Here is a 143758-nt window from a genome sequence, read left to right on the forward strand (position 1 = left end):
GTAAGGGAACACGGCCCACTTCGTGTCTTGCAGGGCTGTGAGAGACGTGGCCAAGGATCTAGACTATTTAATCCAGTTTAACGAAAGGAGTTTTACAGAGAGCAATTAAGGCACAGTTAAGGAATTAATCACTAATGAGTCATTAACTCTGCCTCCTATTGTACAGCTAACAAGCTGAGGCCAGATGATTGGAGCCAGTTCCCAATTAAGGGGACGACATTGGCCAGAAAGCGCACCATCGGCCTCTTGAAGAGTCGGGAGTGCCTGCCTGCGGCAGCCGGGCCTCCCCTTTCCCAGGAGGGTCAGGACGCAGGCAGAGCTCGCGCTTGCAGAGCGGAAAGGAAAGGCCAGTTTTACATTAATATTATCTTCCCTGAAAATCTTTTTTTTTTTTTTTTGCTGGCCTCCTGGAGGCTGGAATTCCATTCGTGTAGTAAGGTTCTGTTGGAGGAAAGGCGCGCTTGGACCTAAGACCGAGAAGGGTGCGCAGCGAGGCTGGGGGTGCGGGAGCGGGCGGGAGGCGTCACGTTAAATGCTAGGTTCCTGGGGGCGGCTGTGTCCGGACTCCTGGTGTCCCTTCCGTGCACCTCCCGCGGGGAGGACGCGGCTCACTGCAAGCGGAGTCCCGCGCTGCCCTCGCTTCCCAAACCTGGCTACACCGAGGGCTCTCCGCCTAGGCTTTCAAGTAACCGATGAACTTGGCCCAGAGCAGGAAGGATGAGGATCCCCTGCCTCCTCCCGCCGGATTCTAGATTGTCGGGGACGGGCAGGGACTGTCTCCCCTGGTGTAACATTTCCCATCTCCCCAAACAGTAGCTATACGTTTAAAATAAGTAAAGACAGCGGGGCCGCCCCGTTCAGTTGCTGACCTCTGGGCCGAATCCTGCCCCTCCCGAGGGGTCTCTCCCAGCCCTCCCACCCCCTCTCACCCACACCCCTCCCGATCACCCTCCCGGCAGCAGAGGTGGGAGCTCGGGCCCGCAGGAGGCAGAACTGGGTTTCGATAGCGGGAAACCCACGTCGGATGAACAGCCGGGACCGGCCTGGGGTCGCAGCGCGGGGCTCCAGGACACCGAGCGAGGAAGACCCTCCGCGGCTGCGGCCGCCTCTGGACCCCGTGACTCTGGAGACCGGCTGTCTGGAGAGGCGGAGCCCTCAGTGTCCTGCGTCCCCGAGGGAGACAGAAATCACCACCAGAAGTCCGGAGCCGCGGCGCGCAGGACGGTCACGTCACCCTCACCGGCAGGAAGAGACTCCTCCATAAAGGGAGAAATGCCAAAACTGAAATGCCGCCAACGAGGCGGGGGTAGCTGATGGCGGCTAGGTTAGCGGGGCGCCCAGCTCCGCGCCCGCCCGGGATCTCTGCATCGGCCCTCGGTCCAGGGGGAGCGCCAGACGGTCTGCGCCCGCTGCACCGCTGGCCGTGCCTGACTCCGCCCTTCCCTCGGAGCCGTCCAATCCGAGGCGCCCTTCTCCGCCCCGCCCCCGCGGTCACACAGCCTGGCCCCTGGCGGCTCCTACCCCAGCTCCCAGGAGCCCGGAGGAGCGGTTTTGACGTCCCACCTTCTTTCCCCCCCCCCCCCCCCCCACCCCTCCGCCGGCTGCCGTTCAGAACAGGGGTCGTCTTCCTGCGAGAGGGTCCCCAGGGCCTCCCTCCTAGTCTGACAGGATCCACGTCGGCCTGAAGCAAGGCCTGCTTAGAGCAACACAGTGTCTTTTCTCCCCGAACCCCGTAAGACCACTCCCAACTGGTTCCTGTTCCCCTTCAGTGGACAGTGGTAGCCCGAACCAAACCCGCAGCCTCATCATGGAAGACTCAAGAACCATTTCCCAAGTGATGAGGGTTTACTGGGGGAGTCCTTTCCCCCAGAGTCCCTGAAAGGCGTGTGTCCGCCCCAAATCAGAGCCAGCACAGCCTAGTTTCGGAAGGCAGTGCCGCACCTTGACCGGCACCTCTGCAAACTGCTTTCCGTAGCCGTGAGCTTGAGCAGCGGCCCCAGGTGTTTCTGGATCGTCTGGGGCTTTAACGCTCTTTAACACAAGCCATTCTCACCTCCTACCGGAGTTAAGTACAGTACCGCCTGCCCGCCTCACCTGCACCCCTCCTCCTGGAGCTGGGAGCTTGACTCACCGCGGGCCCAGTGGAGCTGCCCTACTAGGCAGCCTTTAGGAAGAGGGCGGGGAGGGACGCTGGGGCTGATGCTCTGTCCAGGCCTCCCCCAGGTAGCCCAGGAAGGCACTCACAACGAGCACCCATTCCTCAGCATCTCAATTCCCAGTGTGGCCTAATGAGCTGTTCTTGGGAATTGGAATTAAGGAGCACTTATTCAGCAACTATTTCCCGAATATGCAATATGATCGTGAACGGACAGGACTTATAGTTATTCCAGCTCCAACGCTTACAAGCAGAGTTCATTGGTGCAACCTCTCTGTGCCTCAGTCTCCTCATTTATAAAATGGGGCTAGTTGAATCTTCCTAGTAGAGTCCTTGTGAGGCTTAACTGAGATGAAACCACTTCGAAGAGTGCAAGCACATAGTAAGCTTTCAATGATCATTAGCTATTAGTATTTTGATCATTTTCCAAGGACTTGTCCCTAAGTCCAGGTATGGTTCACTCTGTTGGTGCCTAAAGAGATGGTTTAGAATATCCCTTCTCAGACTAAACTAGTAAAAGAGGAGACGAAGATGGTGGAAAGCTGCAGATGCAAAAAGATAGGAAGAAAAATGGCAGAGAGAAGGAGACAGAATGAATAATGGAAATGATCTAAGGGAATCGAAGAAGTTGCTGATGGTGAGATGCACAAGGTCAGAGGTGCCCAGGACTAAGGAGAAAGAGGGCAGAGCAAGTGTGAACAGCCGGGACCGGCCTGGGGTCGCAGCGCGGGGCTCCAGGACACCGAGCGAGGAAGACCCTCCATGGCTGCGGCCGCCTCTGGACTTCCAACTTCAGGGCCACTGAAGTTGGAAGTTCTCTGAATAAATCATTCCTAGTAAAACGAGGGCATTAAAGGATGAAAGAGAAGATAGGCCAAAGTGAAAGAAATTTACTTACACATCCATCCTGAGTTTACCTATTTTTTTTCATGCCAAGATCTGATATTGCTTGGGCCACTCCATTCATTTCCCTATGGAACCTCCTTGTCAGAGAAAAGCGCAAGTATCAATATATTACTCCCTACCTATTGGGGGAAATAACCCGTTCGATAAATTCTTCCTGACCAGCCTACTATGTGTTAGGCTTCAGGTGAAGGTCTAGGGGTACACAGCTCTGGTTATGCCACAGCCTCTAAGGACCCACATGGCAGGGACTGAATCCTGTGACGACACTCCCTCTACTCCCAGCCCCGGGATAATCCTCCTTTTCCCAGGTAGGTTTCAGGAACCCAAGAACAGCACAGGGATACTCGGGATCAGAGAATCGGGATCACAATGTGTATTGCTTCGTACCAGGTCATTGGTATAGTTTACACAATGTGGTAAACTACCCATCTTTCCCACTTCCCAGGGAGGTGGGGCTCATTTACAGGAGGAAAGTGGGCTGTGGTGGTTCACTAACGTGCTAACGACCTATAGACAGTAAGGAGCTGGTTGACGCTAAGGCTCTGGCCGCGCCTTCCCGGGAGCACTCCAAGATAGGTCGGAAGGACCTGCGCGGCGGGAATCCGGACGATTCATACCGCAGCCTCTCAGGCTGGGAGTTCCGGGCTCTCCTTCGCCCCGGGGACGCCGCCTAGTACCCCGGGAGCTTCTGAAGCCCGCGGAGACTTCTGGATTGCTTTCCCGCCCCCCAGAGACGGCGCCAAAGAGCCACAATACTGTCCACAACGCGCCCGCGAGAATGTGCCCTCCGGGTCGCGGCTCAGAGCGCCCCAGGACACGCTCCCCGAGCGCGACTGCTAGCCCGACGCGCGTCAAGCGGAAGCACTGGGTTGCCGGGTGCGGAGCGAGCTGGGGAGGCGAGAGGGCGGCGCGGGGCTTAGAAAAGGAAAAGTCGCTCTGCCCCAGTCTTCGGAGCACTAATGTCATCAACCCTGGGTAGCAGGGGCGGGCCCCGAGCCGGTGACCTGGACAATGATCTGAGAGGGGCCTGGGGCCGCGGCGGGCTGGAAAGAGGGAGGCGGGGCCGCCAGGAGCTTCGGGGAGTTCAAGTCTTACCCTGGGAAGATGGTGTAGAAGCTTCCTAGGGTCTGGCCTTCAAAGTAGCAGCTGCAGCTCGGCTATTGGGGTATCGAGGGGCTGGGAACACGCAGGCAGCTGAGCCTTAGGCTCCAGACACCCGGAACCCCACACACTCGCAGGCGCCCGCCGTGCCGGTAGAGGGGCGCTCTGGTCTAGGGCGTCGCTGTGTCTGGGACGCTGGCGATTCTCCGCTGCAGCACAGCTCCCCGAGGAGGATGCGCAGGAGGGAGCCCCAGCTCCTGCGCAGCCCTCTGCTTTCCCGCACCCTCCACATGCATCACGGCAGCCCCTCCAGAAGCCTCCTTCATACACACATCTTCCTCCCCGCCACCGCAGTCCTGAGCGCGCTTAACCAGAGTCAAACCAAAACAGGTAAATCTTTAATTCTCCTCCTCAATTCTTCGAAACTACTTTTACAGACAGTTCCTCAAACACTTTCTCCGCCTCCCCTTCCTCCCAGTCGGCCTTTTCTGGGGTTGCCACGCCGCCCGGGAGCGGCCGAGGTCAGGGGCTTTGGGTACCTTGAACTTGGAGGCTCCGGCGCCCGCCGGGGTGGCAGCAGCGTGGCCGCCTGTCCCCCTCCAGCAGCAAGGCCCGGGGTCCGTGGGAGTGTGGGTGTGGCCAGAAGGTCTCGGCTGGCCTGGGGGGTCAGCCCTCCGCGGTGAGTCGGGCGCAGATGCACATCCTAGACCTAGGTCTTCAGGCGGCGCAGGGCAAGAGTGGCCGAGTCCGGGGGACCCAGGGAGAAGGCGTGAGCGCCTGCGGCTCGGGGTCGGCTCCTAGGACGGGCGTCTGGCCTGAATTGGTCCCCGGTGCCCTTAGAGGGCCTGCCACGGCTTCCCGATGGCCTGGATATGCTCCTTGGCCTTCAGGCGCAGCGCCGCGATGCTGCTGTTGCGCGGGTCCGCCTCGTCCAGCGGGAACTTGTCCCCGAAGCCGGGCCCGCACGGGTAGGCGGGCGGCGGCGGCGGCGGCGGCGGCGGCCCAAGGGGCTGCAGGCCGGGCCCGAGGGGCGGGGAGTTCAAGAAGGGCGGAGGCGGCGGCGTGTAGCTGGCGGGCAGGCTCTGCGCCGGCGGCCCGAAGCCTGGCAGGCTCTGCAGCGCCGTGGCGCCCCCGCCCGGCAGCGGCGGCCCGAGCCACGACTCGAGCGGCAGGGCGCCCCCCGCAGGCCCGCCGCCTCCGCCGCCCGGGCCCGCCCCGAGGGGCGCCAGGGCCGCGGCGGGCGGGGAGCGGCTGAAGGAGAGCAGAGGCGAGTCCTGCAGCTTCATGGACGACACCTCCAGCTTCTCCTGCCGCCGCCACTTGGCCCGTCGGTTCTGGAACCACACCTGCGGAAGGCAGCACAGCGCCGTCGGGCTGCGGCGGGGGCAGAACTCTCCACCCCCGAGAAGGACCGGGGCTCGACAGTTTCACCTGCTCCTTTCATCCCCGCCGCCACCCCACGCTCCCCACCCGCCTTATCCTTCTTGTCTGTCCCGTTTGCTCCAGTCTCCTCCCTCCTCCTCTCTCGCGCCGAGTCTCTTTGTCCCATCCCTGTCCTCCGTGGTGTTCCCACCCTTGTCCCTGTTTACCTCACCCTTAGCTGTGGTTGTATCTGTTTCCAACTCCTGGCACCGAGCAGGCAGAAAAAAATGAAGTTAACCCTGGAATCGGACAGTGGGACTTGGGAAACCAGATCTCACCAAATTTCTGTGACCTGCTGGTTGACGGTCCCTCCCGACCCTTCGCTTTAGACCCGGCTTCCTCCCTGTGTGGTACAGTGGCTGCGCTTTTGTCGCAGACTTTCTGTGCTTTACCCACATTTTGCCTGTTATAAACATATGTATAAACAAATACTCTAAGTACTGTAACTGGAAACATTGGCTGTTAAAATAGAGCTATTTCCACAAATTACTGATAGAACAAAGTGGGTTGATTTTATTCCAGGCATATTTAATATGCATATTACTGTTCGTGAGATTTTCATTTTTATTTAATCGATATCTGACTAATATTTCTGATATTTCCTAAAAATGGCTTTCAATGATTACAATAGTTCAAGTTTAATAATCTACTTTTACTCCGTGGAGTTAGTTTTGACGTTAGCCTAAGATAAATTCAATGAGTTCAAGTTTTTCTTTTTTTCTTTACATAGAGAAAGTCCACACCAAGAGTGAAGTCTGGTCTCTTAAGGCTGCAACTTCCATTACTATTTGATAAAAGCACAAGAAAGGGTGTAATTAAGGTTTCACTACCAACTTACCACCCTCAGGAACAGAACAGAGAGAACTGGTCTAGTTTAGTGGGGAATCTAGAAAGAACTTTGGCCAAACTGGGGGGGGGGCTTCAGTGTTAAATTTATGAAGGAAAGTGTGGGAATAATTACCACCTCAGAAGGGAGACAGCAGTTCTGAGTTAATTATAGGGAGAGGGGCCCTCATAGGAAAACTGAGAAAAAGCCATCCAGCACCTGAGCAGAGCAGGGCAACTGTCTGCAAGGCTGGGATTTGGGGGGTAGGGGGGGGGAGAGAGAAAGAACAAAAATGCAGGTACCCCGGGTCCCTTTCAATAAAAGATTCATCAGCATATCTGAGGCCCTGATTTTCCCAGAAACATTAGCTATATAGAGAAACACTGGCGCGGGTGAGGGCTTCCATCCCACTGCCTCTCCCTCCCCACCAACAACATCCCACTCCATCCCCCAAAGTATCAGCTATAGGCTTCAGATCCAGTATCCAGAGTCAGAGGGCTAAAACCTGGGATAGTCTGCTCTTCTGCTCTACTGCTGTCCTCAACACAGTGGGAGACTCTGCCTACCCCCCCCCCCCCCCGCAACCTGATTACATCATACCCATGTGTTAAGAACCCACCATATGCTGGGCCACTGTGCTGGCCCTGTGATCACAGAGAAGTCAGACACTGTTCTCAAGAAGCTCACATCTTAAACAAGAAGCAAACATCCCCAAACAAGTAGAGAGGAAGGAACGTGGGACAGAGGCATGAAGGGAGCCCTGTATTCCGGAGGGGCACTGGAGGGCTTTGCCCTTTCCTCTTTCTTCCTCTTTCACTTGTTTTCTTTCCCTCTTCCTACCCCATCATTCCTCCCTGAAAAGCAGGCGCTAAAATGTCCGCCCCTTCAATGAAATCCTTGCAGCTCTACTGCCCCAAATTAGGAGAAATTGAACTGTCCTTGCCAGTTAATCCTGAGTCACATTAGGGAACTATTTTTTAAAACCATGACATTTACTCATTACTTTAACCCCTTAAACTAAACAGAAAAGACAAAAGGCAGGAGCCTGTCCGCTTTTACTTTTAAGACAAGGCTAAAAGCCCCAAACATCTGAGTATCCTCACTTCCTGGAAATCTAATTCATTAGACACACACAAAAATCCCATCTTAGTTCCACTGCCTTTCAGATGCGGTGAAATTTGTTCCGAATGTCTCCCTTTCAGGCCTCTGTAAACTCTCCCAATTTGGAAATTCTCCCGGATTTTTCACAGATGACTAGCAAATATTTAAGGCTTTCAAATATTTTAATGATCAGGGATTAAAGATAATTCAGCTTTAATTAAAGCGAAAACCCCTTTAAATAAAAAAGAAAAGGCCTCTGCAGCAGTGGGAAGTTTGGCTGGATGTGCACCCGAGAAGCAAAAGTCAGTTTCTTAAACAAATCCACCGAAAGTTTCAACTGCGAGGCGCCAGGCTCTCGTTAAGAAGATAGGGTTTTCGTTTTCAAGAAGGTGAGCACCGTAACTGACTATGGTGGCATTTGGGGCCGCAATCCGGTTACCCTCGAGCCGCTGTCTACATTCCCTCTCCACTCAGTGCTTCCCGCCCCCCGCCCCGGTCCTGGACGTTGTCGCCTCTTCAGCTTGCCAGCCATTCCCAGTTCCTCTCTTTTAGCTTAGAACGAGGGAGACCCCAAAGGGGAGATGCTACTACAAATTGGAACAGACTGTCCAAGGGACGGGGCATGGGGCGCATGGAAAATCTGTGACGCTCCTGTGGGGCTCTGGGCGAACCAAGCGCAGGAAGGCCCGTGGGAAAAGTGCCATAATAAATGTGTGGACGCCCGGGGATTCAAGGGAGCTTTGGCTGCAGCTTGAGCTTCCGGCCCTCCCGTGGGCCCATCTGGGCGCTTTACCTGGACCCGGACCTCGGGTAAGTTGACCTTGCCGGCCAGCTCCTCGCGACTGTACACGTCGGGGTAGTGGGACTTCTCGAACGCGCGCTCCAGCTCGTGCAGCTGGTATGTGGTGAAGGTCGTGCGGTTCCGTCGATGCTTCTTCTTGGGCTGCTCCTCCTCTGACAGCTTCGAGTCGCTGGGGGCTGGGGGTCCGACAGGCAGCCCAGGGCTCGGCCGCGCCTCCCCTGTCTCCTTGGGGCAGTAGGGGCGAGGGGCTGGGACGACGAGACCCCGCACGGTCAGAGACACTCCTCGGAGTATCCGAAGGCCACCCCTCCTACCCATGCGGGCTCCGAGATGGCCCAGGGAGGTCGGGGGTCAGGGCTGCGAGGGTCCCCTTAACTTTCCCTGAACGCAAGTTGGAAGCTCCTGCTACGCATATAGCCCCCACCCCTGCGCCCAGATGCCTTAATAAATGTTAAGGCAGGGCTCTCTCCTCTTGCAGAGCTCCTAAGTCTGGGAGCCCTAAGGGTCTCGGAGCAGCCGGGGTGCGTACTCACCTTCGTACTCGGGAGCCGGTGCCGGGGCGGGCGGCGTGGAGGGCTCGGCGCCTCCTGCAGGCGCCTTGGGGCAGGAGGTCCGCGCGCCCGGCCTCCTATCCCGCTCTTTCGCACCCCGGGCGACCCGCTCCTCCGGGAAGGAACCGAGGATCCCGTCGTCCTTAGTAAATCCCAGGATGGCTTCGATGCTATGCAGCCGCGAGGTGCTTCCGCCCGGGCTGCGAAGCAGGTGGCCGGCGAGCGAGAAGCTGCCGTCGGCCATGGCTGGGGCGCAGCCGGGCAGGTGCATGGGGAGCGCCGGGACGCCGGAGGGCGCGGCCCGCGCTCTCCGCAGCGCCGCCTGCTTGGAAGACCGAGAGCGAGAAGCTGGAAGTCGGCCCCTCCCGGGTGCGGTCGCCCAACCCGAGGGGTCCTGACTCAAGGTCAAGCTCCGCGGGCGATGCGGGCCCCGGCCGCGCGCGCTAGAGGAGGGCGAGCGCTCGGCCCGCGGCCGCCTAGGTCCCGGCGGGAGTCGGAGTTTCAACTCCCGGCGGCTGGGTCTCCGGGAGCTGAAGGCTCCAAGCCGGGTCGCCCCGGCTCCTCCCCTCTCGCCCGCTACCCAGCCTCTTCCCTGGTCCCTCCCCCCGCAGTGGGGCGGGTCCTTCCCTCGCCCAGCCTCAGGGTCCTCGCCCACCCACCCCGGGCTGGGCCGGCACTCCGAACCTTCCACCTCCCACCTCTCGATCAGCTCCGAACACTGCTGAGACCTCTGGGGCATGTTTGACGGGCCCGGGGACCCGGGTCCGAGGGCCCGCTCCCCGCAGTCCTGCCTCAGTGGGACCGACACCCTCGGTTCCACCTCCCCTCGGGCTTGCCTCCCTCCTTCGGCTCCTCTCCCCCGGCCCAGGCTCTCCTTCTGCCCCGAGGCGCGCTTCCTGCGCCGGGCTGAGCGCCAGGGGCGACCCTTGGAAAGACCGAGAGCAGGCTCCCCGGCTTTCTGGCTTTGGAAGTCAGTCCACGCTTCTTCCCAGTTTGAATTTTCCCCTCTTTCTTCCTCTTTTTAGCCCCACCGGCAATCCTCTTTCGGCTCCGTAGTCCGAAGCCTCGGACTTCGGGTTTATTTTGTTTGTCTACATCTGATTTAACTACTCCTCCCTGCCCCCTCGTACTTGCGCGCCCGCAGGCCCCCTGACCCCGGCGCCCGCCCCCGGAGACGGTGGGACCATCTGTGCTCGCAGGCCTGGCGACTTCAAGGGTCCCACGGCCCAGCAGGAGGCTGGAAGGCGCCGAATCGGACACGCTGCCGGGCTCAAGCCGGTGGGAGACCCGCTAGGGGTTGTCACCCTCGCAGACTATTTGTCCTGAGGGAACCCTCCCTCCAAACTATCTTCCAGGCCAAGGAGATGACCCAACCTCAGGCTGAGGGGGGAAGGACCTTCGTCAGGGTGCAAGGCCTCGCGCTTCTCTGGGGGCTATAGGCACAATCCGCTGGCAAAGGGGACCCCGCGAGGCTTCCGAGGCCCAGAGTGACTCATAGGCCAAGTGGGAAGATGATTTGTGCGGGCGGATGGTTTTGTTTTGTTTCTTCACATCCCCCCCAGTGCTGTGAACAGCACTGTAAACGCCGGCTCTTCTCAAAGCTGATGCCAGAGGCAGCCCCTGCCCTCACTGAAATGTTGGCGGGAAATGTGAACCAAAATGCTTTCCTAATAAAATCTGCAGGACCCAGAGATTCTTTTTCTTTTGTTTCCTGGTTTTATTGAGATGCTGCACTGTATAAGTTTAAGGTGTGCCACGTGATGATTTGACACATATACACACGTAAATGATGACCACAGTAAGTTTAGTTAACATCCATCATCTCATGGAGATACAAAACAGAGATTTTTAAAATCTCCTTTGCAGAGGCCCTCTGATCTCCACGCAGGGGCGTCTCCCCTTCCCCCCACCCCTGCCTCTACAACGTTGGTTGACTTCATTTTGCATTGAGACGAGCAGTTCATGGGTCCCTTCTGAGGGTCGGGCACTGATATGGGCCATGTCAACATCACAAAAGAAAAGAGAGGCTGGGGCCACAGGCCTTAAGGAGTTTAACGTCCAGCCTGAGAGACAAGACAAAGGAAACCAAAGAAAAACCTGTATCTTAGGGTCCTCCACCTTTAAATGAATGTTAGAAGGACATTTAAAAGGACATGTAACTATGTTAAGGATCTTTAAATGGAAATGGTTATTTCTCCGTGATGGGCACATGGGAGGGGTTCAGTACACCAATTTCTCTATTTTTAATAAAACTGTAAAAAGGTGTATTAAAACAGCAAACGTGAGTTTACAGTAGGTAGAATTAAGCTGCTGATTCAAGTGAGAAATTATTTTTCAAGTAAAAGCTAAATTAATGAAAATCAATACACACTACAGTTTTTGTGTATCACTTTATGGTATTCAGCACATTCTTCATGCCATCCTAGCCTCACAACCCTGTGAGGTGAGCAGGACAAACATATTTGTCCCCATTTTACAGAAGAGAAAACTGAGGCTCAAAGTGATACAGCTCTTAAGTGGAAGGGACAGGACTGGAACTCAGAGTGGCCAACTCCTTGTCCAGTGCTCTCTGGCTGCCCCTCATTTGTAATTCTTACGGCAGAGTGTGATATTTTTGAACAGAATCAAAACACATCTTAGTCTGCAGTCCGTCTTTAATCCTTCCTGGAGACTGGATCCTGCACGTAAGAGGCTGAGGAAGAGGCAGCTTAGTTTCCCAAAGAAACGCAGTCAGAGCTTGTAGACAGTGGCCTTTGGGCGCTGGTGTCCAGGACGACAGGACGAACCCTCTGGAGGTTCCCGCCCCAGTGCAGGGGAAGCCTGCCACTTGGCCTCTTTTTGCATTTTCTAGGCTGTCAAAGGCACTCTCCCCCAAAACGATCTGGTGGCACCCCACAAGGTCCCACGAACCAGTTACAAAGGCCAGGTGGTTGAGATGCTGCCGCCTTGGTGACCAGAGGGCAGCCATAGGGATAATTAATTGGTATTTGCTGTTTCCCCTCTGAGTATGCTTTTTATGTAAACTCCCCCAATATTAAACTGATCTCTATAATCACTGCTAAACAAAGCTCCTGCCCACACGCTAAGGGGCTTATGGCCTTGTTTTCCAAAGTTAATTCCCTCTGGAACTGCCCAGCTCTCCCTAATAGGTCCAGGTGAGGTTAGCTTTTATTTACTGTTTATTTCAGAGTCTCAGGAGAAAAGCAGCAAAGACTTCAACAGCCACTGGCGAGGGACCACGGGGGAAACAGGGCAAAGCAGGACAAGGGGAGGTTGGGACTTCTTTTGTACGTGACATAAAGAGCTAGTCAATACTATTGTGGGCACAGTGGAGGGTACTCCAAGCAATCAGCCGGGGGTCATTGTTAGGGGCTAATCTACATGTGTATTTCCCAAGAACTCGATTAGGGAAGATGAATGGATTCGTCCATGTCCTTAATTCTTCTAGCCCAAAGCTGCATTTTTCCAGCAGTTACGCCAGCTCATACCCAACCCAGTTTCGGCAAAAGCAAGGAGCCTGGCTTCTGAACTCCACCTCTGTTTAATTCATTAATTCATTAGGTGGATCAAAGAAAACTCCCTCCTCACAGCTGCCAACACACGGGCTGAACTTTAGGCAGCTAGAGCCCCTTTCAACTTGGCATGGTTTGGAGAAACATTTCCAGAAGTAAGGAAAATGAGAGTGGTTGAGGCTTGCAGGGATGTTGAAGAAGGGGAGGCTCAGTTGATGTGGGGTAGACAATCTAGAATGACAACTGGATTGGGGAGATTTTGAGGAGAAAGGGGCTAGGGACTGGCTAGCACGAAGAAAACAAAGTCTAAACATAACCCGCCATCAAAGTGGCTCTTTTATCTTGGATGTATACAGGAGGTCCCTTTTCTAGAAGCATTCTAGGTGGACTGCTTCACCCACAGCACTCTTGAGAAAATGGGCATATATGGAGTGAATTTTCTGTACCCTGGGTGGGCAGGGGGCATACTCACAAGTGAGCTCATGGCATTTGAGTCTAGTAATTTCACCTTGAAGCAATGTTTTAGGTTTGGGCGAGAAAAGTGTCTGTTGGAGGACTTATGGGTTATCACTCCATAAAGTGTATAAAACCAACTGGATGTCTGCATGGAGACTATCCTCTTAGTAGATGTATTTTAATCCTGGAATAACTCCATCTGTCTCATACCACACTGGAGGACCATCTCCTCCCACAAGCTGATACACGTTCATTCGGCCAAAGCAACTTAACTTTAGTTGTAACCAAAGCAAAACTCAACTCATGCAATCATTAAACACACACACACACTGAAGTTCAACAAATTCAGCTGTCAAGAGTTAAGCAAAATATATGTATATATAAGAACAGTTATTATTTATTGAATACTAACAATATGCCAGTGGGCACTCTTCCGAGTCCTTTATGTAGATTACCTAATTAGTTCTCACAATAACCCTGTGAGGTAGACACGATTATTATCTCCACTTTACAGATAAGGAGTCTGAGACTCAGAGAGGATAAGTCACTCACCTAAGGTTGTACAGCTGGTTTCAGGTGGAGCCAGGACTTGAACCCTGGTGTTTTTTCAGGAATATCCATCTAATCACTGCGTATACCACCTCCCAATACATATTCACAGTTGATTCTCCTGTGGCTACATGAGAACTAGCAGATAGAGTAAAAAAATTTAGGAGTCAAAGGGCACAGGAATAATGTGGTTCAGAGCTTGAGGGAGGTGGGAGTGAAAAAGGTGTGATGTGCAGCCAGTAATTTATTTGGTCAATTATAATGATGCCAGATATGCTTAAAAAATAAGTATACCATTCAACTTCCCAAGGCTGCCTTATAAAGTTTAAGGAATTCTCTCTCTGTTCCCAGAGTTCCAATTCACTCTTAGGGTTTTGTGAACAATATATGTTTAAGCATTTACCGTGTGTCATTTATTTTGTCCTTCTTTGATTCAATGTATTCTCCTCTATACTCTACTATTTTTTAAAATTAATTAATTAATTTGGTTGCACCAGATCTTAGTTGCGGCTCGAGGGCTCCTTAGTTGCAGCTCAAGGGCTCCTTATTTGTGGCTCAAGGCCTCCTTAGTTGTGGCACACGGGCTCCTCAGTTGTGGCATGCAAACTCTTAGTGGCATACATGTGGGATCTAGTTCCCTGACCAGGGATGGAACCCGGGCCACCTGCATTGGGAGCGTGGAGTCTTAACCACTGTGCCACCAGGGAAGTCCCTTTACTGTTTATTATCGTATGTCATGAGCACAGTATACAAGCTGCTGACAGTCTTTGCAAAAAAAAAAAAAATCAATAGCTAAACTCTCTTTAATATTGACATATTGAGTCCAGAGATAAAATATACTATGCTTGTTCATCTCTCACTATCAGATCTTCCCAATTGATGAAACATTTCCCTACTAGAAGCAGGACAGAAGGTATATCAAGAAAATGTCCTTGGAGATGCTTATCAGAAACTCCATATTTATAAGTAGACAACTTATATCCCTTGTCACTTCCATAAAATTGGCACAAATGATCAACACCCTTCCTATATACCAGTTTATTAGTCAATATGAACACCTGAATCTTCTCTACCATTTTCAGACTAAATTGAAATAAGTATTGGGAATTCCCTGGCAGTCCAGTGGTTAGGACTCCAGGCTTCCACTGCAGGGTGCATGGGTTCGACCCGGGAACAAAGATCACGCAAGCTGATCTGCAGTGAATAGAAATCCCATAACATAATTGTGGCTAAAATACATAAATCAGTGAAGAGATGGGCCTCACAGGCATCTCTGGCTGAATTGAGAGCCCTATTGGAAGGGCATATGGAAACAGACATTTCTTCTAAAAACAAAAATGAAAGGTAGGGTAGTTGGGAGTGGTTGTGTTTTCCGGCAGTAATGCCCTGTTTGCAAAGCTTCCTTTTTTTTTTTTTTTTTAACGTCTTTATTGGGGTATAATTGCTTTACAATGGTGTGTTAGTTTCTGCTTTATAACAAAGTGAATCAGTTATACATACACATATGTTCCCATATCTCTTCCCTCTTGCGTCTCCCTCCCTCCCACCCTCCCTATCCCACCCCTCTAGGTGGTCACAAACCACCGAGCTGATCTCCCTGTGTTATGCGGCTGCTTCCCACTAGCTATCTACCTTACGTTTGGTAGTGTATATATGTCCATGCCACTCTCTCACTTTGTCACAGCTTACCCTTCCCCCTCCCCATATCCTCAAGTCCATTCTCTAGTAGGTCTGTGTCTTTATTCCCATCTTACCCCTAAGTTCTTCATGACCTTTTTTTTTTTTCCTTAGATTCCATATATATGTGTTGGCATACGGTATTTGTTTTTCTCTTTCTGACTTACTTCACTCTGTATGACAGACTCTAGGGCAACCTAAGTGTCCATCAACAGAGGAATGGATAAAGAAGATGTGGCACATATACACAATGGAATATTACTCAGCCATAAAAAGAAACAAAATTGAGTTATTTGTAGTGAGGTGGATGGACCTAGAGTCTGCAAGCCTTCCTTTGGTGTAAGAACAGGGACCACAGCTCTCTGCAGACCAGCCAGTAATTAGCAAGATGTCTGTCCTCCTCTGGCACTCCCCTTGTTGCCCAATTACAATATTTTGGGAACAACATCCTGAAAATTCGCCTCTGATTTAGTTTTCTGTTATTTCAGAGGACCGTAGGCTTAAGAATTATAAGAGGAATCTTGGTGAGGATCGTGTCTGCTCTTTCACTTCTAGCCTCCACTTTTCCTTTGTTGACGTGGAAATGTGGACCCAGAAGAGTTAAGCGATCTGCCCCAGATGAGACAGGGCATCTGAAGCAGGGCTTGGGCTAGAGGCCAGTCTCCAGACTCCGCCAGGCTGCTGCGGCTTTCCCACTGCTGCTCAGCCCTCAGGAGCCTCCACTGGCTGCCCCGTGCTTGCGCGCAGACCTTGAACCTGTGCTTGAACCCTGAGCAATATGCTTGTTGCACACATACAATGAAGTTACTCCTCACACTGCTCCCCAGTCATTTATCAACACAATTACCTTGGTCCTGAGCTTGCTTTTGCAGCTGATGCGGATTCAAGTAGCCTCTGTGGAGGAGAAAACTTCCCTTGGCAATAGATTTGCAGGGCGTTTGGGCAAACAACTGATATTTCTACCCACTGGTTTGCCGGAATCAGCTCTTCCTGGCTTGTGAGAGCCAACAGTTAGCATCTCTTCCCAGCTCTGAGTTCACATTAGTAGCTTGAAATCAGCCACAGTGGGAGTATTTTTACCACTGAAGTTAGCAAGCGCTAAAAATCAGGACATTCTCCCCCCCTCCCCAACCCCCATTAACGTTTTCAAAATATTTACTAGTGTATTCCTACTCCATTAAGGAGTGAAGAAATCAGAAAGTATCATTACTATTAAAACTAAAATATGATCTCATGGGCAAGAGATGTCCACCTTTTGCCAAAAAATGGGACATTTACATCATTATCTCAGAATATGTAAATAAGGGGAAACCTGGATTTCTGCCAAAGAAATGGCCTTTTTTGAGTTGTTAGAAGCAAAGCTATCTTAAGATAATTCCTCTTTACTTGTTTTCTAATTAAACTAATTGAATCCGGAGTGACTAGGGGAAGTACAAGAGACATTTATCTGCAGGGGATGATGGTCTCGAAGGCCATCAATCCTCTTAGAGTGCTAAGACGGCAAATCTGAGAATGCCCATTTTGCAGCAGCATTGACCCATCTCCCACCCAGAGTTTGGCCATCTCCAGGATTCTTGTCTCCTCCTCTTTTCGAAAGGACAGTTACCAGGGAGCCAATTCTCATTTTATCTTCACAGCACCCTGTAAGGTCAATATTATTCTAATGCTTTTTTCCCCTGTACCACCCGTAATCCATAAGCCCTTTTAGCTCTGTAAGACTTACCTCTTCCCCACTTTTCACGGCCTCCTTGAATACTTCTGACCACTCTCCTGTCTGCTCCAACCTGCTCACTGAGCTATAGTGGCCTTTTTTCTCTTCTTGAAATCACCCAAGCCCCTTGCTGCCTCAGGACTTTTGCACTGACTATTCTCACTGCCTGCGATACCCTCACCCAAATGTTTACATGATCGTTCTTGTCATTTTACTTGTCTCATAGCACCTCTCCAAAACTATTTTACTTATTATTTGTTTGTTTGTTCGTTACCTGTCTCCTCTCATTAGAATCTAAGCTGCATGAGAACGGGGACCTTGTTTTTAGATCCCTAGCGTCTAGAACATACGTGGCGCATAGTGGTGGTTGATGTAATGAATAACTGCAAGGAACTCTATTTCACAGATGAGGAAACAGATTAAGTAAGTTGTCTCATTTCACACAGCTATTAATTAGCATGAGTATACATTTTTTTTTCACATTCTTTTAATCAGTCCTCTGGAGTTTTTCTAAAATATTACTTCCCAGATGTTTGGAAATGTCAAAGTGCTTTGCTTTCCTTCCCAAATAGTCCACAGAAATCATTTGATCACTTTCAAAAGTCAGTTCAGTCCACTCCAGTCTTGTTAGCATCAGCTCTGACCGGGGTTGCCTCCAAGGCCTTTGATGTGAGTGTTCATCACATGAGGAGACAGGGCTCTACGCAGTGCCTCTGCCGTCTGCTGAGAGCCCCCGCCACCCCGCTTCTCTCTTGCCGGGGTGTACCATCTTAGGGAATGCCATTCTTTTTCCAGAGTGGCCCCTGCATCTTTACTGCAGACTATTAGCTTTTACAGTTGACTGCAACTTTATGGACACTTGTTTGTCAATTTTTGTTGTACTTTCTCCTTTGACCCCTTAAGCCCTAAAAATGCTGATCTTATATGTCCTGACCAATCTAATTAGCCCCTTTTAACCACCAGATGCTTTCAATAGGGTTTTCAAGATGCTCCCCAGAAGTTATCTTTATTCAAATGTCAGGAGCTGACCCACACTTACTGCAGGGTGTATGTGTTGTAAGTTAAAGGAATGAGCTTTAAAGAAATACAACTTGGAAATCTTTTAAGGTTTCTAAAATGACTTAAGAAAACAAGCAAGCATCACTGTGTACACTTGTGTTATCCTTCTATAGCTCAGGGACTTAGACCCCATCTAGGAATGATGTCTTCAGTTTATAGATGAAATTGTGACAATATAGAGTTTTCCAAGAATAGCAACACTTTAGAGTAGGGGAAAGGGGCTAAACTTGGGTCCAAGTGTATTTGTTATACTTATATTTCTACTTTTGGTTAGGTTTGAAAGTTTTCCATAATAAAAGATTTTTGAAGAGGCAAAACAAATGTCAAGATTTCTGAATCTGAATTTAATTTCAGATTAAATTTTATTACCTCCTCCAAACAATTTCTGTGGCTCCCCAAACTGCCATTTCTAATGTAGACAAAAATGTAAGGAAGATCCAGCAATTCCACTTCTGGGGGGAATTCCACCCAATTTCACTGAAAAAAAATGAAAGCAGGGACTAAAATAGATATTTATGTTCATACTAGCATTATTCACAATAGCCAAAATGTGGAATCAAGCCAGTGTCCATCAGTGGATGAATGGATAAGCAAAATGTGGTATCTATATTCAACAGAATATTATTCAGCCATAAAAGGAAGGAAATTCTGACACATGCTTGAGGACATTATGCTAAGTGAAATAAGCCAGTCCGGAGGAGGTGGGGGTGGGGGAGGAGGGAGGGGAAACAGAAAGACTGCAGTAGCCACATTCTGCATTTATCGTTGCACTGGATCTGAAAGTCCACACAAAACACGACTCTTGACTTGAACACCTAGAAGCGCTAGTCTTTTAAATCCCTAAGAGAACAAGAAGACATGATTTTTCCTTCCAGAATTCCTGTGGTTAGACAGTGAGTATATTTATTTCATTTTGACATATATATATAATGTTTATCCATTCTTTCATCAAATGTAACTTGAATACCTGTTATGTAGCAGAGACATATTCCACTCAGATTCTACTCAGAACCCTTCATCTATCTCTTAGAACCCTTTCGTTCTTTCTTTTTTATTTTTATTGGGGTATCGTTGATTTACAATGTTGTGTTAATTTCTGTACAGCAAAGTGAATCAGTTATACATATACATATATCCACTCTTTTTTAGATTCTTTTCCCATATAGGTCATTACAGAGTATTGAGTAGCACATTTCCTTTGCTCTAGAGTAGGTTCTTATTAGTTATCTTTTCTTTTTCTTTTTTTTTTTTTTTTGCGGTACGCGGGTCTCTCACTGTTGTGGCCTCTCCCGTTGCGGAGCACAGGCTCCGGACGCGCAGGCTCAGCGGCCATGGCTCACGGGCCCAGCCGCTCCGCGGCACGTGGGATCTTCCCGGACCAGGGCACGAACCCACGTACCCTGCATCGGCAGGCGGACTCTCAACCACTGCGCCACCAGAGAAGCCCCAGTTATCTATTTTATATACAGTAGTGTGTATATGTCAATCCCAATCTCCCAATTTATCCCTCCCCTACCTTCCCCCCCAGTAACCATAAGTTCGTTTTCTACATCTGTGATTCTATTTCTGTTTTGTAAATAAGTTCATTTGTATCATTTTTTTAGATTCTACATATAAGTGACATCATATGATATCTGTCTTCCTCTGCCTTACTTCACTTAGTATGATAATCTCTAGGTCCATCCATGTTACTGCAAGTGGCATTGTTTCATTCTTTTTTATGGCTGAGTAATATTCCATTGTATATAAGTACCACGTCTTCTTTATCCATTCATCTGTCGATGGACATTTAGGTTGCTTCCATGTCTTGGCTATTGTAAATAGTGCTGCTATGAATGTTGGGGTACATGAATTAACTTTTATATTTTAAATGCATTAAGAGATATGAAATTCTTGTAGAAACTTTCATTTTTTGTGGGAGTAATATTTACACATTGTTCAATGCTTTGAACTCTTAAATGAAAGTTCTACATATGAACACAAGAGTATGAAACAAATATCTGTCCTTTATTTGAATACTTAGGCAGAGAAGAAAGTGAAAACTTAAAATGCATGGAGAATCCCAAACTTTTTTTTTTAATTTAATTTTTTTCATTGAGTGTATTTTATTTATTTATTTATTTATTGGCGTACAGTTGCTTTACAATGTTGTGTTAGTTTCTGCTGTACGGCAAAATGAATCAGCTATATGTATACATATATCCCTTCTGTTTTGGATTTCCTTCCCATTTAGGTCACCACAGAGCACTGAGTAGAGTTCCCTGTGCTATACAGCTGGTTCTCATTAGTTATCTATTTTATACATAGTAGTGTGTACATGTCAATCCCAGTCTCCCAGTCCATCCCACCCCCCCCCACTTCCCCCCTTGGTATCCATACGTTTGTTCTCTATGTCTGTGTCTCTATTTCTGCTTTGCAGATAAGTTCATCTATACCATTTTTCTAAATTCCACATATATGTGTTAATATACAATATTTGTTTTTGTCTTTCTGACTTACTTCACTCTGTATGATAATCCCTAGGTCCATCCATTCTCTGCAAATGGCACACTTTCGTTCCTTTTTATGGCTGAGTAATATTCCATTGTATATATGTACCACATCTTCCTTATCCATTTCTCTGCTGATGGACATTTAGGTTGCTTCCATGCCCTGACTATTGTAAATAGTGTTGCAATGAACATTGGGGTACATGTCTCTTTTAAAATTATGGTTTTCTCTGGGTATATGCCCAGGAGTGGGATTTCTGGGTCATATGGTAGTTCTGTTTTTAGTTTTTTAAGGAACATCCATACTGTTCTCCACAGTGGCTGGATCAATTTACATTACAACTTTGTTTCACTCGTTTGTTTCAGCCTTTCTTCCCATCATACATTTTTCACTAGAGCTGCTAAAGTAGAGAGGGTTATTCATTCTGCCCCCAAATTTAATTATAAAATATGAAACATATATTTAGAAAATTTAAAAACATATAATAAAGTTGAAGGGATTGTAAACACCATGTATCCACCACCTAGATTTTAAAATTAATATTTTTCTATATTGTTCTATCATATCTATTCATCTACCCATCCCTCTATCTACCCATCAATCTCTTGTTTTTTGTTTGTTTGTTTTGTATTTCTTAAAGTAAGTTTCAGGTTTCAGTGCATTTCAGCCCCAAATACACAAATGCAAGCATATCACTGGCTAGAGTTTAATAGTTTGTTTTTTTAAAAAACATTTTTTTAATATTTATATGTTTTTATTTTTAAATTTATTTTATTTTTGGCTGCGTTGGGTCTTCATTGCTGCACGTGGGCTTTCTCTAGTTGTGCAAGTGGGGGCTACTGTTTGTTGCGGAGCACAGGCTCTAGGCACACAGGCTTCAGTAGTTGTGGCACGTGGGCTCAGTAGTTGTGGCTCATGGGCTCTAGAGAGCAGGCTCAGTAGTTGTGGTGCACAGTCTTAGTTGCTCCACAGCATGTGGGATCTTCCAGGACCAGGGCTCGAACCCGTGTCCCCTTCATTGGCAGGCGGATTCTTAACCACTGTGCCACCAGAGAAGACCTAGAGTTCAATAGTTTTTAAGGATTCTCTTTTACTTTTTCAGTAAAACATACATATGGTGAAAGACATACATCTTAGTGTACTAGTTAATGTTTCACAAAGACATATGACTTAATATGCTTTTTTATAGCAAACCCCTATCAAGACAGGGTGCATTATCATCACCCCAGAAAATTCGCGCCGGCCCATTCCCAGTCCGTGCTCGCCACCATTCCCCTAGAGGCAAACGCTGTTCTGGTATTTTTCAACATAGAATAGTTTACCTGTTCAAGAACTTCTTACAAATGGAATAGTATAGCACGTACATGGCCCAAGATGTCTTTCATTCAACTTGATGCTTTTGAGATTGATCCATGCTGTTTTGTGTATCAGAGGTTCATTCATTTTTATTGCTGAGTTGTAGAATATTCCATGGCTGTTTATCCATTCACCCATTGATGGACACCTGAACTGTTTCTGCTTCCTGACTCTTATGAATAAAGCTGCTGTCAACATTCTTGGACACATCTTTTTTTTGAATTTTATTTTATTTATTTTTTTATACAGCAGGTTCTTATTAGTTATCCATTTTATACATATTAGTGTATACATGTCAATCCCAATCTCCCAATTCACCCCCCCCCACCCCCCTGCCACTTTCACCCCTTGGTGATTAGACACATCTTTTTGAGGACATGTGCTTTCAAATCCTGCGAGTAGAACGCTAGGTCAGATGCAGTTTAGTTTAGTATGTTACTTTTATATGAAACTTCCAGAACTTTTTTCAGAAGTGGTTGCATTAGTTAACACTCCCTCTAACAATATACAAGTTCCAGTTGCACCACATCTTCACCGACACTTGCTGCTGTCAGTTTTTAAAATTTTAAATACTCTAGTGGGTCTGTGGTAAAATGTCATTCTGTAAAAAAAAAAAAAAGGAAAAAGGAAGAAAAAGGGAATTCCTTGGTGGTCCAGTGGTTAAGACTCCATGCTTCCACTGCATGGGGCACAGGTTCGATCCCTGCTTGGGGAACTAAGATCCCACAAGCCAAAAAAAAAGCAACACAAGCAGCGCGGCCAAAAAAAAAAAAAAAAAGAAAATGTCATTTTGTGATTGGATTTAATGTTAACTGACAATTACAGCAAGCACCTTTCTATATGCTTAGCCATTTGTGTACCTTCCTTTGTTAAGTGTCTTACTCAAATATTTTGCCTTTCTATTTCTGTTTTTAAAATTTTTATTACTGAGTTGTAAGAGTTTCAGATATATATGTTTATATAATTTATATCTGACAAAAGACTGGAATCCAAGATATATATATGTAATTTATATAAAATACATAAACTATATATTTATATATAATTATACCTGAAAAAAGACATATATATCTCCCAGATTCCAGTCTTTTGTCAGATACACGGTTTTTGTGGGTTTTTTTTTTAAATTTTTGACTCTTGATGGTGGGATTGTGAGCGATCCTTTTTTTAAATATAAATTTATTTATTTATTTAGGTTATTTTTGGCTGCGTTGGGTCTTCATTGCTGCATGCAGGCTTTCTCTAGTTGTGGTGAGCAGGGGCTACTCTTCGTTGTGGTGTGCAGGCTTCTCATTGCAGTGGCTTCTCTTGTTGTGGAGCACGGGCTTTGGTAGTTGTGGCACGCGGGCTCAGTAGTTGCAGCTTGCGGGCTCTAAAGCGCAGGCTCAGTAGTTGCCCATGGGCTTAGTTGCTCCGCGGCATGTGGGATCTTCTCCAACCAGGGCTCGAACCTGTGTCCCCTGCATTAGCAGGCGTATTCTTAACCACTGCGCCACCAGGGAAGTCCGTGTTTGTTCATTTTTGATCTTACTCCTCTCCCTGTCTCTGATGGTTCCGTTTGTAAGTGGTGGTTTGGCAGATTTCTAGCATCAGGAGCGAAAACTGAAGTGCTTATATAACTCACAAACTGGATTAGTTGGTCTCTGAATGGCTGAGCTCACTATGTCAATATTCTTTCAAAAGAAGACCTCCTGTTTCATTATGCTGTAAGAGTGCATATCTAATTGAGGACTAGACTAAGTCCTGGCAAACTGGAAAGTCCATTTAATTTGTCTTCTTGGAATTCGTTCTTCTGCACCTCTTCCCAGAGCCACTGTGGTTCCTTCCACCCAGCTAGAAATGCTACCTGACCTCCAGATTTTCTCTCCACAGGCAACCCTCTGTGTTCCTGGCTCTTCTCCCTTCTAGTACCTACCAAAACTCTGTCCCCTCACCACCCCTGGGGCCTGTTGTCTCTTTGCTCAGCTGGCGTTAGTAAAGGGACAGAAACCTAGTTCTGTGACGGTGACTGTTGCCAATCTTCTCTCTTTCATAAGATAAATCTGCATTGGATATTGACCAGCCCCGAGACCATAGCATGAATCATAGAATGTAAAGTAACCCAGCCCCTTCATTTTTACTATTGAGAAAATGAATTTCCAGAGACAATCAATGACTTGTTCAAGGTCTCACACTAGCAGAACTTGTGCTAGAATCCCAATTCCTGACTACCAGTCGGCTCAAAGGAATGGCTGCAAGCATCAAGTCCGGTGGCAAGGTGTGGAGAGTGATAGCATCAGAGTCTTCTGCAAGGTTGCCTTCACTAGTGGACAGTGGCAATCAGAGCAGGATCACCTGGTGGGTTAACAGTGTCGATACTGTGTGATGAGAATTGAGAAAAGAACTGAGGATGTCGTCACTGGAAAAGAGGAAACTGAGTGAGAACTGAGGCATAGCTGTGGAGCGCCGGACAACAGAATCATGACCAAGGGGCCGAAGAAGCAGCCAATTTCAGCTTAAGACAAGGAAGGATTTTCTAACAATTAAAGGTGTCCACAGATGGAAGGGGTGGTGGCTGAATTCCCTTGGAGCAGCAGATGGTGAATTCTGTACCACTGGGAGCTTTCAGATAAGCCTCAACTAGGCTGTTGTAGAAGAGGCCCCTTTACTGGGTGGGATTTTAGATTAGATTCCCTCCTGGTCCTTTACAATCGTTGGAGTCTATGTTTTGTGTCCATCCCATGGCATAGACACATCTACCCTTTAGAGGGAAAAAGGCCTTCTGAATGCCCTAATACAGGCCCTTCCCTGCCCCGACCCCATACACCTGAGACACTGTATTGATGGGGTGGTGGTGTCTGGTGTGCTGTGGTGTGGTGTGATACGCCATGGTGTGAGGCTATATGGTGTAAAGTGGTGTGGTGTGTCGTCATATGATAGGAATCAGATAACCATGGCCAGAGTCTTCTAGGCGTTATACAGCCCCACTGTGGCAGGGACCAAATGGTATTGGAGCAATTTGGGTTGTCAAGGTGAAGTGTCAATTTAGTGATTTTTCTGAGCAGCACTGGCTACATCTTTGACAAGAAAGCAAGTCTTCTACGCCATCCTGCAACTGGTCTGGGAATAACTTGGCAGTCACAGTACTTATGTCACAACGAAGTGTACAAAGTAGGGTCACGTGCGTCACCCATTCACCAACGTTTTCAATTATAGGGCAGAGTCAGGTATTGAACTGAAAATAAATCTTATCTATTATTTATAGTTTTAAAATTGTGAATGTTTTCAATGTCTGCACTCTGAGGATGCTGATGTGGGGGAGGCTGTGTGTCTGGGGGTGGGGCAGGGGGCATATGGGAAATCTCTGTACCTTCCTCTCAATGTTGCTGTGAACTTTAAACTGCTATAAAAAATTGTCTTAAAAAAATTGTGAATGTTTTAAAGTTTCTGGTATAAAACAAATCACAACTCACATGCCAGTTCTGATAACAGATGAGCATGATTTCAAAAAAATGTTCATGGTATCTGGGGTTTATGGTCTGAATTTGTGTCCCCCCCAAGTTCCCATGTTGAGTCCTAACCCACAAGGAGAAGGTATTAGGATGTAGGGCCGTTGGAAGGCGCTTAGGTCATGAGGGTAGAGAACCTTATGAATGAGATTAGCATTCTTATAAAAGAGATCCCCCTCATCAAAAGCTCCCCTGCCCCTTCCACCATGTAAGGATAAAATGAGAATTCTACTACCCAGTAGTAGGCCTTTCCCCAACCATGCTGGCGTGCTGACCTCAGCCTTCCAACCTCAAGAACTATGAGAGATAATGTTTGTCATTGATAAGCCACCCAGTCTATTGGTATTTTATTACAATGGACTGAGCCTGAATGGACTAAGTGGACTTGAGGGCTAATTATCCTTAAACACTGTACCAGAATTCTCCCAGGAACTTCTGAGAGGGGCTACGCTTTGCCCAAGACCATGGATTCTGGACCCCTAATAATCTGTTTTATTTGCATATTTTCAAAACATGAAACTTGTTCTTATACAACACATTCAGGAACTCTGGGTAGAGAACAGATTAGCCCCTAACTTTTTGGTCTTAGTTCCTTTTTCCTCTGATAGAGCAGTTCTTCTTGATAAAATTGGTCTTTGAGAATTATTTATTCTGTGAAGGTTCATGGAGAAAACAGTATTTTGTTTTGGTTGGGTTGGGTTTGGTTAAACAGCTCTAAGTGCCTCAGAGGTAAAGTTCTAACTCTTCTGGGTAATTTCCTTTGAAAGAGAGCAAACATTAGGCAAAAGAAATCTATGTATATGGTCGTGCCTGGGTATCTGCCAGGGATTGGTTCCAGGACCTGCCGTGTATACAAAATCCAAGGATGCTAAGTCCCTTATATAAAATGGCATGGTACAGTCGGCTTCCATATCCCTGGGTTCCGCATCCGCGGGTTCCGCATCTGTGGAGACGGAGGGTTGACTGTAGCCTGGAAGACTGCGGCACAGAATGAAAATAGCATGGTTTATTGGAATCCAGTCTGAAGGGGTGGGATGGGGAGGGACAGGAAAGAAAAAGAAGGAGGAGAGGTAGAGAGAGGAGCAAGAAGAGGAGAAGAGGATGAGAGAGAAAAGGGGAGGAGAGAGATAAAGAGACACACACACAGAGATGGGTGTAACATCTCAACGCTATTTGTCCACCCTTTTGGTCCCCATGCTATCACCAAGTTCAAGAGGAGATGACACTGAATACAGCAACAGCGGTAGCCTTTCCAGTTGTCCCCCTGCCTCTAGCTTCCACCTCCCCTTCCCCCCAACTTCCCACCTCCACCCACATCCATTCTTCACATGCTTCTAGAATGATGGTCTCCAAGGCAGATGCTGGCGAAGTCTAGTCTCTGCCTCCTTCTCATCTTCTACCCCATCCCTGCTCCTTGGCGTCACGCAAAACTTGACGAGAAGCATCAACGACATCAAGAAGCCTGGAGTGAGAGGTGGTGTGATCTTTGACAGCCCTTGAGCCTGCAGCCTGGGCTCCCCAGTGGGCGCCCTGACCTTCCACATCTTTCTCTGAAGGGACCTGGAGTCCTGCTAATTGTTGGACAGGGTGAGACCTTGCCCTCTAAGAAGGAAGTCGTGGATGAAATGCCACTCGCTTTTGTTTCTTCCTGGCTATCCTGAAGATCTTCAAGCAGAGGTGTGTTCTGCAACATTCACAGCTGAAAGGTCATGCTTGACCACACTTATAACTAAAAGGACAGTATGATTCCTGCTGGAAGGTATTTAGAACAACCAAGCTATGTGTCTGTAGAGAGCTTTTCCTATGGTTTTCCTAACTGTTCACTGCGTTAAAGCCCATGCGGTTTGAGATGCTCCACGGGGGAGGGGTCACCTCCACCCTCACCTGGCCGCCTCCTCCATGCCTGCCCTGCCCCTCACATCACAGAACACTTCTGCTCCGCTGTCTGCCTGATCTCCGTGAAGGTGGCCTGGGCTTTTTCTTTGATGGAATCCAAGTCCATGTTCTGGAGATTCTGTAACTGCCCGAGAATAGAATCCTTATCTTCTTCCTCTTCTTCATCCTCATCTACCATTTTCCGGAGATCTTCGGGCAAATCCACATCATCTCCAGCCATCTGGATTTGGTTCTCGTCCATTTCACTCTGTGCGGCAAAACAAACACGGAGATGGAGAAGCCATTCTAAACCAAACACACAAATCCTGAAAGCAGCAGGGAGACAGAGGTCTGTTGCGGATGGATGGAGGGAATGGAACATTTGGCCACCTCGCAGCAGAGCCTGGGCCTGGCACCAGTTATGGAGGCCAGACATGCCGGTTGAGACACCCCCCACACACACCTTTCACTGCAGTTGGGTCGATTGGAACCTTCTAGCACAGTGGTTCTCAAAGTGTGGTCCCTGGACCGGGCATGTTAGAAAGACAAATTCTCCGCCTCCACCCTAGGCCTACTGAATCAGAAACTCCGGGGTGGGGGTCCAGCGATCTGCATTTGAAGAATCCCTCTCCTATCGTGCTGATGCCCCAAAAGTTTAACCAACTCCGCCTCAGGGCAGCTCTGCAAGCTTTGTTGTCTATCAGCCCCAGGCTGTCGTGACTCAGGGATCCCACTCTGGAGGGTGGGGTTTGGGTTCACAGGGCCAGACAGTGCTCCCTCGATCCAGCCATCTCTCTTCAGGGGCAACGTCTGTTTAACCATCGCCCCTTCCCTCCCTTCTACTAGACACAGAATCGCCTCAAACTCAACTTTACATCCTTATCACCTTGAAGCGAGTCTGGCGCACTGCTTGTTAAGTGAATCGTCCAGCACCGTCTAGCCTTGCGTGTCGCCCATGCCTTACAATTTCCTTTTGTGGTCCTAGTTGTGGCTGTCCCACGAGCTCTTAGTTCCTGCCGCCTGGCCTTGGAAATCCCTTTACCCTTAGGCTGCAGAGCCCTTTGTTTTGTAACAGAGAAGAATCTAGAGAAAAAGTTTCTCTGGGAAAGGCAAGGGTTTCCTTTCTCAGATGACTGCTCTTGGATATAATTTTCTGAGAGGTCTCAGATATAAATTTCTGAGGTTGTGACGTGAGGGAAACTGGGCTTTGGGGACACAGAAGTTTAAAAAGAGCACCAGAAAAGCGAATGACGGGAAAGATCTAAGTGATCTTGTGGTCTAAGTGGTGGGAAAGATCTAAGCAGACTGCAGGGCCCACCTCAAGGATGTGGTGACCAGCCTGGAATTTGTTACCAAAGGGCATGAAAAACCACACAAAGGCAAAATGATCATCTCAGTCTTAAGCAGACTGCATTGATTTGATTGGAGAAAGATCTGGGCACCCGCCAAGTCCCCACTTCTGACGCTCTGTAGCTCCAGACGTCTCCCATGGCCTTCGAGAGGCTGGAGACCACAGCCTTTCCCCAGAGCTCCTTTTATTTGGTTCTCTGGGTAAAGTGACAGCAAGCCTGGCTCCAGAAACAGGTTGAGAGGCCGACTTTTTTTTTTTTTTAACTCAAAAAGATTTATTCTAAATGTTAAAAGTTGACATAATTTGTTACAAAAGGCAGCAAAGGACTTTTGATATTTTCCCCCCAGAAAACTTCAGTTTAGGCAAAAACAATGTGAACTTCGCTCAGGATGAGGTTGTAAAAACCCGCTCTGGGCAGGGTATGCCATCATGTTGGCAGCCCCAGGGCACCATCGACAGATGAGGATGTGAGGCACCAGGGCGGATGCCTCAGCTCAGCCGTGATGGACAGGTTCCCCCATCGCTGGCCCCTGCTCAGTTATTTTCCTTTTGCAAACACAGTGGAGCTAGCTTCACAGAGGCAGTTAGCCAGCCCAAGAGAGAAGTCTCAGTTTTGTCTGGAAGGATCTGACGTGGTGTCTCTGCCGATCCTGTTCAGCAGCTCTGAGCTCTTTTTTTGTGCTGTCCACACGCGGTCATGGAGCTCAGCGGCTCACCTTCCAACGCGAAACTTCTAGATTACCTGCCCTGCCCTCCACAGAGTTCCCTCTTCGTATTTACTCCCTTGCTTTCTTTCCCCACCTCGGGAGGCCGACTTCTGATGCTGAGAAGACAAGGATGCCTTTGGGCGGCGTGGTCTTCACCAGGCCCTCACTGGAGACCCCTGGGAATGGCGACTCTCAGTGTGGACTCCCCAGGTGAGAGAAGCTTCTCTGTGCACTTGGCCAGGCCTCTTCCCCTCAAGGCACTTAACGGATTAATTAGTTCCTCGGCAAACTGGTGTGGGGATTAATTAGTTAATCCCCAGGGGCTCCCAGCCAATCCTCCATTTCTGTTTATTTTTTATTTACCTTCCCTCGAGGTTGCCCTTTGAGGATGGTCCTCAGGGCATTTTTACAGGGACGGGAGGGAAAGCAGGGCCTCCTGGTGATTCTCAGTTCACGTAACTGCGGGACCCCTGCGCACACATACACGATTTGCAAAGGCATTGCTGGGAATTCTGGTACCCCCGCCCCTCTTGTTCGTAATAAGATCTCTGCACATGGACAGAGTAGCTGCTGGGGGCCTGGAGGGACAGGCAGCTAGAGGGGCCAAAGGGCCAGCGAGCCAGCCAGTTGGTGCCCAAAGAGACCCGAGGCACTCAGGAGGGCTCCCGGGCCGGTGCTCCCCAGCACCCTCTTCACCAGGCAGCTCAGTGTTCTGCCTCTGCCGTTTTGGACCAGTTCGGGTTTATTTTTACCTCCTTCCACTGGCCCAGGGAAGGGAGGGTAGTGGGGTTCCACTTTGCCTCCCAACTCACAGAGGGGATCTGGGTCGGCACAACTTCTAGCCAAGTGGTTCTCAAAGTGGGGTCCCGGGGCCAGCCACAGCAGCATGTCCTGGAATCTTGTTAGAAAAGCACATTCTCACCCAGACCTGCTGATTCAGAAGCTGGGGGCGTGGGCCGAGCCATCTGTGATTTAGCAAGCCCTCCTGGTGATTCTGGTGCTTGCTAAAGTTTAAGAAGCCCCGCTCCACATCCCTTGAAGACAGGGGGCTGTAACTTACTCATCAGTAAGTCTCAGAACCCAGCGGAGTGTCTGGCGTGTCGCCACGGACAATAGATGTTTATTGAATGACTCGGTGAGCCCGTTGTCAGGGACTATAGCAGCGTTAACAACACTTGAATGTGCAGGCCCTCTCTACTGTCAAGAGCTCTGTTTCATAGCTACTGACTTGTTTATGTTTACGCTCTGCTGGAGGCAGTGCAGCCTAGAGGTCAAGTGTTGGTTTGAGAATCAGATTACCTGAGCATGAAGGTTACTGCCACCGCTTACAGGCTGTGTGACCTTGGGCACCTAACACTACCTCTCTGAGCTTTATTTCCTTATTTATAAATTGGGGTTATGTTATTTGCCTAAGAGTTACAGAAGAGTAATTAAATGATAACTGAATTATCTGGAAAATATTAAGCATATATATAATTATATATAATTAAAGGTAGATACTCCTGAATGTAATGACCTTCAGAGGGAGGGGGAGGGGGATTTGCACCGGATAGTCTTGACTCTGCAGTGGTGCTCAGCCCCATCAGAAGGCCTCGCTCTCTTGGCCCCTTACCTCTGGCCTGGGAATGAACCCTCCCTACCTTCACTCCAGAGGCTCAGCGTTCCTAGCAAACTGGGCCTATTCATTTCCCTTTTAGCACTAGGCCCTCAATTTTGGGAGAAACCTGCCCAGAGGGTCCAGCTCCCCTTACCCCTTGTCAGGCTCACCCTAATGTTTGTGGGACACAGAGGATAAATACTGATAGAGGTCCCTGGCTTAGACCTGTACCTCTTTTTTCCCCAGTCCCTGGTTCCATCCTTCCATGGGAAGCTTGTGTGTATGGTTTCCAGTATGCAGACCGCCACCCTACTTTTCAGGCCCAGGGGTACTCAGGCCAGCAGCTCAGTGTACCCTCAAGAGGACAGACCTGGTGCAGAGGCCTGGGCAGGCCCCAGAATGCATTTAGGCAGGGAGTTCAGGGCATTGGGCAGCCAGAGTGTGGTCTACAAGAGGGGTGTGGGCAGGCCTGTCCCTTTGGCCGCAGACTTCTCACCCCTTGTGAAGGTGTGGCCGGTGGAGGAACAGAGGAGGGTCTTCTAAAGCACAGGGCCGGGGGCAGGTGGTGCTGTTTGTCCGGCCTCAGGGCGGCACTGGGTGTGGTCAATGGCTGTGGTCAGAGAGTCCTGTGACCACCATCCTTCTATAAGGACAACGCTACTGACTGTGCATCAAAGCACCATTGCTGCAAGTGATGATTCTAGTCCTGGAATCAATTTTCTTGGGCTGGGCCCTGGGCACATCGTAACTAAGCGTAAGACAACCAGGCAGGTCTAGAGGACAAAATGAAGTCCTCTGGAACCAAACCTGAACTCCCGGACTCATTAGCACTGTGGGTCAGCTGTAGACCTAGGACAGGCCAAGGGTTAGGGTCCCTCCCATTTGCAAAAAGCTGCAGCCAACCCCGACCCCGATCCTGCAGAGGGGGCTATGACAGCGGGAAGACTGTGGGATTTAGAGCCGGGAGACCGGGTCTGTCCTTCGCCCACTGCGTGACCTTGGGCAAGTCACCTTACAATTTGATGCCCACCAGGTGGGACCCTCAGAGGATTACTGAGCAGATTGAACGAGACATATTGTGAAACGGCCTTGTAAGCGTCTCCGCTCTGGACAAACAGTAGCTGTGGTTATTAATATTTTAGAGGAAAAAGCGCAGCACGGCATCAAGATCCCTGCCGAAAGGATCTCTGGGAGAAAGCAGGCGTGCACAGTGAAAGAGAGGGTGGAAGAGTACCAGCCCTTAAGAAAAAAATCGGGACAGAGCAAGCAATTCAGGCCCGTCTATGGGATTTATACCGTGGACCCTGGGCCTTGTCTCTCCCTTGTGTGACAAACCCTGCCGACAGGACTCTGTCTACCATCCACACAAGGAAAGTCTTCTCCTGACTTTCTGCTGCTCCAGGTTGGGAACGCTAGGAATATTTTGACAGAGTTCACGCATCAGGAAAAGGCAGCAATGCCTCATCACAGCCCACGAGCACAAACGCAGTTACAGCCAATACAAATCAGCTCCAGGGAGGGAGGGGAAGTTTGGCGCTGAGAACCGTGGTGTAGGTGAATAAATGAATGAATGAATGAGTGAGTGAGTGAGGGAAAAAGTGAAGTGAACCAGCATATAAAGAGGAACTATAGGCTATACTTCATTCTTCGGGGTTCTGTTTCAGAAGTCTCCTCTTTTCTAGAAAGCTTATCGACTTGCGCTATTGTTTAATGCAGTTAAGAGCTAATTATTTTTATGCTGGCTGACCAGAATCAGTTTTAATCTCTTGCTTTTTAACCAGATTTATAATCTTAATTGCCAGTGCTGAATGCCCCATTATTTAAATAGCCCCGTAGCCTGCATTGCTATTCCCTGTGACTGATTTCTGACCTTTCTCTGAAGGGTAAGCACGACGCTGGATTCAGACTTCCTACATCCTCATCTTGATAAACTGGCCTTCATCTTGTACCAAACTGGAGATATGATGATAAACTATCTTACACGGTTATATGATCAAAAGGCTGAGTATTTACCACTTAAGAGTCCAGTCAGACAAGCTTGGTGTACAAGCACACACCAGTCTGTTTGATACAAGGTAGCTTTGATTTTGCTTTGTTTCCTTATTTTTGGTCCACAGGATACCAAACCGCTGGATTAATGGATTTCTTTCCCGTGGACGAGTGGATCTAATATTTGATGTTTTACCTATTTCTGAGGATCTCCAATGTCAGCAGTTACCTGTTTTCACAAACCACCCCTCACTGTCCTGGTGATGAGTGAGGCAGCCACGCTGGCCCCTAGGCAAGGGGACAGCATCCCCTGGCTCCCATCCTGCTGGAGCTTACAAGACATTGGGAGTGTGGGGTGTAGATCGAAGGATACAGCCAGTCAAGAAACGCCTCTATAGAGAGGAAAAGGGGGCATGGCCTGCTTTGCCGAAAGTAAGGAGGAATTCGGGCTGGACCAGGAGGGAGGTGGGTGTGAGGCCCTTGGGGGCTAGGCTTCAGCAGAAATCCTCATCCTTGCTCTGATCAGATGCTGCTGAAGAACTGAGTTTATGTTTTCTCCCTGGGGACAGTGGTTCTCGACCCTCTCTGTACCTCTGAATCCTTTGTAAAGTGTCGAAAACCACGATGGTCAGGCCCCACCCCCATATTTGGCTCTAGGGATCTGTGGCAGAGACCCAGGCAATAGAGTTTTTAAAAAGCTTCCCCGGGTGATTCTAACGCATGAGTTGGTGTTGAGACCTTGTCCCGGGCTTGCTAGCTGCAACTTCTGCTATACCACACCGTCTTTCCCTCTTTAGCTACTTAAAGAGCCCTCAGCACACCCAGAATGGGACAGAGGCTGTGGATTTGACTCCTCGAATACAGTTTTCAGTTTTTTAAAAAATTAATTTTGTTGTGCTAGGTCTTAGCTGCCGCAGGCGGGCTCCTTAGTTGCGGCATGAGAACTCTTAGTCGCGGCATGCATGTGGGATCTAGTTCCCTGGCCAGGGATCAAACCCCAGGCCCCCTGCACTGGGAGCGCGGAATCTTAACCACTGCGCCATCAGGGAAGCCCCCAGCCGTCAGTTTTTAATGTTTGATTGAGAGGGTGCACACACAGGGCCCCTCGTGGGATGAAATGTCCCCACTGTGTACATCTTAAACTTCTTTCCTTTACGCAGACGTTCCAGAGGGACTCAAGAAGCTCTTAGAGGCCGCTTGTCCAAGCCTCTCCTTTACAGATAAGGAAACCGAGGTCCTGGGAGGTGAAGATACTTGCATAAATGTCATTCTGCTTGTTAGGGGACAAGAAACCAGCCCTGCTGCCAGGTCTCGCAGGAAAATGTGGCCAGTGGGTCGGATTGGCTTGGAGTTGAATCTTGCCATTTACCAGCTGTGTGACCTTGGGAAGTCCCATTCCCTCTCTGAGCCACTCTTCTTATCTATGAAGGGGAGATGATATCTACCTACCTTCCAGGGTGGCTGTGAGGATTAAGTGAGAAAGTGCGGCTAAGCGACACATCCAGATCCGATGACTTTCTTCCCTTCCCAGCTTCCCCCCAGGACCTTCAATCCACGGCTCTTTCAAGGGCGTGAGTAAAAGGAGCAACTGAACTAGGGCAGCAAAGGGAGGAGCGGGAAGGGACAGCCCCTAATGGGCCTCTGATGGCCTCCCTGTGCTGCCACCAGAAACAGCTGCTCAGAAGCAGGAGGTTTCAGTGTCTGGGATCCGGCCAGGCAGCCCTGAGAGCTCCTGATCTGAAGAAGGCGGGCAAAGAAAGCTTCACAGAATCCGATCTGTTTGTTAGAGGCAACTTGCAAATTCAGTTCTAATGGAGCTTTCAATGCACTATGTTTAAAGAAACTCTACTGATAGATTTTCTTCTATCTTCATCTTTGTTCAAAGTGAACGATGCCCTTAATACAGCAGACAAACACCAGGTGTAACTAAATCGTATAGCTCAGCAGGGAGCATGACATTATTTTTCAATGACTAACCTAGACTGACAATTCTGTTAATAGGATTAGGGTTCATTGTGGAACTGTTTTCTCTTATTAATTTGGCTTGACTTACATATACATTTTGAATTGGCTAGAAAGAGGGGCACCTTTGTTTTCAGACAAAAATCTTGTGGCTTTATTTAAAATGTATTACTGCCTCTATTGGCAAAAAAATATGACATCTTAATTATTATATAAAGTAATTCTGTATTTTATACAAAATCATAATGTCGAATCCAGTCTTGTTCTTTTCATGAAAATTGATTTGAATGTAACTCTTATGGCTGATAGATTCCTTCTGCTGTTTTTGATACTTTGTTCTTTGGGTGTGTTTCTGTTTTCCTTTTTTCCCTATGACATCGATCATTCAGCAAACCTTTTGTGTGTGTGTGTGTGTGTGTGTGTGTGTGTCTATGTGTTTGTGTGTAGTATGTGCATATGTATGTGTGCGTGGTGTGTGTGTGTGCGTGCATGTGTGTGTGTGTGTGTAGTATGTGCATATGTATGTGTGCGTGGTGTGTGTGTGTGCGTGCGTGTGTGTGTGTGTGTGCAGCTTCTGCATGTCAGACACCATGCAGGGCCCTGATGACAGAGACAAAACCTCAGCTCCTTTGTTAAGAAGCACACAGTCCAGCAGGTGAGAGTATTCAGGCTGGAAAGGTGGCATAAGAGACTTGCACTCAGGTATTACGCGAGCATGGAGGAGGGGGAGGGGAGGGAGGTCATGGAAGTTTCTGGAAGAAGTGGCACTAGACCAACGTCTTACAGGAAGGAAAGAGGTCACAGGGAGCAGGGTGTAGGGGACGCGAAGCAGGAGAGTAGTACAGTCCAGGCAAGGGGTAGCAAGAAGTGAGGCTGGAAAGTTAGGAGCCACATCATGGTGTACAGGCCAAGGGGGCTGGACTTTATTCTGAAAAGTCATGGTAAACCTTCGTTGTTTTTTTTTTTTTTTTAATAAAAACAGGGGAGGAGGGGACTTCCCTGGTGGCACAGTGGTTAAGAATCCACCTGCCAATGCAGGGGATACGGGTTCGAGCCCTGGTCTGGGAAGATCCCACATGCCGCGGAGCAACTAAGCCTGTGCACCACAGCTACTGAGCCTGCGCTCTAGAGCCCGTGAGCCACAACTGCTGAGCCCGCGTGCCACAACTACTGAAGCCTGCGTGCCTAGAGCCTGTGCTCTGCAACAAGAGAAGCCACCGCAATGAGAAGCCCGCGCACCACAATGAAGAGTAGCCCCAATCGCTGTAACTAGAGAAAGCCCGCGCGCAGCAACGAAGGCCCAACGCAGCCAAAAATAAATAAATAAATAAAATAAAAAATAAATTAATTAAAAAATATATATATATATATATAAAACGGGAGGAACAGAATCAGTTTGCATTTTGGAAACCTCACTCTGCAGTTCTGAGGGAAGCAAGAGAAAGTCAACGATCTCCTTGACGTATTGTAGTAAAATTGCTGAGAAGTGACGAGCCCTGCACTTGGGGATGAGCTGAGAATGACTTATGAGGTGAAATGACGGTGACCTGGTGCTTTGTTGTATGTGGGGCTGGAGGAGGAGGGACGAGGCAAGGGTGACTCCAGGGGGAGTGCTGGGGGGGAGCCCTCGGTGGAGGTGGAGCCTGCAGGAGGCGCAGGGCTGGGGGAGGATCGGTGTCTGTCCTGGATCCGAGCTAAGAGGTGCCCGAGCAGAGGTGGACGCAGCGGTGAAATTTAGGGAGAAGGTCTAGGAAGGCGGGATAGATTGGAGTCATCAACACACACCTAAGTGGCAGCTGAAAGCAATAGAAGACGCAGCCATTCAGGGAGAATGTGATGGCTTGAGTGGGACAAAGGGCAATGGAGGAAACACTCTGGGATATTCAGAAATTTGGGGGCAGTCAGGGGAAGGGTAACCCTTGAAAGAGACAGAGAAGGAACAGTTTCAGGAGAAAGAGAATGAGAAGGATCGTATCCAGAAGCTGAGGAGAGAAAGGGCTCCAAGGAGGAAGCAATGAGCTAAAGGAGGCAAAGAAATTTCTGCCCCAGGAAGAGCTGCTCCAGGAGGAGGTCCCCAAAGGAAAGAGAGGAACCGTCTACCGCGTTGAGACCGACCGCCGAGCGTCGGCAGGAGGCAGCCTTCGGCAGAGCAGTGGGAACAAGTAATTTAGGAAGATGCCCAGAAAGCCACGTTCAAAGTGCTGTTTGCTTTAGTTGGGAGAGACTTGACCTCTTTTATAAAGGAGAGGCCCATAGGGAGGAAACGCTGAAGACACAGGACAGACGATCATTAGTGGAATGAGACCCAAATCTAACATGAGCATCATGGGTTACTTTAGGCAGTTGAAGTCCCCTGATTACCTGGAATTTGAAAACCAGAGGAAACCAACATAAGGGTGGACGTGAACGTCCTCATGACGGATATACTTTCCCACAAACACGTCTGATTACTGTGATTTGATGCTTGCATTTATTTGACTCCTTATGTGATGAGTGAAAAGTGGCCATCAAAAGACAAGGGTACGACCAACGGGGGTGACCTTGACGGTGAACGATAAACCCGGAGAGGAGGCCTGTGCTGTTTGCCGGACACCAGGGCTACACTCCTCCTTTCAGAGGCCACATTTCCTTTGCCCCGTCGGCAATCGACTGAAACTCTTTTTCACAGGAAACACCAGCCAAATAATTTCTTTAGAAAATACAGTTCTAATTCCAAAATGTGACACAGTTATCCTCATTAGACCTGACGGCTCCTGGGAAGACATCTTCCTCAAATCCGCTCTCCGTTGGGCCTGGGTGAGGGGACGGGCCCAGAATCCGCTCCTGCCGGTTATGTAACCGCTGCGAGTGACCGTGAGGAACTGTGAATGAGGCCCCCAGGCGTCCCCCCTCGTTAGCTGGAGGACCTGGTGAATGTGTCCAACCGCCTGTGGGCTGTTAATAGTATTAGTTCGGCTGTTTACCCAACACGAATTTTATAAGACGGCACCAGGGCTGAGGATTCTGCAAACCACGAGGGGAGGGAAGGTTGTTATCAGGAGCCCAATAAGGTCCTGGTGAGCCTTGCTTTCCGCCCAGCACCATTTTCTTTGTTAGACGGTTGTGTTCAGTTCTCAAGTCTGCCATCCTGGGTGGAGACACACGGTTTGGAGCGGGTGGGGGAAGAATGGAGCATGAAGAAGTACTGGGAAAAGACCAAAGAGGCTCAGGGGAACTTTGAGTCCTTGGGCAAGTCCCTTGATCTGCATGAGTTTCATGATGATGCATTGAGTGTACACCCATGATATGTGCTTTTCTGTATATCAAAAATGTTTAATAAAAAGAGAAATGCAGGGCTTCCCTGGTGGTGTAGTGGTTGAGAGTCCGCCTGCCGATGCAGGGGACACGGGTTCGTGCCCCGGTCCGGGAGGATCCCACATGCCGCGGAGCGGCTGGGCCCGTGAGCCATGGCCGCTGAGCCTGCGCGTCCGGAGCCTGTGCTCCGCAACGGGAGAGGCCACAACAGTGAGAGGCCCGCGTACAGCAAAAAAAAAAAAAAAAGAGAGAAATGCAGCTCAGACCCTGGGACCAAGCAGCCAAAGCGGCGCGGCAGTGTAGGAATCCACACCTGCCCTGGGAAGAGTTTAGAGAGGCCAGAAGAAGGGGCGGAGTGTGTGCTTCTCCCATATGCCCGCCTATCCTGAGGTCATGGTCGTTGCTAATGACGATACCATGTCTGTCCTACTCATGTCTTTTGATGACCTTTTTAAAAAAAATAAAATAAAATTAATTAATTTTTTTTGGCTGTGTTGGGTCTTTGTTGCTGCACGCGGGCTTTCTCTAGTTGTGGCGAGCGGGGGCTACTCTTTGTTGCGGTGCGCGGGCTTCTCATTGTGGTGGCTTCTCTTGTTGCGGAGCACGGGCTCTAGGCGCTCGGGCTTCAGTAGTTGTGGCTCACGGGCTCAGTAGTTGTGGCTCGTGGGCTCTAGAGAGCAGTCTCAGTAGTTGCGACACATGGGCTTAGTTGCTCTGCGGCACGGGGGATCCTCCTGGGCCAGGGCTCGAACCCGTGTCCCCTGCACTTGCAGGCGGATTCTTAACCACTGCGCCACCAGCGAAGTCCCTTTTTGTTTTCTTTAAACAGTCACCATGTTATACATTACATCCCCAGGACTTATTTACCTTCGAACCGGAAGCTTGTATTTTTGATCCTCTTCACCCAGTTTTTTCCACGCCCCCCCCCCCCCCCCCCCCCCCCCTCCTGCCCACCACGACCCTGTCCTCTGTATCTATGAGCTTGGACTTTTTAGGTTCTCCGTATAAGTGAGATCTCCTTGGATCTTTCTCTGTCCGACTTATTTCACTTAGCATCATGTCACCAAGGTCCATGTGTGTTGTCACAAATGGCAGGATTTCCTTCTGTTTCATGGCTGGATAACAATTCATTGTCTATATGTACCATGATGACCACCTTTTAATCGTGGTAATCAGATGAATAATCCGATAAGTGCAGTAATCAAGATGGCAAGCCCCATGAAGGGGACACAAGGAATGACCTGGGAATCTGTTTCCCCACCTCCTCGCTGGCCCAGGCCACCCTCAGCCCTGTCCAGGCTGCCATAAGGGTCTAGTACTGACCAGCCAGCCCCTCATCCCTTTCCCTCCAATTCACTGTACACATTGCCATGGCCTTGGCCTTTACCAATCACAGTGATGCCCATGGGCACTGCCTGGCCTTCCTGGGCCTCTTTGCTCCTTATTGGAACAACTAGGAGATGAAAACCTACCACTTATATTCCCATCATGCTTTTCAGAAGGCTTTCTAAAGGTTCCACTATGAAGGGTTCCTCTGAATAATTAAAGAAAGACCTAAGAGTTACAGCCAGTTCCATACCAGCCAGCAGCATGGGCCCCTCTAGAGAAGCTGGCTTGATACAAATATTAGAACCAAAGCATGACATTCTGGGCCTGGGAAATGACTATCCCCCATGGTCGTCATTTCCCCAAAGTCATCTCCTCTCAAGGCTGAATATTCCAATTCCTTCAATGCTTCCTCAATTACAGTCAGCCGTTTTAAAATCTCTCACCATCCTGGCTGCTGCGGAGACAGCTACAACGCTTGGTTTTCTAGCTGTTTCCCAGCGTGCCAGGGGAGGATCCCGCTGCTCACACACTGCCCTCCCAGGCTGTACCCGCCACTGTCCCTCAAGTGTGCTGCCACCTCCTGCTTCGTGACAGGTGCTCATAGCAGAGCCCAACAGGCCTTTCCAGGCTCGCTAGTGCAGCGACCGCTTTAGAACAAAATGCACAATCTGGTCCTTAATATCAAAAGAATGGGCTTAACAAAAAAAGTCATGTCCAGAAATTTATTTCTGTTCCTCAGCACCACCACGGCCCTTGCTACAACACACAGTCCCCGGAGAAGAACTGAGAACATCTGAGGGGTGGTTCTTCTGGGGCAGCCCGGGTGCATTTCCCTGTGGCTGCGTCTGGTGACACCAGGGAGCTGGAAGGACCCAGATTCCTGTCCCTGTGCGGGCAGCGGCTCCTACCACGAGTACCACACCAAAGCCAGAATCTGGCTTGGACAGGAGTGACCTGTCTGCACAGACAGGAGGCAGCCACCCTTGGGCTGATCTTGGCCTGGGAAAAGTGTCTGTCCCTCCTTGCCCCTTTCCAGCCATGGGTGCTGTTGAAGGCCCCCTGTACCCTGTGCCTCAGAGGGGTGGGAGGAGAGCATGTAACTTGTGACAGCCACTCAAGGCAAAGGAAGTGGGGCAGGTCTGCACTCCAAGCCCAAGGCCTGCTTTGAGGTTGGGGTGTCGGCCACATCTGGTGAGAACTGGACAAGGCAGAATATGATCCAGGTGACGTTTTATGGCATTCTTCCTATTAATTACCATTGTTATGAATAGTACACATTGGATTAGATAGAATATCCATGTGCTTACAAAAAAGCAGGCAGTTGTACTGTTGGGGTTTTTCACACCATAAGCAAAGTCTCGCAACATTATGTGTAGCATCCATTTTTACGAAATCCAGCCATGTTATAAAGCGCCCTAGGGAGGCCTCCACCAGAAAGTAAACTCTGCGGTGAAGGATGACACGTGGAATGCTTTCAAGTCACACTATCACTGTTTACTTGAATTGTGTTGGAACTGCGTCAGCAACTCCCAGGTCTCCGGTCAAGCCATCAGCTGACACAGGGGCAGGAAAAGTGATGCACCTGGTCCTCCGGGGGACGGATTCTGCGACACTTTGCTGAAATAGTGAGCAGTGCCGGTTTCCCCCAAAGTCTCAGGATAATTTTAAACCACATGGAACTCCAAACCACTCTAAAACTTTTGGGGCACCTCAAATATTAAGAGTAGAAATAGCAGAGACCTTGGGGCCAGAAGGAGCTATATCCAAATCCCTTTGTGTGTTAAGATGCTCCTTTGTGTGGTTGAGAGGCCCAAGTTCCAATCCTGGTTCTGTCACTCCACAGCTGTGGGGTTTTGCGAAGTCCCTTAGCCACAGCACCCCTACCCCCTCCCCCATTGCCTGCAGTTTCCTCAGGTCTAAAGTGAGGCTGCGGCATTAGATTCTTAGATGAACTCAAAGGTCTCCTTCAGGGTCTATGAAAACATCAGGTGGGCTCTCATGCATTGTGCATTTCAAACAGCTGTAGAAAAATGGGTACATGGGCAGCAGTAACCCATGCAACAAAAGACACTGGGCTCCATCGTTAACAATGTATAGATTTCTTTGGGGTCCCCCTCCTCTAGCTGGCTTTAGGGAACAGTAGCCTATGCAGATAGAGTCACTATCGCTCCAGGGAGGATATGAATCTGTACGTTACGTGGCTATAATTCTCCCCTCTTCCCATAGTTTCTGTTGGAAAGGCTCTTGTTTCAAAGGACAGCTTGGCTCAGAGATTTGGGAATTATTTTCTCTGAAGAGCATCAAACTCATTTTACAAAGCCCAAAGGTGTCCACCCCTGAGAACTGAGGTGAGCAGGACCGTGGACTCACCAACAAAGTTCAGATGCTTGTGGTTCAGGGACCTCCAATTCTTGCCTTGTTTACAAACATCAGTGTGCCCACCCCAGGCCTCCAAGACCCCTGGTTGTTATTATCAAGAAATAAAACTTTTGTGCATAGAGATAATAACAGCAATTAGAGTGATCACCCATGGAGCTCTTTCCACTCATCAGGCACTCGCCTCGTCAGGCACACCTTATTATCTCAGACAAAGACCTCAGGAAGTAGGTATCACTGCCCCCATTTTATAGATGAGGAAATGGAGGCTCAGATATGTTAAAAAACCATCTGAGATTGCAGATGTCAGAGCCAGAACTGAAAGCCAGTTCTCCTTATATCTTCACCAAACAACAGAACAGTCGTCAAAAATATATCCTCAACAACAACAGATATATATGTATTCTTAAAAAGCCCCACCTTTGGGACTTCCCTGGTGGCGCAATGGTTAAGAATCCGCCTTTCAATGCAGGGGACACGGGTTCCAGCCCTGGTCTGGCAAGATCCCACATGCCGCGGAGCAACTAAGCCCATGCGCCACAACTACTGAGCCTGCGCTCTAGAGCCCACGAGCCACAACTGAAGCCCGCGCGCCTACAGGCTGGGCTCCGCAACAAGAGAAGCCACCGCAATGAGAAGCCCATGCACCTCAAGGAAGCAGAGCTCCTGCTCGCCGCAACTAGAGAAAGCCCACGTGCAGCAACGAAGACCCAACGCAGCCAAAAGTAAATAAAATTTAAAAAACACAAAAAAGCCCCACCTTTCTGGAAGAGACACAGCCAGTTGATGGTGTGTGGGGGTGTGTGCGCAAGCACGCAAGTGCACTTTATTTCTGCTTCCTTCCAAACGAGATGTGTGGTGCTTTCATCGGATGCACCGGAGGCGGGAGGCGGGAAGCGGGAGGCGGGAGGCGGGAGGCGGGAGGGCGGGGCTTCAGTTGAGTGGCGTGAATCTGCTGCCACATTGCTAAACACAGCCCAACCATCCCAGGGAGCTTCAGAAAATTCAGGCAACAGGAGCGGAGGGACCGTGTTAGAAGTGCTCCACACTCCCAAAATGCAGTCCCGGTGGGAAAAAGTACTAACCTGGAATAAGGTGGGCAAAAAGCAAGGCACTCTTTTCGAAATTCATTGGTTGCAAATGAACATGAGTTTAAATTTTATTGTGAGTTTTCCCCCCTCAGTGAGCACGTCCGTCTTAGGATCAATGTCTCCCGGGCGCGGGGCTCTATACCTCTTCAGTGGCTTCAGCAGTGACCTTGCTTGGGCAATGGACTCGCTCCCTTTGTTTACAGCTTGCAGCTTCTGAAGTCAGTTTTCCCAGGGATCTGCAGGGGACCCACTGAAGCAACTGGTTTAGCTGCACTTTCCAAACCGCCCAGCCCGCTGGCTCTCATCCCTGCGAGAAGACCATGTGCTTTGGAAGGATCTCTTTGGCTTCTCCAGGTGGAAGATGTTCTCTCAGGGAGGGTGCCCCTCTGGAAGGGGGAGTTGGACAGCCAACCCAGAAGGTGGAGGTGGAGTCATTTAGAGGAGCTGGGCGATCCCCAGGTAGGGGAAATGAGAAGCGAGTCGGGAAGAGGGAACTAGGCCCTTGGTCACCCCTGGATACAAGCCCTGGAGCAGTGCATCCGAGCCCTGTGCCAGGTCATGTCAACATATCCTGTTCCCACCTCCCAGGCAGCAAAGTCAAAACAGTTGTGCAGTAGAGGGCACTGCAAGCAGTGTTTTTTGTTTAAATTTAATTAATTAATTAATTTATGGCTGCGTTGGATCTTCGTTGCTATGCACGGGCTTTCTCTAGTTGCGGTGCGCGGGTTTCTCATTGCGGTGGCTTCTCTTGTTGCAGAGCACAGGCTCTAGGCACATGGGCTTCCAGTAGCTGTGGCACGTGGGCTCAGTAGTTGTGGCTCACGGGCTCTAGAGCGCAGGCTCAGTAGTTGTGGTGCACGGGCTTAGTTGCTCCGCGTAATGTGGGATCTTCCCGGACCAGGGCTTGAACCTGTGTCCCCTGAATTGGCAGGCGGATTCTTAACCACTGCGCCACCAGGGAAGTCCTTGCAAGCAGTTTTTAGTTTACGAGTCAGACCCATGACTTTTGGAGACCAGCTACTTGACCAAAGCCCACAGGAGTTTGTCCTCTCAGCCAGGATGGATAAGATGGTGCTCGGTGACGACCATCACCACCACATCATCTCCAAAAGGAAGGAAGAGATTGTTCCTCTGACGTGGAGGAAGAATGTCATAGAAGTTAAGACCCTGGGCTCTGTTTTGCCTGGCAGCATGGCCCTTGGCCGGAGGGTAGTTACTCTCTTTCTTCCTCTGTTTCCTCTAAGAAACCTACCTTACAAGACTGTCCTGAGGATTAAATGAATTGATATGTGCCAAGCACTTAGAACAGTGCCTGGCACTTAGGAAGGCGCTCAAGAAATGTCAGCTGTGATGATTATCCCCATTGTGCATTTATATATAGATGTTCTATAGTCTTTAGATAAATTTACATAAACAGGTATTACTCCATTTTGTTGAGAGGAAATGCAAGTTCAGAGGTTAAAAGACTGGAATCTAGTTTTTATGAACAAGTTCAATGCTATTTTCACTATATCAGATACCTCAATTACAATTAAGGCATATAAATATATTTATGTATTATATATATGTACATCTATGTGTGTGTATATATATATACCCATGAGTGTGACCCTTTCCTGATAATCAAACACTTTCCATTTCTTATTACTTAAAAAATGACTGGATGTTTACCGTGTTGAGTGTCTCACCTTTGGGAGTCTGTACTTTTCTCTGAGGTGAACTCTGAGGCACGCCCTCTCTGCCTTTTTTTGTGTAAAGGCAGCATCTCTTTCCATCCTAAAAGTAAAAGAATAGAATAAAGGATCAAAGGACGAAGAGAGCTAAGGCCATTCCAGCCCCTGTTCAGGGGAGCCAGACACTGGGACACACCTTCTTAGTTCCCACTGCCGGCAGACAAATGGGAAATAGGGGAGTTTTTCCTACATCCCCAAATTTCTGCCTCTCTGTCATTCCACTATCATAACTCAGTACAGACCCTAAATCCCAAAGACAGCTCAGTTCTGGGAATCTCTTTCTGATGCACCCCGGGAGAGGGGCAGGGTGATTACTCCTGATGTAGACCCGACCTCACTATGTTTCTCTAAGTACAACCTGAGACCACAAGCGTCAGAATCACCCGGAGCGCTCATTAAGAATGCAGCTTCTGGACGTGTACACACTAACAAACGTAAGGTAGATAGTTAGTGGGAAGCAGTCGCATGGCACAGGGATATTGGCTCGGTGCTTTGTGACAGCCTGGAGGGGTGGGATAGGGAGGGTGGGAGGGAGGGAGACGCAAGAAGGAAGACATATGGGAACATATGTATATGTATAACTGATTCACTTTGTTATAAAGCAGAAACTAACACACCATTGTAAAGCAATTATACCCCAATAAAGATGTTAAAAAAAAAAAAGAGTAGGCAAAAATCAGACCTGGGTTATTCTAGATCAGGGGTCAGCAAACGTTTTCTGTAAAGGGCCGAAGAGTAAATATTGTAGATTTTTTGTGGGCCCTGTGTCTCTGTTTTAAATATTCAATTGTGCCCTTGTAGCACAAAAGCAGCCATAAGATGACATGTAAAGGAATGCGTATGACAGTGTTCCGATAAAACTTTATTTACAAAACTGGAAAAAAAAAAGAATGCAGCTTCCCAGTCTGACTGCATTGTGGAGAGAAGCTACATTTTAAAAATCATTTTGTTTCTTATTGTATTTATTAGGGGTTAACACATTTAGTTCTTCTGAAATGCTAGGTGTAGGAGCTGATGACAAAGGATGTTGAGTGTTATTCTTGGGACATAAGTTTTACTTATTTTTTAAATTAAAAAAATTGAAATATAGTTGCTGTACAATATTGTGTTACAGGTGTACAATATCGTGATTCACAATTTTTATTTTTTTGGCCATACCATGTGGCATGTGGAATCTTAGTTCCCTGACAAGGGATTGAACCCGTGCCCCCTGCAGTGGAAGCACAGAGTCCCAACCACTGGACTGCCAGGGAGTTTCCCCCTCCCCCTTTTTTCACACAATTTTTAAAGGTTATACTCCATTTATAATTATTATAACATATTGGCCATGTTCCCTGTGTTATGTTACAATATGTCCTTGTAGCTTATTTTATACATAATAGTTTGTACCTGGGACCTAAGTTTTAAATTCTACAGAACACTTATTTTTATGGAAAAAAATGTTTGGAGCAAACCCCTAGCATCTCCTTCTACTTCCTTTCCTGATGCCCTTTATTAAACGCTTATGTGAACTTTCCATGTATCTATTTAAGGTCTGGGTCCGTCTCCACCCATGCTGCCTTGATTCTGCAACATTCCCAAAGTGGAAGACATTTTTGAGTTTTTAATTTTTTTTGGCCACATCATGCGGCATGCGGGACCTTAGTTGCCTGACCAGGGATCGAACCCACGCCCCCTGCAGTGGAAGTGTGGAGTCTTAATCACTGGACCACCAGGGAAGTCCGCAGTTTTGAGTTTTAAAGGATGTTCTCCTTCAGATCTCTGTAGAGCTGTGTTTCCACAAGACAGTTACACTCAGTGACTGAGAGTCTGAGATTCAGTTATTATTCTGTTCATTTAATTTCACCAATAAATTGTGATAGAATTCAGAACTCTGAGCTACAATAATGTGGAACTTTTAAAAAGCACTTGAAATCCTTGACAGCTGAAGCAGGGACATTCAAACATACGGCAGGGAATCCAATTGTGAAATGTTCTCTCTGTAATCTTACCAAAGAGAGATGTGTTCTGGAAACGATGCCTTCGTCCAGGGGAGAAAACACATCTGCTCCTCTCTTCCCATTGTTGCCATTTATAAACCACCAAGTCTGGCAGACTTTTCCTTCCCAGCATCTCTCATAACCATGCCTTTCATTTTAACTATAGCAGCTTCACGAATGTTCCATTACTCCATACCGTATCTTGTGCAGTGATTCTTTAAATAGCAGTCTGTTGACTAAAGTATTCTATCAAAAGAGCTGGAAGCAGTGGTGTGCTGGCAAACGTATCACAACCAGCTCTTTGGGGAAAGAAGCTGTTTGTAGAACTTGCCAATTTCCATGGTGTAAATACTCCCACCCAGGCGGATTTCAAACTATCAACTTGATGTCGCTGAATGAGGAATTGCGGAGAGATGAACACAGTCAGCTTTCATGAGTCAGTGCACGCTGCTGTAGGTCAGCTCCAGCATGTCACTGGCTGGAAGACTAATTTTGCTCAAGCACTGTTTAAATCAGCTACTCTTGAATTCAGCAATCTCCCTGGGCCTCTACTGCCCGGCATGGAAACGGTGAATATGGCCTGTCCACTTTTCTCTATCATAAATACTATGCCGGGCCACTTGATTGGAGAGGCCCTGGCCGTTTAAATGATCTCCCTGCTTCCATCGTAGCCCCACAATTGAGAAGCAACACTTTTAACAAACTCCCTCGGCGATTCTTACACAAGCTGAACAGGGTCACCTTCACAACACTGTCAATCAACCAGACTCCAGTAAAAATTTAAAAACATAAAATAAAATAAACAAGGTCACCTTCTAAGCCCCAACTTAGGATCAGTGTTCCCTTCCCTGTTTGGAGGGAGGCATCCTCAAACAAGGTAGGGTATGGATTTCCATAATGCCCTGCGGGTGGCCTAACTGGACTTGTGATGGTGCTGGTTTGAAGTGGGCTCCCTTGCTCAAGATGATCCAGAGAGAAGTGGACACCTTCGGGGACGTCTGTGAAGCTCACATTCACCACCTCTTCTCCCAGCTGCCCAAAGAAGTGCATTACTGGAGGCTATATTTATGTACCTGGCCCCGCCCTCTGGCTGTACAGGATTGGACCAAGCTGGATGAATGGACTTTCTTCTCTGGGAATTCGGGTTTGGGACTGAGAAACAGACCAGTAGTGTGGCTCGAGCTGTAATGGGTGAATTCGGGGGGATGTCGGCTGCCATTTTTCACTGGTCACGTGGTTTGGGCAGAGGACCAAGTAGAGGGCTGACTGCCCCAAAAGAACAAAGCAGCCGTACTGAGGTGGAAGCCACGGCAAGAGATTGAAAACGAGGGCTCGTGGCTTCCCAGCAATGCTCTGGTCCTGGTTCAGGCACATATGAGGCCTGGGGGGATTTCTGTTATGGGTTTGCTGAAGCATCTTTGCATGAAGCATGATTTGCCTTAAAATAAATTCCCTGTTTTCATTTTCAGGTGGCTAAACTGGTTTCTATTTCTTGACTCCAAGTTTTGGAATCATCTTTTTTTCACTGTAATAGTTGCTCTCATTTATACATTTTATTTTTTTATTGAAGTATAATTGATTTACAAGGTTGTGTTAGTTTCAGGTGTACAGCAAAGTTATTCAGTTTTATATATATACATATACATATTCTTTTTCAGATTCTTTCCCCTTATAGGTTATTACAAAATATTGAGTATAGTTCCCCGATGCCTACTTCTTTATGTTGTATTCTATTCTAGGTGATGAAGCTCTTGAAAACTCAAGCAATGGACAGGAAGTCATGCCTCTTGCCATGGGAAAGCAGGCCAGCCTCATCGTCCTGCTACTATTGCTTAAATTGGTTGATCACATAAATGTATAACACACACACACCCCTGAGTAGCTGGTAAACAACCCAATCCACTGACTGACCATACCATTTGACTATCTCAGTCTTTCATCTGTTCAGATATAAAATTAAGTAAAACAAGGTCATTAGTTAATCAAACAGATGCCATATCTGTGACCAGATTTATTGCTGGGACATACTGAGTGATATTTTAATATCAGGTATATAGTCTATATTTCTGACCATTTTCTTTTTATTGGGCCCCTTGAGCTGAGAACATTTGGTGCTATTCTGCTTCTGTTTCATTATACATGTGTTCTTTTTTTTTTTAAACATGCCAAGGAATGATGCCTTTTTTTGCCTAAGTACTATTTTAGCACAAACATTACTTTTGCAGTTGCATTTTTTTAAAAAAACTGATCTTAAATTTACCGCAGAGCCAAGCATAATACATTCTAGGTAGTTGTATAAGTCACAATTTCTTTCAGGAAAAAATACAATAGACAAGGTTTCCATTAAATGCAGGCTTTTAAGCTTTCTTAGTTTCCTCCAGGTCATTAACCCTTTCACCTCTAATCATCTAGGACCCAGGCAACTATTATGTAATTGATCATTAGCAAAACAGCCACGGTGGCAAAAAGAAATACTTTTGTAACATACAATGTACATTGAACTTCAAGACTGATGCTTCAATACTCAGTTGATTTGATTATTAAGACTCAAATTAATTCTACCTTAAACTTTAAAAAATTACATCTATATTACACTTATTTAAAGATCAGTCTTCAGCAGTGAAAAAATGGTGATATTCACATTCCATAATACCCAACTGAAATGTTACTGTTTTATTTTTATTACATTTTATATAGCCAGAAGAATGTCCTTATTTTTTGGAGGTATATAGCCAAAGTATCTAGGGGTAAAGTATCGTGATGTCTGTAATTTACTTTAAAAATGGTTCTCTCTATCTGTCTACGTTTCCATGTATCTATCTATGATCTAACCAGATGATCATCTATAAGCAAATATGGCAAAATGTCAACTGTCAGCTTTATGCCATAGGTATATATGAACATTCATTATACTGTTGTACTCTTCTCCATCTTTAAATTTTTCATAATAGGCAGTCCACACATTTATTCAGTCTTTGAGAAGCCAAGTTTTATGACATAATTGTCATGTCGTATTTTCTAGGCTTTTTTTCCTGCACATGTAAGATCAAGAACACTGTACTCTATGTTCTTTAAGGCCCTCTTCCAAGTGCAAAGTCTGAATTTTCACAATTTGAAAGCTTTCTACTTGCTAGGAGGGTGAATTTCCTGACGACTGTAAAGTTATCTAGGCACAGTTTTTCATTTGAACAATTGAGGTCAATTAAAATACGTCTGGATCAGAAAGTGTTCAGTGGCTTTCAGGACAACATGCAGATTTATTTCGTAGTTTTCATTTCCCTTCATACAAGTAGGACATAGTAACTGCTGACGCTAGGAAATGGTTCACTTTAGCAGAACAGACTTTCCTCAGGCTAGAAGCAAACAGCACGAGGAAAGGCATCTGAAGAGCAAAGAGGTAGAAACTGGGGAGCTGAAGACAGTCTGGCCAGAATGAATTTCTTTGTGCTTTTAAAAGGAAAGGAAGTTGCATGTACTCACTTCTCCTCGATCACTTGCTTTTGGTATTCCTCATATTCCTCTCTAGTCATCCCCTGAGCTGCGGCAGAATCAGATGTACCTCCTTCTTCTTTTTTTTCTTCAGACCTGCCACCAAGTCCTAAATTCTTTACCTGACTACTTATCATAGTTTTCATAAAGAAAGCCATTGTTTCTGCCCCAGAAAAAGAATACCAAAAACTCAGACAAAACCTGAAGGAAATAAAACCCCCACAAAACCTCTAAATATCTTCAACGACAGCAACACATTTAAAAGCAGAGGACTTCGCACAGGCTCATCTATTCAAGGGCATAATGATACAGAAGAGTGGTTTGTGCGCTGTAAGCTGGATTAAAGAGGTGAACTCCTTAGTATAGAGAGGCAGATGGTTCAGATTCCTAAAGCGTACGATCAGACGCAACCGACTACTTTCTGAACTAATACACTAAGCTAATTTCAGAGGGGAAAAAACCCTTCACATTATCCATCCCTCTCCCTACCCATTTCTAAATTATAAGCCAGCAGGGCTTCATCAAGAGTTGGTTCAATTAAATTAATCAGAGCAGACCGATTATATGGCTGTAGTGGAATTTCCAAATTCCAGCCCTTGAGGACAACATCCTGTTGAAAACTGAGTCCAATGAGACTCAAAACCCGAAATGCTTCGTTAAGCAAAAATAATCCTTTGATCCATCATTTTATCTCATTGGACTCTAAGGACTATGCAAGGATTTGCTTGAATTCTATACTGTTTCAGCGGTTACTGTGTCCTGTACATAAATACCCAACTGAGGCAAGAGGCAAGAGGGTCCTCCGCTTACATCTGGATTACCCTAGCCTGCTCCTGCATCGTTACACTTCTGCATGGAAATGACACGCTGGATACTTTAACTGCTCTGATCCAGAAGGTAAGAACACGAGTCAAATCATCAGTGTGTATCGAGGTCACCTTTTCCTCTTACACGCAGTCACTTCCTGGGTGCTCTATTTAAGCTCACTGGTGTTACTTGGAGAAAACTTTTGACAATGTTTTGTAACACAGATTCTCAGTGGCTGTGGTTTTCTCCAGGTCAAGGGAGGAATTTGAGCATGGCTAAGACTTTAATCTATGTTAGTATCTTTCTAATTAAAGCACTCCAAGAGCAGGTGGGGCAGAGGGGAAAGATACAGCCTATTAGTAACCTATGCTTATTATTTTATCTGTAGGCATGAGCCCTTTCAGGAAATAGATGACTATCCCTCAGATTGTACAGAACTATACAAACTGGATTTTTGCCTAAAATGCTTTTTTAAATGTATTTTAAGATCTGCTTTTCATCTTACTAACCAATTTAAAATTGTTGCTAAAATGGTCTCAATTTGAAAGATTAACGAAGATTTAGGGTGAAATAGAAACTTTTCTCGGTGTTCTCTGATTGAGAATGTACATTCATACTTAGCTCCACTTCCACTTTAAGATGTGTTGCCTGGGACTTAATACATTCAAACCATGATCTCTAAATTATTATTTAAAATAAAAATCCATTTTGTAAGTTATTCTAAGTTATTAAATTATTAGATTATAAAATTATTAAAATTCCATTTTATTAGGAATTAGGAAATATTATGAATGGTGAGGGTCTCAATTCTAAACTCCAAAGCCAGTTGGTGAAGCAGCCTCTCCCTGTCCAGTCCTCTTCTGTCTGTCTGTGTGTGTGGGATGGGGGTAGGCTGGGGAGGGGTGGGTGTCAAGCATCACAGAAACTCTTACGTGGTAACTACATCAGTGTGACAAATGAATACTCCCTGGTGGTGCTTTATGAAATCAAATCTTCCATTGTCTTCCCAAAAGATGATTCCATTGGAAGTGGGATCACGTCTTTAAAAACTTTTTATTCCTCAGTTTATTATAATGGCCTTTCCACTTGGACATTCAGCAACTATTTGCTGTGTGTGGAATCCTCCAGAAAGGGAAAATAAATACTCCAGGTGAAACAGGACTAGGTGTTACCCCTCCTCCAAAGGCTTCTCATCATACTTGAACAAAATCCCAAATCTTTACTATGGCCATGTCCCCAGTGCCCCAACCAGTGTCTAGTTTCCAGCACTGCCCCCCAACCCCCAACAGAAGGCTCACTGATCAGGCTTTAAGTCTCCTCTGATTTCTTTCAAACCTATCTAATTTAATTCTTTAATTTTACATTACTCAGTATTTTCTGTGGGCTTATAGCACAAGGGTCCATTACGTTAGTTTCCATATTCTGAAACCACTTTATAAAGACCATCTTTACAAAGCTACCAACCCTGAGACAGAAGTATTATGAGGAAACTGAAGGTCATCTTTAGTAAGTGGCAAAGTCAAGATTTAAACTCGGATTTGTTTGACGCTAAAGCTCTACTCTTTCCTTTTTATACCACATGGACTCTCAGAATTGGAATTACTTGGTTGAATGGTGCTTGCCAAAGAGAGGAAAAGATTTTTATAAAACTGCCATTAGTAATGACTAAAAGTTCCAGCTTAGCCACACTATTACCGGTATTTGGTTATTAAAGATGAAAACATCAAATACGTTGTTTTAATTATTTTGTGTTTTTCATTACCAGCAAGGGTAAGCATTGATCCATTCTCATTTCTTATTCTCTTCTTATGCTTCCATGTATTGACTCTGCAGGTGGTAGGCTACCTAGGGCAGAACGCAAAGCACGTGACACATGAAATACTATCACAAATCGGGGCCTACTTGGGAAATAAATAAATAACTACTTATTACCCGAGACCAATGAAGGAAAAAAGTAAGTTTACTAAAATATTTCTTTATTTGAATAAGGTCAATGTCATTTCTTGAATTCCAGCTAGCATCAAATTAACAATCAGAAAAAAACACTTGACAAAATGTTATCCAATTGAAATCAACAGTGGATAGAAAACCCTTTTAAACTTTAAAAGAAATATATTAAACAGGCAACATACAGATCTAAAAAGTTGCAAGTGGTGATTTTACATTAGATCTTATAAATTAAAAAATCCCCAATATAACCATTTGTTCACTATCTCCCTGCGGTAAGCACATGGACAGGAAAAGATAATCACATCTTAATATTCACAACTGTCACTTATGTTCTTTACAAGGATTGTATGTCTGCAACGCAGCGGGTCAGGCAATCTCTTATTCAAGTAATCTTTGTTTTCCCCAAGTTATCAAAAAGTACAACTGTCTGAGATAATATGTCACAAAAATCACAATCAGCAAAGCAAAAAGCTTTAGCAGGCCATCTTGAAGATGGGGGTTTTCATGGCTTGACCATGATCTGAAGATGCTTTTGTACGTTTAAGAGCTGTCAAGCAAAGTACCAAGAGCTACAAGCAGCAATCTGGGTTTAGTTTGTAATTGTAATAAACCAGGAGTTTTAGTAAAAAGAACATTAAGTAAAAAATTGTAAGTATAAGAGAATCAGTGCACATTTGCTAATGTCATTGACAATGAAAACTTTACATCGGCTCTCAGCTCAGCTTTGAAGTTAACAAGAGACTTCTGTTCACCCCCCATCTTAGCGCTTCTCAACAGCAGTGTGCTCAGAATCACCTGAGGTGCCTGCTGAATACTGATATTCTGAAGCCCCCACCCCTGAGTTCTGCTTCAGGTGGTTTGGAGCTGAGCCTGGAATCGGTATTCTTAACAAGCACTCCAGGATCCAGATGGACCACAGACCACACTCTGAGAAACACTATTATCCCTTTAATACATAACAAAATATTGTGGCCTCATAGAGTTTCAAGCTGAATAAAACATTCAAACAATTACAACACGAAGAGTTACATTAAATAAGAGTATTATCCATTATATTGAATATAATTGCATTTCTTTTTTAAAGTGGCATAAACACAAAGACTTACACTAAAATTGTAAAATCAATTTTGTTTTAATCCAAGGCACCTGTAAAATACTTGCTGGTGTGAGAGAAGTTATATTCAATTATATAAAATAGTACAGAAATGAAAGAATCCTGGCAGTGACTGATTTTTCCACAGAGAAAACATTTTTCTACAGAAATGAGCTACTTAAAGTTGACGATTTTGAGGAAAATAAACCAAATTTCCAATAATATGGTAACTTGTATGAACCGATTTACTGAGTGATTTTCAGCAAATTAAATCAGTACGAAAGAAAAGAAGGTTCATGCTCGTATACTGCATAGGTCTAACATTTCTTTAAGTTCAGGCACACGTGACCATGGATTTTATAATACTGGGTATTTCGCAACCTTTTATCTCAAGAGGATTTCCAAGTCTCATAGTCTACAACTGAAACATTCTTCTGAAGGTATTAATTTTTTTTCATGGAATAAGAGTAAATTCTGTGATGATCATGTCTCTGAAATATGAATTTCAAAATGCTAACACTACAAGGAAAAATGCTAGCAAAGCAGTTCTGTGTTGGAGTGGCTGTTGGTACGAGAGTGATCGTTAGAATGTTCCCGTTCAGCGTTCCGGGATAAAGGCTACTGTAAGAAAGCCGTGCTAGGACTGTTTGCATATGTAGTGCTAGTTAGGTACTGCTATAAGGCAGAGCTCTTTAGAGCCTTTGTATGGGTTTTCAGCAGTTAGTCCAGTCTGTAAATGACAACTAAGAGCAAATTTATGAAGGCTGTGAAGAATCAGATAGTGCTGTTTACAAAACGGTACTATTTTCGATTCTGTGACAAATGAAAGGTATCGTTTTAGCCAGAAGAGGTAAAGTAAAAGAATATTTTGAAGTCTACATCAGTCGTGAAAACAAAATGTCATTTACAGATTGTTTCTACTATACCTAGAACTATGTACAACAACCCCTTCCAGCCTGATGTTTCAAAGTTAACTTACTAACAAGTGCTTCACAATATCCTTAGTTCTGGCATTAAAAGAAAGAAATCAGAAGTACTAACACTATTTTTCAAATTTTGCCTTCAAAAACTTTAACACTGCTTCTACTACTGCCTTCTTGATTTCCACAAATATGCAGCATCACAATCGCCAGGTTGCATGGAGTGATGTAAGTCAGAATGCAGTGGTAGTTTTTAATGACCTTAAAATATACTCAGGACATGCAATCTGAGTTGAATTTAGAGATATAAATGCAGAGTAATTTTCCTAATATTGAACTGACACTGTTGGAACATAGACATTCAAGAATATGAGCAATCACGAAATGAACACATCACTAGGTAAAATACCCATAAAAACCATCGTCAGAGGAATGCTGTCACCTAAACGGGTTTGCAGGCAAAAAGCAGCTCTTAATTCTCCCCTCCAACTTCCTTTAAAAGTGAAATATATCATTGATAATCAGAAGGGAAAAAATACTTCAATAAACATTCTGAAGCCTATTATCCAGATCCTAACGCCCTCAGACTAAACATTCTTTGCTTTCAAAGGGAGCTGTATTAGGCTCAAGGACTGCAGGACTGAGTCTTCGAGTAGGAAATCCTGGCCTCTAAAAAAAAGGCTTTGGTTACAGAATAAACACGATGGGTAGCTCTCAGACCTCTTATTTTGGCAGGGGGCAAGAGGGCAAGGGTGCTTATGCTAAAGATAGAAACTTCAAACATCAGAGACTTAGGGGTAACTTTCATATATGGGGGTGCCCCCTTTCTGTTATTTACCCTCTGATTTATCAATATTCTGTTCAGTGGCTGTATTCTACTGGCCGGAAATTCACGGAAATTTAAATAGATTTATGTACTATGCACAAATTTACATATGGTTGTCTTTAAGGTTTATTCTTATTCAAGTCAATGTTTAAACAGTTATTTTATACAAAATTTAATAATTTAGACTACGAAGCAATTTAAATACTTCAATTCCCTCGAAAAGGCATTTTGTACATACATACATGATGCACACATATGAAAATCGTGTCAGAAGAATCATACATGATGCACACGTGTGAAAATCGTGTCAGAAGAATTTTTTGGCAGCTGCTTCTTGCTGAGTCCTACGGAAAAAGAGAACAAAGCAAAACAAAAAAAACTGAAAGAAGTTCTATATACATTGGAATGAAACAGGATTGCATAAAATTAAAAATGCCTTTTGAAGTATGAAATACATGAAGATAAACATATGTCCTACACATGTATTCCCATGTGAACTGAAACAGACTAGACGTAATATTTGCTTTGTATGAACCTAATTTTATAGGTATTGAAAGTTCTATTATGGACCTTGATAACTTTATTGAATTATCTCAAGTTAAATAAATACAGGAAAACGTTGGGTCAAATTTTAGAGACTTACCTATACATGATATAACCAATGAATAACACCGTTTGTACCACTACAAATATAACAAAGTGCACCGTAGACAGACACGATGGAAATGGCGGTAGTTCTGGACATTTCAGTCTTTCATTTGCTGGCTATAAGGCAAAGAACTTTCTATTACAATTAGTCAAATCAGTATTTTAGAAAAGGAAATAAATGTGAAATCTTTATAAAACGCATGGTTTACTGTATAAACTCAAGTATTTTCATTAATTCATCTCATAATTGCCTTCCACCCTCTTAACTTTCACCACCAAACTTTTTGAAAGAGCAGGCAATGTGGGAAGGCCTCCGCTCTTTCACTGTCCTGTCACTAACTCATTGCTGTCTGGCTTCTACCTTCATCACAGTGACAATGATTTTAGTGTCCTTGAAGGTCACAGATCACCAATTCCCTCGACACTCCCAGTTTATACTTGCTGTACTAGAGCAATTATTAATAGCAGCATCCTCACTCTCAAAAGTGTTCTATTTCAGACAATTACACAGTTGCCCTACCAATGAACTACCTGACAGAGATAATGGCCTTTTCTCAGCTCTCATCCACCCCAATCTCCTAACATTCAACATCACTAATTAGTATTTTGGAAAATGTTTCTTTTCCTATTTCCATGATTATTCATTTTATTATAAGCAAGTAATTAAATACCAGGGACAAAGATTTCATCAAGGTATCCAGACAGAATGGCTTCTAAGGTTAGTTGTTCTCAATATGCTCACACCTATGGGACAAAGGTCTTCACTATGTATTGATATATACTACCCACAGGATCAACTTGGCCGTTGCAACAAAGGCAAGAGTTGGGGGGAAATAAACTCAAACAGAACTAAGGGAATAGGTGACAATGCTTTGGATGGGAGGTAAAATGGTCAATAAGAAAACTATTAAGCTATATTTGAAAAACTGGAAGGGAAGAGGCAAATGCTACAAACATTTGTGAATTTTATAAGGGTTTTCAAAGCCAGTAAATAAGTTAGGAAAAAACTTAAAAGTTCCAGAGATCTGTCTTCTAAATAATATCTCCTATGCATGTTAAACTTCAAAAATATGCTACCTATTTTTAATATTTATTGCCTATCTCCAAAAATGTAGATGGGACTTACACTCCAAAAAAGACCTAATAAAGTAAATAAAATAAAACTTAAAAAAATGAACCAAGTAATACAGGAAAGTAGCTGGAAACAAACAAAAATCTTGCCTAAAGAAAGCTGCTATCAGTCAGCCAGTTTTAGATCTGCACTTCCTGAACAGCCTAGACAGAGAAATATGAATTACCTGGTGCCCGTCTGTCTAACAAATGGGTGTGTCGAGAGACATTTACCTTGTTCAGAGCCGTTTAAAGGTATCATTACTGATAACAAGAGACATGTTTTTAAAAGAGAACTTATAGAAAAGAACCTAGAACAAAAAAAGTCTGAGATTGTGATGACTCCACTAACTGGAATAGCAATTTATTTTTTAAAAAATTCTATTCAATAGGCTATGGAAGCATGATATGGAACACGTAGACATTTGAATCATATGGAGTAATTCTACCTTGAATATTAAGAAGGAGCACTGGCATTAATTTAAAAGTTAAAATATTTTCAGTGGAACATGTGGTTTTCCTTTCCAAAAGAAGACTGTGATAATCATAAACTAGAAGAAAAAAGAGCTTACCATATTTCGCTGCACTAAGTTATCTATGTCCCGCTTCACTATGTGGAGGTGCTCTTTGATGTCATTGAAGTGCTGGGTTGTCTCATAAACGCCCCCTGCAGATCCAGGATGCTGTATGCCACTGACCAGTCTGACAGTTTCACTCACGGAATTCCTGAAATAGGAAATCCTTTTACAATGGAATCACTAGAAAGATGATTTTTACAGTCAGAGATTTCAAATGGTTAGATATATTTCTAAACCCAATGCATCAGATTATAAAAAAAATAAAGAAAAAAACCCCAGAAACAAAATAAGTATTTTAAAAAACTGTCTTCAAGATTAGAAAATAGTTTATAAAAACTAGATTATGCCTTTGTCTCTTACTAAAGGTTGTCTAACCCCAGAGAATAATACTAAATAATCTGTGTTAAAAACAATATTATAAATGGCTTGAATAACATAATGGATGATACTCTTAATGAGCTTAAATCTTTCTAAGTGTTTAATGTTGTGCAGTAAAGGATTAACCCATCAGGCCTGGGCTGCCCAAACCCCGCACATTCCAAAGGTTTTCAGACCCGGCCCATGACTAGCCCCTGGGAGATAATCTCTATGCCCCTGGAATATCCTGCCTGTTAAGAGTGTCTTTGTCTAGCTGGGGCCTTGGGCCAGGCCAACAATATGATTTATGTTTGTTTGCCTGGGGCCTTAGGCTGCAGTACCAGTCTGACCTCTAGGGGGACGGAAGATTGAGCAGTTAAGGTCAGTCATGTGGGTGCTCCATGCCTATGTGACTGACCCCTAATAAAAAAAACCCCGAAACCAAGGCTTGGGTGAACTTCCTTGGTTGGCAACACTTTGCACATGTTGTCACGCATCACTGCTGAGAGGAATAAACACTGTCCATGTGACTCCACTGGGAGGGGACAACTGAAAGTTTGTGCCTGGTTTCTCCTTAACTCCACTGTATGCACCTTCTTTCTTTGCTGATTTTATTATATATCCTTTCATTGCAATAAACCATGACTGTGAGTACAGCAGCTTTTCTGAGTTCAGTAAGCACTTCTAGAAGACCACAGAATCTAGAGGCGGTCTCAGGGACTCATAAGACAAATGTATCAATAATTCAATTTCTCTTTACAGTTCTATCAGATGTCCCCTATATACAAACCTAGTGCTTCAACCAGAAGCCAACTAAAGAACATCTATCTGTTTCAGATATGAAGGAAAAACTGGTTGTTTGGCATACCGAGCAATGGTGTGGTAATCTCCACCATGGTATCTTTTTTGAAGGGTAATTCTGACTTTATACATTTTACCTTACACTCTGACTTCAGAATATAATCCCCATGTAAGATGTGATTCCACTATTCAGATGTAAGATAAAGAGCTCTACCACTGAGTATGCCCTTTGGATATGAGTCTGTAAGCATGATAGTGTAAGAGACTGCAATTTTTTTTTTTAAATAATGGCAGAAATGTAACAGGGCTATTTATTAAGAAAGAAAGAAACATTTCTGAATTTCAGTTTACCTGAAAGTATTACTACTCCCTTTCACCTGCCTTGGTCCTGATGTTCCCTGAGAATATCCTTCACAAAAAGCCTCTGTGTCTGGGATGCTTCTTCTAGTCCTGGCCCTTCCCTCCAAGAGGGAGGGTCTAAAATGGAAGGGCCAGTTCAAACTACTGCCTTTCCTCCATACTTTCCTCTCCGTGAGGCTTCCTTGTCAAATGCAACCATCCCCTAAACATCACACATACTTTTCTCCTTTGTATCTATATACAGTCAGCCCTCCTTTTCTGTGGTTTCCACATCCACGGATTCAACCAACCATAGATCAAAAATATTCAGAAAAGAAAATTCCAGAAACTTCTCAAAAGCAAAACACAGACAACTATTTACATTGTACTTACAGCTATTTACATAGCAATATGTTATATGAGGTATTATAGGCAATCAAGAGATGGTTTAAAGTACACAGGAGGTTATAAGCAAATACTATACCATTTTTTTTTTTTTTAATTTTTATTTTATATTTCAGTATAGTTGATTAACAATGTTGTGTTAGTTTCAGCTATACAGCAAAGTGATTCAGTTATACATATACATAGATTCATTCTTTTTCAGATTCTTTTCTCATATAGGTTATCACAGAATATTGAGTAGAGTTCCCTGTGCTATACAGTAGGTCCTTGTTGGTTACCTATCTTATGTATAGTAGTGTGTGTATGTTAATCCCAAACACCTGATTTATCCCTCCCCACCACGTTTCCCGTTTGGTAACCATAAGTTTGTTTTCAATATCTGTAGGTCTGTTTCTGTTTTGTAAATAAGTTCATTTGTATCACTTTTTAAAATTAAATTCCACAGATGAATGATATTTGACTTTCTCTGTCTGACTTACTTCACTTAGTATGATAATTTCATACTAATGGATAGGTCCATTCATGTTGCTGCAAATGGCATTGTTTTGTTCTTTTTAATGGCTGAGTAATATACCATTGTATATTATATATGTACCACATCTTCTTTATCCATTCTTCTGTTGACGGACCTTTAGGTGCTTCCATGTCTTGGCTATTGTAAACAGCATTGCAATGAACATTGGAATGCATGTATCCTTGTGAACCATGGTTTTCTGTAGATATATGCCCAGGAATGGTATTGCTGGATCATTTGGTAGCTCTATTTTTAGTTTTTTAAGGAACCTCCATACTGTTCTATAGTGGCTGTATCAAGTTACATTCCCACCAACAGCGCAAGAGGGTTCCCTTTTCTTCACACCCTCTCCAGCATTTACTATTTGTAGACTTTTTGATGACAGCCATTCTGACTGGTGTGAGATGATATCTCATTGTAGTTTTTTTTTTTTTTTTTTTTAACATCTTTATTGGAGTATAATTGCTTTACAATGGTATGTTAGTTTCAGCTTCACAACAAAATGAATCAGTTATATGTATACATATGTTCCCATATCTCTTCCCGCTTGCGTCTCCCTCCCTCCCACCCTCCCTATCCCACCCCTCCAGGCGGTCACAAAGCACCGAGCTGATCTCCCTGTGCTATGCGGCTGCTTCCCTATACCATTTTATATAAGGGAATTGAGTACCCCTGGATTTTGGTATCTGCAGGGCCCTGGAACCAATCGCATGGATATGAACGGAATACTGTATATGGGTTTTCTCCCTCATAGAGCATAAGCTACGCGAGAACAGTAATGTCTCTGATGTTCTGACAGCCTTCAACAGTTACAGTGCAATTTGGATGAATGAATAAATAAGTTATCTACCTTATTTCCTTGAAGTAAAATTTGGTTTAAAAACTATCAATAAAAGTTGGACTTCCCTGGTGGGTCAGTGGTTAAGAATCCGCCTGTCAATGCAGGGGACATGGGTTCAAGCCCTGGTCTGGGAAGATCCCACATGCCGCGGAGTAACTAAGCCCGTGCGCCACAACTACTGAGCCTGCGCACTAGAGCCTGCGAGCCACAACTACTGAGCCCATGCGCCACAACTACTGAAGCCCGCACGCCTACAGCCTGTGCTCCGCAACAAGAAAAGCCACCGCAATGACAAGCCCGCGCATCGCAACAAAGAGTAGTCCCCGCTCCCTGCAGCTAGAGAAAGTCCATGCACAGCAACGAAGACCCAACACAGTCAAAACCAAATAAATAAATTTATCAATAAAAGCTTTGCTAGAAGAAAACAACAAAAAAAAGGAACTCAAATATTAAAATTACTTAGTAGGTCAGGCTGAATGTTAAGTATAATAAAAAATCTTCAAAAATTCTACTTGAGTTACACAAGCAATGAAGAGTTAAAAATTTGCTACAAAATATCTCAAGTGCTTTCTGAATAAATGACATCTATTGATTAAAACTTCTTTGAATGGCATACATGCTCAAGGAAATTCATGTGAGTCTAAGCTTTTCCACTTAAACCCAAATTAAGAATTATATTCTACTATCTCTAAAATACTTAACCAAGAATAAAGCATCCCAGAATATACAACCTTCTCACATATCTCCATTTTAAAATATTGCTTCCCAGAACATGAACTTGCTTACATATACATAAATGTCTTTTTAATACACAAAGACTGAGTCATCATTCATTCATTTGCCTGTTGATTCTGCTAATGTTTATTTGCTACATGTTACGAGCCAGGCAATTTTTAGGGATATAAACTGTGCAAGAAAAATATAATTCCTGCCCTGCTGAGACTAACAGACTAGCAGGAGAGCAATGTGACAGAGGCACATCTAGAGTTCTATGAAGATGCATTTAACTTAGCTGGGCACCCACTGCTGAGTGTTAAAGGATAAAGGAGGGTTCTGTGAGGATGGGATTGTGACGGAAGGAGGGCATATGTAGCTTAGGGAATAGGTCAAGTGAAGAGGGCTGGATAGAACACCAGAGAAAAAATACCTTTTAAGGAATAATAGAAGGATGACCAACAAATGAAGAAAACTAAGAAGCAGAGGCCAAGAACATCAAGAGTAAGTGGTATGCTAGAAGCCTTGGAAAAAAAAAAGTCTCAAGATAGAGGGGGTGGGAAAGGTATCAATTTCTACAGGAAGTCCAGCAGGATGAGGACTGAAAGGTACTCATTACAGGGCACCACTGACCGCAGAAAGAACAGTTCGGTGCTTTCAGGACAAATTACAGTGGTTTGGAGACGAAGACAGGCAGTTTGGTCTACTTTTTTAGAAACTCACTAAAAAGGAAGGAAAAAGAGAAGCAAGAGTAAAAATAATAGAAAGTGTCAATTAAAGGTTTTGTTTTGATTAGTTTTCAATAATGGAAGAGCAAGCCCTTTTGTATGAGGTGTAAGTTAAAGGTAGAAGACAGAGAAAGGATCATTAAAGAGCAAGGGTCAGAGAAGCAGAAAGAACGGGATCCAGGGCTAAGGACTAGCCTGGACAACAGCTGTGCAGATGGAGACAAGTGTGGGGAGGGAGCGTGCAGCACAAAAGAGGAGGTGAAGGAGGAGCCAATGTTATCTCCCAGGGAGAATGTCAATGGCAGGCTGAGTTATGGGGCTTGAAGAGAGTGGTGAAGATCTTGAATGAGAGTAGTGAAGATACAGAATGAATAAAGATCACTGAATAGCTTAAATATTATATTACAGGGACAGGCTGAAGGTACAGAAGATGATAATTAGGAGCAAGATTCCAGAAGAATATGTGAAAATATTCATGTGAAAATGCCTAGCACAGTACCCAGAATGCAATAGGTACTCAAAAAATCTGGTAAAGGTAAATATGAAATGCTAAATGCTGCCTGCTCACCAAAAAGAACTTATTAAAAAAATTACAACCGATTAATAACACAGTCAACACATACAAATAGCAAAGTTCAAAGAACATTAGTAACTCTGTCCACTGAAAAGGCCCAGAAGCAACGACAATCCGGTAGCATTAAGCACGACACTGTCTCTAAATACCACTTCTCACTAAAAGACCAGGGCTCCAAAGAAAAATGCCTTTGACACGTGTGGGACAGAAATGTACAAGAGAAACCTGGAAAGTCTTACACCTGAAAGCTACCAAAGACTACTGGGGTTGCATCAAAAGGATGCAGAAGCTAACCTGTAGGGACAGCTAGCGCCCAAAGACGAAACAATCTGAACGGCAATTATAAAGACTAACGTAAAACAGCAAAACATGTTAAACTCCACGAGTTGAAAAACAATCAAACAAACATCACCTCTCACTATCTCATCATTTAACCTTGGTCACTGCCAGGGGACCAACTCGTTATTCTAAAAAAATGATAAAAAAGAATCAAGTATTTATCCTGCCTTTCCTGAACTATTTCAGGATAACAAGTAAGTAATCAGAGAAATTCTTTTTACATGGAGAGGGAATCTTAGAATCAGAGTGTCATCCTTCTTCAACCTCTAATGAAATGATGGATTTGGGCTGCGGCCACCACTGGCTAAAACTCAGGCTGATGGAGACACTTTATAATGAAGGGCTCAGGCTGACAAAATCTGGTTATTAGTAACTGCTGGACTGGGTGATGGGGATCTGAGAGAAGGCCCTTATATTAGCCTCAACTTTTTTGTATGTTTAAAATTTTCTATAATTAAATAAAAATTGGCAAGGACTTATGGTATGCTAAAAATAGCACCTGAGAGTAGAGATAATGAGTACTAGTTCTGACTGTTTTCATATCATGATCTTTTATCATTCAGAGCCTTTTCCCCTCTTTCTGTAAACTGCAGACAACTGAACTACATGCTCCTGCTAAAAAAAATTCTATGATCCCCTAAGAGCGTGAAAATCCATGAAGACGCAAACCACCCTTTCTATGAAAGGCAAATATTTCCTATCTCTTTGCATTTTTTTCTGAAGCTTATTCAGAAGAAAAAGCTTTAGAGGACAAGTTCAGAAATTTGAGTTCAGCTTTTACATTAGCTTATTGCATGCATGACATGTGTCCTTCATTAATAAGGGGGAATTTACATGGATTGCTAACTACCCTAAGTAAGTGTTTGCATGGATAATACAACTGGGTGGCTAGGCTTTGCTAACCACTAACTGAATCTTAAGATGTTCTAGTATTACTCTTAAGTAAAACAAGCACAAAACAGTATCTAAAGCATGCTACCATTTACATCAGAAAGAAGGAGATCTAAGAAAATACACATGTGGAGAAGAAACAGAGGAAGAACAAACCAGAAATGAATGGGATGAGTTACCAACAGGGGGTGGATGGGAAAGAGCTAGAAAGAAGGAGAGAATGGAAGTGGGGCAGCAGTGATGAAGAGGAAGTGATACCTCAATGAATATATCCTGGCTCCTAGAACCATAGCATTCACATACCCTTCGTATACCCTAAATATAAACAATTAAAATCAACCAGGATGTAGGAGAAATGCAAACACTAACAAAAAACCTAACTGTATTATAAATGAATATCATAACCATACTGAAGAGAGTGGGGAAGAAGAGAACTAAACTAACTACCTGGAAAATAGTGTCTGGACTAGATACTGTAGGGCTAGAGGCAAAAGGAGCTTTACATAAATCATAAATCCATCACTATATGTGTTTCTCATTAGGGATATGGCTTAATAATTTGACACCACTTTATGTATACTTTATGCACACACTAAAACTATACCAATAAGTAAATACATTATAGATAAGAACCAGGTTTCTCCCTATTGGAGAAACAATTTTCAAATAGGGAAAGGAGGAAGGCTAAAATCAGCCCTTCAGTTTTCAGTTCAGTCCAGTCCAACCAAAATCCAAAGTATCTGTATAACCAAAGTATCTGTATAACCAAAATCCAAAGTATCGTGGTATACAAATGTAGAGTAAGGGATACAAAAATATGTGTATATGTGTGATTAGTATACATTCACATATTCCCTAGACCTGCCCACTGAGAGGACCTAGAAGCAATGGCACCCCAGTAGTAATGAGTATACCTAGTGCCCAGATCTTGGTTTCTAAATACTTTTCTCCAATAAAAGGAACCAGGGCTCACTGAGAAGTGGTTGATTCTACAGCTGGGGCACAGAAAATACAAGATGAGCTTGAAACATATTACAGTACCAGAAAGTAAAGAAATATTTTAAAAAGATGGGGGTTTGTTGAAAGAACACAGAAGCCAACCTGAAGGAGTTCCTAACGACCAGAGCTGGAACAATTTGAACAACAAAATAAATAATGATAGTACAGGATTATAACCCACAGAATAAATAATCCATGAGTCCACACTGATATAAGTGGATGAAATAAATAAATGGGGGAGAAGGAGGAGTGGTCCTTATAGAATGCCAGTAAGTAGATACAGAAGGAATTATGGAAATAGAAAAACGAGCATTTGGTAAACACCACATTCTTGTTTCAGATAAAACATCAATGGATGCTAAAATTAGTGAGCCAAAGGTTAAAGTGAAACAGGATATTTACAAAGACTCAAAGTATCTTTCCCCAAATATTTATTAACCACCAAGGGAAGGATAGTAACTTTAAAGTAGAGAAACCGGGAAGAAACAACAATATCCAAGTGATCACAGCCAACATCATCAGTTATAAGACATACCAACATCATGAACATGATGCACTGTTGTATTCTTGTCAAAAATGCAGAACCTCCATCCAATCATGAGTAAATACCAGACAAACCCAAACTGAGGAACCAAATTGGTCCAATGAATTAATCAATGTTCTTGAAAACTGCCATGGTTATGAAAGACAAGGAAATATGAGCTATTTCAGACTGCAGAAGTCAAGAGAGATAACTAAATGCAACGTGCAATACTGGATAGGATCTTAGAATGAAAAAGGCACTGGTAGAAAACTGGTGAAATTTGAGTAAGATCATTAGTTTAGTTAATAGTACTGTACCAATGTTAATTTCTCCATTCTGACAATTGTACTGTGGTTATGTAAGATGTTACCATCGGGGGGAAGATAAGTGAGGGATACATGGGATATATGAGGGATATGTCCTTATTTTTTCTTGCTATGTCTAAAGTCTAAAATTAGATCAAAATATTTTTTTAAATGTTATACTGATCTGGTCTGTTTCTAAAACAGTTTATTCATTTAACATTATAAATATTTGTGATGTTAAACACAGTCAAACAACTGTGACAAAACCTTTTTTTTTTTTTTTTAAAGATGCTAAAGCATCTTTTTCTTTTCTAGCTTGGAACAAATAAAAAAATTTAGACAGGTTTCCTAAATATCAAAAGTCCCCGTATACTTTACATTCCCCTATTTAGAAAATAATCTAGAACGTGATTCTTACTCATGCTGCAGTCTTACAACAATAATGTGCTTGCATATCTAGAGAAGTCATGAATTTAGGATAAAGGTATCACGCGATACTCCGACATTACTGTTGTATACTTACTTCATTTCATTTACTTGTCTCAGAATCTCATGCTGAGTGTTCACAACAGTATCCAGTTCTTGTTGAGTGGTCTGGAGAAAAAAACAAAAGATGACCAAGATGACCACCCAGCTCAATAATCCCCATTCTACAGAACATACAGCTTTTCTTTTCTACCTCTCCGCCACCAAAGGCTAATAACTAAGGCATATCTGCATATTTTCAAAGCTCACCTGTCCATGCTGCCCTGGGATTCCTGCTCCTCTTTTAGAGATCTCCTCCGTCAAGGAAGAGACATACCTTCTCTGTTCATCAAGAATCATATCTAACTGTCGGTTCAGCTGCTTGATTTCAAGATGAATACGATTCTGTCCTTCAAAGATTTGTCTCAGCTCACGATCTCCTACAGTCTCAAATAATTCATCTGCTGAAATGGAAATTACAAATCAAAATTATTAGAATCACCTACACATAGTTTTCAAATTACTGTAAGTGACCAAAGCACTAACATATACTAGAATAAGATCATCATCAACACAGTGTTATGATCTTCCCACAGTGTTAAACATGCATGTAATTAATTCAATCGTGATTAAATTACTGTTTTCACCATCTCTGGTGGTTGAATACTTATTATAAATTAGGTCTGAAATTTTTCACCTAAAAATTATTTTGTCTTTTAAATAGACTGTGTGATTCTATTTACAGGGGCAGGCAGAACTAATGTAATTTGTTGCCTCTGGAAGGGGGCTGACTTGAAAGAGGTAAGGGAACTTTCTGGGGTGATAAAAATATTCTATATACTGATCTGATGGTTAAAAGGGTATACACATTTGTCAAAATTCATCAAACTATTCTCTTAAAATTTATGCATTTTACTTACAAAAAAGATTAAGAAATGGAGTTGAGAACAGCTGATTTTCCTTTTATTCCTGACCATGCTTAAATCAGATCGTTTCATTCAAACACTTACTACAATAAGCTTCAGGATATATTCACAAATCATATGTGATGTTTAAAACAAATCCAAGGAAAATATAAAACTTACCTTTCATTTTTATCTTCATTAAATCTGAATCCCACTGTTAATCATTTATATTAACGCACTACTTAGTTCAAAAGCTAGCCCAGGCTTTATTAAATATAGCCTTGATCATTTGTGCTCATAGGGAACCGAGATCATAAAAGTTAGCAGATTATATATAGTCCCTCTATTTGGCCTTATCTTGTTTTGTTTTTGACATGTAGCCCATGTAAGTTCTTAATTACATTAGCTTAGACTAATATCTAAACATTTTCAACCTTTAATGTCCAGAATTCTGTTGAGTAGTAAGAGACTGACTTATTCTCGCAAGTCTTGATAGTTTTCAAGTGTTAGCTCTATATTACTAAGGTAATTGTGTGTCACTAAAAGGAAAGAAATAAACCTTGGACGATTTCATTCAACAAATATTTACTGAGTCTCAACTACTACGTCAGCACCGCTGTTGTTTTTCTAGGCTTAGGGGACACAGAAGTAGACACAGCAAACAAAGACCCCTGCGCTCACAGAGCTTACACTCCAACGGTTCACTGTCCACATCATCCAGGTACTCCCGACTGCACACTTCACTAAGCGATACTCTTCCCGGTAAAAACATCAATCTCCGAGCCCTTTAAAGACTGAAGATTTGCTTAAAAATTATTTCTCGAAATGACTTGGAATGTGCCAGGTCACAGAGCAAAGATGAAATGAATGAAGCGCCACAGCTACTGCTGCAGCGGAGGACAGCTCTGCTCCAACTCACCAGGCTGCCCTTGAAGGTCAGGGTGGTCCTTCTGGAATTCCTCCTTTTTTTTATCCAATTCTTGTTGAAAGTGCTCAAATTCCTCCTGGTACTTTTCTTTTTCTTTCTCAGAAATTTCTTTATCTGGTGTAGGCTTTTTTGGAGTTTAAGAATAGATCATTAAAAAAATTAAAAAGAAAATAATAAACCTCAATATATGTTCTTTTTCTCATTTTAACTACTCTACCACTAGTTGAAAGGTTAATTTACTCTTGCTACTAATATTACAACAAAAAATAAAAATAGCCACTACCATTTACTGAGTGCTTGCCAGAGGGCACTGTCTTTAATGTTTACAACGTTAAGGTGGCCAGTACAAACATCTCAGTTTTACCAGTGAAGAAATGGAGCGTTACAGAGGTTAAGTAACTTGTACCAGGTCATAATGGCAATATCTGGCAGAAACAAGATCCACACCTAAGTCAGTCTTCTCAAGTTTTCAGCTACGAGGCAGTACCACTAAACTACAGATAAACTTTTGGAAAAAAATGAGTATACTTACCGGCTCTTTCCCAGGCTCAGTCAACTGGAAAGTCAGAAAAGAAAGGACATCATGGTCATCTACAAAGTAAAAAAAAAAAATCTGAAAAAGTTCTGTAATAGATTATTTTTATGGTTGTGAATTTACTTTATAGACATCTGTTGCTTTAAAATAATAATCAATAAGGGAAACAACAAAAATTTGCTCTAATTTGGTAAAGGCAACGGTGCTCTGTGAGCTTAGAGACAAAAATTCATCTGACTTATATTAGAACTAGGTTAGAATTCACTTTTTAAAATCCTAAACCAGAACATTTAGCTGTGCTTAACACATGATGGATGTTTAATAAATGCCTGATAAGGGAATGAACAAACAAATGAAGGGTCAAAACAAGTCCAAACTCCTAATTCTGGCAGCAAGATCCTCCTTTATTTTTCCACAAATCTCCTTCATGCGCTCCAGTCAAGTGAGACAAAATCCTGTTCTTCAGGTATTTCCTGTTCCTACCTGTCTCTGAACCTTTCTTATAGTGCTTATCAGTCCCAGCCTTACTTTCCTGTTTTAACCATGACACTGCTCTGTCCTGGATTACTGGGACAGTCCTGATTTATCTGTGTTCCCCTGGCATTACTAATAGCATCTCCTGTTACTCCCAAAGCATCTCGATTAGAATATGATTACTTTTCTATATATTATTTATATTTGTTTCCCTCATACAGATTTTATTTCACCTCAAATCGTATTAAAAAATCAAATTAGGGGCTTCGCTGGTGGCGCAGTGGTTGAGAGTCCGCCTGCCGATGCAGGGGATGCGGGTTCGTGCCCCCATCCGGGAAGATCCCACATGCCGTGGAGCGGCTGGGCCCGTGAGCCATGGCCGCTGAGCCTGCGTGTCCGGAGCCTGTGCTCCGTAATGGGAGAGGCCACAACAGACAGTGAGAGGCCCGCGTACCGCAAAAAAAAAAAAAAAAAAAAATCAAATTCATTTCAAGCTGTTTAAGCTAAAAACAGCTAACAGATCAAACCTCATAACATCGAATTACAATACTCATCCTGGCTAGTGTCTCATCCACAAAGCAAGAGAGATGAATTTCCACTGCAGCAATCTCTTTGCTTTCTGCTACTTTTATGGAGATCTAGATATACAGCCAGATTAAAGAGAAAATTGTAATACCATAGTGTAGGTTAGGTAACATTAGGAGAAGTCATGCAGTGTTAATAGAGCCCTAGACCCAGGAGCCAGAAATCTAAACCAAGTACTGCCTGGGTCTGATCTATTGGCCATGTGATCTTTAGAAAGCCCTTTAATCCAAGATTTGGTCAAGTCACCTAAAAATCGGTTAAATATGGTCTATCCTTTCTCCTTCCTTCCTTGTTCTATTGTAAGGAAAAATTCACATATTTGAAAATAATAAAAATATTATACAATATGAACACAAGATGGTGTTAACATCCAATGATAAGTTCATTTATCAGCACTCATGGAAAAAAAAGGGTAAGTACGTCTTCTTTAAAGTTTAGCCCCCAATAATATTTCCTCATTTAAATGTGCTATGACAGCTCTCAGGATCCTAAAGCACTTGGCAGTTAACCTTTTAAATGTCTCCTTCACTATAAAATATCACATCCAAACTGACAGTCTAATTTACATAATTGCACATAGCCCCAGCCAACTGTAAACCTACAGAAAGTAGCGGATCAGCAGTCCCAAGAGACCCAAAAGACTGGCATCCCAGATCATGGAAGGTTACAACCAGTCTTAAAAGGTTAAAAGCAAACAACGCTACCCATCTCCAAAATACATTATTCCCAATAAAATTTAATTCACAACCTTTCAATATTAAAAGATACCAAGATTTTACCTGCAAGACCTCCAGTTGCAGCAGATATTCCAAAATGCCCCTGTGCAGGGATAATCATATTTTCCACTTTGGTGCAAAATTCATAATCATTTTTGTCTGGTGTGAAGCCATTATTGATCATTACCTAGAAAGACAAACTGTAGCTATAGCTTTTACAAAGATCTTGTAAAACGAATCTCAAGCAGTCAGTTTATGACTATTTGATCTTTATATTTGGTCTAATAACCACCAAAAAGCTATCAGCTTCAAATCATTATGCTGTACACCTTAAACTTACAGTGTTGTATGTCAATTACATCTCAATAAAGTTGGAAGAAAAAATGAAAATAAAAAAAATTTTAAAGCTGTAATCCCTTGTCCATTAAATAAACTCACTTATTTGGGATCATTATACAATGAGATAATTCACTTCAGGAAATGGTTTTTGCCCTACTGTGTGTCAAAGGCTTAAAAATAAAAATCTGATAACTTTCCATGAAAATCTTTCTAAAATAGAATGTGGTTCACCTTCTCTAGAGAAGACTTAAGGAACCAACCATGATTACTTTCTCTGAATGGTTCCTACAGAATAGGGATCAGGCTTGGTCTGAAACTCCAGTGACAGAGCTACAACGAATAAGTTAAATTGACAATTTTTACCATAGAGGTTGAGAATTAAACAGATTGCCTCAGCAAGTAGTGAACTCCTCTTCATTAAGTTAGGGGGGTGGGCTTCCCTGGTGGCGCCGTGGTTGAGAGTCCACCTGCCGATGCAGGGGACACGGGTTCGTGCCCCAGTCTGGGAAAATCCCACATGCCGCGGAGCGGCTAGGCCCGTGAGCCATGGCCGCTGAGCCTGCGCGTCCAGAGCCTGTGCTCCGCAACGGGAGAGGCCACAACAGTGAGAGGCCCACATACTGCCCAAAAAAAAAAAAAACAAAAAAAACAGGGGGGTAACTGGACTGTACTAAGTTAGCAGAGAGTCAGCAAAAGTGACAAGTCATATAGACAAAAAAAGGCAGAAAATGAAAAAAACAGAAAGACACATAAGCTTCTACGCTGCAGAATGTATTTTTGAAATAATGACCCTACATGTCTTAAACGAACTTTGGAAATCTGGGCAAGCACAGGAATCCACCTGGCACATGAATATTCTCATGAGCCCAGTCAAGCAGTGGTCTGGCCTCTTTAATACCTTTCACTTCTAGCAACCCAACCACTAGCCCCATCCTAAAGAAGAGCCACGGAGATAGAGTGGAAGCAAAGGGAGCAGGTACACGGCACCAGAGTAAGGGCACTTCTGTCATTACCTCCAGATGCAAAGTTTCGTTAGTGACACTTAAGATAAAGGCATACAGGTAAAATGTGACAGTACTTGATCCAAATTTTTAGCAAAAGAGTAAGGGACAGGGCAATATGAAGGGTTAATCTCTATATAACATAGGATGGCAACACGGGAACTCCTACCAATTTTTTAAAAATCACCTGCCATTTATTGACCAATATTAATATTTCTGTTTCCTCTATTCAGTAATGTTCCTATTTGAGTTTATAGCATGTACAACTGATTCTCCTACAGTCTTTCAAATCGCCGATCAGTAAGACATTTGCCTTTGAGAGATAAAAAAAGAAGTGTTAAGTTAATCATATTCTAAAATTAATACTAAGAACTTTCAACTCTTCAATATTTTTTCCTTGAGCCCTAAGAAATTGAAAATCTATCAGAAGTATTTACTATCCAGTTCTAATTCTTTAAACAAACAAAAAAAGGTACAATATATTCACTGCACGATGAGTCTGGAGGAAGCTTAGGGCTGTGACTGTACAGGTACCATATATCCACTGATTAATACCAGTAACGCTTCTTTGAGATTACAGATAACATCCCTTATTCATCTTACAGTTTCGACCCGTTGTTAAATACCATGCTTGCAGTATTTAAAATCTTGTTTTGGAATTCCCTGGCGGTCCAGTGGTCAGGACCGCACGCTTCCACTGCTGAGGGCGTGGGTTTGATCCCTGGTCGGGGGAACTAAGATCCTACGTGCCACACGGCGTGGCCAAAAAAAAAAAAGTGTATAATATCTTGTTTTGACATATTTCCTCCACTAACAGCATTTCTTTTTCCCCTTGCTTTGTTTTTCCCTCCAAAGCTCAAACAACTGGGAGCTAAAGATGTAAGTATATTTAATAAACATTTCTTGAGTACTAAACACGGGCACAATATTAGGGAGTATGAGGAATGTAGGACATAGTGCCTGCACTGAGATGTGTACAACCATACTGATGAGAAAAGACATACAAACCATAATTAACTAGCAAGTCAAGACAACATATTTTAAAGGGCAAATAAGCACCAGAGGAAAAAAAAACACTTAGAGTTTAAGAGAGACAGATCCTTACGAGCTGATGTTTGGGAAATCTGATGGAAAGGGATCCTGAACTAGTACGTTCCAGAATGAGCACAACTCTGCCAGGTAGAGAGGAAAGGGGAGAGTATTACAGGAAGGGGCAGCAGACGGAGCAAGCACATGAAGGCTAGGACCGTTAAGTCACAACCAGATGTCCTGCCAAGTCTCTCTAAAATGTATTCTTCAGAACACTGGCTCTATAGACATTCACAGATACGAAGTGAAAAGAGAATTCCATGGCCCAGTAAGCCTAAAGAATGAGGGGTTTAATAAAGGTTCTTTATTTCGGGACTTCCCAGCGTCTTTAACGTGCTTGTGCACAGACCTCCCAATCTTATCTGACCATGGAACTTTTTTTGGGGTCCTGCAGGATTACTGTTTTGCGAACTGCTGGTAGGGCTGACGGCCTCACTGCGTGGGGTCGTCTAGGCAGCCTCCCTGTGATCTGTGTACTCAGGTGTGTGTCTGTACTCGCCATGGTTGGTATCTGGGTTCTGCCACGTGAAGGTAAGCATGACCTACTGATGCCCCTGATGAAACTGTACAGGATGTATAATAATTCCAGCGGAACTCAAATCCAAGTTGGTCATAATAGACTGGACAGTGCCTCTATTCTGAGGTCTCTAAATTAGTTTGGAATTTAAGACTAAGCCAATACAAAGTTTTCCAAATAACTGTCTTTTTCAGAGTTTATACAAAGGAGTGCAAGGCTGGCTCATGATTTAGGGAAAAGAAAAATGTATACAAGGTATTCTTTACTTATAAGCATTATATAACCAGGTACTGATGGCATTGTTAAAAATGCAATGTTCACATGGTATTAGTGACCTTAGTTATTATAACTGTCTGCTGGGTATATCCACCTAACCTAAATATTAACCCAAACTCAATCTGTCTACAACTAAACTCCTTACCAACTGTCTGCCTTCCCACTCCTCCCTCAAACACAAAGAAACGTGCTGCTTTTTGGCTAGTTAATGGTACCATTTAGTTGAACACTGGCCAGAAATTCAGGAACTATCTTTGACTCCACAACTATATTCACTCTCCCAGCCCCAAGCCAACTAGTACTAAGTTCTGTAGTCTCCACCTCCTAACCATCTCTTCTTTCCTCTACCCTCGTTCAGACCACAAGTGGAGTCTTGCCGCTAAAACAGTGCTGTGTTCAAATCACAGTTCTGTTACGTATGTGGTAAGACACTGTCCAAGTTAAACTCTCCCATATTCAATTTCCCCATTTATAAAACGGGGATGCCTTCCCCATAGGGCTGTTGGGATAAATGAGAAATATTTGCAAACGATATATCTGACAAGGGGTTAATATCCAAAATATACAAAGAACTCATACAAGTCAACATCAGAAAAGGAAACAACGAGATTAAAAAATGGGCAGAGGATCTGAATAGACACTTGTCCAAAGACATACAGATAGTCAACAGGTACATGAAAAGACGCTCCACATCACTAATCATCAGGGAAGTGCAGGTCAAAACCACAATGAGGCATCACCTCACATCTGTTCAGAATGGCTATTATCTAAAAGGCAACAAATAACAGATGCTGGTGAGGGTGTGGAGAAAAGGGAACCCTTGTGCACTGTTGGCAGAAATGTAAATTGGTACAACCACTATGGAAAGCAGCATGGAGATTATTTCTCAAAAAATTTAAAACAGAACTACCATAGGATCTAGCAACTCCACTCCAGGGAACTTATCCAAAGATAATGAAAACACTAATGAGAAAAAATATAGGCACCCTTACGTTCACTGCAGCATTATTTACAACAGCCAACATATGGAAGCAACCTAAGTGCCCACCAACAGATGAATGGATAAAGATGTAGTACATATATACAACAGAATATTCCTCAGCCATAAAAAGATTGAAATCTTGCCATTTGCAACAACATGGATGGACCTAGAGGGTGTTATGCTAAGTGAAGTAAGTCAGACAGAGAAAGACAAGTACTGTATGATTTCACTTATATGTGGAATCTAAAAAACAAATGAACAAACAACAAAAAAGAGTCATAGACACAGAGCACAAACAGGTGGTTGCCAGAGGGGAGGGAATTGGCAGGGAGGAGAGAAATAGGTGAGAGAGAGTAAGAGGTACAACCTTCCAGTTGCAAAATAAATGAGTCACAGGTATGAAATGTACAGTGTAGGGAATCAGTCAATAATTATGAAATATCTTTGTATGGTGATAGATAACTGGACTTATCACGGTGGTCATTTTGAAATGTACAGAAATACTGAATCACTACATTGTATGCCAGGAACTAACATAGTGTTATAGGTCAATTTTACTTGAAAAACAAACAAACAAACAAACAAACAAACATATAGCACTAGATTTGTGGATACCAGCAGTAGGGGATGGGGGTGGGGGAATTGGATGAAGACAGTCAAAAGGGATAAACTTCCAGTTATAAGATAAATAAGTACTAGGGATGTAACGTACAACATGGTAAGTATAATCAACACTGCCGTCTTACATATGAAAATGGTTAAAAGAGTAAATCCTAAGAGTTCTTATCAGAAGGAAAAAAAATGTTTGACATTACTATTTTATTTTTTTAATTTTATTTTACATGTGCAGTTTTATTTCAGTTTGGAAATCATGCACGAAATATGATCTAATAAAAAATTCTAATCTAATATAAAATTTTTTTTCTATTTAATTCTCTATATGAGATGATGGATGTTCATTAAACTTGTTGTGGTCATCATTTCATGATGTATGTAAGTCAAATCGTTATGCTGTATACCTTAAACTTCTACAGTGCTGTAGGTCAATTGTATCTCAATAAAACTGGAAGAAAAAAGAAAACGTGAGAAACTGCATGTAGAGTACCAAGTACAGGTCGTGGCTCATTTACAGCAAGGAGGCTAAAATCATCCTACTTTTTGCTCCTTTCACAAATACCATTATAAAAACACTGCTGCCTAAGTCATCTTCCTCAACTGTAAACCTGATCATTTCACATTCCTGCTTAAAACTCTGTAAACTGTTCCTTACAGGATAAACTACACAGAGGGCTGCGAGACTTGTTACTGCCAACCTTTCAACCTCACTCTCCAAATCTCCTCTATCCTCCAGCCATACCAACTATTTGCCTTTCCCAAATCTTTCAACAGTCCCGATGCCCGTTTTCTCTGCCTGGAATATGCACTCCATCTAGGAAACTTCTACTTCTCCTTCAAGGTGCAGCTCAACTCTGAGAAACTGTTCCTGACTTTCACCGCTCCAGCCTGGCAGAGTTGCAGGATTCTAACCTCCTGATCCCTTAAATTTACCACACAGCATACTAACATTACATAAGCATAATGTTACATAATGTCACCTCCATTAGACAAGCTCTTTGGAGAAAATGACCTTTGTCTTATTCATATTTGTGTGGCACACAGTAGAATGCCTAAACATTCACCGACTAAACACAAACCTACTGGCAAATTTGACAACACGTGACCACTTACACCGAGCTTTGAAGCCACTTCTGCTCTCTCAGAGTAACACTGATGAGTATGCGAACAATATCCAAATTTCAAATGCATTGAATTTCTATCAAAGATTCAGAATGAGAAGTCATACTAGAATACTGTTCATTTGATTATCTCTAAATGCATGTTACTTACTGTCAATGTTTTCTGGTAATACGTAATCTTTGCCCGGACAGGATAGGGTTTATTACGAAAGTCCCTTTGGCAACTTGCTAAAGCTTGATTAGCACCATCACTATAGTGTGAGGGAAAGGAAGACAAACAAGAAACTTAAAGCTTCTCGATATGTTAAAAACTCACTATTTAAAATGATTAATGTCCAGAAAGGTCAAAACAAAATCAAGTTATGACAAAGCTTGGGATATTTGAAGTTATTTATGCAGAAAACACCAAGGACTCTGGATAACAAAAAGGAGCCAATGTTACCACGGCTGCCTGCCGGCAAGGGGAAGGGATACTCTTCCTCTCCACAAGACTAGGGCAGGGTCAGAGTCACATACGGTGCTTTCAACAACGCAGATTCCTAGATCCCACCCTCAATCAGCTGAAGCAGCATCACAAGGGGGAGGCTTGGACCTCTTGTTTATATATTTCAATGGGTGGTCATGATGAACTACCAGAGTTACAAATCACTAAGGTAGGAAAGTAATTTTTCTTACAGTTCACTGACTGGCTAAAAGGTAATCCCCCCAACAAACATGTAAAAATTAAAAATGTACATACCTGATTCATACACATTATAAATATACTGAACACTCGAAGTTTTGTAGCCCACTGAGAATCTTTTCAATACAGCAATACAAAGGCTGAATGACATGGCATGCACTGCTTAGTCATTAGGTTGGTTAAGGCTCTGAACCTTATTTTTTAAAGATCCCTCTTAATAAAGATGAAAAAACATGACTATTGTTATCACTGAGAGCCAGGAATGTTTCATCAACCTTTAAAGGTACTATTTAATTTCAGGTTAACTACAACACATTTTTATGTTTGAAATCTAGGTGGTCCGCAGAAAGAACTTTAAAACAAAACCAAATTAAGATAAGACCTTTCCACTAAGTTACAAAAAACATCTGAAGGAAAAGAATAATCTTACTTCATCTGGAAAATGTTCAGATTTGAAACAATATATTTTATAAGGTTTCTAAAAAGAAGCTGAAATCAGGAATAATGTAAAAAATATACACTTACTTTTGATGGTCATATTGGATTTGTCCATTGTTGCCTATAATCACTATTGCAGGATTATTTTTCTATAAATAAAGAGAATGTATTTGTTTTAAAGTCCTTAGACCAAAGAAGTATAGATCATTCTGGGTGTGCTGTAAGTTCTCTTACACCTCTAAAATCCTAGGACACTGTGAGCATGGGACTGGTATGGGACTTATGGGAGCTCAGTAACAGGAGGACTAACATGGCCTCAGCATTCAAGAAGCTCAATGTTAAAGCTCTCCTTTAAATTGCTAATCATGACCTCGGATAATCAGTGGACAAACTACTAAATGAAACAATGATCATCAGTTTTAGGGCTGCTAAAGCACAAGTTAATGTTTCCAATTTATAAGTACATTTTGCTCTTAACTGTTTTAGAGAAATCGGCTGATCAAAAAGTGTGATTAACATATATGAAAACATATCAACATGTGAGCTAGTAGTAGTTATGCACACATTTTCATGAAAACAAACAGTAATAATCTTCTAAACACTAACCACCTACATCTAAATGACTCATGCTGATCCATCAAAATTATTAAGCATAGGGGCTTCCCTGGTGGCACAGTGGTTGAGAGTCCGCCTGCCGATGCAGGGGACACGGGTTCGTGCCCCGGTCCAGGAAGATCCCACATGTCGCGGAGCGGCTGGGCCCGTGAGCCATGGCCGCTGAGCCCGCGCATCCGGATCCTGTGCTCCGCAACGGGAGAGGCCACAACGGTGAGAGGCCCGCGTACCGCAAAAAAAAAAAATATTAAGCATAAACAGGGTGACGGGGAGGTGGGTACTGAAAAGTTATCAGACCTGAGGTTCCACTGTTACTTCAAGTTGGTAGATGACAAATCATGAACTCCTAGCTTTAAATTTATAAATTCCCAGCTATATAAAGACTAATCATCACACTTAAAATACAGTTTGGGGAGTCCTCTACTATTAAACTGACAAAAGTGTTAAATAAGCTATATTGTTCACAGCCTAACTTTGTTAGCAAATATATTAAAATGGGTAACAGTCCTGAAAACAAATATACCTTTCCATCATTGTCAAAAGAATCAAAAAATATTCCAACACCATTCCACATATCAGCTGATCCAAACACAGGACCCTCCAAGCCTTGATTTTCTGTATACCAAATTGCCTGTAAATACATAACACAGGACATTTAGAGACTAGTGGTATATGCATTTATACAAATTTTCCAAGTTAAAGAAATTACCGTACCAGGCCATCAGCTCCAATCCGACCTCTTCCAGTCACTCGAAATGTCACCTCAACTTCCCAGTTCTCAAAGGCTGCTTTTGTCTTTGTCCACACCGATCCTCTTTGGCTTTTTAAAGATGGTGCTATTCGAATTTGATCTGAACTTGGAATAGCATCTAGAATAGAAATCAGGGAAGAAAAGTTTTGTTATAATTAGATAAAACTCAATGAATCACCACCAAACTGTTACATATACCTACTGAGACCTAAGTTTAACTCAGTTACCTGTATGGTAACTTTGTTAGGAAAAAATTTCATGTTGACAGTTTCAGCTTTTAAATATTAGCGGGTTTTGATACCCGCCTCCTATCTTTGGAAGAGTGCAATATCTCTGCAAAAAAAATTAAAGCTGCAACCAAACACTAAAAATTCAAGGGGCAGCAGGGAGGAAACTACAGCTTGAAAGGCAAATCAACTATTTAATTCTCATGATACTCTTTTTCAAACACCTGAAAAATTTGCATATTTTCTTTTTTAAAACTGTATTTTTTTTTTTTTTTTACCGGTTTACAAATGTTAGAAATCTCAAACAGTGTGAAAAGAACATACCACTAGGAATCAAGAGACTTATTCCTAGTCTCAGTTCAGCTGTGTGACTTTGAGCAAATAATTCTCTTACTCTCTCGGGCTCACCATATGTTCACCTGTAAAATGAAGGGGCTGGGCTCAATCACTTATATACACCCTAAAAGTTATATGCAAAATTTTGAGCATATATACATTCTTCTAGGGAGAGGGTCAATCAACTGAATTTCAAGTCAATAATCAGTTCTTCAGCATCAGGAGATTCTCAGAGAGAACAGTGATCCCCAAAATGATGGCCTGCATCTCCATTCACTTACTAGCTGTTTGATCGCAGGCAAGTTACTCCATTTCTAACAACCTCATAGGCATATAAGTGCATATAAATATTTCAATAAATGTTAGCTGTTCCTATTATTGGACTAGATAATTATTAAAGCACCTATGAGGTCTATATTTGAACAATTCTGGCACACCTTTTCAGATATTAACCAGTTCTGACATTCTGACATCCACACTGGGACATAACTGTATTGTTTCTTTACAGGTAGGAAAAATTGACTAAAAGACAAGTTGAGATATTTTAGTAAGTTCAGCCACTATTTGTCACCATGACTTTCAAACACTTAAAGGTTTGGGGCAGTCATCACAGGAAAAGCACTGGATATAGAAATCAGAAGACCTGGATTTGAGTACTATTCTACTGACACTATCTATGTAACCTCTTCCAAGAACCTTAACCTTTCTGAACATCAGTTTTTTTCACCTATAAAACAGATAACACCTGCCTTGCCTACCAAGGATCTAATCAGAGCACGAAGAAGGTGAAAGAGCTCTGAGAGCTATAAAGGCTTACAAATTGCTGTTATCATTTTTGCCCTTATGGACCCAAGGATGTGTACTGACAGTACAAAAGAACATGAGAGTTAAGAAAAAGAAACACCACAGATTTGGTCTTAATTTGGGGATGATGTAAGGGGACACGTTTAAACTAAATCTTAAAAATTTCTCTATTAAAAAAAATTGTTTTAAATAATGGATCTCAGGGCAAAATGAAAGGCGAAAAAATGATCAGTGGAGTTAAGAAAGCTGTGAGACTGTAAAAATTACAGTGATAATGAAAGCAAGGGATACCCATAAGCAGTGATTCCCAGAGTCGACAGACAGAAAAATCACTAGCTAAAATTCTAATCTATTTCAAATTCAATCTAGCCATACAACTTTCATTCACCCAGGTACATTATCTGACATTTCTGCAGCAGAAAAGCTTAGTTGGTTATAGGTTCTGAAAAGAAAGTCAATGTGACTAATTTAAGTAGCTGATTAACATTCCTAATTGGCTGATGTATGTGGTGTGAGTGTGAGAAAAAGAACAGCAAGCCGGCAATGGAGAATGGCAGAAGCGAAAAAATGTCAACACATTTACCACCACTACTGAAAAATTCATCATCATTCCAAGAAAAGAAACAAAAATCCCCCAAACCTGTGTCTGGTACACCTGCATCGTCTTTGTGTATTAAAACAATGCTACCTTGATAACAGTTGCCCAGTTACATACCCTTGATGAGTGATCACATAATAAATGTCCGCTGAGTAACAAAATGCACTCTACTTCAAATATTTAATGACTTGGTCATCAAGTCAAATTGAAATTTATGCCTTTTAATTATACATTAATTTCAGTGAAATAGCACTTCCTAAAAGTGTGCTTCCTATTCAGCAACTACTTTCTAGAAATGGAACATTTTGTTTCAAGCACTCGACAATCTAAAACGATGTATACAAGCCTTACATAAATGATTGCTTAATAACCCATAAAGATGGAATTCAAACTGCCAGTGCTTCTAACCCCAGATAAAGGCATTTGCCACTTGTTTCAAAGGTTGCATCTGATGGTCACTGAACAGAGTTTACAGCATGCCAAGTGCTACGGCTGATTCCTTAGTCAGAGGTGACACATCAGCACTAAAGTAGATACGTTTTCTTTCACATATGTAAATACCTAGCAAGGCTCTCTCAACCATTAACAGTGCTTAACAGTGCCAAACACCTAAAATCAGTAACACATGGCGCACAGGTTATTTCAATTCCCCCCCACAAAAACCCCAAAACAGCTGTATATATAATGCTATTCTTAGCCTCAAGTTCTCAGTCAATAACCCCCCTCCCTTCTTCTACTAAATAAAGCAACGAGTGTGACTATTAAATTACCTACTGTGTTAATACAAGAGAAAAGATCAAAGACCACACCAAGTCACTGAGAAAGGCAAACTTAACGTACAGTTCCAAGAGGGTGAGAAAAATGTCCTCTGACATAAAGACTTAAAGATTATTCTAAAGCCAACACATGCCACCTCTAAAGCCGTCAGGGGGCATCGGGTACAAACTGGAGCATTACCCACTGCTAACACCGGAGGAGAAAACGCAGGGGAGGGCCGAGGGGGAGCGGGAAAGAAGGTGGAGGGCTGCCAGACCAGGTCTCAGGTTCGGAGGAGACGTGGCGTTGGGGTGAGACGTGATGCCCAGAAGCGAGCTCAAGTTAGTACCTGGAAGTGCGGGAACTAACGAAAAACCTCTAACCCAAACGGAAAGAACAGACAACATCAAAGACGGGAGGAGGAAGGTCGGGTGGAGAGAATGTGGGAAAGACTGGGGGGCTGGCGGAGGGAACCTTGCGGACCAGAGCCGGCGTGCAGGCGAGGCTGCTGAGAAAGGTCCCCTTCACCGCGCATACGGGGTGCAGCGGGCAGAAGGTGAAGAGGAGGAGGCTCAAGGCGGGGAGGGGACCCGGGCCCCCCGACCTCTGCCCTGGCTTACTCCCCGCGTGGGCCCAGAAGGGCACGGTCCCGTCGCTCTGCACCAGGTGCGGTCCCTTGAAGCTGTATTTGTACTCGAAACGCCGATGTGGCTGCGCGCCTGGGGTGCCCGTGGCGCCGGCAGCTGCCGGGTGGCCTCCCACGCCGTCGCCCCCGACGAAACGACAGAGCGACAGCAGCAAAGCGCAGAACAGCGGCCGAGCTCCGGCCCGGGAACCCCTTTGCCTGGATCCCGCCATCTTGGATTCTGGGAAACTGGAGGCCGGCGGAAGGAGGTGGGGGCGGGCGCTGCCGCCGGCCAACAGGGCGCTCCATGATTGGCGGAGCCCGGGGGACCCCGAGGGCAAGGGTGAGCTCCGCCCCCAGGCTCCGCTGTCCAGGAGGCTGCTGGACCCAGAGCATCTGTGGGCGGGGCCTGGGCCGGCAAGGTCCGCCCGCTCCTCCTATCCTCTCCCAGGGCGGGAAAGGGACTGGAACATACCGTTCCCACCTGATGTGGAGTGTTGGAGGAGCAGACCCGAAGGCCAGGAGCTTCCTCCTGCCTCTTAACATACTTTAGAATTCTCGAGCCCTGACATGGAAGCCACCTAAGTGTCCATCGACAGATGAATGGATAAAGAAGATGTTGCACATGTATACAATGGAATATTATTCAGCCATAGAAAGAAACGAAATCGAGTTATTTGTACTGAGGTGGATGGACCTAGAGACTGTCATACAGAGTGAAGTAAGTCAGAAAGAGAAAAACAAATACCATATGCTAACACATATATGGAATCTAAAAAAAAGAAAAAAAAAGGTTCTGAGGAACCTAGGGGCAGGACAAGAATAAAGACGCAGACGTAGAGAATGGACTTGAGGACACGGGGAGGGGGAAGGGTAAGCTGGGACGAATTGGAGAGTGGCATGGACTTATATATACTACAAATGTAAAATAGATAGCTCGTGGGAAGCAGCCACATAGCACAGGGAGATCAACTCAGTGCTTTGTGACCACCTAGAGGGGTGGGATAGGGAGGGTGGGAGGGAGACGCAAGAGGAAGGGGATATGGGGATATATGTGTACGTATAGCTGATTCACTTTGTTATAAAGCAGAAACTAACACACCATTGTAAAGCAATTATACTCCAATAAAGAGGTTAAAAAAATAAAATAAAATACTTTAACTATTTAAAAAAAAAAAGAATTCTCGAGCCCTGACACCTGTGGACCCAACACGTCAATCCTCCCTGACTATAATAAACCTTTTCAGTATTAGGCAGAAGAAAGGCATTCCTTTTGATGTGATACCCATTGTTCAGTAGCTGGTTTTCATTAGGTGGACTTTGCAGAATCGTGTCTTTCCAGAAACAAGGCATAATCACGAATACTAATGGTCCTAGCCCCTGAGCTCCACCAACCTGTGTTAGGGCATTTCAGACTGGGAACCAGCAATCCACAGGCCCGGAGAAACCTAAGATCTTTTTGTTGGTGTTGAATCAGGTGTGAGTTTATCACTCAACATTTACCGTTCTCAAAATCTAATCCCAAGAGCTTTCCAAATTTTGAAACCATAGCAATAAGGCATTCAAATGAAACTGAGTTTAGTTTTGATAAGAGGAATAATGTGCTGTGAAGGGAGGGAGAAATAGAACCTGGACATTTGAGATAGTATTGGTCTTTGATTCAACAAATAAGTTCTGCATTTTAAAAGGGAATCTCCTTTGCCTTACCTAGAAAAAATATTGTCAAAATATTAATGATCATCCAGAGTTTTGTTTTTCATAAATGTCTTACTGAATTTTTTTTTCAAATCTGAGAATAAGCAGTATGATTTAAATAGCTTATTTCATTAGCTCTTCTAGAGTTCAGCAGGTGCTCTGTGCGAATTGTTCCATTTGTAGATTTCTTTTCTTTTCCTTTTTTTTTTGGGCCGAGCCGTGTGCAGCATGTGGGATCTTAGTTCCCTAACCAGGGAACGAACCCACAATCCCTGCAGTGGAAGCTTGGAGTCCTAACCACTGGACCACCAGGGAAGTCCCTGTAGATGTATTCTTCTTCTTTTTTTTTTTTTTTTTGCGGTACGCGGGCGTCTCACTGCTGTGGCCTCTCCCGCTGCGGAGCACAGGCTCCGGACGCACAGACTCAGCGACCATGGCCCACGGGCCCAGCCACTCTGCGGCATATGGGATCTTCCCGGACCGGGGCACGAACCCGAGTCCCCTGCATCGGCAGGCGGACTCTCAACCACTGTGCCACCAGGGAAGTCCCTGTAGATGTATTCTTGATGTACTTGTGGGGAGAGGTGAACTGCCAGTCCTTTTATTCCTCCATCTTGACCCCTCTCCTCATTAGCTCTTAATGTGGGCTGTGAGTACCACATTAGCCCTAGGAGCTGTGTGCCCACATTATTTTAACTTATTTTTCATTGGCCTCCCAACTTACCTCCAGATTCATGGGCCATTACTATTAAATCTCTTTCTAGTGCTCAAATCAAACCTTTAAGTTGAATATGGATTTATGGCTCCCCATTCTTCAGTCTCCAGATGTAACTAAATGAAAGTACACTCCTCATTACCACCTCAGCAACAGCAGGAACAAACATTTAGTGTCTGTATAGCACTTGTGGGTCATTGCTCCAGTCTCTTCAGGGTTTTCAATTCATAGGATTTAATCAGTTTACCTCCAATTCTTTCATCTCTGTGGGAACTAACTCTATGCCTTGCATAGAGTGAAAAATCAATAAATGTTACAGAAATGTTAATGTTTATCTTTATGGCAAATACTTAATGAATGCTTACGATCTGCCAGAAACTGCACTAAGCGCTCTGCACATATTAGCTTATTTATTTTATTTTAAAAATGTTCTTATTGAAGTATAGTTGATATACAGTATTACATAAGTTACAGGTGTACAATACTGTATAGTATTCACAATTTTTAAAGGTTATACTTCATTTACAGTTATTATAAAATATTGGCTATATTCTCTGTGTTGTGCAGTATATCCTTGTAGCTTATTTTATACAACAGCGTATTGAAATACTTGTTTCTCCAGCCTGCTGGGCATCTAATGAGAGGTAGGTAGAAATATTTGAGGAAGGAGTCACTTACCAAGTAAAAAGATAAAACCTCATGAGATGAAGGCTTTTCTTTTCCCTGTTTGTCCTTCCTTCTGCCTGAAATGTGTATGCAATGACGGAGGGCAGCAGCCATCTTGTGACCATTAAGAATGATGGCCCAGGAAGCCAGAGGAACCCCACCTTTAGCAATTTTCTTGAGCCCCTCTGGCAGGGGAGTTCTGCCTATCTCCAGACTCCTATCTTCTGAGATAAGACTCTCACTCATTTAAGCCATTGTTTCCAGGTTTTGTTACCTGCAATCCTAACTGGTACCATAGCTCACATGCATTGAGTGCTACTATGTACAGGCACTGTTCTGGGTGGTAAATATACATTCATTCATTTAAGAGGAAATTAACCCAATGTTTTCATTTACTCTGCTGCTACTGTTTCATGTATAAGAAACAGTCCTCTTAACGTACTTGACTGCCTTCCCTAAAATAACATGTTGGACATCTTAAAAGCTCTTCTCCAAGTTTTCGCCAGTTATAAACCAGTGATGAAGCACAAAGGCTTTGGAGTCAACTGACTGGGGGGTGACCCCTGGTTTTCCCAGCGTGTGGTCTTGGGCAAGGGGTTTAGCCTCTCTAAAGCTTGGTTTCCACATCTAGATAAGGGAGATTATTAACAGTACCTATGCCATTTAAAATCTTCCATTTTAGAAAGAATTCACTGCCTGGAACCCAGTAAGGTCTCAATAAACGTGAACTATTCTGCTGACATCTTTTCCCTTTTCCACTGATAGCAAAGAGAAGCCTAACTCAGCCCCATTAAATCAGTCACATCACGGTTGCATTCATCAAGAAACACAGTCCATCACTTCTTCCCATCTCTTGTTTTCTCCTCAAGGTAAGGAAACACACCCAAGTTGCAGTCAGATTTGAACAGTGAACACTGAAGAACTCGTGACTTCATAGTAATGTAAACTGCCCGACATCTTTTAGGTAAGTAGCAGATAGTTTATGAATAGCCTCAGAGTCATGCCACAGATTTGGAAAGAGCAGAGCTAATATGACTAATTTGGTCTATTTTAATTGTATTACAAATGCTATAGTAGTTAGTGCTAAAGAATTTGCCAATTACATTTAAATTTGCAATTTAATTTCTTCATGGTTACCTTTTAATCAATGAATAAAATATAGGTAAGAATTGCCTTGGATGCAGTTTAGGTTAGGACAGAGAAGGGAGAATGATGCTATATTTGGCACAGTATGTGTCGACATCGGTTGTCTATGTATTAATATGTCATGTATGGCTTAGGTATCCATAAGCTATCAAATAATATTTGTCTTAAGCAGTCGGTGTATGTGAAGATACTTTTCTTGGTCCTGTGATGTTTAAATAGACTAACTGACTCCATTCCAACCTTTAATATATAATTTTAAATTTGGAATTTCACCAAAATGTGAGATTTTGGTAAAATGTAAATTCCATCTTGGTCAATGTAAAATTAGGCCTGACACTTGAAAGAAGATATGTTGTTCACCATAAAACAGAACTGTTTAACTTTTCTTCATATATGAAAAGGTCAGTCATAATATGACCCTTTATACTTCCATTGGGACAAAACATTATCTTTCATTCCTTTGACAAATTCAAGGTAAAGTTAAGAAGGGGAAAAAAGGAAAGAAATAGTTGGCAGGAGAACAGAAAGCAAAAGAAGAGAGAAAGAAATGTTTGGAGAGGGGAGGAAAACGTTCTTATCTGAACTGTGATATCCTGAACCATTTTTGACCACAGAATAAATATTTGTAGATACTGATTTCCCAATGCAAAATGACAAAGACCAGTAAAGGGAGGTTAAGCAAAACACTTAAATTGGGAGTCAAAGTTCGATGTAAAGAAAGGGGACATTAACATAGATAGGGAATAATCGCACCCCTCCACTATATATTAAAGAAGAATTGAACCAGAGCTTTTAGGAGTTCATTTCTCCATTCTCTGGAGATAAAGTCTTTTGCACACATTTGGAATGCTGGAGCGTATTCAATATGGAAACTGAAAGAAATCTCAGTGACATGTGAGGCAATAACAAAAATTTGTCAGCTACTGGCTAGCTCAATAAGTAAAGGATTTTTTATTTAATTCTTTCAAAGTTGTGGCACCCATGGCAAGATGATGCTGGAAAGAGAATAATTTGTTAATAACAAATCTCTAGCAATGCAAATCTCCCACCAGACCAAAAAAATGCTTTAAGCAATTTAGGTCAGAATTAGGGGTTTCTTCTCTCCTCTCTCCAGAACAGCAAGCATATAGTAAAACCATATTATTTCAAACTTCCCACTTTATACAAAATTAAATTCCAGGTGAATTAAAAATCTACACGTGAAAAAGCAAAATTATAAATCTTTTAGAGGAAAATATAAGTGAATATATTTATGACTTCAGTGTAGGAAAATATTTCTTTCAAACAAACACAAAAGCTCAACCCATAAGGAAGAAATATTGATATACTCACCTACTGAAAATTCACAAAAACTTTTATTCAACAAAAGCACACTAAACAAAGTGGAAGAAAATGTCACATACAGGAAGAATATAATTTCTATGCATAAATCTGGCAAGGGATCAGTATCTAGAACAGAAGAAGAACTCCTTGAAATCTATAAGAAAAAACATACATCCCAATTAAAAAAGAAAAAAAAAAGGAGATTACAATAGGCCATTCCCCCAAGAGGAAATCTGAATTGCCAAGAAATAAATGTTAAGATTTAACCCAAGTAATGTGAATTAAATCAGAGAAATTGAAATTAAAACAATGGGATACCATTTCCTAGTTATCAGACTAGAAAAAATTTAGAAGTATGATAATATCAAATACTGGCTAGTATATAGAGAAATGGGAACTTCCAGACACTCCCCTCACCAAAGGCACATATTCTTGTTAGCAAAGAGTCGGGGATGAAATCTATAGTCCATGAGACACTTCAGTAGCTTTAGAATTCGATATGATAATCCTTATTTTTGCTTAAGCTAGCTGGAAAGGATTCCACTTAGCTGCAGCAAAAATGGTGTTAAAACTACGGTTACGTGTCAGTTCTTTGCTTGCATTCGTGGAACCTCATAATGACGTCGAATCAATTGTATTTGAAAATGGCATTGTCTGCTTGCTTCTTGAATGCGATTATCCATTCATGCATGCATGCGTTTACTCCTATTTATTCATCAAATATAATTGAGTGCTCCCATATATATGGAATCTAAAAAAAAAAAGGTTCTGATGAATCTTGGGGCAGGACAGGAATAAAGATGCAGACATAGAGAATGGACTTGAGGACACGGGGAGGGGGAAGGGTAAGCTGGGACGAAGTGAGACAGTGGCATGAACATATATACACTACCAAATGTAAAATAGATAGCTAGTGGGAAGCAGCCGCATAGCACAGGGAGATCAGCTTGGTGCTTTGTGACCTCCTAGAGGGGTGGGATAGAGAGAGTGGGAGGGAGGTGCAAGAGGGAGGGGATCTGGGGATATATGTATACACGTGGCTGATTCACTTTGTTGTGCAGCGGAGACTGGCACAGCATTGTGGGGCAATTATACTCCAATAAAGATGTTAAAAAAAAAAGAAAGCCACTATACTTCGAACTCCCAGTTTCCTCTAGTGCAGCGGTCCCCAAACTTTCTGGTACCAGGGACCGGTTTCGTGGAAGACAATTTTTCCACGGACCGGGTGTGGTGGTGGGGGGGTGGTTTCGGGATGATTCAAGAGCATTACATTTATTGTGCACTTTATTTCTATTATTATTACACTGTAATATATAATGAAGTAATTATACAACTCACCATAATGCAGAATCAGTGGGAGCCCTGAGCTTGTCTTCCTGCAACTATATGTTCCCCTTTGGGGGTGATGGGAGACAGTGACACTGAAGTGTGTTGCTTAAGTCCATCTACTCTGTAATCTCGTTTTAGTTGCCGTCACTGCAGAAAACCCTGCTTCACAAAGATAGGATGATGGAAATGGAAGCAGGCTTTTCAGTGCTTTTGTGGCAATCTCAGGATATTCCGCCGTGACTTTAATCCAGAACGTGCAGAGATTTGAAGTTGTCTCAAACATACTTTTAAGGCCACCGTCATTTGCGATCTCAAGCAGTTGATCCTCTTCTAGCACGGACAGAGTCGATTCACCAGGTTTATTCACAAATGGGTCACAGATCCATTCCTTCCCAGTTCGGGGGCTCTTTTGTGGTTGGGAAGTAATGCTCAAACTCTTTTGAAAGCTGAGATAGATGAGCAGTTTTGAAGGTTTCATGGTTTCGTTGGCTAGCTGGTTACCACATGTTGTACAAAGTGGGCTTGGAGAACGTGAATCACCTGTTGCAATGAACCTGTAATTTAAGTAGGACTCTTGGTTTTTCTTTTAAATGCAGCTTTCTTTTTGTTGGCAGCCTCAGAGTCTTCTGCTCTCTCATCATTGGGTCGTCCCCCTTTTCAAAGAAGCTCTCCAGCAACATTTGTTTTTTTACCCGTTTTGGCTAGGGTTAGCTTGTGGCCTTACCAAAACTGTGACTGAGACAAGTGCGCAGTGCAGGAAAGAGGTGCAGATGGAAGTGGTAAATAAAATAATGGGCAGGCTGTGCGTGGACTAAAATAAGTGTCGAATTCTGACTTAAAGCCTGCCACCAGATGCAGCTTAACTGTCACTTGCCACTCACTGATAGGGTTTTGATAAAAGCCTGCAAACAATTGATTTATTATGGTCCCTGTGCCGTCAAACCTCTCTGCTAATGATAATCTGTATTAGCAGCCGTTCCCCAGCGCTAGCATCGCCGCCTCAGCTCCACCTCAGATCATCAGGCATTAGATTCTCATAAGGAGCACGCAGCCTAGATCCCTCGCATGCGCAGTTCACAGGTTTGTGCTCCTATGAGAATCTAATGAGGATGTTGATCCAACAGGGGGCGGAGCTCAGGCAGTGGTGAGGGTGATGGGGATGAATGGCTCACTCGCCTGCCGCTCACCTCCTGCTGTGCGGCCTGGTTCCTATCAGGCCATGGACCAGTACCCGTCCATGGCCCGGGGGTTGCGGACCCCTGCTCTAGTGGACTTTTTGTTTATAACAGCGCCTCCCGACTTTCCCTTCTCCTCAACAAAACGTTTCTTCTCCTTCTTTGCTGGACTTGCATGTGGTTTACTATAGTTGCGTGTCTTGAATTGCAGTTGTTTTCTGCTCCCAAATAAACTTGCTTTGCTGGTATAATAAAAAAAAATATTGAGTGCTCCGCTATACTAGAGGCAAGGTAGTAGGAATACAACTTCCTGGGAGATTTCAGACTTAAGCTTAAAAAATTGTCATAAAATGTTAATAGAGGCTTCCCTGGTGGCACAGTGGTTAAGAATCAGCCTGCCAATGCAGGAGACACGGGTTTGAGCCGTGGTCTGGGAAGATCCCACATGCCGCAGAGCAACTAAGCCCGTGTGCCACAACTACTGAGCCTGCGCTCTAGAGCCCGCGAGCCACAACTACTGAAGCCCACAGGCCTAGAGCCTGTGCTCTGCAACAAGAGAAGCCCACGCACTGCAACGAAGACCCAACTCAGCCAAAAGAAAAAAAAAATTAATAAATGGGATGCTTTCAGCTGCAAGAATGAAAAAACTCAATTTGAAACAATAGGGAAACCTGGCATTGGACAGAACTGCAAGTTAGAGGTAGGCAGGGCTGGGTGCAGGAAGGTATAAGCCATCTCTGCTCTGCATCTTGGAAATGTCTGTGGCCCTACCTTGCACTGACTTTGTCCTCAGGTTTCTCTCCAAGTTCTAAGATGGCGGTTCCTTCCTCATGTTCCACGAGAGATAGAAAATTTCTCTTCCAACCTTGGAATAAAATTTCCACCCTTCATTTGATGAGGTCCACTTAGGTTACATGTCCATCTTTGGAACATTAACAGTAGACAGGGGAAGACCATGCACTGACTCCGTTACTGGTAAAGAGCATGGGATTAGGAAGTGTGGTTAAGAACCATGGTTCTCAAACTTTAGTGGGATTCAGAATCACCTGGGGAGCCCCACGCCCAGCCTTTCTAGATAACATAGTAGGCTGAGGATAGGATGTAGGAATTTGCATTGCTAACAAGTTCCAGGTGATGCTAATGATGTTTGGGGACTACGTGTTGACAATCACCGGCCTAGACAAATCATGGTCTATCCTAGGAGCTGAAGATGGGGTCGGCTCCCAAGCCACATGGGCTATATGTGTGAGGGGGTGAATATCTAACCAAAGCCAGGAGCTCAGTTCAGAAGGAAGAAAGTTGAAATGAAAGACTGGAAGGCAACCAACAATGTCTCCACTCTTTAAGCAACAACACGATAATGTCTTATAGAGTTTATAGATTACTAAGGATGCAAAATGAAAGAGTGATCTAAGTTAGGAGGATGTGATAACATGATTATAAGAACAAAGAGTTTTTCAGTTCAAGATTACACTATCGTTTAAATAATCAGTTTTTAATCAACAAGTATACAAGTATATATATTCTTTTTCATATTCTTTTCCATTGTGGTTGATCCCAGGATATTGGATATAGTTCCCTGTGCTATACAGTAGGACCTTGTTTATCCATTCTCTATAATAGTTTGCATCTGCTAATCCCAAACTCCTAATCCATCCCATATCCCCACTCTCCCCTCCCCCTTGGCAACCATAAGTCTTGAACAAAACTACTTTAAAACACTGTCAAAGAAAATCTCAGTTTCCATGGGTAACCACTCCAAGATTTACCAAACCTCTCTAAAAGCAAATCACTCTGATGGCTTATTGAAGGTGCCACAGTCAAAGTCAATTTCCTGGTTTTTCCCACATACCATGATTAAGCTATGAACAAATGTAATTAAATGATTCTCATATAACCTTTCTAATAATTCCTATTCTGACTACTACAGTTGAACAGAATGAGGGCTGCGTGATGCCGTATACACAATAGATGCTTAAATATGGTTAAAGGTGGTACACAGCTGAGGAATACAACCATGAACACACAAAGCTGTGTATGTAATCAGTCAAGCATTCTGAGAGACTAGGATTTCAGCAGTTTGCAGACAACTCCTTCAGGAACCTGAATGAATTATTTGAGGTGCCGAATCACCAATGATGCGTATTTCTAATTCGATTCGGTTCAACTTCCTAAACACTTTTTGGATGGATGCCTGTGAGATTCCAGGCTCTGTACTATTTTGAGTTTGATACTTTAATGTTGAGGACTATTAATAATATTTAAGATTTTAAGACAGGTTTTTTAATCTTCTGGAACTACACTCAATAATTTCATTATAGTCTAAATGAATAAAAACCTAGTAACGCTAAATGTACGCTTTCATGACAAATCTCATTCAATACCTGCACTTACTCGTATTTTCCTTATTTCCAAAGCCATCTCAAGAGGCATCCCATTAGGTGCATTCTAAGAGTCCCTCCTTTCCACTAATCTTGCTTTGAGGCCTGTATAATGTTAGGGAAAATACTACAGGGCCCCAACGTTTCCCCCAAAGTGTTTACTTTGTTTTTTTAAAAATAGTTTCTTCCATTCTCTTGTTTGTCCATAACTGGTCCATGAAGCCTTGTAATTGTGTAAATGCATAGAGCAAAAATCTGCAATTATGATAAAAATATGTCCTTAAGTTGAAAACATGAGTTATCAAAGACAAATGGGTGCGGGCTCCTGCGCCAGAATGAATCTGCTCAATATTGACATAGCGAATTGTCCGGAGGAGATTAAACTGCAACTCGAAAAGCAGGCAGAGGAACAGTGAGTGACAGGGGCTTTATGGGGGGGCAGTGCCTCCCAGTGGGAGAGTTCATCTTCTTCCTCAAAGAGACGCCTTCAGGGATCATGTAACTTGAATTCCCTGTGAATTCAGTGTCATCTTAGCTTGACCAGCTCTGGAAGAACATATTAACCTCCGCTTGTGATTTTCAGAAAACCATTCTAATTTAGCAAGTAATTAAGGGTCACATGCAGGATAAAGAGCTAGATAATCTTGGATTACCCACAGGAAGCTTTGTCTCCAAGGCAACCCCCCGATGGAGGGGCTGTTAATTCGAAGGCCAGTCGGTTAATGAACTGGGAATGGTAACTGGCTCTCAGACCCGGTCGAACCAGGGAAATGGAAATAACAATTATATTGCTATTGAATGATTCAGTGGTAGAAAATAAATGCTTCAAAAGCCAGCAGAGGCAAAACATTTCAAGAAAGGATATAATTGTCACTGTTCTGCTAGACCAAGCCTAGGGATCTAAAATTAGCTTATCTTGAATTCAAGCTATGCCAATCTTTATTTATGAATTTTAGCCTCATCTCCAGCTGAATCCTCTGGTTTCAGTGCTTTCTATGACCTAATTACCCCACAGCCTCATTTCTCCAGAGGGGCAGCCTCAGTAACCAGACCAGGCTGGGAGAGTGGCCCAAGGGACCTTTGGAAGAAGAGACAAAAGTGGCATTGTCCATCAGAGTCTTTGATATCTCACGCTGGGCTAAAAAATAAGATGAGGTTGCACAGATGAGCACCCTAAGAGGATTTTTAGGCCAGGTTGGTAAAGGTGGAAGGGAAGCATGCAGCCGACCTAATGAGAGAGGCTGGGATAAGATGAGCAGAAAAACAAAGACAGCCCCACTCGGAAAACTCAGAGGGACAGAGTGGAAAATTGAAGTGCCCTTGCTGATTTCTTACGGCTCCTCTCTTTTTGTTTTTCCCAATGGCCAAGTTTGTGTCTTACGTTCTCCATAAAGCTTTCTACAACTCTTGAGCCCTTATTTACTTCTCCCCTCTAAACGTTCACTGAACCACATTTCACACTCAACTGTATATTCTGTTTCAAGGCTTATTAACAGTTTCACCTGCCCTGATTTTGTGTCTCATGGCTTGTAAGTCATGGTATATTTATTCAGTATTCTAGAAACATGTACTTAGACTCAAGGGTGAGGTGGGCACCATGCTAAATGCCGGCGATACAGAGATGAATAAAATGTGGTGTCTGACAGAAGGACCTCACAGTGAAGGGAGTGAAGGAGGCAGGTAAGCGAGTAGAAATGTGTCGTGAACTCTGAGAGGGATGTAAACGCAGCTGGACGTACCTCTGGTGCCGTATGTTCTTGGATGTTCCGTAACAAGAAAGAGAGCTAGTGACACGAAAGATGATTTATCACCAAGGCCGATGGCATGGTTGATGACAACACCGTGAAGAAAAGTTTTGAGGACATACTGGCAGTGAAAACTTTTAGCTCATAATCACCAAGTCAAGAAAAAGAAGAAAAGCAGAAAGTAGTGAATTTCTGGGTTAAGGTAGAAAAGAGTAAGGAGCAAGGAAGATATTTTGGTGAAGATTTACTCTAGCCTCCTTGCCAGGAATATAAGACCAGCACGATGTGTTTTCAGGGTCTGCCGAGGTATACATCCTTCTGAGCTAATTCTTCCATCAGGACAGATTTGAGTGTGTGAGAGAGGAAAGCGAGCCCAAACCGACCAGGTGTAGATGACAGGAAATGGAAAGAGAATTCCCTTTAAATGTGGCACTAAATTGGAAAAGGACAGGTTTCACAGTCATAGGGAACTAGTCTTAGGATTCCATGAAACAGATGTAAAGGCTGATGGGATTTATGAAGATTGGATGTTTATTTAGGAAACTGTTTTAATGATAAAAGAATGAAGGACCAATTTTGACAAAAAATGAGAAAGACCAAAGGACACCTATGGGAATCCCTTGGTGGTCCAGTGGTTAGAACTTGGCACTTTCACTGCTGGGGCCCAGTTCAAGCCCTGGTTGGGGAGCTAAGATCCCACAAGCTGGGTGGTGTTGCCAAAAAAAAAAAAAAAAGAAGAAGAAGGAAACGTATCTGACAGACTAAAGCTCAGAATGCTCTGGGGAGGTGAGACCCAAGTAAGATCACTGAGGGAGAAGCAGGGCGCCAAAGAAGGGCCAAAGAAATTCGGAGTCTTCAGGCCCAAAGGCAAAAACGAGAAAAGGAGATGTCAGCTCTACCGAGGGAAACTGAAAACACTTCCTTGTATAGTGAAGGCACTCGAGTGGGGAAAATGGGCTGCTTTATTAGATGGGGCACAGGAAGCTCAGACTGGAAAGAGATGACTCAGCTATGTTCACGCAGCCACGTGAGTTTACAGAGGGAAATGGAACAGGCAGAGGTAAGGGGGCATCTTGTTTTCCTTTCTCTGAGTATTTGTAAACAGATATAAAATCACTGGGGTGGGAAGGGAGGTGGATTGAGAGCAGAGACAATGAACACGCCTGTTGGGATGTACAGTCGGCCGTCCGCATCTGTGAGTTCTGCATCCTTCGATTCAATCAACTGCAGATCAAAAATGTTCGGCGAGGGGCTTCCCTGGTGGCGCAGTGGTTGAGAGTCCGCCTGCCGATGCAGGGGACACGGGTTCATGCCCCGGTCCGGGAAGATCCCACATGCCGCGGAGCGGCTGGGCCCGTGAGCCATGGCCGCTGAGCCTGCGCGTCCGGAGCCTGTGCTCCGCAACGGGAGAGGCCACAACAGTGAGAGGCCCGTGTACCACAAAAAAAAAAAAAAAAAATGTTCGGCGAAAAATATTCCAGAACACTCCAAAAAGCAAAATTTGAATCTGCTGCTTGCTGGCAACTATTTACATCGCCTTTACATTGTATTAGGTGTTATAAGTATCTAGAGGTGATTTAAAGTATACGGGAGGATGTGTATAGCTTATATGCAAACACTGTGCCATTTTAGATAAGGGACTTGAGCCTCCTTGGATCTTGGTGTCTGTGAGGTTCCTGGAACCAACCCCCCTCAGATACCCAGGGACGACTGTAGAGGTAAACTGAAGCTATTTGTCTGTTTAAATGATCTGGAAATATGCAGAAAGATGCTCCAGGCCTGTCATTAAGGTAATAATTTATAACCTGCTCTGGGTTAAATTTCAGATGTGCATAGCCACAACTGAAAACCAGGGAGATGTGCAAGAAAGGCCTGAAACTGTAACCAACCCATTCATTCATTCAGTAAGCATTCATTGTGCACTTATATGTGTGAGCACAGCTCTAAGCATGAGGGAGAGAGCAGTGAACCAGACAGAGGAGGCCTTGGTCTTGTAGAGTTTTACACTCTAATCTGGGGAAAGAGACAATAAAACTACCAAGAAATTTTTGAAAAGAAAATTTCAGGGCTTCCCTGGTGGTGCAGTGGTTGAGAGTCCGCCTGCCAATGCAGGGAACACGCCGCGTACCGCAAAAAAAAAAAAAAAAAAAGAAAAAAAAAGAAAATTTCAAATTGTGATATCGATAAATGCTGCAAAAACAAGGAACAACAATAACAAAACAAACAGAAATGGGGTTGAGGGTGTGATTGGTGGGGCTGGGTGGACAGGGAGACCCGGTGCTTTAGGTAGAGGGCTCTGGGAGGGCCTCTCTATGGGGGACACATCTGATTGGAGGCCTGAGGGGTAGAGAGGCAGCCACGTGAGGATCAGGGGCAGAGTGTCCCAGGCAGAGGGGACAGAAAGCACAACGTCCCTGGGGCGGGAAAGGAAGCGCGGAATAACTGGAGTGTGACCGACGGAAACAGAATCTGTATTTTAACAAGATCCAAGGGATGAATGGGTGTGTGAAACTTTGAGAAGCACTGCTGCCATCATATTTGTGTTTTTAAAAGACTCTAAGAAAAACCTACGAAGACGGTTATAATTTTGTTTCTTTTTTTTTTTTTTCTTTCGGAACGCAGGCCTCTCACTATTGTGGCCTCTCCCGTTGCGGAGCACAGGCTCCGGACGCGCAGACTCAGCGGCCATGGCTCACGGGCCCAGCCGCTCCGCGGCATGTGGGATCTTCCCGGAATGGGGCACGAACCCGTGTCGCCTGCATTGGCAGGCGGACTCTCAACCACTGCACCACCAGGGAGGCCCAAACTCGTGGCTTTTTAACATATTTGATGTGTTTCATTTTATTTTATTTTTTAACATATTTGATGTGTTTTCATCCACTTCAGTTATTACCCTCAATGATGCTCAAATCATTTCGGTGCCTCCTGAGTCCTGTTGATACAGTCCCAATAATCTTTGATAGCTTTCTTGCTTTCTGAACTTTTCAAATCATGGAATCTTAATTTGCATTTCTTTTATTAGTAGTGATGTACAGGGGCTTTTCATGTATTTAACTGGGTGTATTTTGAGTTTGCAGCTAACCAATGCGTGGGCCAGGCAGGTGGTGGGCTGTTCTTAAGAGCACTGAACTGTAAACCAGGAGCACTGTTCTCTAATCTTGCCATTGGGATGACATATAAGGAAGTCACTTATCTTTTAGGATCATTTCTTCCTTATCACATTGTGGGGGGAGGGTGCCTCTATAATCTTTAAATGTCCCTCTCAATCTAAAATGCTGAGATCTTAATTCCTGGATCTCATGTGCCCCTGAATTCCTATAAAGATGTTTATCCAATAAAGTCAATTGAGTAACTGTATTACAGAGTTCAATTTAATTTCTGTCTGGGAAAGTTATTTTACCAAATTTATTTGTAAAACAAAAAAAAATTGTTAGATCACATGTTCTGGTTTTTAAAATTATTATTAAAAAATATGGTCCCTCACAGATGTAGAGAACAAACGTGTGGACACCAAAGGGGGAAAGTGGCAGGGGTGGGTGGTGGTGGTGGGGTGAATTGGGAGATTGGGATTGACATGTATACACTGATATGTATAAAATAGATAACTAATAAGAACCTGCTGTATAAAAAAATTAATTAAATAAAATTCAAAAATTAAAAAAAAAGAATATGGTCCCTGAATTGGTAGAGGCTGCATTGATTGACCCTCCCGCTTGCTCTTTCAGAAGCTGCAGCCACCTGGCCAATAGCTTGTCCAGCCTCCTGCTGAAGCATCTGCCAAGGCTCTGCAGATTGCTGCGCGCCCTCCCTCCCCCAGCCCAGTCGCCCTCCATCCTCAGGTTGCTCGTTAACTCATTAGAAGATGCTTTGATAGCAGCTGTTGGGGAGGTTCTGCTGTCTGTAGCTCAGGGTTTTCGAAGCACCTGCCTCAGCGTCACCTGGAGACCTTGGTAAACATCTCCTACAACATCCACCTACTAGGGCATCACACACGGTGCTTTTCTTCCACAGCATTTATCACAGCACCGGGAATCAAAGCACTACTTGTGCAAATCTTTGTGTAATGCCTGCCTCCTGCAGTGGACAACAAGCTCCATGGGGGCAGGCTGTGTCAGATTTTGCTTCCCCTCCTAGCGCCAGCACTCAGCTGGGGCTTTGGCACCTTGCAGGCATCCCAGTATTTGCTGGATGCCGAATGCATGGGTACCTGAGTGACCAAATAAATCAATTTGATGGAGAGCCAACCGGACACACAGAGACTTTCCTCTTGATGTACGAATTGTCCATGTAAAATGAAAGAAGGATTTGTCCCCAAATTAGGGCTGACGTGTAGGTCTAGGTGTCAGTATATGTGTGTAAATGCACGTATGTGTATACAAAGGAGGAGCTTCAGAGGAGGTGGCTGGCCGGCTCCTGGTGCTGTGGGGCTGCGTGTTATTTGGGGAAAAGAAAGCACTGAGCTGGAAGGTCGAAGATCTGGAGTCTGGTTCCTCTAATGGCGGCCCGGGTGACTGTGAGCACATCACGTCTTCATCTGCAGAACAGTGGCACCTGTAGGGATCCTTTCAGTGCTGTGATCCTCAGATTCTGCATGTGAGGAGTGCTGTCTCACCGAACCAGAGCCAAGGTGCTGGCAGGCTGCCCTCTCAGCCCATTAATGCCATCAATGATGTTCATTCGAAACATCTCCCCCTACACCAAACGCTTCCTTGGCTTTCAAACCAAATGCTGCATCTCTTTCCTTGCACATCATTTTTGCCTTTTGGGACTCCGCTTGCCAGGTTTTCCTCTCTCATTCTCAGTCTCCTTGTGTCAGCTTTAAATGACTGACTCCCAACTGCAGTGCCAGCCCCTGTTCCAAGCACTTGATGTGGATCAACTCATTGCACAAAGATAGAGTGCAATCCCACAAGGTTCTGCGCGTGTATTTACGGGCCGACCCGAGGCATGTCAGTTTTGTATGTCATTGGTTGATAAGCTCTAGTGTGGCTGGATTTTACATTAAGGCCGCATGTTTTGAAAAGGTCACTTAAGCACTTGAATACTTAGGTGGGAATGGAAGACATCCTGCAGGGTCACTGCCCTAAAGTCAGTTATAATGTGTCAGGAAATAAACCTTCAAGAAATATTTGACAACAATATGAGATAACATATAAAGTGCTAAATCCCTTGGCGTACTTTATAAGTCCTCCAAGCAGTCGGAAGGGAGAGTTGAATGGGAGCCTGTGTAACCCACGTACTTGATACTTATCTCTGAGTCTCCATGGCATCTTTACTTTCCATGAGGTCCTGTGACACAGCAAGAGCAGGCTAGCCAGGTGTGGCACCCTCAGGAAGGTGCTTCTGGAAGAACATGCTTCCACAGCGTCTTCTCTCCTCCCTGCCACACACTCCATTCTGATTTCTTTGCTACTTACAAAAATTAGACAACGTTACCTTGAATGAAGATATTAAAGTGCTATTTTTCTTATGATAAAAATGATGAAGCCTCATTCTAAAGATTTGGAAAGCATAAAGGAAACGCCAAAAAATTTTTTTAAAAATCAGAACACACCTAACTCTTAGAGGTACGGTGGGTAAGTTAATTCTGCCTTCATTTCCCCAAGTCATATTCCTTAAAGATATTTTCATAACCACGTTTCACTCTATGCCTGTGATGTAGAGGAAGGTCTGAAAGGAAGGGTCGTCTCCGCATCCAGAAGAAATGGCAAGTCTCGTCCAATAGGCTCAAGAAAAACTTTCGCTTTGAGAGGAGGGACAAAGGTCAGCATGACGCAGGCCTGTCTCCATACAAATTTCTCTCTACAATTTTGAAAGGGACTCAGAGTTGGAACGTAAAGGTTTTAGCCTGAATTCAGGTCCACGATGGGAATTAAAGGGGCAGGAACAGCCAGTCTAACCAGATTATTCCCCTTCTAGCTAACCTGTGAAGATGTTTTGGAAAGATTTTTACATGAAATATCTCGATTGCTCCCCTTTCTTTCCCATCAAACCTTTCCCTTTCACCCTCCTAGATCCACACAAATGACAGCTTTACTTTTTGTCAAGCTACACTTTATAAGTTTTCTTTCTTTTTTTTTTGTCTCATTAACTCCACTCCCTTGGTCTCCCCAGATTTTCCAATGATTAAAGTAGTGGGCTTTTTAAAAAGGCCTCCAATTAGCACCTCATCAGCTCCAATTAGAGGAGACAAAAGCCGTGTAAAGATAACTCAATGAGAGAGGCCCGCACAACCTCATGTAATCACTTAAGACAAGCATCGGGCATTCTCTTTGCTAACTGCGCTGGGCCCATTCACCTTTCTTTCTTCCCTTTGGATGCATTTAAGACTGTTTTGCTGGGAAGACAGGCCTCCCAGGAGTCTCATAATTCCTCATTCAGAGGCTACCTGTTTACAGCTCACGGAACCCAAGGACCTAAACAATCCTATATTGTCTACCTACTGCTTCCTTAAACTTCAGCATCCTTAATGGCCAGTTCTCTGTGACCACAGCATCAGTTAAAGGCTGGCTTTATACTCACTGAGTGTTCGCCTTGTACTGTCTTCTAATTATACGGGAGGGCAACAATGTATTTTTTTTTTCAAGAGAGTTCTTTGGAGCAGTTAATTTGGTGCCTGTACTAAATGCCTCCAAACATTAATTAGGGTGGAAGGAACCCTAATTTCCTCTGCAGCTTTCAGCTTTCCCCTCTACTTACTTCCCTTGTATTCACATAGGCCTGGATGAGTCTCCATAATGAAATTACCTCATTAATGCCTTTATTCTTCACAGTAACTCATTCAAAACCAACCATTTAGCTTTAATTTAATGCTGTCAAAAGGAAAAAAGTGCATTCATGGCTTTGATTAGCAAAAAATTTTCCCCCCTAAGGGGCGGACAGATTTAAATTATGAAGATGGTAAGTAGTAAGTTATAATTGGGTACAAGCAGCACTTCAGGGAAGCTTAAATGCTTTCAAAGCCGGGCCTGGCCGGTCTGCAGACTATTAACTGTGTCCAGTGCCTTGTTCTCACTATTTGAATTGATGGCAACTTAACTATGAAAAAGAAAATGGGGTTTAATTTTTGTTTAATACACAGTGGGGTTGTATTTACCCACAGAGCAATAGCTTTTTGATGAGCTCAGCCTTTGTTCTCCTAAAAATTTATTATCCATGCTTTCTAACGTGAGTTTTGAAGGCGCCGTGCATGTCCCTGTTTCTAGGCGAAAATAAACCCTTAAGTGCACGGACTGAGCAAGCGGGTTGCTGACCTAACACCTCGGCTAGGGCAGCACCAGGTACATGAGCTCTGATAACATGTTTCATAATGATTTTTTAAAAGTTACAGCACTTTGGGGATTTACCCCTTAAAAAAACTCATTCCCAGATGTTTTCTTATTTGATGCAAGGATCCTGTGAAGCAAGACTTAGATATTAAGTGCCTGGTGAAAAAGCAGGGGTTCGGGGAGTCTGAGGGATTTACTAAAAAATCATGGTTCGTGGCAAGTGCAGGACCCAAAGCCATTACAGCTCAAGCCTGGGGTAACACGCAATACTCGATTTTGAGGATAGAGCTACTTTTTTGTAACATCCAGAGCATCAAGTATGTTTACATTGGCTCAATCTCAATGTGTATATAAAGACGACGGTTTACCTAACTAGACTATACCATCCTAGGTGGAATATATATATAGTGTCAATCACAGAAACACATGGTTCATTGCATGTCAGTGAATCACAAATGGACGGAGAGGGTCTTTCTGGATGCAGAGTGGTGTTCAATTATGAAGCACAAGCAACGAGAGAGAGAGAGAGAGAGAGAGAGAGAGAGAGAGAGAGAGAGAGGCCCAAGTAAGACCATGTAGCTTTTTCTTTCAAAACCTGAAATTATGTGACACAGCCATCAAAACAATATAGAGGCTCAGCAGTAAGTGTGGGACTTAGGGTCAGATCTGCTTTAAAAATCTCACCTCCATCGTGAACAGGTTACTTCTGTTTTCTCAATCTGAGTTAATTCGTTTGTTCAAGGAGGATAGTAAAACCGGTTTGTGAAGATAAGGAAACACATGAAAAGAGTAGACATTAATACAGGTGGCTTGCAAGTTTCAGAGAGTAAGCGTTGGGGAGGAAAAACTTTTCCTCTGCCCTCTTAGATTCTGTACTCGAGGCCTGCAAGTAAATCTGACAACTGCTAGATTAACAAGAGAAAAGTCAGATTTCTATTCACAGAAAAATGTGACTCAAGGAGGAATTGGGGGCTTATGTACCATTTTAATAGGGGATGGGGAGGGCACTTCTGGGAAAACAAATGACTTCTTAGAATAGGGTGGAGGGAGAGGGAGAAAGGGCACTTAAGGAAAGCAAATTACTTTTTAGAAAGATAAATGGGCTCATGTGAGAATAGATGGGAGATACGATAGTTTTGTGGCAATGCCTGTTTGGGTGTGGCGCTAACTCCTCCTCTCCAAGAAGAGAGTAGAGTTGCTCCAGGGAAGAGAATTTATGACAATTGAGTGCTTTTAGGTAGATAAGGGGTTTCAGGAACTTGAATGCTTTCAGCTCAAAATAATTTTTATGCCATAGTGGCTTATTCTGGGCCCCTTCATAAGGAAAAAAATGGTATTAATAGTAACTATTTATTGACCCAAGCTAAATGCCTTCCATACCTTAGAAAAGTCCCAAGATGCATGAATTCATGTAGTTCTGCATTAATTCATATATTTACTAGTTATGGCTTATAAGATATTTTAAGTGACAACTGTTTTAAAACCACCAGATATTAAGCATGCCATTACAATACTTTATGCGTTTCTGAACACTTGAGATTATAAAATATTTGGACAACAAACAGCAAATACAAGTAGTTCTGACCTTGTAGGAAATACCAAGAATGGGGAAAAATTTTATTTTCTACATCAGGTCTATGTAACTCTATCGGGATAATTTGCACATAATTTGCGTATGTGAGGACCGATCTTTTTCTGGCCTTCAGTTATAATTCACTGGGCCTGGTCACTGTTGAAATGGCCACTGTGTGCTCTTGATCAAGACCCTATTTTCTTGATTTGTAACATGAAACACTCAGGTTTTGGAATAGCTGGGGAACGAACACCAGATCTTTTTTTTTTTTTTTTTTTTGCGGTACGCGGGCCTCTCACTGCTGTGGCCTCTCCCGTTGCGGAGCACAGGCTCCGGACGCGCAGACTCAGTGGCCATGGCTCACGGGCCCAGCCGCTCCGCGGCATGTGGGATCCTCCCGGACCGGGGCACGAGCCCACGTCCCCTGCATCGGCAGGCAGACTCTCAACCACTGCGCCACCAGGGAAGCCCCGAACACCAGATCTTTATGCTAACTTCTCAGGGGAACTTTCGTTCATGTTAACGACCAGATTCTTTTATTTAAATCAGCAGAGTGGCTTCTCCTTCCCTATTTATGGTTGCAGCGTGTACATGTGTGTTTGTGTGCGATATTGAAAAAGGTTAGACCTCGGCTGACTTGGATTGTGAGGCTTTCTCTCATCCTGACGTGTCAGACACAGTGATGTGGACAACACACCTCATTAAATGTAGTATGATCTGTAACGGGCACATCCTGGAGCCCTGCCCACCTTCCCTCACTCCAATAGTGCAGTTTTTAGACTTGACCTTGGGCTTTTGATACTAAAAGGGAAGGATTTGTGAAGAATCTTTTAATGCACTTCCTCTTAATTTAGGACCTTCAGTTGTCACATCACTAATATCAATAAATTATTACACAGTGTGATCTAGTTCTAGAATTAGAAACATATTATATTAGGAATGCATTCTACATACGATTCCAAATTGCTTGAAGGTCACTGGAAAATAGACACTGTATGGACTGGCTTACATTTCCCCCAAACAGATATGCTGAGGTCCTTACCCTCAGTATCTGGGAATGTGACCTTATCTGGAAATGGGGTCATTGCAGATGTAATTAGTCAGGATGAGGTCATACTGGAATACAGTGGACGTTAATCCAATATGACTGGTGTCCTTATAAAAAAGGACAATTGGGGCTTCCCTGGTGGCGCAGTGGTTGAGAGTCCGCCTGCCGATGTGGGGGACGTGGGTTCGTGCCCCGGTCCGGGAGGATCCCACATGCCGCGGAGCAGCTGGGCTCGTGAGCCATGGCCGCTGAGCCTGCGCGTCCGGGGCCTGTGCTCCGCAACGGGAGAGGCCGCAACAGTGAGAGGCCCGCGTACCGCGAAAAACAAAAACAAAAAGGACAATTGGACACAGAGACAGACACACACACAGGGAAGATGTTGTGCAGACACAGGGAGGATGCCACATGAACATGGAGGATTGGAGTGACGCAGCTCCAAGCATCAAAGCTTGCTGGCAAACAAATGGAAGCCAGGAAGGAGGCCTGGGACAGGTCCTTCCCCATAGCCTTCAGAGGGAGCGCCCCTGCCAGCACCTCTGTTTTGGGCTTCTGGCCTCCAGAACTGTGAGCTAATAAGTTTCTTCTTTGTAAGCCACCCATTTTGTGGTACTTTGTTATGGCAGCTCTGGAAAACTGAGAGACTGCAATACAAACATTTTTAGAATTGATTATTTAACCTCGTTATAAGTAACGGGCTTTACTGCTATGTCATCATGATCATTAGTAATGGTAATTTATCATATATATTATGTTAATATGCTCTTAGAGCAATATTTAGTTTTCATTTATACAATCCTTTTCTTCTAAAGATCTTCAAGCCATAAGTTTGATCATTGCTAGATATTTATTAGGAAAAAAATATATTTCTGAGGCACTTCTCTGACACTGTCCCCTTCCCCGCCCCCCAAATCAAATGTCATATGCACAGGCTCCTTCAGTGTCTTGTCTTTACTCTGTGCTGTTCTTGACTATCGAGAATCATCAGGTGTCAAGGTGACCTTCTCACAAACAGGAAGTCATTTTCATCTTTCATTCTTAAAATGAAGATACTATATGTACACTTCAAAAAATTATAGGAGAAACTATACATTTATAACCATTGATGGAACTAGGAACCAAGGAGTAAGTGAAACTCTTCTCCACAGATAAGTTGAGAAACAGAGTTGGAAGTGTCTAGTTCAATGGCTGGGACATAGTAACTGCTTAATAGATACTCATTTTCATCCTTCCCTCTCCTCTGTTATACAACGGGCCTTTGCAATAGGTGTAACAGAAACAGAAGTCAGGCAGCAAATCTACTTGCAATCAAAGAGCTATGTAGGAGGTGCTTAAATACTTCGGTAAATTCTTTAGACAAATTTAAAATACAGGTGGTGTGAGCTTGTGGGTACACCAGAGTCAGGAGTTTCAAACAAGACTTTAAAAAACATAGGTTAGGGACTTCCCTGGTGGTGCAGTGGGTGAAACTCCACAGTCCCAGTGCAGGGGGCCTGGGCTGCATCCCTGGTCAGGGAACTGGGTCCCACATGCTTGCCGCAACTAAAAGATCCCGCGTGCCGCAACAAAGATCCCTTGTACTGCAACTAAGACCCAGCGCAGCCAAAATAAATAAATAAATAAGTGAATAAATCTTTTTAAAAATTTTATAAAAACCATAGGTTAGACATACCCAGTGCACGTGGATGTGGCCTCTTCCATCTCTGAATACCTGTCGCCACGTTGTTCCTTTAAACACGACCTGCCTTGTATCCTATTTGTTTATGTTTGTGAATGATCTCCTCTAACAGACTGTAAGCTCACAGAGGGCAGAAGCCATTTTATTCATATTTTGTTTTGGTCTATAATGACCTCACTTTGTATCCTGTCCCAAGTATTCTCATGCCTACTTTTCTATGTTGTTTACATGTCTATCTTCTCCAACAACTTATGAACTTCTTAAGGGCAAGTGTAAACACACAGGTACATTCTTATTACCACGTCCTGCTCTGGGGCACTCACCAAATTCATGTCCATTTCAAAGACACTCTTGTTTTTGGCCAAATCCTCCTGTACCTGTGCTGGTTTCCTCCCTTGTGGCAGGGCCAGGAATGCTAACTCCATGATTTTACTGCACACAAAGTGTTTCCACAGCATAACTCAGTACTGGGCATGTTGCAGGTCAGTACATAATCGTACGGATTACAGTTTAGCATATTAGAGTTATAAGTTGTGCAGTCCTGTAACATTTGATTTTCATAAAAGGTCGGTTTGCATATGGAGAACAATGCCATGGTTGATGGCAGTGTAGAGAGTGAGAGTAATTGATGGCAAGGGGTACATAACAGCTTTATTGCATTTCTCCTGTCCTTATCTAAACAATGAAAACAAAAATGCTAGCCACCCTTAAAAAAATACCATATTTATCTTACAGAGGATACTTTTCCAATGACTAAATAAAACTGTGGGCCTTCAGGGGTATCCATCTCCTTTGCTTGAAACTGGCTCATTTGATTCATACTAGATTAAGGGCCGGTTTGGAAGAACATGGAGACAAGCTGTAATTATGCCCTGAAAAGCAAACAATGTCATGTTCTTCACCGCGGCTGCACTGGAAGGAACACTGAACACGGACCCCTTCTCCTCTCCCCTCCCTCCCTTCCTCGTTGCATCTGGTCAATTCTAACAAACATTCCTAATGACCAGGCTATATCGGCATTACCTAGTCAAGTAGCCCATTCAGTTTGCTCAAAAGAGCACAGACATAATCGAGCATTTGCTGAATGCACAGTTCACACTGAATAGGGCAAACATTTGGATTCAAGTAGAGGTCAGCAGCAACCAATTGAAATATTGATAAAGGGAGCCTGTGGGAACTAAATGTACATAAAAGGAGGAAAAAGGAAAGAGAAAAAAGGAGGTCCTTAAGGGGTGAGCCGGGGCAACAAGACCACAGGGGCGATTTCTCTCTTCCGCAAGACTGTAGGTGGCTTAGCTCGGGGGGTTAGCAAACCCAGCACTGATAGCCTGTTATTCTAGCTTCAGAAAGCGGTATGTTCAAACAGTTTTGTTCGGTTCCAAAGTGGAATTCATAATTTCCTGAGAAAGTACTATGCAACTTTCTACTAGGAACCCCCGGCCCCTGCCCACATAACTTTATTAAGAGAATTAGGCTGGAGTCTCTTTGTGGTTTTTTATATTGGCCTATTCAGCCATCGGCTTGCACTTGGGTAGGTTTTATTGACTTGAAAACACTCCAGAGCGCTGGGGCTCCCCTGGTAACCTCCTTGGTTACTCCAACCCCCGTCATTCACTCACCCGTGACGCTCAGCAAATCCAGACCTCTGTGGCCCAAAGTAAATGTTTGTCACCCTCACAGCCCATGTATAATGCCTTGCTTTATGGATGGTTTAATTCTCAAACATCCACTCTGCATGTGGGCATTAATGTGCCCCAGTGCCACACTCAGCCACGTCCTCTTCCTCCTAAAAGGGTCGGAAATCCCAGTCTCCGACTTCACCAGAATACTTAGCTTTCTCAGCATCCCCCCGTAGACTCCTCTGAAGGTCCAGCCCGATTTTCCCCAAGGTCTTCCTTGAAAACCTCCAGGGAGCTTGATTGGGCAAAGAGCCCTCTGCTGTTCCCACCGTCTTGCTCCCCTGCCCTTGGAACTGCAGTGGCCAATGGGGCAAAACTCGGTGCCTCTGGCAGTCAGAGCTTGGCTTGAACTTGGCAGGTGGAGAGAATCATCTGACGTCCAGGGTTCACCTGCGTCCAGCCTACACACCCGAGGATGGTAACATGCTTCTGAGAAGAAGGGAATGTCCTCAGCTGGCTTGGCTGCATGGAGAGCAGGGTAGAGGAAATGGTTTTGAGCCTCACATCATTTTCAGATGAGACAGAAGTCTTGAAACCGTCGAAAGGCATACATGGAATACACAACTGACGTCTCAGAAATTTCTTCCAAAACCCAGTTAAGAATTGTTGGTTTATTTGGCATTCAATTAATCCGGCCTCTTTATTAAACCTGGAGTTGAATTGAAGTTCATTGGATGAAGACAACTGATTTTTAGAACAAAGATTCATAACATTCTGCCATGTTACACTGTGCTCAGAATAGTGTTCTGTAAAGTTCTCTGTCGTTTTCTTTTGTTTGTGGTGTGTATGACATTTATCTAATAATCAGAATGTTTAAGAAGTCTTCCCACACTCAGTCACTTCAGATAACGTATTGTCCTGGCCTCATATTCAATGGATAGTTAAATACCAAATATAAGTGTCTCACCCCAAACCACAGGCCAGTGGATGGAGAGGGTCCGAGTGGTTGCCGTGGAGTGTGCACTCGGATTTCTCACTCAGAAGATTCTTGTTCCCTCCCCACATGCATGCATGACATGCATGGCTTGGGCTCCTAGAAGCCTGGACAAGAGGGTGTGGGTGAATCGGTAAAACTCATCATCACACCTTGAGAAAGAGACTAAGTCTGGACTGGAGGAGTCGACTGATGGGTGAGGATATGCATGCAGCCGTCATGCCTTAGCAAGACTGTTATGACTGTAATGGGCAGAACCCAATCAAAGAACAAAGTGAAAAAGGTGGGGTGAGTTATCGCAAGGACAAAAGAGTGTCTTAAGCAGAGCAGCTGGGCCTTGCAAGGAAGAGGAATCATGAAAGGCAAAGCCAGAAGGAAGGCAGGCAGAGGGTCCTCAGCCACCGCCCACTCCTTCTGGGGCAGCGTGGTCTACAAGCTGCCTCTCCTGTGATCCTTGGATATCCGTGTGACTTCAGAACAGAGACGACATTCACATTATGCTGATTTCACTTATTTTCTTTAAGAAAGGGAAGGTACCACACCTTATCCATTCTAAGAGGCCATGGGTTATAAAATCTACCATTAACTTAAGTATCACTAAAAAAGAAAAACCACCACCCATTAAACCCTGACACCATCCTAACAATAGTCCTTTGCAAGGCACTATTTGATTGTCACTGGCCTCTAATCGCTTTGACATTTCTTTCATCCATTCTGAGGGATTTGGCCCTTTCTTCTGCCTTCTGTTGCATCTCTTGGAGCCTGGTAAACCACCCTTTTGCATGTATCTCAGTAAACAAAAAGTGACCCAGCTTCGTTTGCTCGTGGGTATCCATGATTCTTAAATCTTTGACAGTGATTAACAGGAAAATATAGAATTGTGGTCATATTGCTATCAAAGAATAGTTGCTTTACTAATAGCAAATCCACACCCAGCTATTCTAGTTCTGTGCCTTTTTCTGGACACAATAATTTTTTGTTTCAGTGTTGGATCAGAATGGAATTTTTTGGAAGCCACCTTAAAGGGCACGCGAGTCCCAAGGATGCATATAACTCAACGGAAGTGATGATGATATGAACAGCGATACGTTGGCAGACGCACAGGTGATGGCAAATACGTGAAGACTGTCACCTGGTTGACAGCAATTATAAAACGCCTTTGATGTGTTAAGACACATCCAATTCTGTAGATGTTAAAGTGGGAGATGATGTGCATTTAAAGAGTTGATTAAATACGGTATTTGCATGATGGGTGTTGAGAACAGAGGTGTACAAAGGGGACAATGACCCAGGTTCTTCTAGAACAGAACTTGGCAGTGCTGTGAGGATGCAACTAGCTGGGAGGGGGTGTCCACTCCTGGTGTTCCATGTAAGCCAGGAGCTTTGTGATCATGGTATCTCCCATGCCAGGTAAGTATTAAGCCAGGAGCTTTAACGACCCATTTCTGTGGGTCCCATGACATGACCTCAAAGTAGACATTAGGACCTGTATCTACAGTTGAGGAACTGGAGCTTCAGGGAGGCAAAGGGCCTGCCCAGATCACACCATCTGTGAGTGGCAGGGAGAGGTCGTGGAGCTTAAGTCTGTGCTTTCCTCATAACAATGCTGGGGGCGCGATGGGGGCTGGTGAAGGGTTTGCAGACAGTTTTGCATGAATGAATTAACCACACAAAATGGGGTTGCACTAAGGCCTGGACAGATCAAAATTTAAAACTGATGCTTCCTGCAGAGAGAGTTGAGATGAATGTAGGTGATAGCTGAATACGCCCTAGCATATCTTGGGCAGAGAGTATACGAGACTGTAGAGAAACCCTTTGATTGATCTCTTGGGGTCCAGAAATTTATGCCATATATATATATGTATATATATATATGTACAGCTTTGCAAAATATAGACATGAAATCAAAGTAGGCCATCTATGATTTGGCAAGGTTCTAAAACCATTCTTAATATTTATGGGATGAAAGGACCTAGCCACGACCCTAAGTTGACCTTCACATACTCTTTCCATCCTAGGAACATCTTTTTTTCATTATTATCCCACATGTAAAAATTTGTGGTAAATGCAGTTGGACTGTGTTTAACAAATGTAGAAGCCTCTCATGGTCAGGCGTAGTCGGTTGGTTAATTGAGAAAGTCCATCAAATCATAGACTTCTAAAAAAGTAACATTTTCATTTACTTAAAGCATAGACAGGTATATTCACACCAGTCTTGTGATGTAAACTGACTGTCTTTTCTTTGCAAAGCCTCCACGGATGAGAGCTCTTTATCACTTGTTTTGCACAAGTCACATCCTTAATGTATTGATGATGACTGCCAGTTTTGGTTTCTTTAAAATGCAGAGACATTGCAAACAATAAAAGAGTAGAATTATACTACCCATAACTATTAATCAATTTCCCCTAAACATTCATAGCAATCTTACTCATACCTGATTTGATCAAAAATGTTTTAGCAACTATTTGTTTTTACCAAGTCTCTTAAAGTAGTCACATTTGTTTTCTTTTTTCATGTACTCATTTATTTGTAGATTTAGTCAATATTTAATCAGCTACATTATTACGCCAACAGGTACTTGGGATTACACTTGCTACATGACCTGACAGCTCTCAGTCAGTCCTGGCTCCTTCCCCACTTCCTCTCACAGCCTTTCCTCTAATAGAATCCATGCCCATCGAATTCCATCTTTGCATCTGCTTCTCAGAAGAACCCCAACTGACACAGCACAGAACTGCATTTATTGTAGGAAAAAAATGATTGCAGTAGAAAAATACATAATAACTGAAACCAAAAATCAATTAAGCTTTCAGATTTCCTGAAATCATAATCCACATTAAACACAATCTACATAGGTACCTTCAGTGGTGAGAACTGAAAGCCTGAAACTTGAAGTATTCTTAATTAAAACAAAAGCTCACTTCTCTAGTACGTACTATTGATTAAGCGAGAAAACCGGACTTGTGTGTTTACTAAATGCATTTCTATTAATATAGACGTATAACCCCATTATGGGAAAGTGGAAAAAAGAGAAAAGAAAAAGGAATCTTGCCTACTAACTAAACCATCATTATTTTGGTGAAGGGTGAATTCATGAATTTTAGAAAAGTTTTACAAGGATCGGAGCACATAGGATTGTGAATTAACTGTCTAGTAACCAGACCATTCAATTAACTAGAGCCCAAGCCAGGAGCTCCTCGACATCCCAGATTGTCAGACAACCCCAGAGGCTGACGCAGGGCGTGACCAGCCCTGTTCTGTGGGGATCTGCTGTGGGTCTAGCTTTCAGGCCTTTCCTCAGTAGCCTGGAAAGGTGGGGTAGGGCAGAAGGTGGCCCAGGGGAATGAAGCAGGTGTCCTTTTTTTGCCTACAATTCCCAGGCTGATTGTGCTGGGCTGCAGGGCTGCTCCACCCAAGATCGGAGATAACAGCTGTGTCATCACACAGGAATCTCTCCCAGAGCCACCCATGATAGGTCTCTACTCTGTGATGTAATCAAATCTGGGACCAGGTGTGCAAAAGGGATGGCTTTTGCAGTTGGGAGAGGTGTTAGGTAATTACCTGGAGAACCTGATGCTTTCTAGGAGTTCTGGAAGGCAGCTAAGGGCACTCGCAAGCTTTGGGGGCATTCCTGGGCTTCATAGTGGCAAAACTGCCTCCTAGGAGTTGTTTAGCAAATTATGAGTGGTGTGTGTGTGTGTGTGTGTGTGTGTGTGTGTGTGTGTGTGTGTGTGTAGGAGGGGTTGTTGTCACAACTAATGAAGAGCCCAGAACCTAACTCTGTTTTACATATGAACCCAATTTGTCTTTGATGACTTTAATCTGTAATAATTCTATCTAAATTACGGAAAGATTATACTTACATTTGGTTGGAATTTTACTGAGAGTTATTCACCAATGTAATGCAGCTAATGGTATTTTGAGTCACAAACATTTACTCTGTAGCTGTCAAATTTGGGTGAGTATATGCACAGGCACAAGCCTCGAACTACCTCCTTCTGTCTTCTAGCTGGAACTGTATCATTCACATATTTAGTACATATTAATTTATTATAATGATTTTGCTTATATTTATGCTTCATATTACTGTTAGGACAGTAGAGTGATTAAAATATTATCGTGTAGATAAGTTGTATTCTGTACATTTGATTTTAGGATACTATAGGGGAGATTTACACACTATTTGTTATAAGAGGGGGGCATTGGTTCTGATAGTGTGGAGAAGTGCTATTCAAATTGAACTTGCAGCTCCCAGAAATTTTGCTGTGGTGGAATCATATGGAAATGGCTTGTCCTCTGGGCTATCACGGCTATGGGCTCTGCCCTGGCACACTCTAGTGACTGCTCAGGTGCTGGCCCTCCTGCAGCTGTAACGCAGGTGCCCCGACCTCAACCCTCCACTCTTTATGTTGGTCCAGGGCTTACCCAGCTTCTTGGAGCAGGACTAACCAGGCGATGCTTGTTGGATCCTGGAAAGTTAGGTGCTGGATTTAAACTCATAAAATTCTGAGGACTGGCATAGGAAAGGTGGCCCTATCTAGGAAGCTACCTCTGAATATCCTCTTCCAGTCTTGAATCCAGCCTAGAATATCAACTTCCCTTCACCAAAGCAGGCCGAAAAATGGAGAGGGAACATATTCTCCTTGATTCCGAAAGCAAAAAAATCCCCCAAAACAAAAAAAACAAAACTTCATTAAACCCAGGTAATTAACAAAGTTTTCCTTACAGACAGAATGTTAATTGATAAGAAGTTGGGCCCTGAATAAGCACGTCTGAAGCATGCCCAAGAGCCTGTGGAAAAGCAATAGATATTTGGTCTAACTGCCACAGGCATGAACAACGACAGACTGTATCTACGGGGGCGTCCGGAGGCTCGGTGTTTAAGTGAAATCTCAGACTGTATTTCAATGCTGCTGTTGCCGCCTCCTGCCAGGACCACTGCCTTGGTCTGACAAACATTCAAGAGGGGATGTAGCTTTGTCCCCAATGAAAGCAGCACAGAGGCAGCTGCTTGGTGGGGATGTGACTCAGGCTAGCTGCCGGGAGGCTCACCGTGCGATTCAATTGCTCCATCTGCCGAGTCAACTAGGAAATGCAGAAGACACTTGGAAGGGAAGGGGGAGAAATAAGGAAGGGAAACAAAGCCGGACGTGGTAACTGTGATGGTCCACATAAATGAGTTGGTCATCACGTGTGTGAGTCAGAGAAACCCATACAAGGAAAACATCGTTATATCCATTTCACAGGTGAGGAAACAGCAACTCAGAGGGGTTGAATTACTTTGCTCAAGTTCACACAACTGTTAAGTGACGTGCTTGACTTTTCAAGGCCTTCCACTGACGAAAGTAGGGGGAGCTAATGTTGTCGGTCAGGGTGGCTGGTATTTTCACCGGAAGCTTCTTTGCCATAGACATCTTGGCTGCAGGCACTTTGGCTGCAAACATTTTTGTTGCATAAGGTATTGGCTGTAAGGCAATTTTGCCATGAAAGGTAGAATAACTGGTGGACGGTTTGGTTTGACAGTTTTCAACTAGTTGAAATGTGTTAGCTTTTCTTCTAGTTATTGACGTTATTGATGTCTTCCTGGAGCTGACAGATGATGATGATTTGCCCCAAGAGTTGCTGTCTTATTGTGAAACACACTACACTGGAGGAGAAAGAGGCCAAGGGCCTTGAAGGCACAGAGTTGAACCCACAAAGTTCCAGTAGAACTTTGGAACATGTATCAAGGGCCATGTGACAACGTGCCAAGAAACAATCCATGATGTAGAGCCTCTCAGCGTAGCACAAGGCTCAGGTACCAACACGCAGCCTAGTGTTCGGAAACTGATACCTCTCTCTTTTTTTTTTAATTAATTTTTTTATTAAAAATTTTTTTTTGGCCGTACCAAACGGCATGCGGGTACTTAGCTCCCTGCCCAGGGATTGAACCTGTGCCCCCTGCAGTGGAAGCACAGAATCTTAACCACTGGACCGCCAGGGAGGTCCATTTTAAAAAATTAAAAAAAAAAATTTTTTTCTTTTGGCTGATACCTCTCTTAATGAAGGAAGAAATTTTAGTGAAAAATAAAAAGTGTGATGCTGGGAGTTCCCTGGCGGTCCAGGGGTTGGGACGCTTTCACTGCCAGGGCCTGCAAACCGCAAGGCACCATCAAAAAAAAAAAAAAAAAAAAAGTATGATGCCAAACAAGGAGACGAATCAACAAGCAAAATAACAATAATAGTGACAGTAATAATAAAAAAAGACTTGGAAGACAAGTGCCTAGGTACAACCCCCAAAATAAAATCAGTTATTTGTATCGTCATGAATTTACACCCATTTCAAATGTACTCAAATACTTTGTATTTCTCAACAGTCTTTTTAATTTCGTCATTCATTTCTCATGTTTCATTATGTTCTTTTTAATGTTCCTCTTTTATTTTTCATTATTTTATCTTTTTAAAATTGAAGTATAGTCGATTTACAATGTTAGTTTCTGGTGTACAGCAAAATGATTCAGTTACATATGTATGTATATATCAGTATATATATTCTTTTTCAGATTATTTCCCATTATAGGTATTATAAGATATAGTTCCCTTTGCTATGCAGTAGGTCCTCATTGTTTATTTCATTATGTTATCTTTTATGGCAAATTGCCTTATGGCCAATTGGTTATGTGGTGAAATGCTTGTGGCAAAGATGTTTTTGGCAAAAGTACCTAGAACCATCCATTGGGCAGTCTGTTAAATAATTTCACTTGTCTTATTTAGTACACAAGCCTTTGAAGTACGTGTTCTCCTGATTCTTAGAAATGTGGAACCTGAAACTTAGAGACATTAGGTAACTTATTTGAGGTCCCCAAATCACTAAATGGCAGAATTCTGCCTGGTTCTGAAGCTTGGCCCTCATAAATATAGAGTTGAAGGTGGGCAAATAGAAACACAACAATATCACACCCATAAATAAGGACCACTACTATATTAATTCTGGATTTACCACCACTCTTACCATTTTCTAATGAGTGGATATACTTTGTTTTACACAGCACAGAGAGATGAGAAAAGATGTGTGTAGATAGAATCTTGGTCAACTGAACACTTTGGAAAGGATGCTCACGACTGAAATAGATTCCACTGCAAATTGTTTCGTTGCAGGGAATAAATCTGTAATTTAGCTTTTTGTAAAACAACGCGTGTTCATATTTTGCATTTGCTTTCAATTAAAAAGATAAATTTCACATTATTTCACGTATATGTTATCCATATACAAATGAAAACAATTACAGGTAAAGTCATATGACTCCCCTCCACACTTTCCAAGTACACTTCCCAGAAGTAAATAGTGTGCATCTGTCGAGACCTTTTTCTGTTTTTTGGCTTTAAGATCCTTTTATTTATCTATTTATTTATTAGTTATTTTTTTATGATCCAGATATAGGATCCTTTTACACTTTTAAAAATTATTGAGAATTCCAAGGAACTTCTGTTTAAGTAGATTGTATCTACTGATGTTTACTGTATTGGAAAATAAAATTGAAAAATTTAAAATACAAGCACACACAATCATACATTCTATTAGCCATTAGAGCTATGATGTTATCACATATCTTGTCTCTGGAAAACTCCACTGTACACTTAAAACAGAATGAGAATGGAAATAACGTTTACTGTTACTGTGAAAATAGTTTTGGCCTCTTGGACCCCTTTGAACGGTTAGGTCTTGGGACTCCAGGGATCCTCAGGTGACACTTGAGAACCACTGTTTTAAACCATTTACAGAGCTCATGGATGGGAAATGATAAAGGGGCCTTTGTGATGAAATAGGATTTAAAGTTTCACTTTTACATTTCTTGCTTTTTTCTTTGTCTTTTATTTTTAAGATTTTTCTTTCTTTTTTTTTACACAGCAGGTTCTTATTAGTCATCAGTTTTATGCACATCAGTGTATACATGTCAATCCCAATCACCCAGTTCAGCCCATCACCACCCCTCCCCCACCACTTTCCCCCCTTGGTGTCCATATGTTTGTTCTCTACACCTGTGTCTCAACTTCTGTCCTGCAAACTGGTTCGTCTGTACCATTTTTCTAGTTTCCACATATATGCTTTAATATACGATATTTGTTTTTCTCTTTCTGACTTATTTCACTCTGTATGACAGTCTCTAGATCCATCCACTTCTCAACAAATGACCCAATTTCGTTCCTTTTCATGGCTGAGTAATAGTCCATTGTATATATGCACCACATCTTCTTTATCCATTCATCTGTCAATGGGCATTTAGGTGCTTCCATGACCTGGCTATTGTAAATAGTGCTGCAATGAACATTGGGGTGCATGTGTCTTTTTGAATTGTGGTTTTCTCTGGGTATATGCCCAGTAGTGGGATTGCTGGATCATATGGTAATTCTATTTTTAGTTTTTTAAGGAACCCCCATACTGTTCTCCATAGTGGCTGTATCAGTTTACATTCCCACCAACAGTGCAAGAGGGTTCCCTTTTCTCCACACCCTCGCCAGCGTTTGTTGTTTGTAGATTTTCTGATGAAGCCCATTCTAACTGGTGTGAGGTGATACCTCATTGTAGTTTTGATTTGCACTTCTCTAATAATTAGTGATGTTGAGCAGCTTTTCATGTGCTTCTTGGCCATCTGTATATCTTCTTTGGAGAAATGTCTATTTAGGTCTTCTGCCCATTTTCGATTGGGTTGTTTGTTTCTTTAATATTGAGCTGTATGAGCTGTTTATATATTTTGGAGATTAATCCTTTGTCAGTTGCTTCATTTGCAAATATTTTCTCCTATTCTGAGGGTTGTCTTTTCGTCTTGTTTATGGTTTGCTTTGTTGTGCAAAAGCTTTGAAGTTTCATTAGGTCCCATTTGTTTATTTTTGTTTTTATTTCCATAACTCTAGGAGGTGGATCAAAAAAGATCTTGCTGTGATTTATGTCAAAGAGTGTTCTTCCTATGTTTTCCTCTAAGAGTTTTATGGTGTCCGGTCTTACATATACGTCTCTAATCCATTTTGAGTTTATTTTTGTGTATGGTGTTAGGGAGTGTTCTAATTTCATTCTTTTACCTGTAGCTGTCCAGTTTTCCCAGCACCACTTATTGAAGAGACTGTCTTTTCTCCATTCTATATCCTTGCCTCCTTTGTCATAGATTAGTTGGCCGTAGGTGCGTGGGTTTACCTCTGGGCTTTCTATCTTGTTCCACTGATCTATGTTTCTGTTTTTGTGCCAGTACCATATTGTCTGATTACTGTAGCTTTGTAGTATAGTCTGAAGTCAGGGAGTCTGATTCCTCCAGCTCCGTTCTTTTCCCTCAAGACTGCTTTGGCTATTTGGGGTCTTTTGTGTCGCCATACAAATTTTAAGATTTTTTGTTCTAGTTCCATAAAAAATACCATTGGTAATTTGATAGGGATTGCATTGAATCTGTAGATTGCTTTGGGTAGTATATTTTCACAATATTGATTCTTCCAATCCAAGAACGTGGTATATCTCTCCATCTGTTGGTATCATCTTTAATTTCTTTCATCAGTGTCTTACAGTTTTCTGCATACAGGTCCTTTGTCTCCCTAGGTAGGTTTATTCCTAGGTATTTTATTCTTTTTGTTGCAATGGTAAATGGGAGTGTTTCCTTAATTTCTCTTTCAGATTCCTCATCATTAGTGTATAGGAATGCAAGAGATTTCTGTGCATTAATTTTGTATCCTGCAACTTTACCAAATTCATTGATTAGCTCTAGTAGTTTTCTGGTGGCAACTTTAGGATTCTCTATGTATAGTATCATGTCATCTGCAAACAGTGACAGTTTTACTTCTTTTCCAATTTGTATTCCTTTTATTTCTTTTTCTTCTCTGATTGCCGTGGATAGGACTTCCAAAACTATGTTGAATAATAGCGGTGAGAGTGGACATCCTTGTCTTGTTCCTGATCTTAGAGGAAATGCTTTCAGTTTTTCACCATTGAGAATGATGTTTGCTGTGGGTTTGTCATATATGGCCTTTATTACGTTGAGGTAGGTTCCCTCTATGCCCACTTTCTGGAGAGTTTTTATCACAAATAGGCATTGAATTTTGTCAGAAGCTTTTTCTGCATCTACTGAGATGATCATATGGTTTTTATTCTTCAGTTTGTTAATATGGTGTATCACATTGATTGATTTGTGTATACTGAAGAATCCTGGCATCCCTGGGATAAATCCCACTTGATCATGGTGTATGATCCTTTGAATGTGTTGTTGGATTCTGTTTGCTAGTTTTTTACTGAGGATTTTTGCATCTATATTCATCAATGATATTGGTCTGTAATTTTCTTTTTTTGTAGTATCTTTGTCTGGTTTTGGTATCAGGGTGATGGTGGCCTCATAGAATGAGTTTGGGAGTGTTCCTTCCTCTGCAATTTTTTGGAAGAGTTTGAGAAGGATGGGTGTTAGCTCTTCTCTAAATGTTTGATAGAATTCACCTTGAAGCCATCTGGTCCTGGACTTTTGTCTGTTGGAAGATTTTATTTTTTATTTTTTTTATTTTGCGGTACGCGCGCCTCTCACTGTTGTGGCCTCTCCCGTTGCGGAGCACAGCCTCCGGATGCACAGGCTCAGTGGCCGTGGCTCACGGGCCTAGCTGCTCCACGGCATGTGGGATCTTCCCGGACCGGGGCACGAACCCGTGTCCCCTGCATCGGCAGGCAGACTCTCAACCACTGCACCACCAGGGAAGCCCTGGATCTGTCATTTTTGACTTCCAAATAATTCTCTTAGTTTCCCACCAGGTCAACCAGGCATTTAAAAACATGTTTTAACATTTTTATCCATCATGTTAAGGTTCACAAAAGGAGTGTTTTGTCAGAATATCTACTCCAAAATATTCCTGGAAGTGGGAACTCCTTTTGGTGGAAGATGAATGCAGAAGTTCTACATGACTTCCCCTTGGAAAGAAGTAAAAATTTCAAATGATTGGTTTAACGTAATCAACATTTTTGAATATATCTCCCAAATACTCCTCATCCTAAAATGGCACAAGATAGGAAAGACATGAAAACTAAACAAAATATAATCCTGGCAGGAATTCTATGTTTAGAAAAAGAAAATATTTAGCAGTGCTGTCCCTCCTGCCTGAACTGGTAAGATGCTGATATAAATTTGGAACTATCCAAATTAGTTCTCTTTGCTCTGACACATTTTTTAAAAGTTCAAAGTCATCCTCCAATATCTTTTTAAAAATTAATTAAGTAATTAATTTTGGCTGCGTTGGGTCTTCGTTGTTGCTGCACGCGGGCTTTCTCTGGTTGCGGCGAGCGGGGGCTACTCTTCGTTGCGGTGTGTGGGCTTCTCATTGCCGTGGCTTCTCTTGTTGAGGAGCACGGGCTGTAGATGAGTGGGCTCAGTAGTTGTGGCTCGCGGGCTTTAGAGCGCAGGCCCAGTAGTTGTGGCGCATGGGCTTAGCTGCTCCGTCGCATGTGGGATCTTCCTGGACCAGGGCTCGAACCTGTGTCCCCTGCATTGGCAGGCGGATTCTTAACCACTGCACCACCTGGGAAGTGTCCAACCTCCAGTAACTTTTTATCCCACCAGCAAACTGCAGGGCTACAGAATGAAGACTATATGTACCCACACATCAGATCTGACTACAACAATAAACTTTACTTAAGTAGTTTGGTGCTTATAAAGCCTTAACGCATGTGCTAATTTTCCAAGTGCTATATATTCAAGAGTAGATTTGTGTTTGCTCCTGCCAGGACATAGTTTCACAATAACTCTATTCTTTTAAAAAAAAATTGATTTGTTCTTTCCCACCCACCTCTTTCACAATAGCATAGCTAAACCTTAGCTTCTTTCCCCAAACCTTGCCTCCCAACCCCACTGCCTCGCTTTCACCAGGACTCCCTTTGTCCCTGGGGACAGGCCTCTGCAGAGCTTCCTCGAAAGGACCATTTTCCTCCCACTCTCACTGCTTTTAAAAATGGGAAGGATTCTTTCTCTTTTCATTCAGCTCTCTCTTCTTCACTTCTGCTTTGGGGTAAAGTACCTTGACACACGTTAATTATTTTGGTCTGGTTACACTTCCTCTGGTCAAAGAGAAGACTAATATGGAAAGGAGACACCCATGTATTATTTCTATCTCTAGTCGACAGCAGGGGTTCTGAAAACGTGACTCATGGAACTTGTTAGAAATGCAAATATTCTGGTCCTACCCCAGACCTACTGAATCACAAGCTTTGGATGTGGGGCGAAGCAATCTGTTTTAACAAGCCCTCCAGCTGATTCTGATTCCCACTCAAGTTTGAGAGCCACTGGGCTAACATCTCCCTTTCCTCCTTTCCTTCTCTTACTAGGTGCCTATGCAGTCCCTCTCAGTTGCCCCTGTAGGTGCTGACAAGTATTGGAGTCTCTTACCAACGCTGGGACTGGGGAAAGCAGATTCCCAAAGAGCAAGCGTGCAAACACGTAAGTTGTAGAATTTAACCACCTTCCTTCTAAGATTAGAGCTTTTGAATGGGAAGAAAAGCAAGTGTGACAGCAAGCAGCCACTCAAAGCTGCTCAGTGCCACAGCCAGAGAAAGTAAGGTAGCTCCAGTCCCCTTTTCAGAACCCATCTCACTAACCCTGGGGCAAAAGGTGAGATGCTGGATGACTGTTGTCCATCGCTGACCTGAGGAAGGGTTTTGGACGGTCTTCTAATTGGGTTTGAGGTTTTGCTAATTTTCACTGGCAGAGAATTTGTCTGTTGAGGGTTTTTTTTTTAATCATATCAGATTGTTTGACTGCACATTACGAAAAACTAACAAGTATCAGTAATTCCAGTGGTTAAAAGAGATGGCAGTTCACGTTCCCCTTGCACACAAGGCCAGAGGTGGGCTGCCAAGGACTAGTGTAATGGTTCCATGATCATCAGGGACCCCGGCTCCATTTTCTTTCTGCTTTACCCTCCTTCATGGTCCAATTCACAGTATAAAATGCTGCCTAACTCCTCAACATTACATCTAAACCCCAGCCAGCAGGAAGGAGGAAAAGAGACTGTCTCCTTCCTCTAAGGACACCTTCCGGAAATTAAACATAAAAGTTTGCTTATATTCATTGACTGGTACCTTGTCACATGACATCTCTAGTTGCCAGGGAGGCTGGGAAAGGCAGTCTTGATTTTGGATGGTCACAAGCCCCAGCTAAAAACCAGGAGTTTTATTACAAAGGGAGAAGGTGAAGGACAATTAGTAGTCTCTGCCTCACAGGTCCAATTTTAAGGGCTCTACGTCACACCTATATCGCTTCTGGCTTCCCAGGTATATCCCAGAGTCTCTTACCTGAGTTTTTTGGGCCAGTTCTGCTGACAGACTTACCTCTCTGTCTTTCTCACTTCTTTTTAGATTTACCAACCAAAGGAATCATGTGGGTCTTTTGGGGTGGTGAGGAAGTTCAAAATTGGCTCATTAATTCATTACATTATTCCACGCAACTCACTTTGGAGACTTCTCTGAGGCTGCAAGAGTCATTTTCTGATTCCCTGGAAAAGGGCACACTGTTATGGTTCTTTCTGTCAGCATGGAAGCAAAGCAGTCTCTGCTGGGTCATAGATGTGATCATGAGTTTGGCATGGGTTCCAAACACCATCAAGTGTATTCTAGGAAATTGGGGCAGATCTGCTCAAAAGCTCCCATCTTTGTGCTTTAAGTCCCCAAACAACTCTTAATGTTGAGGCCTTGTGGACTTTCACGTAGATTAGCATCATCACACTGTCCCCGAGGCTGTCCATCCTTAAAATGCTGCTGGGGTATATACTAACCACTACTAAAGCCGTTTCCCTGGACCATTAGGTCTCATAAATATTACGTCTCACAAATCTCTCAAATTTCTGATGGCAGTTAGCTCATGTGAGAGGTTCTAGATACTGCTTAACTGTCGTCACGACCATATGGACCCACTGTTTAATGATCACTCAGACCTGGGAGGATGTGCACAGTAGGGAATCGGGACTATCCAGCCTAAGTCATCCTGCAGCAACCAACACCTCCAACAGAAATACAGTGTAAAGTATTTCAGGCGACAAGGGAAATTACTGGCTCACTTAACTGAATAATGCTGGGGTAGGTCTTTCTTTGGGCATTTTCCAGGTCTTCAAATCATGTTGTTTGGGTTTTTTTTTTCTCTCTGTCTCTCTCAGCTCTGCATTCCTCTATGTTGGCTTCATTCTCAGGTGGGCTTTCTCCATATGGCAGAGAAGATAACTTGTTGCCATAAATGGTAGCTCTTTGGGGTCCTCAGTAGTATTTAAAAATATAAAATGGTGCTGAGATTTAAAAAGGTTTGAGAACTGCTGGGAAACATATTTACTAATGAATCAGTCACTAACAACCGAAAGTCTCATCCACCCATCCAATTAATCACTATTCCCCTACTGCGTTCTAGGCACTGCCTGGTAGCAGGGATTATATGTGTGTCCACCTCTGTGGTGAAAGTGGGGTCAGCCATACCCCAGCCATATCAATGGGTTCTCCAAAGGAAAGACAGATTTTGTTACGAGAAAGAGGAAGAATTGCTGGGTAACCATCAACAGCAGAGTCCACCATGGCAGGTGCTGTATTTGTTTACAGAAAATCAAAGTTTCCAATTCATTTAGAATTAGAATTTACTAAATTGACCAATTAGACAGGAAAAAAAAGGAAAATCTTTGGAATCTCTTCCCATGAGACCCAGAGTCCCACTCTACCCATGTCCCTTTTGTCCAGGGCCAAAGGTAGTGGAGAGAAGCTGGGACAAATTTGTGGGGCCCCGTGGTGTGGAAAGGAGCCTGAGGCAAATTCCCTGTAAAGACTTTTGAGCTTTATTGAGGCTTGAAAAATTCTTTCCATTAGGGACCAAACCTAGTCCTAGAGTTTTTGCCTCTGGCCATGGGGATGGTCAAGAAATGACTGTGACAAATCCCCAAATAAATAGATGAGTCCACTGGAAATTTTTAGAGGAAAAACATTGCCCAGAAGTGGCGGTGAAGGGTGTACACCTCCGCTTCTTCCATAGGTATTGGGCTCATTATGTAAGGAAGAAAAACAAAGAATAAAAAACAGAGAGATGGGATTTCTTTTCACACCAAGTGTAGGGCTCTGATTTCTCCAGGACAGAGCCAATTCTGTAAAGTGGGGACTCTTCCGGAAAGGAGGCTCAGAGCTTCTCCTCAAGCGACAGGCACCTGCAGCTCAGGTGGGCACTGGACTGTGCTCTCTGCCTTAGGCTAGGTAATGCTTCCATTGGATAACCAGCAAATGATTTTTTTTAAGCTATTAAATCTTCATGCAATTTTGAAAGACGTTTTATTATAGACATTTTTTATTTTCAAACATACAAAAGTAGAGGGAATATTATAATGAACACCTATGTACCCACCACTCAGCTTTCACAATTATCAACCCATGGACAAGCTTCTTTTATCTATAGTCTCTCCACCCCATGGGATTATTTACAGCTATCGTATAACAGACATCATAATATTTTAAGTAATTTTTTAAAAAAGATTTTAAAAATCATGAAACATACATTAAATATTTTAATGGTGTCACTGACTGACCTCCACAAATTCACAAAGGAGAACTGGATAAACCTAGCCAGAAAATAATTCTTTTCTCTTTCCCACCCCGCCATCCACCTTCCCCCAAAGTGAGTCAACTCAGTCAAGAATAATTACGGAGATATTTGGACATCCCTGACGCCAACAGCATAATCTCAACTATGGGCCTGAGGTCCAAGAATTGAGAATCTTTGCAGGCAAATCCACACGTGCATGTGTTTCTCCCTCCCGTTTTGAAACCTAATGACCTCAACATTGGGTTTGCCACGCACATCTTCCATTTTTCACTTCCCCTGGCATTCGAAAGAAATCCCTGCCTATGTCTGGCTTTCCTCACATGCATTCCCCGGGCAACATTAGTTGTGAAATACCAGAATGGTTATAGCAAAGACATTTCTCTTCAGCAAACAGAGCCCAGAGTTCTGATGGACGGTGCTAATGGCGATAGGATGCTGCATCTCACGAAGATGAAGGAACATGTCTACTTTTTCCGATCTACAGTTTCTCCGGCACTTACTTTGGACGGTGATTGGACCCATGCATACCTAGAAGATAAAAACAGGTGATCTCCATGCCTAATTACAATAACTGAAGTAGCACCCCAAGGAAGTAGCTATAAAGTGAACTTGAAAGTACTAATTAAAAAAATGCATCTCATCTGTAACTGGTTTGTTGAAATGTCTAAATTTATTAGAGATAGAAAGTGTTTTTTTAACTTTTGTTGAATCCCTTCTGTGCCCCCCCCCACCTTTTTTTTTGGTTGTGGCTCTTTTCACGAAATCTTGACCAAATTCTAACTTTCTCATCAGTTTTAGGGTTTAAGACCAAGCCCTGTTCATTTAAAACACTTTAAACTTGAACTTGACTTAAAGCTTGGCTCTTCCCTCCTCCCCAACTCCAGTGGAGGCCGGGGCTGTGGGCCCGGCATCTTGGAGGGGAGCAGGGATTTGGTTCTGAGGTTCCTCTACACCCTGTCTCCACTCATTCAAGCTCCTGGAGGGTTGGAGCCAGGCAGGAGGTGGGAGGGCTGGCTTTGGTCACTGTCACATGTCAGAGTGGGGAGGGGACCCTGCTACTGGGCTCCCACACGTCTTCTCACCTCTGAGCTCCTTCACATGCAAGCAGAGGGTGGCTGGAGCATCCCCGTCTTCTTCTCAGAACAAGAAACCAGGGTGCCTTCAAGCTCTGTGGGAGAGGCTCCTCCCACCAGCAGGTGAGGCATCTCTATGTATAAAAACGTCTCCTCTCTTCAAGGCACCCATGCCACGCACCCCTCTCTTCTTCTCCATGGTGGTTGGAGGAGTAGATGGAAAAGGAAAGCAAACCCTACCCCTAGCCTCCTAGAGCATCCTCCCATGAATGCTTGTGCTGGGCCCTGCTTGAGTGGCAGGCCCGTGAGCTCTGCAGCTCAACACACATCCAGCCAGAGAAAAGCTGCCCTCGTACATTTCAGAAGCACCTACATTGTTAGGGGTGAGCCTCTTGGAACTCCCTTTCACTTGACATTAGGGATGGGAAACTCCCCTCTTGGCCCCCACGGGCAGGGAATTAACTCGGCAACAAGAACACCGTATTCTCTGCAGGTCTGTCTACGCGTCCCTCTCTCCAGCCCTCTTCTCCCACAGTTGGGGGTGTGTGGGAGGCAGAGGGAGAGGCATCGTCCTGCACAGGAGCTGCAAGCCCTGTGGGGAGGCGGCTACTGCCTGTTAGAAGATGCTCAATTTGAATGTGAGGGTTCTTAGTGCATTTTGACCTCAGCTTTGGGTCAAAGCACAATCTTGGTTCAAAAGGAAAATTCCACGTCCTGAGCAGGCTTTGCAGCTTGTTAAACCCATCTGTAAACACACACTTAGTGAGGAAGAGGAAGCAGCGGGAGAAGCATGTGACAGGCCTTGTCCTGTTGGCCAGTGTGGTTGCTCTTCTATAAAATGGGCGAGAGCAGGTGGTGGTGTCTAGAATGAAGAATCCGGTTTCGAATTGTAAAGATCCTTGGGAAAATTTTGTACAAAAATTAAAAAGGTGACGGGGCTTCAGTGTGTATCCACACAGGCCGGTGATTTCATTCACTAGACTACACCACCCCATAAAGACAGGGGACCAGAGCTGGTCTTGATATCGATTATATATCCAGTGCTCACCACGGTGCATGGCACACAGAGCGCAGTCGATGCGCTATTTGTTGAGTAGTTGAATGCATGGAAGTAACTGGGGGCCACTCGTGACTGTATCCTTAACAACTAGTTGCTACCTAACATTTTCTGAACTCTTAATGTGTGTGCGTCAAACACGGTTCTAGGTTCCCCGGAAGCTATGAAGATGGTCAATTCCTGTCCTCAAGAAGTTTATGATGAAGGGTAGGAAACAGATTGGCATGACTGCCTACTAATAGTGCCTGGGAGAAAGCAAGGACCCGGTCTTTCAAGACAGCAAAGAGTGGGAGGTGGAGAAGCCCCCGGCACGACTCTGACCCGGATACAGCCCTGATCCGAATTGTTGCAAGTGAGGCTGAACTCACTCCTTCCTGTTCCCCTACTGTGACACGGGGGTCACCCAGCTAGCAATGGAAGTGACTCAGAAGCCTCCCAATTCACAATGATGCGTAAGTGGAGAGAACATTCATTGAACTGGAAGAGGTGCGTTTGAGATAACAAAGCTCATGGGTTGCTGTCTTGGATTCTCTTGTAATCCTCCCTCTTGCCCTGGAAGTAGCCATACTGGAGTTTAGCTCTGAGATTGGTTCTGTCTCTCCCTCCTCATTACATATCACAAATTCCGTCAAAATTGTTTTCTGTTTGGGTCTTAATATAGAGTCAGGTAACTAACTTTTCCATGTACCTGCTGGTTTATGGATAAACCAGCTCTTGAAAGTGGTAACTTGAGTGGACGGTCCCTAAGAAGGGAAGTTAGTGGTGAGAATTTCAGACTCGAGGCAGACTCATGGCAGGGGGCGGGGACGGGGGCGGGGGGGAGTGGGGAGGCTTGGTATATGGGGTTGTCGGTTGCAGCTTCCCCATTCCCCCAGAGGGTGGTCCTTCACTCCTCTGAGGTCCCCACCATGCATCCAGGATCCACCTTCACCCCTTAGCCCTGAGGCAACCCAGGGCAACTCTCCCCTGAGAATAGTAACCAGATTCTCTGGTCTCACTGGAGACTTTGGGAATCAAGTAAAAGACAAGAGTGAGACTGAACTGCCCGAGGGAGGGATGCCCATGTACCTCTCTGCAAAGTGGGTGTCGGGAAGGAGCATAGCTGCAGCCCTTCAGTCCTGTCTGACCATGGACAGGCCACCAAGTGGAACTCCAAGTCCAGTAATCAGAGAACCAAGCAGAGGAAGACGCAGGTGCAACAAAGTGAGCGTTGGTAACTCAACAGAGCCTTGCTCAGAGAAGGTGCTCTCTTACACTGACCGTGGATGTGATCCTTGGCAGAAGGATGCCCCTCTAGCTGGGAAAGCCAATTCCCTGGGGCCACTTGCACTTATTTGGAACAAATCAAATCCTGTCAATCCAAAGGCTCTCATCGCACACGGTGTGAATATTTATATATAAAGCGTGTGTCAATCTGGCTGGTGGCATGGACCGCAGCAGCCAACAGCACACAGAATAAGCCTGGAAAGAAAAATGTACTTGGCGGCTGTCCCTGGAAGGCTCTTCAAAGGGATCTCTGTTTGAAATGTTTTCCAGCTGTTATTTCCTTTCTGAACAATCGGAACCTAATTCAATTTGTGGCACCTTTCTCCTCTCCAGATTTTTGTCAGAAGGCAAATTACCCACCTATGGCTCTCCACAATCATATAGATGGTTTTTCTGGTTTGGGCTGAGGCTTTTACTGAATTGTAAATAAATGATCCTGTTGGTACAGGGGAGGCGTATTCTACGTGATGTGGTCTTTCAATTACATGGCGTGATGGCAGACTAGCAAGACGCTGTGCATTGTCTCCAGAATTCTGGGGGTAACAAGGTCAACAGCTGTCTCCGAGCTGACTCAGGGCAGATCCACGTTAATTACTGTGTTTCTGGGGGAGCTGGGGCAGACGAAGCAGAGAGCGCCAAGAACACCCATGGGTTACAGTTAAAAAACCAAACAAAACCAATGAAGCTTGACTTTGGAAACAGTTCCATCCTTATATATCATAAAAACTATTTATAAAACAAAACACGACTCCATAGATACACCAACAACACTTGACTTTGGAAACAGTGCCATCCTTATATATCATAAAAACTATTTATAAAACAAAACATGACTCCATAGATACAACTTTCCTTCTGGCTTAATCATTTCCCCACCCAGCTTCCACTCCCAGTGCGGTTGGCAGTGAGGTTAGAGACAGAAGGGGATAAAAAGCCACAGAAAAGAGACTGAAGAAGTTAGAATTCAAAACATAAGTTGTCACCTTGCCAGAAACGGACGAGAATCTGGAGTCCCTGACTTGCCTGGGAATGCTGGTGAAGACACCACACCGCGTGGGAACAGGAGGCGAATCCAGCTCAGCTGAGTCGACCGGCTGCGCGGACTTCATTTCTGTCCTCCCATCTCTGGGAACCAGCCTCCCAGATAACAGCAACCTGCACAAAGCTTGTGTTTGCCACCCTCCTGTTTCCCCACCAGGGTCTCCGTCTCCCCTCCAGACATTTTCTTTCCCCTTCAGCTGGCTTTCAACTTGATTACTCATAAAACGTTAATGGTGATGTAAGTTTTATTTGACGGTATCTTAGGATGCCATTTCCCAGGGAAGCCATGTTTTCTTTAACACAGTAGCAGGCACAAGGGATTCCATTATTGAGATATAACAGCCATATGTGCATTCCTGACTCTTTGTCAGAGTCCTAAATTAATCGGATTCTCTCCTGCTCCCATCTAAAGCTCAGAGCAGATACTCCTGTGCTGCAGATGGGTCTTTGCCACTCACAGTGTGGTTCACGGAGCTGCAGGGGTGACATCACCTGGGAACTTGTGAGAATGCAAATCTCAGACCCCACCTTCGCCATAACCACTGGATCAGAATCTGCACTTTTGTAAAGTCCCCCCACTGATCCATACGCACAATCAAGTTTGAGACGCACGTGGTTTTCAAACTGTGGGCTGCCGCTCATTAGTAAGTCATGAAATCAATTCAGTGCTTGCGACCAGGATTTTTTAAAAAATGCAATGATAGAGAGAACATATGAGTGCATCACATGTAGTAGGGGTAAACCTTGTGAAATTTGTTTCAGTTATTGTAAGTGTTGGGTCAGTGTGTATTTTTCCAGTGGGTCAATGTCAAAACATTTGAAAGCTGCTGATCTTTTATTTAATTTTTTAAAATTTATTTTTGGCTGTGTTGGGTCTTTGTTGCTGCCTGCAGACTTTCTCTAGTTGTGGTGAACAGGGTCTACTCTTCGTTGTGGTGCGCGGGCTTCTCACTGCAGTGGCTTCTCTTGTTGCAGAGCACGTGCTCTAGAGCGCAGCCTCAGTAGTTGTGGCATGTGGGCTCTAGAGCACAGGTTCAGTAGTTGTGGCACACGGCTTAGTTGCTCCGTGGCATGTGGGACCTACCTGGACCAGGGCTCGAACCGTGCCCCCTGCATTGGCAGGCGGATTCTTAACCACTGAGCCACCAGGGAAGTCCCGTGAAAGCTGCTGATCTTATGATCTGGTTGGTTACTCCTCAAGGCAGTCTAAGCTCTACCCTTTCCTTACGTTCACCCATCAGACATATACCTGCAGCATGAAATTAACCCCTCTGACAGCTGAACGAAAACATGCTTTCTTAGGTTCCCTCACTTTCACCATGAAGCTTTATAAAGAAATGGTTTTGTATGTAGGTCAGTGATAAAGACTCATTTGATATATTCCTTCTAGAAAAAAAAAATCTTTCCTGAAAAATAGCATGTTTCCTTCTATTAGATAACGTGTTATTTAATCTATTGTATTTCTTTTTGAGTCTTGACTCCCAGTTATCTTTGGGCCATATCCAACACTACATAATAGTCACTATAATTGTTTTGTAATTCTTTCTTCATTACCTTAAGAATATATGTTAATAGTCTGTGTACATTTGCCAGTCACCTCATATCAGAAGGTCAGAAAGGTTAATTCTTTATAGATCAGGAAATTGCATGGTGGAAGCAAACGGTGATGCTGGTCTCCTGCACCATGGAAGCCCATTCTGTGACGTCGTGTTTGATTCCAGTGTCGGAGGAGAACGTGGGCTGGGGGGCCGAGTTACATGTATCCTACAGGATTAATCAGACGGTGAATTAATGTGTTTTGAAATACGGCTCTGTTACAACTGCTTTAGCTGTGTGACCCTGGGCAAGCTATTTTACCCCTCTCTATATTAAGGCTAATAAAAGTACCTACCTAATAGGGTTTGGGGAAGGCTAAATGTGTAATTCTATCAAATACGCTATAAAATGTTGCTGTATACCGGGCACAGTGGCAGATGCTGGGAATACAGCAGACAGAAGTAGAAAGTTCCTGCCCGCTGAGTTTCTAGTCTAGCAAAGGAAGCAGACACCAGACAAGCAGCAAGTTCTCACAGAGGGAGACAGTCAAAAAACAAGGAACTCGCTTCAATAGTCTCCCAATGGGTTCCCCTGCTTCCGCCCTCACCCCTTCAAAGACCCTCCACGGGCCCAGAAGGGAATGCAAAGTCCTAAGGCTCTACTTGGGCTCCGGCTGCCTCTCCAAGGCGTTTCCTACCACTCCTCCCCCCGCCTTGCTCATTCACTTCCAGCCACGTTGACCCCTTGCTACTTTTCGAGCACCCGAAGCAGGTCCTCCTCAGGGTCTTGTGTGGATCCTTCTCCCCCAGGATCTCCACATGGCTCACCTCTCCCTTCATTCAGGTCTCTGCTCACAACCCCTTTGTCGGTGAGGTCTTTCCAGAAGATCCCACCTAAAATAGACACCCTCCAGCACTCTATTCCTCTACCCTTAATTTCCCCCCATAGTTCTTTTTAATACTGATACATATTATAATGGCTTATAATGGCTTATGTGTCAACTTGGCTAGGCCCAGTATTTGGTATCAGTATCCAGATATGTGAGCAAACATGATTCTAGATGTTTCTGTGAAGGCATTTTTTTTAGATGAGATTAGCATTTAAATCAGTAGACTTTGCATAAAGCAGATTGCCCTCTGTAATGTGAGTGGGCCTCATCCAATCAGTCAAAGGCCTTAAGAGAAAAACACTGACCCTGAAGAGGGAATTCTGTCAGGAGTCTGCCTTTGGAGTCAAACTGCAACATCAGCTCTTCTCTGGGGCTCCAGGATGCTAGCCTACCCTGCAGTTTTAAGGCTTGACAGCCTCTACAATCACGTGAGCCAATTCCTTAAGTCTTTCTGTTTGTGTACATACATACACACGCATCTATATCCATCCATCCATCCACCCACATATATATATATCCTATTGGTTCTGTTTCTCTGGAGGACCCTAAAACATAGATCTGTTTGTCTTCCTGGACCAAGAGACACACTCCATAACAGCAGAGGCTTTGTGCTATCACTGCTCTATCCTTGGCGCTCAATAAACTTGTCTTGAATGAAGGGAGCCAGTAAGAATTTCAGATTGGAAGAAATGCTATTAAAGGAAATAAGCCAGGTGACAAGAGTCAATGACTGGGGAGAACATTTTCTTCTTGTACTGGGTTGAATAGTGTCCTCCCAAAATTCATGTCTACCTAGTACCTCTCAGTGTGATCTTTGTGGAAATAGGGTCTTTGCAGATATAATTAAATTGAGATGAGGTCATAATGGATTAGGGTAGGTCCTCATCCAGTAAGTAGTATCTTTATAAGAAGAGAAAACAGAGACACAGAACACACGGAAAGGAGGATGCCATGGGAAGGCACAGGGACACAGAGACACGGAGGGAGAATGGCGTGTGACGTCAGAGGCACGTAGCATCCAGGATTGCCAGCAACCACCAGAAACTCTCGGAGAGAGGCATGGGATGGCTTTCCCTCAGGGCCTCCAGTAGGTTGCCCACCCTGCTGACACCCACTGGACTTCCAGCTTCCGGAACTGCAAGAAAACATATTTCTGTTGTTTAAGTCCCCAGTTGTGGTACTTTGCTCCAGCAGCCCCAGGAAATGGACACACCCCTCTTCCTCACATCTCTATCAGTTCCCCAGAACCCTGCAACTCACCTGCAGCTGTCCCCAGAGCCCCTCACTGAGTCACCTTTTTTGTGTGGAGCCCCCAGCAGCTGAGTGCAGGTTCCCACTTGGCCACCGGGTAACCTTGCATCTAGATGTGAGCAGGTGGTGAGAGTCTGCACAGGAGCTGGGGGTGGTCCAAAAGCACAGCCAGTTTTTTCAAAACTTCAGTGTCCTGGTTGGGAGGAAACAAGCCTCAAACTGTGCTGGGAATCAAGACCAGAGCACATGAGGTTACCAGCCAACTGCACAAATGGGACATCCAGAGGCAATCACCCAGCTTTTGGTTCAGTAAGCTCCTTTTTCAATTAAAAAGCCTGGAAGTATCATATATGAAGGGGTCTTGTAGATTTCCACCGGCTGCTGTTTCATCCAGAGGATGAAAGCTTTTCTCTGCCAGGGCTAGCGCTCTCGTGGGGCTCTGGTGTTAATGCTCTTGGGTGCTGTGTGTGTGTGATTTTGGGAAGAAGGGCATGGGACTGAAGGGCGGTTCCTACTGGCACGAGCTGGTACTGGCTCCTGCGATACTTTTCATTCATAGCACTGATCACAGTTTGTAATTGCATATTTACGGAATTAATTTATTTTGCCTGGAAGGATCCGTGTCTGTTTTGCCAAAAATCCCCAGGAGGATGGGGATTATGACTTTTTGCTTCCCTGTGTCGCTGCGCAAAGCGCGGTGTGCAGCTGACAGCAAGCATTCGATAACTATTTGCTAGAGGGAAGTGAGATGTGCAAACACAGATTAATAGATTGGGATGCTAAAGTCACCCTGCTGAAGACTGCTGTACATCTCTTAGAAGTAACCTCCCTTTTCACTACATAACTCCATCTCCCGTGTGGCCCAACTGATGAAAATTCCCCTCCTCTTAATCTTCACATAAGGGAACTTATGTGAAGGGAACCAACTCATGGGGCTTTCTTTCTCTCCCCCAACTCTACTGTAACCTCTTTTTTTAGGTAGTCAACTTCTTTTCCTTCCAAAGGAAAACTTATGTGGAATCCCAATCCAAATCCAACTGAAGGCTGAGTTGTTCACGGGGCAGTGGGAGTTGCGGCAGGTGTGGAACCCTCACAAGCCTCCCACTAAGGCACCTCCAATGATCCCCAGAGAGTTTCTGGTTTGAAAACCCCACTACGGGGGTGCCAGAGGATCCCCCCCATCTGGGGACGTGGGCCTCTGAGACTCAGCTTCAGTGGAAGCTGGGCCCTCAGACCTTGACTCAGACTCAAATGTTGGGACCACACTCCCCCAGGAGGTGGCCCACCCGGAAGGCAGATTCCGGCTCCTCAGGGAAACATGTCTCTCCATCACCTCGTATCCATCTGATAAACAGACTACTTCTTCAGGACTGAGCATCAGGATTAAGCACAGTACAACCACATAAGAAAAATAACTTTGTTATTGGACATATATAATCTTATCAAAAGTATGTCATAGCATCACATCCATAACTGAATACTAGCTCAACTGTTATATGGACCTGTTATAAATAACGAACATAGCTACTGAAGGATATGACTAGCCACTGGAAATAAAAACAGAGTCACGACACACATGGAATTCCCCAGGGTGCTCGCTTTGGGGATCTCTCATAAAGAACGCTGAGGCCCCTGGGGGATGTGTAAAAGGGTCTTTTTTCTATGATATCCCTAAAGCAGTAATATTTGTTGCAGGAGCACGTGAAGTCCAAGGTTTTGTGTGTTAACAATTACGGCCATGTTTGTGTTTTTTCCTCAAATGGAAAATTATTTTTTGATTTGTTGTGAAACATACATGCTGATGGTGCCAGGACAAATTTCATCTATTTCCTGAACTCATTATTAATAACTTTATGCTTTTTTTTTTTTTTTTTTTGCGGTACGCGGGCCTCTCACTCTTGTGGCCTCTCCCGTCGCGGATCACAGGCTCCGGACGCGCAGGCTCGGCGGCCATGGCTCACGGGCCCAGCCGCTCCGCGACATGTGGGATCTTCCCGGACCGGGGCACGAACCCGTGTCCCCTGCATCGGCAGGCGGACTCTCAACCACTGTGCCACTAGGGAAGCCCCTATTAATAACTTTAGATGGCTCTGTTCTTCTAGTTGTTTGGCCTGTTTTCCTGCAAATGAATTTCCTTTTCAGGAAAGGTTATCTGAAAGATGTTAAGGTGATACTGCTGCTCTGTGACAGGCTGGAGTGGGGAGAGGGCGAGGGACACTCGAAGTATGAGGAGGGGTTTGCTATCACCCCAAGGAGATGCCTGGTACCTAGTCACGAAGAAGATCCTCCCCCTGCACGCCTGGCAGCAGGCCTCACGAGGCCGACAGTAGTATGAACCCTAGAAAGGGAGCATGGCCAGAACCAGGGGGCCCTTCCCCTGGCATCTGGTGGAGCAACAAAGCCCCGACCCCTGGATGCCAATGTGCATTTGCTATTTACCTGTTTGGCTAGGAACACACTTGCCTGAGTTTATACGGTAGAAATGACTTTAGTTGACCAATTCATTCTGTGGCAGGTGTTAGAATTAATACAGAAGGAGAGACAAGACAGCATTCCCTGTGTATCCCCATAGGCGTTGGCATCATAAAGCTTATAATTTCTCCCTGTGGAATTGGAAAGGGAGGAGGATTTTCTTACACTAAAATGTATCCCCTCCTTGCACTATTTTGAACTGGAGAGTTTTATGCCCATTGCTTTCCGAAACAGAAGCAATCTGTGAAGTCCTATTCTAAGTTCTAGTTATCAGGGTGCAAAAAATTGAAGTCAGCATTTCTGGGAAAGAATTGAGGAGTGTACAAAGACCTTTCTTCCCCATGACACATGAAGTGGATTACCAAAAGTAGCAAATTTTATGCCCCCTACCCCCAAAAGCCTTTTCCAGTAGGTTCTAAGCGGAAGTCCTGTTTAGACAGTGAAGCTTTGGTTTTCCACCCATAGCTAAAAGACACATTAGGAATAACAATGCCTTATTATGTCTTATCTTTGACAAATATAATTTGGGCATACAGAGTACATATTTAGTCCTATGGTAGCAGTCCAAGTTTTGAAAATCTGAGGATAAATAATTATTGTATAAGTTGACCTGATCCAGCAGATTGAGATGATAAAATACAGGTTACCGTGTGTTTTGTTAGAAAATCTTATCCAGAATCGTCTCACAAATCCCAGATATTACCACCTTCCATTCATCCTGTTAATATATTACCCTAGCCTCTGGCTGAACACGCAATTTCGTTGCATTTTATGAGTACTCAACAACAGAGAAGAAAATTCTATTTCTACATGCAGTTCATGGTTAAAAAGGTAATTAAATTCTTCATTAAAAAAAAAAATCAAAGATGAACCTCATCATTTCTCACAGAGCCTGTGCATGTTTTTTTTTTTTTTTTTTTAGCATTCATCCATCCACACACTTTAAATACTGCGTCCCACAAGCAGGCAAACGTTAAATATATATACCAGATGGGAATCAACATCTGCTCAGTTCATCTCTGCGAACCCGTGGCTGGCGAGTGCTTCTGCTGTGAAGATTAGATTCTGGAGAGGCTGAAGGGGGGCAGGAAAGATCCTAGAAAAGGAGCACTGAGGATGCGTTCGCTTTCAGCTGTAACACTTTGGTGGACAGTCACCGGGGACTTTGCGTGAGTAAGAAACAGCGGAGTCAAGTGTTGGTGAAAAACTTAGCCACTGGCTGGCTGACTGGAGCCCTGTGTCTCTAACAGGATGGGGATGAGAGAAGGAAGGCTGGTGTCACTTGAGATTTGCAAACACAAGCCCTTCCTATCGTTCTGAAGAAAGATTGAAAAGTGGCAATATAAACACCCACGGTGGTTGTCTTTAAACAAGCTCTCCCAGGAGAGTGAAATGATGTAGGCTAAAAGGAGATGGAAAAAGAAAATTAAACACAAACCGCCCAGAAAGTCATGGGGACACTGCAGGGTGGGAAATGGGAACATGAGCAAAGAAAAGTTGTAACAACGGTCCTTTGTGAAGCTTAATATAAGCGCAAAGGTCTCCTGAACAGGTCGATGAAACGTCATTCTGGGTGTCAAACGACAAAGCCACAAAGTGAACCTGAAGGAGCCTGTAAGCTGCCCATTAAAACCAAGAGGTTCCCCAACAATATTACAATGTGGCAGACGTTCCTGCCCCTCCCTTGAGCACTCGTGCTCCTGTGGTTCCAGAGAAGAAAGCCTTTTCCGGAATGTGTGTCCTTCTGGGACCCAGAAGTGTAAGAGCGAACACTGACTCCAGGGGAGGTTTGGGAATATACTTTGCCAGCTGCTTCCTGTGTTTGCCGAGGAAAGGAAATCAAGAAGACCTGCAAGAACTGCAACTAGGACTAAATTATGGAAAATTAAGGAAAAACCGGGAGGAAGTTTTTAGCAAACGAGGAAAACTGTTGTTTTGCCCCTCCCTCATCCAAGAGATCTTTCAATCATGTGTTAGTCTCAACACGCTGGCAAGCTTGGCTGGCCCCTGACAAGGGCTTCTAATTCCCACAGACAGCACATTTACCTGCCTCTGTGACGCAGCAGGTCCCCTACCCAAGGTTCTTCTGCCCCATGGCCAACAACCCGAGCAGGCAGCCTCTTCCAGCCTGAGCACCACCGTACACCGATTCAACCTGGATCACAGCCTAATGGCACCCGGCGGGCACCCGGTCACAGCCAGGGAATTCGGCACCTCTCCCTGAGGGTCAGTTACCTTTGTTTAACAAATAATCTATGGTTTACTAAGCAAGCTCACTCAATCGATCAGATAGCTTTAAAACGTCCTGGCCAACCGGGAACCCGCTGTTCTAATGTGAACCAGGGCACTGCATTCACTTACTTTTTGTCTTGACAATGGAATTTATTCCTACAGCGACAGTAATTTTCTTCTTCAAATAGGATAGTTATAGATAAGCGTGGTAGGAACCCTTAACTGTCACATCTTGAGTGTCAGTATGTGGCAGCTTATAGGACAGTCAATATGGGACTGTAATTTTTCTCCATCTTTTCTAATCTCCACTCCTTCTCTCCTTCCTTAATCAAAGTTAGGAAACAAGGTTGGATAAGAGAACAGAATATTTTAAATCTGTTAGATTGACAAGGAAAAAGAATTATCCACCAAGATAAATATACATTGTCATCTCTCCCTTTTCACTGAAAATTTTGATTTCATTTGACTTAATTTGATTTAATTCATTTAATTTGATTTAACTTTGACACTGAGGTGTAATAGTCTATTTTGGACACGTATCTATTATTTTTAATAAGTAAACTCGCATTTTCTTAGAACTCGCCTTGCCATTCCCCACTTTTTGATAGTCTGCCAAATTTTAAGACACTGTGAGGGTACCTGATTCAGAAATCAGAAGTCCCTGGGAAATAAGGAAGTCAAAGGAAAGTTCCACTGCAGATTCTCCAGGGGAAGCAAGTAAATCAGTCATTTCCTCCCTCTTGTCTTTAGTATGTCTAGCCTGAAAATAGTGTTTGGGATAAGAGAAGTACGGAGGAGAAAGGAAAAGAGTTTAAAAAAAAGAAAAAAAGAACGTATCTTTTCTAGGTCTCCAGTGGTGTTCTGTTCTGTTCTTTGGATGATTTCACTGCAGGCGAACACTGCTCTTCCTTTGGCGTGAAGATGTCGGCGTGTGCTAAGGATAGAAGTCTCTGTGGGTTCCCAAGTCTCTTGTCTCAGTTCTTTTGGGGTTGTCATCTCCAGAGCCGAAGTCCATGGTCTCTGGAGAGCTGGAAAATTCCTGAGGTAACGGGAACTCCTCTGCTGAAGAGTCAGTCCGGTGCCCGAACACCTTTTCCTGCAGCTCGGTGATGTCGTTGCGGATGTCCGCCAGCATGAGCAACAGGAAGTCGAAAGAACCAGGGGGTCCCTGCGCAGGAGAGAGGTGTCAAAGCTAGACCACCACACACCCAACCCCTGGCCGACTGATGGCTTCCGTGGGCTCTGGGGTCTGCTGTCCTGCTGTTGGCTGGCAACTACTTAAGTCAACTGTGTCGCAAAGGGACGAAACATAAGGACTACAACAGCCTGGGGGATTCTGCCTTCTATTCCTTCAGCTCCCGGATGAGCTATGGTGACACGCTGACCTCTCGTAGCTCTAGGCTCTATCAAATCCAGTAAAATGACAGAATATGAGAATAACCCTCCTAGGTTACTTTCCAAAGAACCCTGGAAGACACTTACGAAGGCAGAGAGTAGTGGTTAAGAGGCTGGGGTTCTGTTGTGTTTGAACCTCAGCTCTGCCACTTACTAGCCGTGTTGCCCTGGGCAAGTTACTTAATTGATTTGGGTTTCTGTTTCCCATCCATAAAACGGGGATAATAATAGTCCTAACTCTGTAGGGTTTCATAAGTGAGGGTTTAATGAGTTAATGCATGTACAGGGCATGTAGCATAACACATTTTTAAATGTTATCTTTTTAAAAATGAAATTATTAAAATGTCTATAAGGATGGTTGACTATAACTGCAATTTTTAAAAAAAATAAATTTATTTATTTATTTTTATTTTTGGCTGTGTTGGGTCTTTGTTGCCACGTGTGGGCTTTTCTGTAGTTGTGGCGAGCGGGGGCTACACTTCGTTGTGGTGCGCGGGCTTCTCATTGCGGTGGCTTCTCTTGTTGCGGAGCATGGACTCTAGGTGCGTGGGATTCAGTAGTTGCGGCACGTGGGCTCAGTAGTTGTGGCTCACGGGCTCTAGAGTGCAGGCTCAGTAGTTGTGGCACCCGGGCTTAGTTGCTCCGCGGCATGTGGGATCTTCCTGGACCAGGGCTCGAACCCGTGTCCCCTGCATTGGCAGGCGGATTCTTAACCACTGCGCCACCAGGGAAGCCCTATAACTGTAATTTAAACGAAGTTCAGTATATGGTAAAGGCGTCCATTCCTCATTGACCAGGAAAGGTCCAAACGAAGGCTTCCTAATTCTTCTACTGAGTGAACACCTTTTGTCATTATAAACTATTTACTAAGCCTTGGTTTCTATGAAGTGCTGTGTGGAACATGGGAAAATAATGTGTGAACATGAGTGTTCTGGGCTTCAATCTTTTTTTTTTTTTTGGCGGTACGCGGGCCTCTCACTGTTGTGGCCTCTCCCGTTGCGGAGCACAGGCTCCGGACGCACAGCCTCAGCGGCCATGGCTCAGGGGCCCAGCCGCTCCACGGCATGTGGGATCTTCCTGGACTGGGGCACGAACCCGTGTCCCCTGCATCGGCAGGCGGACTCTCGACCACTGCGCCACCGGGGAAGCCCTGGACTTCAACCTTTATCAGCCTCTGCAACCCCTGCTTTGAAGCCACCACCTTAGCAAGCAGCAGGACAGCAGCTTACGTAACTCTGCAAAGCACTCAGTGCTGCACGGAGAGCATTCTGACATCAGTGGATGATCACCTGAGGTGTGGCAGTTCAGATGCCACCTGCATTGCACAGATTAGGGGATGGACACCCAGAGATGGATGCTAAGTGACATGGCCGTGATCAGAGAGCTAACAGGTGGAAGGTGGAGATGGCATCTCAGACCTCCTACCTCTAAGGTCAAGGATCTTTGTCTTTCTTCAGAAGTGACACTGACTTCTTCACAAGCAATGGGGTTGCTTGAATCATCTGTGCTTTTGGATACGATTAATTTTCACTTTTAATCTCCCAGACACTATACGTCCAATCCAGCTAATTTTGTCTCAATGGTCCTGAGTAGCTGAGCACGTCTGAGCTTTCTGGAGGGGACGGTCATCCAACCTGCTAGGGTTCTAGTGGTGGCTACATTCTTAAACCTTCAGAGTTATGACTTAACCCCGTAGATTTCTTTTCTAGCTCCTTCAGATGTTGTAAGACATACCTGGAAACAGACTCACGACATACTGGGGTTTTGAATCTTAAGAGAAGACATTCCAAGTAGAGATTAGCTATGATCATAGAAACAACAATAGGAAATGAATTTTCAAAAGTAAACCCCAACCAGCTGCTAAAGGCTTCTGTGATTCTTCTTCTAACCACGGAGTTCTCTGTGGGCAAGCTGAGCGACAGCTGGAAGGGGCTGGCTGTTGCTCATAAGACCAACTTACAGGCTCCTCAGAGCTGCAGCCCTGAGCACACTGCACTGGGGAAGCAGGACAGGTGGTGCTACTTACTGGAGACCCTCTGGGGCCAGGTGCTCCTCTTTCCCCCTAAGAACAGAAGGGTCAGGGTTAGCTTTCTGGACAACACGGATGCCACCACCCCAGTCTCTATTTAGGTACCCCACCACTACCATCTGCCTGCACAAAACAGAAAATACCTCCTACGGGAAACAAATGTTAAGCTTGAAGCTGCACACGTGGGATCGCTGGTTTGAACCAAGCTGCTTTGAGTCAAGTGCCTCTCATTTTGATTTCCCCCGAGGCCATATATTTTCCAACCAGATCTGACAGGAGGAAAGCTGCTCTTTCCAGGCCGTGTGTGGAATACCTTAGAAGCCTCCAAAGTAACTCACACTGACTTCTGTATGAGGCAAGTGGCAGGCAGCCCTCAGGGTGGAACCACCCACTTGCACAGAATGGGACTTCTCCTGCTCTTGGCTAACGAGAAAAACCCACGCTACCATGACAGCAAGGAGGCTTGTTTAACATTTATAGGGTGATTTTTCTTAGAAGCGGTTTTGGCGGTTGTTTTTGTTATTACGGTTGTTCCGTATTTTAAGAAAATGGCTTTTTAGATTCTCCTCCCAGCTTTGGGGACAAAAGGTGTATCTGTGTCTCAACTTCGCCACGTGCAAAATGGGGACAACAAACTGTGCTTGAGTTTTACGTGATGCCTGCCCAGTAGGTGGAAACTGAGAAACCTAAGGCGTGTAAGGACCCCCCAGAAGACTTACCTTAGAACCATCTCTTCCTGGGGCACCTGGTGGGCCCTACAAGACAAAGGGACCTAGTTTAACAGAAGGAACGCGCCTTCCCCAACTACAGATGGGAGCTCTGATGAAATACTGACCACGGGGCCCCTCCGGCCTTGCTTAATGTGGGACAGATCAGGAGACGGTCCCATGGGTCCCATGGAGCCCCGCGGGCCGGGCTGCCCGGGGGGACCTGGAACACCCGGGAAGCCTGGGCTCCCCTTTGGTCCTGGTGAGCCTGCAATCAAAGAACACCTCATTAGTCCACAGCCCGCGAGAAGGGCAAGGCTGACTGACAAGAGAGTCCAGGAGCCCCATTCAGCCACTTCTCTTCCCTCTCTGACCTTTGCCTTCTGACCTCTCCACTGAGATGTCCCATGGGCAGTCTGAACTTAACACAGCCAGAAATTGACCTCCCTATTCTTTTAAAAAATGTTTATTGAAATACAGTTGGTTTACAATGTTGTGTTAGTTTCAGGCGTACAGCGAAGTGACTCAGACTTCCCCATTCTTTTCACGGACCTCCAGTCCCCCAGCCACTCAAGCCAGAAACCTGAGAGTCTTCCTACAGATTTCCCTGTTTCCACAAGCTCCTTATCCAATCAGTGACCAGTTCCGTGCATTTCACTTCTTTAACGGCTCACAACGATCTGCTCCTCTGCACCCCCCATCACGGCAGGGCGGTGGTTAATGCAGCTGGGGAGTGTGAGCGTCCAGGTTTCAGCAGCAGGGGGACCTGCCTCTAAATCTTGGACAAGCTGCTTGACCTCTTTGAACCTTAGTTCCTCATCTGTAAAGCAGGGCTAATAAAACTCTACCTTACAGAGCAGTTCTGAGCATTAAATGAGACTTTAGATACACGTACACACCACTTGGTGTAGCACCTCACACACTGAGGCACTAAAATAAAAATCTATGCTAGCCCTTCCTTTTTTAAAAAACATTTTCTAGAATCAATGATTTTTTAAAAATAAATTTATTTATTTATTTTTGGCTGTGTTGGGTCTTCGTTTCTGTGCGAGGGCTTTCTCCAGTTGTGGCAAGCGGGGGCCACTCTTCATCGTGGTGCGCGGGCCTCTCACTGTTGTGGCCTCTCCCGTTGCAGAGCACAGGCTCCAGACGCACAGGTTCAGCAGCCATGGCTCACAGGCCCAGCCGCTCTGTGGCATGTGGGATCTTCCCAGACCAGGGCTTGAACCCGTGTCCCCTGCATCGGCAGGCGGACTCTCAACCACTGGGCTTCACTGCGCCACCAGGGAAGCCCTCCTTTTTAAAAAAAAAAAAAAAAAAAATTCTTTATTTTTGGCCGCGTCGGTCTTTGTTGCTGCACGCCAGCTTCCCCGTGTTGCGGTGAGCATGGCCTACTCTTCATTGTAGCCCTTCCTTTCATTTGCTTCAACTCTCGCCTCAGAGCGAGTCCCTCTGTTTCCCATCAGTCTTGTTCACCCCTCACCTGTTCTTCACACCTCTATACGAATATTATTTCTGAGCAAGTCTTACTGTGTAACTTTCCTACTTTCAACCGTTTGGGGCAAAAGTCTCAAGCCACTGACGTGGGGCAGCAAATCTCCTGCAGGACCCAGGGGGATGGCTATTACTATAAGAGGAGGGGCAGCAAACTCTCCGGCTCAAGATCTGCCATGGATACAAGCCAGAGTTGGGCTGCTACAGGTGGGGAGAAGACCTTACCCTAAAGCCTGGATGCCCAGCTCATGCTTAGTGCTGCAGCTGGACCAGAACTGAAAAATCCTTGAGCTCCACAGCCCCACCTCGTGGTAGTAAGTCACAGCAGTCTCCCACTGGAGAACAGCAAGAACGTGGAGAGAGGAGCTCAGAGTGACACAGCTCTGCAGGGGCTGCTGAAAGCTGAGAACCACTGAGAAACACCCACCAGCACCCTAGGCCCCCACTAAACATAGAGTAACAGTATCCTGCCATCGGAGGAATTTGAAAACTTGAAGACTGTGGAACACTAGAGGTAGAGACAGTGAGAACACACCCAAACCTGGCTCAGTTATTCATTAGACTGACCCAATTCTTCTTGCCAGCAGCCTGGATACCCATCTCCAGGAGTAATTACTTTGTCCCCCAGTCTCTACTGGTCCTCTCCGAATGGTATCTGGCATTCAGTCCAAAATTTTGAGGCACATTATAAAAAACCAAAAACCAAACAAAACCCAGCCCCCTCCCCGATTAAACAGCCCCCATTCAAGAGACAGAGCAATCAACAGAATCAGACTTAGAGGCGACCCAGATGTTAAGGTTATCATTCAGGGACTTAAAAATCACAGCGTATG

At 44.0% G+C, this 143758-nt stretch overlaps 4 protein-coding genes and 1 long non-coding RNA gene across 10 annotated transcripts in view; 1 reads left to right on the forward strand and 4 right to left on the reverse strand.

The window, feature by feature from the left end:
• Nucleotides 1–1572: 1572 nt before the first annotated feature.
• LOC113626799 (uncharacterized) lies at nucleotides 1573–33630 on the forward strand. Of its 2 annotated transcripts, none has more exons than XR_003435279.1 (3): nucleotides 1573–4552; nucleotides 29198–29305; nucleotides 32575–33630. It is a non-coding gene; the product is annotated as an uncharacterized LOC113626799 (long non-coding RNA). The 2 variants fall into 2 exon arrangements; XR_003435278.1 differs by having other exon boundaries at nucleotides 1579–4552; nucleotides 32810–33630.
• On the reverse strand, nucleotides 4546–10519 carry RAX (retina and anterior neural fold homeobox). Its single transcript, XM_027118662.1, has 3 exons — nucleotides 8847–10519; nucleotides 8305–8561; nucleotides 4546–5508 (listed from the first exon to the last, which is right to left on the reverse strand). Exons 1-3 carry the CDS (start codon nucleotides 9601–9603, stop codon nucleotides 4999–5001), a joined length of 1524 nt encoding a protein of 507 aa, XP_026974463.1. The 5' UTR covers nucleotides 9604–10519; the 3' UTR covers nucleotides 4546–4998.
• Nucleotides 23129–52589, reverse strand: CPLX4 (complexin 4). Of its 2 annotated transcripts, XM_027118664.1 has the most exons (3): nucleotides 49926–50259; nucleotides 44422–44509; nucleotides 23129–27305 (listed from the first exon to the last, which is right to left on the reverse strand). In XM_027118664.1, the coding sequence occupies exons 1-3, from the start codon at nucleotides 50090–50092 to the stop codon at nucleotides 27078–27080; spliced, it is 483 nt and encodes a 160-aa protein (XP_026974465.1). In that variant the 5' UTR covers nucleotides 50093–50259; the 3' UTR covers nucleotides 23129–27077. The 2 variants fall into 2 exon arrangements, 1 of the variants encoding a protein (XP_026974465.1); XR_003435277.1 differs by lacking the exons at nucleotides 23129–27305; nucleotides 49926–50259 and adding an exon at nucleotides 52504–52589 and having other exon boundaries at nucleotides 43631–44509.
• A 107-nt stretch (nucleotides 52590–52696) lies between these two features.
• Nucleotides 52697–82817, reverse strand: LMAN1 (lectin, mannose binding 1). Of its 2 annotated transcripts, none has more exons than XM_027118661.1 (13): nucleotides 82572–82817; nucleotides 79194–79348; nucleotides 79003–79110; nucleotides 77952–78013; nucleotides 76896–76995; nucleotides 70868–70991; nucleotides 69027–69085; nucleotides 68486–68618; nucleotides 66932–67122; nucleotides 66720–66790; nucleotides 57861–58014; nucleotides 56174–56295; nucleotides 52697–55874 (listed from the first exon to the last, which is right to left on the reverse strand). In XM_027118661.1, exons 1-13 carry the CDS (start codon nucleotides 82807–82809, stop codon nucleotides 55838–55840), a joined length of 1554 nt encoding a protein of 517 aa, XP_026974462.1. In that variant the 5' UTR covers nucleotides 82810–82817; the 3' UTR covers nucleotides 52697–55837. The 2 variants fall into 2 exon arrangements, with proteins under 2 accessions (XP_026974462.1, XP_026974461.1); XM_027118660.1 differs by having other exon boundaries at nucleotides 66932–67125.
• A 52766-nt stretch (nucleotides 82818–135583) lies between these two features.
• CCBE1 (collagen and calcium binding EGF domains 1) overlaps nucleotides 135584–143758 on the reverse strand; it is a 234985-nt gene continuing 226810 nt past the window's right edge. For 2 of the 3 annotated variants that reach the window (XM_027118665.1, XM_027118667.1), the window contains 4 exons: nucleotides 141560–141699; nucleotides 141444–141479; nucleotides 140656–140757; nucleotides 135584–138468 (listed from right to left, as the gene is read on the reverse strand). In XM_027118665.1, coding sequence (XP_026974466.1) covers nucleotides 138235–138468; nucleotides 140656–140757; nucleotides 141444–141479; nucleotides 141560–141699 — 512 coding nt within the window. In that variant the 3' untranslated portion in view covers nucleotides 135584–138234. The remainder of the gene's footprint in view (nucleotides 138469–140655; nucleotides 140758–141443; nucleotides 141480–141559; nucleotides 141700–143758) is intronic. The other variant, XM_027118666.1, reaches the window with a different exon arrangement.

Source organism: Aethalodelphis obliquidens, unplaced genomic scaffold, assembly GCF_003676395.1.
Source record: "Aethalodelphis obliquidens isolate GAN/ISIS:26980383/991018 unplaced genomic scaffold, ASM367639v1 scaffold19, whole genome shotgun sequence".
Taxonomy (NCBI): Eukaryota; Metazoa; Chordata; class Mammalia; order Artiodactyla; family Delphinidae; genus Aethalodelphis; species Aethalodelphis obliquidens.

Bases quoted from the DNA above. Each gene is read 5' to 3' on its own strand.
- RAX (XM_027118662.1), bottom strand. From the start codon at position 9,603: ATGCCCCAGAGGTCTCAGCAGTGTTCGGAGCTGATCGAGAGGTGGGAG. The intron at 8,562-8,846 runs GTGAGTACGCAC...TCGTCGTCCCAG, and splicing joins ACCGGCTCCCGAGTACGAAG to CCCCTCGCCCCTACTGCCCC. The intron at 5,509-8,304 runs GTAAAGCGCCCA...TGCCTTCCGCAG, and splicing joins TACCCGAGGTCCGGGTCCAG to GTGTGGTTCCAGAACCGACG.
- LMAN1 (XM_027118660.1), bottom strand. From the start codon at position 82,809: ATGGCGGGATCCAGGCAAAGGGGTTCCCGGGCCGGAGCTCGGCCGCTG. The intron at 79,349-82,571 runs GTAAGCCAGGGC...TTTCTATTCTAG, and splicing joins CTTCTGGGCCCACGCGGGGA to ATGCTATTCCAAGTTCAGAT. The intron at 78,014-79,002 runs GTATATTTGTTT...CTTTATTTATAG, and splicing joins CTTTTGACAATGATGGAAAG to AAAAATAATCCTGCAATAGT.
- CPLX4 (XM_027118664.1), bottom strand. From the start codon at position 50,092: ATGGCTTTCTTTATGAAAACTATGATAAGTAGTCAGGTAAAGAATTTA. The intron at 44,510-49,925 runs GTGAGTACATGC...TTTTACTTTTAG, and splicing joins AAGCAAGTGATCGAGGAGAA to GATGGAAAGAGATGCTGCCT. The intron at 27,306-44,421 runs GTGAGACACTCA...TTTGCCGCACAG, and splicing joins AAAAGTACAGACTCCCAAAG to AGTGAAATGGACGAGAACCA.